The sequence below is a fragment of the Cololabis saira genome, chromosome 3, assembly GCF_033807715.1.
Source record: "Cololabis saira isolate AMF1-May2022 chromosome 3, fColSai1.1, whole genome shotgun sequence".
In the NCBI taxonomy this organism is placed as follows: domain Eukaryota; kingdom Metazoa; phylum Chordata; class Actinopteri; order Beloniformes; family Belonidae; genus Cololabis; species Cololabis saira.
This window is the reverse complement of record NC_084589.1, coordinates 16,467,993-16,612,171: the sequence shown is the minus strand read 5'-3', so window position 1 is coordinate 16,612,171 and position 144,179 is coordinate 16,467,993. Positions and strand designations below refer to the sequence as shown.

Here is a 144,179-nt window from a genome sequence, read left to right as displayed (position 1 = left end):
ATTACAAATAAATTATAATAAAATATTATCGTTGTCGTATTTGTTGTGTGTGTGTACACAATATGCACAAAGCTCATTTTTACTGCTCAACCTCAGTGGAGTAAAATAGCACCAAACTGCTAAACAAATGCACATTAAGAGGAGAGGATGATGTTAAAATTGCAAAGTACAGTGTTCTTGAACTGTCCTCACTTTTTAGTTGCTCTTTTTTAAGAGCTTGATGTGGCTAAAGCTGCTCACTCGGAAGGCTCTAAAAGTGTATAACTCTGAGATGCAGTCACATGAGTCAGGGAGAGCAGAGCATGAGAATGAATGCAGACTAATGGAGGTATGAAAGGAAACCACCTCAGCTGTAACTGCAGCGGTGGGTCACGATGTGCTGTGTGGTCCGGAGGACGACCATCTGCTCTGTCCCTCTGCGCTGAAACTGCATGTCACAGCTTCATTTGTCACAGTCTCCTGCTGTTATTTATTTATTAAATGATCATCCATCTTTATAAAAGCAATTCTTCCAAGCATCCTGAAACTGCAGAGCTAATCCAAATGATTTGAGTGTTTGGCCGGGACGTAGGCTTGGTCACTGTAGTCTCAGCAGTATCGCCCTCTACTGGCAAAGTACAGAGGATTTGAAACGTTTCTTCAACGTGCTGCAGATAGTGGCAGCGATCAGAGGCTGAGCATCGATGAGACTGAGACAAACCTGTTACCTATTATGTGTGAAATCATTTTCAAGGTTTTATGACAACCTTGACAAACAAGGTTCAGATTTCTCTCCACCCCTTAAGGACTGTTGCGTTTCAGTCTTGTCTGACTTGTTTCAGATATGTTGACCAGTTTTAAAGATGTTTATTCCATGATTATTAAGATGATCAATTATGCTTTTCACTGTTTTTCTCCAATCCCAATCAAAATAACAGCAAACTTAGAGTAGCAGTCTGTCTTTATGCTTGAGCTGATGGGTCATTTAGGATATTGTACTAGTCACAGACACACACGCAGAGGCAGAGAGAGAGAGAGAGAGAGAGAGAGCATACTAGATCAATCCCCAACTGCCCAATTAGGGCTGACAGTAGGATTAAGGAAGCAGGACTCCCTGGGTCACATGACCTCTGTTGTCTGATACAGTTTCCTCTGGAGGCACATACAGGAGTGATAACACCCAGAGGGGTGGAAACATGTGTGTGTGTGTGCATCTGTGTATGAAGAGAGGAGAGAGAATCATCTATTCTGGTGGACTTTGTGTCTGTGTGTACTACATATGCACTTGGAACAAAACAGAAACCATGCATGTGTTCCCCCTGTCTGGACCCCTCCAGGTATTTTACATGAACTTAACTTTATATCATTACCTTGTCCAGATGCCCGTTCTCACTTTTAAGTCAAATGCAACATGTCTTTTTCACTAAACATAACCTGTGTATAAATGATCAGGATTTAAATTTAATTGTGAGATATCTGTTACAAATCTACAAAATGTGGAGGTGATTATGGTTGCAACCTCACTGAACCACAACCACATCCAAGTTGCATTAGCAACGCACTCTTCATATTTCAGTACCGGCCTGGTCAGTTATTCAATACCTAATACCTGGTCGGCAAGAGAGGCCTCAGTGAACTTCCTCTGTTTCAAAGCAGCTTTAGCGAGCATGCACAAGATAATGGGCCTCAGTGTTGCATGTGGCTGAAAGCCAAGTATTTTGTTTTCCACAACTGGAAGAGAAGAGGGAGAAAAAGTCAAGGTGGTTACTCAACCATGTTTTGGGATATAATGTATTACCCCGGCTAAGTGGCATAAATTGTTTATTAGCAGCTATTAAGTAATAGTGAAACCGAAAGACATAAGGGCAGAGAAAGTTTGCTAGAGATACATAAATATGATGGTTTATCTTAGGAGGAAAGAGAATATATGCAACCTATAAAATGTTTTAGACATTCTCATACACATGGACAGTCTTGATGCTTTTGTATCTCATGTGTTTCATGTTTCAGGCTTTACGCAGTGGGTGCAATGTATATGAAGCAAACAAGGAAACAAAGTTGTGCAGCAACCATGACGGCAGCCTCACAGCTAAAGGGTCCTAGTCCAAATCCCTTTCTGCGTGGAGCTAGCATGTTCTCCCAATCCTTACGTGGGTTTTCTCTGGGTACTCCCGCAATCAAAAAGCATAAATTATCCTAAGTTTCTTGCAGGATGAGCATGCATGGTTTGTTATCTATGTGGTGGACTGGCAGCTTGCCCTGGGCGTACTCCCCTTCTTGCAGAACTTTATTAAACTGTTATATTGTTTTTATTAAAGGGGACCTATTATGAAAAACATGTTTTCTCTTGCTTTAACATATATAAAGTGGTCTCCCCTCAGCCTGCCAACTCAGAGATGGAGGAAAGCAACCAAATTCTGCAGTGTCTGTACAGCCGCCCGGATGAGCCATCCAGTGTGATGTGGCTTCTACGAGCCGTTCAGATTCTGCGCATTTTCGATACGTAACCGCAATGCAAAACACGCCCACAACTATAAAACCGTGTAACTGCATGTGAGCGTCCGACTATTGCGTTGCACTGCGTGACATCGGACGCTCTCTGTCCATCTCCCTCCAGCCAGCTGCCACTTTATTGAGATTTTTGTAGTGAAATGAAGAGGTATCATAAAGATAACTTCTCATTTCAGCTAACTGGATCAGCCGTTCCTCATCATGACTGTTTCCTACAGCGCTTTCAACCGGCTTTCAACGCGAGCGACAGGAAGAAAATAGAAGCAGGGTGTCCGACAAATGTTCAGCTCAAAACGGTGCGCCACGTCGCTGCGGCCAGTTAGGACAGTCCAATAGAAAATAAAGCAATGGAATTGATTTTGTTGTTGACGCTCGCTCGCATCGCATGCACTTATGACGCGGTGTAACTCTGCCGGCCGGAGCTTCCGCCATTTTTTCATAGCGGTGTATCGCCTCATTCAGGCAGCCAATCAGCACAGTGCCTCATTATCATAGCCCCGTCCACTCAGAATCCTGCATAGATAATGAGTTTAGAGCATGGGATGATAAAGACATGGCTCAGAGGCTGAATTTCTAATTAATTTAGCAAAAACAATCAAAAGCTTGTTTTTAAGACGTTCAAGGCCTTTTTAAAATAGGGATTGGATGCCATAATACGTCCCCTTTAATCCAGTACAGCACTTTCTGTACATGTGTTTTATGAAAAGTACCATACAAAAAAAGTTTGATTGATGGGACTCTGTGGATAAAGGGGTGGAATCACTTATGGCATCATGTCTGTGCCAGAATCACAAGCAAGCCATCTATTTATCCATTTTCTTTTTTCCCTTTTGTGTCATCTGATCATAGTGGGTCTCAGAGTTAATCATATACAACCTCAGATGAGCAGCATGCCATTACTGTCACTGAGCAAATTATACATTTGTTTTTATTCAAAACAGAAATGAGGGAAATATGAAGTACTTCTTGTGTACACCATCGCTTTAGTTCATACAAGTTTAGCAGCACATTCCTCATGCGATGATATCTGGACTTTGAGTTGACTACTCTGAAAAAATGAGTCTTTTGTATTGATGATGGTTTTTTTATATGCTTCAGATGGTTGTCGTCCTGCATGACCCATTTTCAACCAAACTTTGGGCGTCAGACAGACATGCTGGTCAGACAGACCACATTTACCTCTAGAATAGTCTAGTATAGGAGGAGTTCATTGTCCACTTGGTGACCCCTGGTTGCCAGCTACTGAACAAGACCAGATTTGTTGAGAACAAACAACTATTTTTTTTACACATTAGAATAAACTGTTGATTGCCCACAATGAAGTATTCCCTGCTCAAAAAAGAAAATCCGTAAACAATAATATGTAAATGCATGCACGCACATTTTTTCTGAGGACAAAATATTCTGTGGCTTGCTCAGTTTTTAGGCACATGTACATCACAACTGTCTTTGTCCAATGCACGTTTTACCACCCTGCAGAGCTCACCAGATGAGGATGTGTAGAGTTTACAGGCTGAGTTTCAACACTTTCTGTGAGGCCTTTCTGCACTTTAATGAGATGAGTGATTTTACTGTCAGTGTTATGCCTCATGGGGTGCACACATCTATGTAAGACAACCACAAGTACAGAATCACAATGTGACATCTACAGTATCTATGTGAAAAATAAAACAAAAAAAACATCCAAGTACTTTAGTAGAAAGATAAAATCATTTGATGATGGTCAGATGTACAGTTCGTTTGAACTGCATATGTGAGAGTATTTTAAGTGAGCATGTCTTTTAGTGCATTTGTGTGGGACATTGGTTGACCCCAGGAATCATCAGAGGCTCTACTGTAATCACACAATGGCCATGAACGTTGTCCACCTCTCTGACTGTCCAACAATCCCCACATCATGTTTTTCATTTTCAGTATGAAAACCCTCCTGTGATATGAAACATGCACAGAGCTCCTCCAACACCAAAGCTGGACAGCCGCTGAGCGCTAGCAGCGTAATTGAACATGAATAGGCCTCGTCTGTGAACTTTTTCTTGGCCCTGACAGCTTGCTAATGAGAATATTGATTGCAGTAACACATGCTGATGAAGGATCAATTGCCAAGCTATGTGCAGTGACATCTGTTAACAATGCTGCATGATTATGCTAATGTAGGGCTTGGAAACTCATTCTCTTCGCTCATTTACACTGGCACCAGCTCCTGCTGTATACAAAATCACTGCAGCGGTTTCAACATGGATCACTGCAGCAGTAACCTCAGAAAATTAAGAAAAATAAAAGATGAACCATTGAATTGGTTATAGGAATCTTACATTTCATTTAGATATATTTTCTTTTTAAAGAGGACAGTGACTACATTCACATAAATACTGATACACAGTTAGCTCAGAAAAAGTAACAAAAACCAAAAGCCTTTAAGCTTACAAGATGTTGATTTAAACGCACTCATTATTATTTGGAAAAGTCAAATGTTAGTGTTGAGGGAAGCATTTAATTATTGTTATCTTAAGCACGCAGTCACAGGAATAAGAATCGCTCACATATTTCAACAGAGACGAGTTCACATTCACACCCTTGTGTGTGACGAGGTTTTGACAACAAATGCACTCTGGTTAAAAGTTACTTAAGTATGTGAAAAAACGAACACAACAATATTGTTTCAGAGACAGCATTGCTAAAGGCCCTGTCACACCATGACTATTTAACCAGCATACTCTCAACTCAACTCAACTTTATTTATAAAGCACTTTAAAACAACCACAGCTGAAACAAGGTGCTGTACACAAATAAATAAAACAACACAGGAACATAAGACAATTTACAAGAAATAAATACTAAAATAAAAAAAATTGGTGACTTTTGGGGCACTTTTAGACAAAGAGGCCCTCATTTTGTCGGAAAAATAAAAACGAGAAGAAAAAAAAAGAGAAAAAACAAAAAATTCCTACAGATACAATAGGGCCTTCGCACTGTAGGTGCTCGGGCCCTAATAAAATAATCTTAAAATGGACTCTAAAATGAACAGGCAGCCAGTGGAAGGAGGCTAGGATGGGAGTTATGTGCTCCCTCTTACGTACCATTACGCAAACTTATGAAAAATTTGGTCGAATATGCTAGCATAAGTCAAATAAGTTATGGGTAGGTTTTTCACACGTAAGAAGCACTATGAAGCACGCTGGTATAAATATGGCAAGATTGTCTGAAAATGTTGTGCACGCACAACATTTCTTGACTTATGCCAGCTTACCGCTCATGCGTCCCACATATGCACGCCATAAGTTTTGCAACTGTTGACATTCATTCATTCATTCATTCATTCATTCATTCATTCATTCATTCATTCATTCATTCATTCATTCATTCATACATACACGTCACCTCAAGATTCTGTGGCAAGAAGATGTCCATCCGAGAGATGGAGGATCCATCAAGGCTGGGATGAGCAACATCAGCATCAGCTTATCGTAAAAGCGTCTTGGCCCCTTTAGTGGTCATCCGCATGAGAGCATGGAGTAACAGCGTGGTACTGCACCGATGCGTAGAGAAGTTGACAGGGAAGGTTTGAACAGCATTAGTACAGTATTAGTACAGAAAATAAAACTGCTACAGATCTTTAAGCTAGACCATTGTCCGGTACTTCTTTACCAGCTGCAGGTTTCGATTTGTGAGCAGACTTTTAAACACTAGTGCTGTTCATCCCTGGAACAAAGTGCAGCTCCCCTATGCTGCAGCTTTATAGTTTAGCGTGTATGTTATTGGTGGAAGTGTGATGGCTGAGAGGAGGCGGAGGCCACGGATGCAGCCCCCGCTGATGCCAATGACGAGGCCCGAGAGGCGCTGGAACCTGCATCATCCTGATCAGAGGCTGGGTGTGAGGATGGGGGTGTGAATCATGATAGATGCTCTCTGCCAGCAGACATCTTGGCTGTTTCTTCAATGGCATTAGGGCGATGTTGATGTTGATACTGCGACTTCTGCGATGTCTAGCGCGGCCTCGAGCGGCAATGTCAGGAGACACTGCCGTGCGCTATGAATAATTTAGACTATTGTAGTCCATGATTAGTGAACGCTGGCAACGCACAGAGCATCTGTCGGTATAAGTAATATATAAGTTAATATATAAGTTATCAAAACATTTTATAAAAGTTACTAAGACGTTGTGTATGTATTATGTATATGTTTAACTCATTATGATTATGCTATGGATACTCCCAAATTGAAAAAAACCCATCCATAGTTCAGACTATACAAGCGTTTTAGATCAATTTTGATACGTCGCCATATGTTAGCTAAATTGTCAAGGTGTGAAAGTGCCTTAAGCTAAACTAGTTTCAGTTGCTTACGCTTCAGGACTTTTCATCTGGTGTCAGGTGGGAAGCTCATGTGGAAGGGCCATAAAGCTGTAGGCTGTGTGACTTTACGCTTGAAAATAGATAAATCCAAATGATAACAGGAGATACACGCAAATAAAAGAACAACCTTGTTTGAAACCATGTTAAATACATATGGAGCTTTTCCACAAGTACCTACTCGGCTGCGCTCTGCTCCACTCTACTCTGTTTTAAGGGTTTTCTACCAGGTAATAGTACCGGTTAGGACTACTTGGCTACTACTTGGCCGGGGTTCAAACCAAGCTGAGTCAGGCTGAAAATACAACGTCACCAGACTGCAGGTCATTGATTAGCCAGAGCGTAAAGTCTCTGATGGGTCTTGAGAGCAACACCCACCATATTTAAAACCAGGACAGAGCGACCGTAATATTTACTGTACAACTAAAATTTGAGACAGCAAAAAATGGCAACCAAACCTACTCTGGGGTGCAACAAGGAGGTCCACACGTTTATGTGCCTCGTGGCCAACGACCACATCCAGACGGAGCTTGATGGGGCAACACAGAAGGAGAACGAGGCCCCAGCCACATGGAGGGTCTACTGAACTGTAATGGAAAACGACGGACACTGAGGCGAGTAAAGTCGAGGCGAGTCAAGTCAAAAACTGTAATGGAAAAGGGGCATTAGATGTCCTATATTGACAAAGGAGTCTTGGAGTATTGTGTTGTGGAGACAGTCCAGTAATAGCCTTTACCCCACAAGAAATGAATGCATAAATCATTGTAGTGTTTGCTATAGCTTCATACAATGAATTCCATTTGGCCAATAGGCTACATCTGGCTCGCTGCTCCAAAGCTAAACAGGTTGTGCACAAGACTACGGGCTCCTGGACTGGCCCCTAGGAGCTGGCTCCAAAAGCAAGTCAGTCTTCACTGACCTCCGTGTAAGATGACTGAGGTCCTTACACTGGCTACACAGTAGACTACGTCATATCCTGACGTGCACCTCTCTCCAAATGTAACTATGTGTCAAGTTGACGTGGATTGGTTGTTTCATTATTCGTTGTTTTCAAATTTCCTGCAGCTATTTCTTATTTGTCAATTTCAAGTTGGGTAGGAAAATTGGTAATGTACAGTAACTACAGAACAATGCAAACAATAATGCAGAAGTACAATTGCCAGAGACAGCGTACATGCTGGGACTAGACTATATGCATAGCTACGACGCACAAGCATAAACCAGGCTGAAGAGAATGCTGCAACCAATTTTGAAAGAAAGAGAGATAGAGATAACAATCAATAACAATTAAAGATTTTATTGATGAATTTTAAGTCTGTGCTCTAAACAGCTGAATGATTTATTCCTTTATCAGTATTTGTTGACATTTCTTTTTAGTTCATGATCTGAAAAAGTTACACCACAGACAGCTCGCACTGCTATTTCTTCCCTCAACCAAATTTCAAATAAACAACCCCTGTTTTGTGAGTGGTGGCTTAATTTTCCGTGTATGTTTGGTCAGCAGAAGTGGTTCAGAGTGGTTTTCACTAGTGTATGGATCCAGTGTGGTTGCAAGAGCTGAGGGCAAACTGACCCCCAGCAGCCTCTTCTGTGTCCCTTTGTTGTCTCACGCTGGTGGATAACTCATTAACTCTATCATACTATCATGCATCTATTTGACATTGAGTGGGATTGTTACATAGAAAATTGTATTACATTTAAGTACAATTAGCCTAAAGGCCACTAGGCTCCAAAACTGGCTCAAAGCACTTCAACTAAAGATGTTTCAACTTCTCTCATGAAATACAGTGGGTGATATCGCACCCATCTGTTGTTGACAGCGATTAAATGTAGCATCCATTCTGCTCTAGGTCCAGCGTAACCCTGCATTCACACCAAAAGCTTCACGAGCGTCATAAGCAGCCAGCAGCCATTCATTGTGAATGATGATTTGCTACAAAGGGCATTTTGCACGTCGGCAGCAGGAAGCGGCACGATGCCAGCGACCAGAGGGCCAAATTGAAGATGAGAGAATCTCAACTTAATGCAAATGAGCAGCAGCATCCAATTACAGCTTCCCAAGGCGAGAAGCCTTGCCCGAGGCGGGAGAAATAGAATCCAAAGATGGAAGAAAAACTGATAATCACGGCCTCTGGTTTCCCAGAGTTATACAATATCTCCTTATTTATATGTAGAGACATTAAGAAGAAGTTGGATGCATGGAAAAAGGTGTGTGGTAGCAATATGGTTGGAACAATTTTATTTTGCTACATCGATCCAACACAAAATCTTTAAAAACTTGGCTTATTAATCACAAAACACTGTTTAAAATGACGCTGAAACCAAGCACCGTGAAAACAGAGCTCCGGTATGAGGCGATGAAATTCCCTGGAGTTGCCGGGTTCGCAGCACTTTGTGGACCCGACAGAGTACTGGAGGGTTTTTATCTTTACCAGCAGCAAGTCAAGATTGCATCTTTTTATGCATTTATTCAGGTTGACTGATACAGAATTGTTTCAGTAGGATCTGGCAGCGTCATAAACAGCTTTGTCCTATTTTTGTAAGGATTAAAACTCCAGTGTGTGCAAATCAAGATCATAGTGGCTTTAGTACATGTTTGACACAATTCACTTTTTTTTACTTCACCAGTATTAACAAACTGCACTTCTACTGTTCAACTTCAACTGTCTGTTTTTAAAAGACTCTATGTTGCTCTGAATTAACAAACTGAAAAGTAACACACCCACAAACACACACACACACACTGTTGGATTTGCCCACAGTTTGGATCTACCTGAGATTATACCAGGAAATTGTTATTTTCAGGGTATCATAGATCTTACTGCAGTTCATCACGAAAAGGCTGGTGGGGGTCCATGCAGGAGCCACAAAAGGTTCAGACTCAACTACATTTCCACTCATATACATGTTTAAAACAACAGGGATATTTAGTACTATCAAAATATGTGGATTTCTGTTTTCTGTTTTTGTAGTTTTTTTCTGAAAACTTGACGTTGGTCTGTCAATCTGCCAAACTGAATGTATACCCTCAGCCAAGAGAAATTGCATTTTAGGCATAAAATATTTAAAAGCAAATTTACAGCTTTTCTCTGTTGATCTCCTATATATTACACATGGACGTCTGCTTTTGTGCTTATCTGGGAGATTTAATGCTCCACCTCTCTTAAACTTCAAAGTTTTCCTTTTCTAACTGTACTTCAAAATCTTGCATTGCAAGGCTAAATTTAATCATGAGCGTATTTTTCTATCCGTGCGCAGACTTTGTTGTTTTCATAGCCAGATGTTGTACTGCTCTCCTCTTGAGTTTTTGCTCTGCACCCATGGATTTTTGTGAAACAACTCTTGTCAAAACCGCCAGCCAACTGATTAACAGTCAAGTGCATGAATTACTAGTAATTTAAGAACAATGAAGGAATAACTCTACTTCTATGTACTTAAGTACATCCTGTTAATATTTCTTCTCAGGGGTAAATGTGCAGTTTAGGGCCGTGTCAGGTTGGCTGACCACTTGATGGTTACACACAGTCTGGTGATTCTTTCCCAGATGGATCAAGATGGGGTCTAAACAGATTCTGAATTAATTATAGGCATTAGATAGTTAATATTTTCTCATTGTAGATGAGAAGGAAAATTACATACATTTAATTTGAAATTTACAAATGACAATAAAATCAAATCTTGGCCCTGAGTTAAGGGAAGCAGCCAGAGAAGAAGCTGCCGTCTTCAGTTAAGGGCATAGGCGTTGCAACCTTTTATATGTGAGAGCTAAGCCACTTTTTTCAGGTGTTATTGAAGAATGTTAAAGACTTGCGTGAAGGCTCGTATTGTTCTTCCTCATGGTGTTGCCATGGGACCCTCCCCCGTACCAAAACACTCCCAGGCAGCTTCTCTGAGCTGCGGTAACACTGGGAGACGTTCAATCATTCGCATCCAGACAGCAAATGAATCCTGCATCAGCAAATCCACCGCCAGCTGATCCATCACTGGACCAGAGTCACAGCATAACAATAGATGATTATTATTATATAATTATTATTCATTTATTTGTTATAATAATTATTCAGGGGTTCTCTGGCATGCAGTCAGGACAAAGGAGGAAGGTCAGAATTGTAACGGATTAGGAAAAAGTTTCCAAACATTTTTAGGATGTTTTTTGGGGGGTTTATTTTACTGCTTTTTGAGCTCTCCCACGACTTCATGACGACGTGGTTGCAGACTGCTCAAAACGGGGGGAGGTAACGTCAGTTTAATTCCCAATGTCCAGCTAAAACCACATTCCTTTGATACATGTTCTTAAAGTTAGCTCCATGACACCCAAAACTGATGTTACATGAAAGAAAATAATGAAATATTAGTTGGAAGCTTGGCCTTTACGTTTTTTTTTCTTTACGTTGCAATAATAATTGGAAGGTTTTTTGTTTTGTTTTTGATTCGGCTCCTTCATCCAAATTTAACAATGACATAAACCGATCATAGATTTTTTTCGACAGTTAGACCATTTTGTAAGGCCAAGACTGAGGCCAGGTCCGCTCAGTTCAAGTAGGTGTGTAACAACCTGTTAAAACGCACCAGAACGCAGTAAATGCCATGTGCTTGATTGCCCTTGACAACCCTAACTCCCAGAACGCAGTTCATAGGGCACTATGTACTCACAAAAGTGCTCCGTTTGGCACAAAGTATGTGACCCTCTGAATGTGTTCATCTAAAAATACATTTGTTACACTAGGGTTTCCTACACTTCATCCAGTAAGATTTATGTAATTAGTTAAGTTAAATTAACTTTTGCTTTAAGCAACAAAACACAATTATTTGAAACCTGTTGATAAGAAAAAAAGAAATAAATTCAAATTTAAGGTTACATTTTGAGTGACATTTCAAGAGCAATCAAAAGAAACTCGAGTAAAACCGGAGAGGGCGATATTTGTAAAAGCAACATCTGAGTGAGGGACATTCACAGCTTTGAGCTGGAATAGACCATCATTATATCCAAGCAGGGTCTTTTTCTGTGCGAGAGGAGAGTTTTAACCTTATCCAGGTTTAACAAAGCGTTTTACTTTATGTTTTTCATTTCCCCCGTTCACATAAACACACTCGTACTACAGCAATGTAGTTGTGTATTGTGCCACGTTTCCACAATCCACATATCAGGGGCCGAGGTGGGGTTAATGCCCAAGCAGGACATGCAACGGGGTCAAACAGTCAAACTCTCGGCTGAGGACAACCTTTTCCTCCCCAACAACAACAGCTAAATGTGAAAATGGAATCCAAAAACCAATACACACACACTTGTTTAAAGATTGTAATGTAGCTGTCGCTCAACCCAGCCACTGCTAGTTTTGCAAATATTTTTTTAATTTAGAAGATATTGGCAATTCTGCTGAACCTCCTGAAGATTTTCCAGTTTTTCATCACTGTTGACTTGTATTGGATGTAAGGGACTGATATATTTCACAGAAAAAGCAGCAGCATGAGAGTCATCTATACACAGAATACCTTCTTGTCTTGTGTGTGTCCACACACACGGTCGATAATTAAACATCTACTCTATAATACTAATGACATATTAACTCTTAACTTGCCAGCCATTGATTTGCTTTACTGCTTTTGCTGGCCTGAACTGTGAAGTTGAGAGGTTAGACACTGAAGTATGGACAGGTTTATATTCACACGTACATGTGCAAACATTCCCCTTTTAACACACCACAAACGTCCAAAAATACCTCTGAACCTCATCCAAGAAAATTTTCCAAACTCTGCTAATGATTTCAATGGACAAAGAAAATAAACAGATTTTTTTTTTTCTTGTGTGTCTGCATGATAGCCATTTGGATGCAATTTTAAGCTATTAATGCTTAATTTTCATAATTGTAGGAGGGGGTTCATCTCTGGGGTGTCTGAATATTTCCCAAACAGCTGGCCGCAAAACAGTGCTTAGTCTGGTCTAAGAATCAAAGCTGGGAGTCCTGTTACACCATCCGTCAAATCAAAGGTGATTTTTTTTTGGCACTTGCTTTATTATAGTATACAATGAAGGCTGACAGTTCAGAGAGGATCGGCAGGAATAAGCTGTAGTTGAAAAATGATTTTAGTTAATGTGCAAAAACTCTCTCGTGTTCCATCTAGTAAAAGATGTAAAAAATAAATGTTATGAAACCAGACGAATGTAATCACACATTTTCAGTTACCAACAATAACAGCATGTACAGGTATATGCTAGAAGGAAAAACAGAAAATAAGCATCCAATCATCCAGCCATTTCCACTTATCTGTGTTTGGCCCACAGGGGCAGCAGCCCAGAGAAACCAGACCTTTCTCCCCTCAGCAACCTTTTGTAGCTCTCCTGGTCGAAGAAATAGACATTCCCAGGCTAGCCAGGAGATATTATTCTTCTAACGTGTCTCGGCTCTGGCCCGGGGCCTCCGCACGGTTGGACATGCCAGGAACACCTGCTCGACTGGCTCCTCTTGATCTCCATACTTTGTCTGATAACAAATTTCAGCCATCTCCAAGTTGATGTACACTGTTGTTACTAGGTGAGCCAGAGTTTCAAAACATTTTAATGTTTCAGATTTGTGCTTAAAATGCATTTTCTTTGCGTAACTGCTTTCTAACAAATTTGCTTCATAAACAGAAGCAATGTGTTTAAATTCAAAGACACAATTTTGGGTAAACCTGTAACTGTCTTAATAATCTCTGATGATTTTGAATTACCACCAGCTCAGTGCTACGATGAAAAACTCTCCTAAGATGTATAAATCAATTTAAGATCAGTGCTTTCCATTAAGAGCAGTGTTATCGCAGAGCGTATTTGAGTTCTCATTAACCCAGATGTGACCGAGCTGAACTGGAAGAACCCGTTCATTAACTACTCAGCACTTCCCTACTGGTTGTCAACAAGGGATTGTTACGTTTAGAGTGCTGAGGTTTACAAGATCATCTGTCTGTCTGCCTCTTGTCAATCTTGACTCAATCTTGAAAAGTACGCGGGGGAAGGCCAACTGACAGCTTCACAGCTTCCTCACAGAATGCAGCCGAGTGTTTTCATGTTCAATCAACCATCAAACGTGGCTAAGGGCATGCCAGTGCAGAGGGAAAACAACAGAGTGAGCCCAAAGTTGCTGCAAACACCCTGACAACTCGGCACGCATAAACACAGGACAGGCCTCAGCGGCAGGACTCTCATGAAACTTCATCACAGTGTTTGCTTACTTAGAGCCTTTCTATGGCTTACAAAACAATATTCTGTAAATAATGAACATCTACGAGAATTACACAAAAGGGGAAACATATTTTATATTTTTATACACAATAACCTGAGCCAGCATGGTGTTATTATTCCTCAGTCAAGTTTGTGGCCGAGGTATGCTAGAGGAGCCCTGAACCAAGTACAAATACCCAATCCAACCCAGGTCTCCTGTACCTTAGGCCTGATTTATGCTTCCGTGTAACAGCGATGCACACGAGGTACCTACGCCATCTCTGACTGTTATACTTCTGCGTTATTAGCTGTGACACTCTGTAATTACACCACCAACTGCCAGGCTGCAGTGTAGGTTCTTTTGTAGTGTTTTGCAGTGTCCAGTTTCCATTCGTTAACTCTCTGCATGTAGCTCAGACTAGCAACAGCACAAATAAAGTATATTTCATGCAAGTAGTCAAAGTTTTGCAGGCAGACGTTGAGCAACACAACATATCAAATGTTCACAACAGCGATGGATACTTTGGGATCCTGCAAGCAAATGACAGCTAGTCAGAGGCTGCAAAGAAGTCGGCCACAGCCAAGTGCCTGAAGGAAGCAACGCAGATCCTGAAGAGTCAGCTGAGTGGGAAGAACAAACTCCAGGCCATCAACACAAATGTCCTGCCAGTAATCAGGTACTAACGCTGGTATAGTAGCCTGGCCACAGGAAGAGATGGAAGTCGGTGATGTCAAGACAAGGAAATGCCCAAGGATCCATAGAGGATTTCGTCGGAAGTCCTATAGCATGAGACTTTACATGAAGCGGAAGGAGAGAGGCCGGTGATTTGTCAACACAACCAAACATTGTGGTGGCCGACAACCTCCAGAAGAGAGCAGTGGTGATTGACATAGCAACTGCAGCATTGAGAAAAAGGAAATGGGAGTCCAGAACAAACAAGGGTTAGTAAAATAGTGAGCAAAGGTAAAAGTATAATCATTGTTTCCTTTTTTTACCATCTCTTCTTGTTTATGACTAGATTAGAGACCCCATGAAGCTCTGCACCTTTCCCAAAAAGTTTGCATTTACCTGTAACAAGGTCTCCACTTGAAGGCCTGTAAAGTCAAGCCAGCTGGCAGACAAATAAATTGAACTCATTACATTACAGAAAGTACGAGTTCAATACAACGGTAGCTAAGAAAATCTCTTTATGTGGGAAACAAGAAAGATGCAGGTAATCAAACAGCCCTCATATGCCATCAGTTAGTTGAGCTGCCTCGTTTGAGCCGAGCTGGTGGTGTGCACACAGAGAAAGCGGGTGTTGGTCTGTTTTATAAAAAGTCATTTGCATCCCTGCTGGACAGAGACGCTGTCTTTGGTGTCAGTGCTGTGATGCACTAGTCGCTGCAGCGCTAATGCAATGTTCTAATGGCGCCCAGTAGTTTTTGATGGTTGACAGAGGAACATAAAGTAGGAGGTTACAAACCTTTAACCCAAGAGACCAACTGTTATTAAAATGGCTGCTTGGTTTGCCCTTTGAAACTGTGCATCGGAGCTATGGCCAGACACTTTTTTCTGACAACTAAAAACCTATTTCTTTAACATCTTGGGGAGAAAAAAAAAAGAAAGAAAAAAGGTTATCAAAAAGTGTTAGCAGAATATCTTTGTTGTAAAATTATGAACTTTATTAAAAAGACTGCCGATGCTCTCGTTGTGTGTAAATGACCATATAAAGTAATAATCCCTGTTATGATGTAATGAGAGAAAGTTTCCAGATCTCATCTATGTTATGGATTACCCTAAATATTTATACATAAGTCTGTTATCAGTACAACTTTTTATTTCTTATTTGTCCAACATATGTTTAGTATTAATCAGGATATGCAAACATGCTACCACATTTCAAGTGTTATTGTCAAAATGTTTTGTTTTACTTAGCATTATACAATACCTACAGTAAATACAAGCTGGCAAAGCTCTGAGCATATACACGTGTAGTTTTGTGATACTGTACCCACAGTTCAAACAAGTCTGTCAATTTGTAGTTGTTGTGCCTCGACTGAGTGACCGCTAACCACCGGGGCTAAAGACTTCCAGTAAGAGGTGTCTACTGGCAGAGAAATGGGCACGCATCTACATGCACAACAGAGGGAAGGCCACACTGACCACATTAGAAATAAATATGATGTATTTCAGAACTTGAGTCATAGTTACCGCTCTCATCATGCGGACTGTATGTACAAAACACAAAAATATATCCACAAACCTTCACAGACCTCGGTAAAGGCCCCCTGGGGCTCCCGACTCTCAATCACTTTCTTTAGCAACGTGAGAAATAGTTGGACATTCCCAGGGAGACTACATTTCAGATTCTGACGTACAAAGACAAAATATTACACAGGACACCTGTTTATTACTATAATTTGCCAGTTTTATTTAAGAAAAAAAGACAAAACGCATCTGGCATGGGTAAATACAGCCCAGAAACTACTGCAATGGCAAATAACCATAAAACCGCACATGTAGTACTTAAAGTCCACCTCACTCTGTACCATTAAAAACTAATTAAAGACTTCAAACGCTCTCCACTACAGAAACGGGTCTTCTGCTTCAGTGTAGAAAAAAAATTGTAAGATCTCTATAAACAGTGGCGGTTTGGACTGTTGTGGTCTTACTTGTGTTCTGCAGTATTAATGTGGTTAAAGTTAGTCATTATACTTGTATTATACCCTAAGTGTAACTCTATGTTTGTGTCGGCGGGGCTGTATGTGACTTTAATGTGTTATTTGTTGTTGTATATAAGCACAAAGAAGCACCGCTCAATGAATTTTGTCTTAATCCAATCTTGGAGAGGTTTTCTGATCTAAAGGACCTGGAGATGCTAATGTATTATTTTTCCTTCCTTTTCTTTTGTCTTTTCTTATAGCCTACTTGGCAGCCATTTTAAATGTTGCAAGTGTTTAGTTACGCGGGATGAAGACTGAAATATACACTGAATATAGGTTTTACCATATTGCACATCCATACACTTATTTTTCTTCAGCTCCTTTTGCTAAAATTCAAAAGTAGCTGATTTATAAAAAAAAAAAAATTCAATCTCACACGACCTCAGATGTTGCAGGAATTTCAGATAGATGTACACCTGAAGATAAACTAAAACAGGCTACACCACGGCAGCTTTCTTTCCCTGCTTTGGGGTGGGGGTGGGGGTAAAAACGTTAAGCACATGTTAGGTACCCTTGCTATTCCTTCACGTCATCTCTCAAAAGCATGAGGTATGTGAAACATCTGCCGAGTATTTGAAGATTTATAAAAAGAAGTTAATAAATAATAATGGATGTCTGCAGCTCAACCGGGATGTCGAGTCCAATTTGGTGGCACATGGCTACATGGTCTGTAATAATTTACCCCGGGCAATGGCGTTTAGCAGCAGGTTGAAATGAAAGGCTTGCACTGGGCAAAGTACATCATATTTAACCATGAAAAAAAAAAAAAAAAAAACCTATTGGAGCTGGAGGGTGTTTTGAATTACTGAGTTTGAAGTGAAAATGTGTCCGTGCCTGGCAAGAGGTGGATTTAAGTGTGACTATAATGTTCCAGCTACACGTACCGACAGCGGATGATAAGAAGCCCGATAAGGCATTAATGCTCTTATGGAAAAATAACTTAAGCATGAAAACTCAGCCTTGCAACACTGCTGTTAAGATTCACTGATACCACATCTTGATACCTGTTTTAATATGAGTTTAAATGCTTAACATACATGTATGTTTTTAATGAAAGAAAAATATTGATATTGTATTAGAGTTTTTTTAAGTGGTTGAAAATCCCTCGTGCATGAGAACAGGTTGTCTGATCTCACGTTTACTTAGGTTTTTTTTTTTCTAAAGTGCTTTTGATGTGGAAGCAAGGTTCAAGCATGTCAAGTAAAGGAACCTGCTCTTTAAGGGCATTTATACGCCACAGATGGAATCTCATGCTCGATTCATGTTAAAAGGTTACGGAGGGCTCAAACGCACTTTCTCAGTTTGGCCAAGAAAGGAGCAGCTTGGTAACAGCTGCTGTTTGTGTTTTATCAGTAACGTAAATCAAATGGAGACGCAAATCTTTAACAGTAAGTTGTGATGCAACGGAAATAAAAGGAATAAGAACAAAGAATAAGAAAAGAGCACAGCACTCAGACTCGTATGTTCTTAATGGAGTTCATAGTGAATGTACTTGGACAGACCACAGAGGCTATTTTAAACTCATTTTGTAGATAACCACAGTGGGTATTTTTTTGATAATTAGCAACTCATTTGCTGGCCTCAACATATCTTTGTACTTCCTGCTTTACACTGATGGTGACTTGGATCTCTGGAAGCGATCTAAGGCTCTTTATACATCATTAACCAGGAAGTGTTGCCATAACAACAAGCTGTTGCCATTTTTGACACCCTGCCGGAATTCTCCTGGATTAAGTACTCACCCAGAAAAACTTCCTGTGTGTGCACGTGCGGTTTTGTGTGTGTGTTAAAACGTATTCAAATCAATTGATCACATTGGGTTATAGTATTAGGCAAATACTCCCCCAGACAGATAACAACACATCTTGTTTCACTGGGCCATCGTTTATTTAATAAAAATCAAACCAAAAGAAGAAATAGTGCGGACAAAACAAAGTACCCCTTTACTGCTTCCAGTTGATGTAAGAGGGAACTGTGCAGCCAAGTGCTGATAGTCATCAGTTCTTGATGAACTGATTGTCAGGAGGTGTGAACACCTCAGCAATAGCAGACATTTTGAAAGTTTACTGATCCGGAGTATTCAAGTGTATAACACAATGACAGGAGGGAAAGACATAAGCAATGGAATTGCAGACGCAACTGCTGGCTCACACCAATCTGGGAAGGGTTATAAAACCATTTCCGAGCAATTTGGAGCATTCTGCAATGAGAAAGATTAATCACAAATGGAAAGAGTTCAAGGCAGTTGCCACTCTTCTCAGGAGTGGATGCTAGGCCTGGGCAATAAACCCACATTCATTGCGATGACCGACGTCGATTTAACCATGTCGGTAAATTCTGTGTTTTGAAAACAAAAAAGATAAAAATCTTTTTGTCTGTTTTAACTGTGTGTGCTGATAGTTTAGTTTCATTCCCCTTTAAGACAGCGTGTCTGTAATCACATGACTCCACCCATCCAGTCTGAACAAGAAGGGATACCCAAGAAAATGGCTGATGGTTCAAACTAAGAAGCGGCTGACATAACAGGACTGTCTAGTTTGAGACTCGCGCATTTCAACAAGTTCACACACTCTTACGCCACACATGGCATTTCTCATGCTGGGAAATTAACTTCACCGCACAGTAACTCCAACGGCCCATCTTACAAACGAGTCACGGCAGGCTACTGTGCGCTGAGCTCTCAACTCAGAGCAGCTGCATGGAGTTACCGACCACTCAGCCAATCTGAAAATAGACATTTTTGTTGCCAGCTCAGGGTTATCGTACATTCATCGTTATAAAGGTAAAACTGCCTAATTTATCGTGATATTGATTTGAGATTATATTGCCCAGCCCTAGTGGATGACCCAATAAATTTACCCCGAGGTCAGAACAAAGAGAGATCTGCATTTCAGACACCACGGGTCTCCTTTGGGATGTTGAATATTATGTCAATAACAGCACAATTGGAAGAAAAACTAACCTGGTAAATGTTTTTTGGAAGGGTTGCCAGGAGAAAGCCTCATTTGTCTAAAAAGAACATGGAAGCACAACTGAGGTCGACAAAACATAGCATCTCCTACCCACTGTCAAGCATGGCAGTGGAGAGGTGACGGTTATGGGTTGTTTTAAAGCCATCTTTTTCTTCTTTACACTTATTTTGTTAAAGCTATTTCTTCTTATTTTTACCAGCAAATCCAAGGGTTAAATTGTTCTGGGTTTTCTTAGATTATCTTTCAGACATTATCTTAAAAGCTTCCACTTTGCAGATATTCAGCAATATATCATGTAACACTTTTCAGGTTAATGGTATGCAAAGCCAAACATTTCCAAGAGTGCTTGTAAACACAAAACTTTAATCTTCCACCTCCTTTCTGAGTTTAAGGATTGCTGTGTTCAGGGTCTGTGGATCACAGACGAAAGCTGTGAATAATTTGTCCTCATTGAGTCGGAATATTAATGCATGTAAAAACTATAAACCAGACTCTTATGTTATTTACTAAAGATTTCATAAAAATTTGAGATCACGTGGGGTTAGTATTCACACAACTACTACTAACAAATTCTCTACCACTAATTGCAGCCGCACTAATTGCATTTGGGTGACACAAACATCATATTAAACATGTTTATGTTGTCCTATCAATACATGGAAAATGAGCGTCTGTGATACATTACAGGAGATGACTGAGATCCTAGGAGTGCATGCCAACTGATTCTTCAACAATATCACTTTATTTCACTGATTATTGAACTGTTATTAAATTGAACTGAATTAGACGTCAATTGTCAGAGCTACATGTAGAAATGAGTGATAACATATGTTCACGTTTCATAAATGGTTTTTGCAGCAGTGAGGAAATGTTGATGGGATGTTGAACGAAAAGGTACAGGAATTGATAAGATTTGTATCACTTTGATTCTTCTTTGATTCTCTAATTGTCTCCAGACTGATATTCCAAGAGGAAACTGGTGTGCCTGCACAGATGTCTAACCTCAACACAACTGCTTTATCGTTTTAGATCCCAAACAAACACTGTAAACAATTTTAACAAAAACATGTGTAGGTTACAGCAGCATCTCCCCTTTCAGCTACATGTTGACTACAAGGCTGGTATGTCTAAATGTCAAAGTAAAAGTCTTATTTCATGTCTTTTTGTCGTGTTTGTGATTTGCTTTGTTTTATATTTAAAGCAACAGCCAGTAATATTTAAGTTCAGATACAAATGGATTGTTTCATAAAATGTAATAACAGTTTAAGGTGGAAGTGGTTTTTGGATTCTCACCTCTAGTCATGAAGCTGTGAAATAAAAAATAAAAAAAGGTGTCTGTAGCTAGTATATTTTGTAATATGGGGGGATATAAATTAATTCCAGTTTATTTTAATTTTTAAAAATGTTTATCTTAATATGTCTTATCGAATTATTCTCTTCCTTAGTTTAGAAAATATAATTATTACGGCTGAAACAAGTAAATACAAGCGTTAATTTACAGAAAAATATCATATAAGTCTAATTTTGTGGTCTTGTGGTCACATAATAAATCCCAATTGTACTCTTGGGCTGAAGCTGTAACACTGCTGTTACACACTGAAAGGTTCTCAACACAAAACAAGATGTCATAATTTCAAATAATAGTGCTGCTTAAATATTAAAAACTGAAAACATGTTTCTGTGTTTGTTTTTCTTTTAATGCAGTGGGCTGCAGAAGCTTCATATTAACACTCTTCCCTTAGGTTCATCTTTGCTTGAGAAAATGGCTTGATTCACTGAGCTGGCTGAATCTGAGGGAAGTTTTAAAGCTTTAAATAAACATTAGATAAACTGTTTATCATGCAGTGTAATGTAACTAAGCTGATGGTGTATTTCAGCAACTGTAGCTGCTATGGGTAACCATAACTGGTAGCAGCTGTGTCAACAGATGAAAAATAGCTAAATAATAAAATACAGTCTTAATAACAAGAAAAAAGTCACACGAAATTACAAGTTCCTGCAGGAAATCTGTTTCTGATCAGGGAACAGGATTCAGTTTAGATGTCAGCGTGTTATCACACACCACTCCTCTCTGTCGCACTTGCCGTCATATTCTGAGGTGTGAAAAACTAGGCCTCTAACTTTGGTCACTTTTTTGGGACAAAGTCTTCTGTGAGATGCCTGATGGATGATGCTTACACTCCAAGTGAAGGCAACTTTGGAGTGTACACACACACACACACACACACACACACACACACACACACACACACACACACACACACACAGAGTATTGTTTCCAATGATTTTCAATAGCTAAATTGATTAAATGTGTGATAAGAGCTGTGTCTTCTCTGATTACAACCTCACGCAGATGGAGACAGTCACTGACAGCTAACATTCACTCCCAATACTCTCTCAATAAAGGTTTTAAGACCTCAGTTCTGAGAACACTAGCCATGCTATGTAGAATGTAAGTGCAATGACTTCCGGTTTATTGTAATTATGTGTTAAAAAAGACAATTAAGCAGATGTTCTCATCTGAAATATAGATAGCCATTCTTATTTTGTATGTAAGGAATACATTCCTGAAAAACTGGGACAGGGCCAGTAAAAGAAACCTTGGATGATGTTACAAAGGTTGGATACAGATCAAATCAGAAAAAAAGGTTAAGAGAGAGGACAAAATGTCTTTGAAATATTTATAGTATTTAGTATTTATTAGTATTCATAGTATAGTATAGAATGGCCATCATATTCAGACCCTCAGGCAATTGAGCATGAAAATCATGCATGATTCTGCACTGGAAGTCACTGCATGTGATGAATTTTTGAAAACCCCATTCAGAATGCAGGTTGTAGCTGCATCCACAAATACAAAAAAGAAAAACAAAAAAAATTCAGAAACATAGCTGCTTCATCAGGGTGCTTATATAAGATGAACCGAGGTGAGAGCTAAAACCATTCAATGAAATAAAATAAAATATTTTGGAGAATGCTAAATCATATTCTGCACCTTCTACTTCAACATGGTTATGCGGTAAACATGTTTAGGTAACTAAAAACTCAAAAGTCGTCATCTGGTATTTCAAAATCAATATTTAGATGTAGTATGTTTTAATGTCTTTTTCAATGCAAGTCACGATGTTTCTCTTACAGTTACCATACTATCTATATCAAAGTAATCTGTCTTTTGTCAAACAGCAACAAAACAGTGACTTATAATGCTAGTAAAAAAAAAGTGAGTGAAATCTAAAATTAAGGGTGCATTAACCTGTTTGGTCCACATAAACGGACCAGAGTCTGTTTGCCCCCGTGCAACCTGTGATCCGCCTAAAAATGTCGGGCTCAATTCACTTCAAGCGGACCAAAGGCAGGAAGCGGACTACGATTTGAGGCATTGTGGGTAAATACAACCTAAACCAGCCTTTCTCAACCTTTTTTCAGTCATGACACCTTTCAAAAGTGAATAAAATCTCACGACACCCCAGAGTAAAATATAATTAAAAACCGCACTGCATCGCTGTAAATGCATATGACGCGCACGTAAGGTGCGCGTCGCCGCATACCCTACGGCGTACCCTATGCCATAGGCCCTGCGTCGATTTAACGCGGAACCTTAATTCATGCTTCACTTTGAACGGCCGGTTCACACCGACGTCCAGCGGTTGGAATTCCTTCGTCAGACCTCCCGGAATAACAGCAAGCACAGCGTTCATATTTTTCACTTCCTTCTTTACATTGTCTGTGAGACGGGCACGCATAGTCCCAGATCAGCAGCGATGGTGATGTGTGGAAAAAACCACCAGGCACATAGACCTGCCTCAACCACTCTATCATCATCCCTTCATCCATCCAGCCCTTTTCATTTGCCTTTATAACGACTCCGGCTGGAAAAGTCTCTTTAGGCAAAGTCTTTCTTTTAAAAATCACCATAGTTTTTGTCCATCAGCGTGCAGGCAAGCACAACAGTGAAAGATGACTTCTCATACCCCGTTGTGCGTATCGCCACCGTGCTGGTCCTCGTCCTCTCCACTGTGTGATTCACCGGGATGCCGAAAGTCAGCTGGTCTCTAATGATGATGTCTCTAACACGTCCGCAAATCACGGGTGATTCACGTGCCCACTTCCCCCTTTAACTTCTCATGGTAGCCTCAATTACGTCTGCCTTACAATAATACAATGGGCGCATTGTGTCATTGGGTGCGCGGCACATTTAAAAAAAAAAAAAAAAGACGTTTATATGCGCCTAATGGTCGTCAAAATACGGTATCTTATTTATTTATTTATTTATTTATTTATTCATTCATTCATAGGCAAAAAGAATATATTTATGTATGCATTCATATATTTATATATGAAATGTCAGAATAGGTAATTTTTTGATGACACCCCTAAAGCAGTCAGGGGACACCCCAGGGTGCCGCGACACCCCTGTTGAGAAAGGCTGACCTAAACAATTGCACTTGTCGCGTGATTTCTGGGAGAGAAAGGGACCTGGCAGCCTGCTGGTCCGCTAAGCTCCAGCATGGAAATCAATCATGTGTCTTCCAGCCAATGGAGCACCTTTCCCTGATGCATAACCAGGGCTGGAGTGGAGGTCATCGGGGCTCCACTAGCTGCACCGTCTGCAGCTAGGTGCTCTTGGGGGGAAAAGCAAGGTAAGGACGAGGTAGAAGCTCTAATAGAAATATATGGTCAGACAAAAGTATATCACAATTCTTGGTAAACACGAAGTTTTGAAACTAACCAGGGCAGTAGTGTTGTATTAACCAATAGATGAGCGAGTGGTCTTTGTTATCCCTGTCACCTCCTTCAGTAATTCTTAGTGCAATGCCACCACAGGTGAGGAGGGGAATACGTTATTCAAAAGGTTTGGTTCCCCAAGGGCAGTATGAAGGCAAACTCAACCCAGCTGAATGTTGAAACCCCAATCAAAGACTCAAACATACATACATAAACATAGTTAACTGGACTATTAGGTGGGAAAAGATCCTAAATTGAAAATGCAGTTATTGGGAGAGGTTTATTTCAGTTAATTGTCGTGTGTGTGGTTTGAAGTTTCACCACCCACCTGTCCAACCCTCAAATACTGTCGCTTCTTCAACATGATAAAATCGACAAAAAACAGTGATAACACTGTATCATAGCTATTGTCTTGACTGTCCAAAATCATAAAAGCAATAATCAGCAGCTAGAATTAAGTCTCTGGAAATCAATCATTCGATTTTTTGTCTTCACTTTTTCATATGACTAAGTTGTGCACGCACACAGCCAAAGCTGATACCTAAAAAACAAACAAGGTGCATGCAAATACACACATACATGCACATAAACACATACAGAGGCACAATAAAAAAGAAAAAAAAGACAGCAAACTGGACCCACATTTGCCAGAGAGTGTCAAATGGGATTTTCCCCCTGTGCTGCTGAATATCAATATCAACATATCTTATTTACACCAAAGCACGTGTGGTGAGTCAACTGGGCATCACTTCAGCTACCATTTGCATATGGCGGCGTTGGCCAGTGTTGCTGTAAAACTGCACTATGGTCTCAGCTGGTGTTGCTTACAGTCTGAAAGAATTACCTCCTGAAAATGCTATTCATTTTCTCAAATTGCTAGTAAGATTGTATCTGCTTTATTTTTCCAATATTTGCTTCCAAGATACTGGTAAAGCGGTACATAATCTTTTTTTCCACTTCATTATGCCATAAAATATTCTTTGATGCCTCTCGCCGATAATTTAACACGTATTAAAGCGTGACATTCAAGACTGAGCAAATTGCGACGCCGACAAGCAATCGTAAAGAAGACCGTAGAAGAAGCCATGGTCCTGATATTGACGAAGAACAAAGCTACAGAACAAATACAACAACATGAGAGACTTGAGGAAATGATCTACTCTTACGTTTTACTTGAATTGTGTCAGCCACTCATGATTTATATAAATTTGAGAAACATCTTTTGCTACAATTCTTCTATAACTTCTCTTTTCTCCCACATTGCCCACGTGCTCATATGGGTGCTTAATTATTTGTTTAAGTGGGAACTTGGCCACATGAAACACTATTGAAACTGCTATTATCAGAGCAAAGTTACTACATAGGAAGTACAATTTTATTTGATTAATCTCTTTATTTCGAAAAAGACATAAAAATGCTTGGTGAGATAAATGAAAAGCTTAATAAATAAATACATGATTAATATGAACAAATACTATTAAAAATGAAAGAAGATAACGATTAAAGAAGATATTTTAATTAATGTTTAATATGTTTAATAATATTTTAATTAATTGTTGTTGTTCCGGCCAGAGTTAGTTGTGGGCGTGGTTTCACACATCGCTCCTGTCGTTACGTAACGATGGGAGCAGAATCTGAACGGCTCGTAGATCCACATCACACTGGATGGCTAATCCGGGCGGCTGTACAGACACTTCAAAATTTGGTTGCTTTCCTCCTTCTCTGAGTTGGCAGTGTGAGGGGAGACCACTTTATATATGTTAAAGCAAGAAAAAACTTGTTTTTTTTTTCATTTATTGCTATGCAGATGACACTCAACTATATCTATCCATAAAGACAGATGAAACCAGGTCTTTAACAATAATACCTGGATAAGTACTAATTTTATGCATCTACACTGAGATGAAACTGAAATTGTTATCTAGTGAGGCAAACATGCCATAAATATAGTGCCTAGTCATTCAGTAACTGAACTGCATCACTTTTGCATCTAATTCCACAATAGGAGACATCTGAGGTACTTGTGAACAGGATCTGTTATTCAAAACACACAAAAGTAGTTTCTAGTGCTGCGTTCCTGGCTGAGCCACACTTTTGGGTTTGGCAATATTTGAATTTATAATTTTGGACTCTGTAGAAATAAACTGGTTCATACCTGAATCACAATCAATTTGACTGATTCAGGATAAATTAATTTAATTTAACAGTATTTAAAGTGCGTGCTGTGTAAAGTGCCTTGAAATAATTTTTTTTGTGAATTGATCCTATGGAGGAAAAATGAATGATTACATTCTGATTGATCACCAATTACTTCCAAACTAAACTCCCAAAATGTCCAAATCGCAGTTTAAAGAGCGATATGAACCCCAGCACCTTTAAGCCCTTGATGGATGGATGTGTAGGCTACTGCAATGACCGCTCATTCCAGGCAAACATAGTTTTAAGCCGCAGCCTCTCTTGGCATCTATCAGCAGACACCAAAGCTTTTGTGTGTCATCATAAATTAAACTGATCAATTGTTTGCTTATTTGAGAAGAGTGTTGGATTGCTAAGAAGTTTTTGTTAAGTCTGGTAACTTTGAAAATGAGTAACTATCATGGGAGTTTGTTTGCATTCCCACATAGTGTTTATATCAACAGTGTGCAACGCAGTAGAGCCGTGGGCTCTGTGACAATACGTGTTTCTGCAAGAAAGTGTTTGCGTGAATCATGAATCATTTCCTCCAGCATCTCGGATAAGGAGTTGATAGCAAAGTGAAACCATTAGCCCTTACAAGATGTGAACCGCGGCAGTTCATTCACACAATTTAAGCCCTGTTCATTCCAGGAAAATTACGCTAAAACAGCTGTCCATGGTATTCCCCAAAATAAAATGAGAGCTGTTGCGGAAGCATATGGAGCAAATGCTTGAGTTTGCTCTGCTTTGAAGGTTAACACTTTATTTTTCTTATATTCAAACAACCAGAATCCCTCTAAAATGTTACTGGGTTTCAGTCACAGATGTCTGAACGGACTGAAAAAAGTCCTTTCTTATTAATACTGAATACCTTTTATAAACAGGGCCTGTAGCTACAGTTGTGAGCTATTAGCTGGAAAACACAACCAGATCACAGCCTCATACCTTACCAAGCCTGGATCCAAATTTGAAAACAAAAAATACACAGAACAAGACATTTTTGGCAAAGCTTTTTTTTTTAAATAGATTAAAAAAAAAAAAAAAAAAAGGACTCTTGGTTACCATAGCCATTCCCAGAAAAAAGTTTATTTTTGGAACACTTTGGAACAGCCTGAGCATAGATCTAAAACAAAGTCAAAACATATCACAATTTAAAAAAAGATATAAAGAAACTTTTTTCTCAAAATACAGTGGCGAATAAAAATGTAGATATATATAGATTTATTTAATATGTGTAGATATATAGATTAATATTATGGAAATAAACATGTTATATATATGTATGTATATGGATATATAGAGATATATTATACATACAGTATTTATGTATGGTATATCTCTGTTAATATATATGGATATATAGTTATATGTAGATATGTTGATAAATGGATGTATATTCATATTGATATATAGACTTATATTATGCTTTTTGTGTTCTATAAGTAAGCTCATTGATTTTCTTGCTATTTGGGAAAATGTATACCGGTATAAGATTTAGGGGTAGGACCTGATAAGTATATACTTCAATCCTACTCCCTTTCAAATATGTTGGTGGATCTGCGAGGTCTGCCCAAGAGCTGCCTTGTCTTTTGTCTACAAACACACACACACACACACACACACACACACACACACACACACACACACACACACACACACACACACACACACACACACACACATATATATATATATATATATATATATATATATATATATATATATATATATATATATTTGTACTTTATTTTTTTTACTTTTTTGTATTGTTCTTTATTAATATGCATATTCGAAATAAAGCTCAATAATAATAAAATAATTTGAAAAAAACATTAAATATGCGCTATAATTGCAAGAATTTCTCTATCTAGGATAACTGGTATCACTGGTACTTTGTAACTGAAACATAAAAGGGTCAAAGTAATGTTACAATGTAAAATTGGGATATATAAAAACTAAAACGAAGAAAACAATTTGTATTTGTTCTCTAATTACAGACGGCAAAAGCTGCCGATAAATAATTTGCATCACTCCATGCATTATAGCGTTCTGTGATAACAAAAAGTCCAGGGAGAACTTTACTGGTTTTGCTGAGCAGCTCCTGCACTGGCACCATCCACCTGTGTTGCCTCCACATACCTCCACAATGAATCCACTGTCTTTCATGGGTTATTTACCCAATTGAACATACAGACGCCTCCTCCAGCAGACAACACCAGCACTTTATTGTGCACACACTGGACCTCATTCTTGAAATCTTTGTAAATCTGTTAGTTATTTGCGTATAAATAACCTCCTCATGTAAAGCCAATTCAGGAACACCGTGTATAGGTCAGGTCGGATCTGCTCATTAATTTCCCCCACAAAGATACAACCATATATGGAGGTGTATCTTTAATCATCATGTCTATCCGTAGACTTAGTACACTTTTTTTTAAAAAAGCCACCAAAGCATTCAAGAGGTGAAGTGAAAGTGATGATTAATCAAACTTTTTTGGTATAGCACTTTTCATGCAACTTGTGCAATACAAAGGGATTTACATGACTAACAGGAACAAAAAAGAGAAGAAAAGAGAAACCTGCCAGCTATCATGATAGCGCACATAAAAACAACATGCACATAGACACATGCCACTAATATAGAAAAGAGCAATAATGGAGGAAACACCATCATCAGACACCGACACACACACATATATTATACGTAAAAATAAATTAATAAATACATTTAAAATGAGTATAAATATGACCAAATGAATAAAAGTAAAACTCAGGGCAGAGTTTAAACAATATGTATACATTTATACACACACATATACCTATATATATATATATATATATATATATATATATATATATATATATATATATATATATATATATATATATATATATATATATATATATATATATATATATATATATATATATCAAATCAAATAAAACACAATGAGATATTGTTAAATCATAAATAAAGATTCATAAAAGCTAAATTTAAAAGATGAGTCTTGAGTTGAGGTTGAAAATTATCCAGACTCCCATCTGTTCCCAGGTCTTTCCACAATCATGGGCCGTCATACTAAAAGGATGCTTCACCGTATGTTTTTGTTTTTACTCTGCAAATGGTTAAAGCACCAGACGACCTGAGAGTCCGAGGAGGGTCATAAAATGTAAGCAACTCTGACAAAATCTATTCAGAGTTTTATAAACTAGTAAAAGGGTCCTAAAATCAATCCTGAAGGAAACACACAGCCAGTGCAGAGACTTTAAAACGGGTGTAATATGTGCTCTCTTTCTTGTTTTAGACAGCAAACGAGCTGCTTCATTTTGAAGTAACTGTAACTGATAAAAAATGTCTTGGTAAAACCAGAAAGAAGAGCATTACAATAATCAGTCTGCGTGTAATAAAAGCATGACCCAAAGTCTCCCTGGCTAGAGACAGAAACGGTCCGAATCTGGAGATGTTTCTCAGGTGGTAAAAGGCATTCTCTGTGACAGTTTTGATGTGGGCACTCGGGTCTTAGCCCAGGACGACACTATAAGGTTTTGTACTTGATTTCTTGGTATCAGTGCTAAGGCTTGTAGGTTTATCATGAGTTTCTCCCTCTGATCTTCAGGACCAATTAATAAAACCTCAGTTTTGTCCTGATTGAGCTGTTGAAAACTATTTGCCATCCATAGTTTGAGATCTACGATACAGTCAAAGGCTTTCGACTTGACTTGTGTCATCAGGAGACGGAGCAATATAAAGTTGTGTGTCATCAGTGTAACCGTGGAAACTGGTACCATGTCTCCCGATGACATCTCCAAGAGAAACATCAAAAGTTGGATGAAAAAAAAAATTCTCGACATTGATCAAAGTTTTCTGCTGCAGACAACTACATGTCTTATAGTTGGAGATAGTTGTTATTTTATGTGTGATGTTGTGCCCCCTTGGAGATATATTTCCTTTCTACACATATTTTAAGAAACAATGGATAGGAATAACATTTGTAGAATGCTAATTTCCTTAAGTGTAGGTCATTTTAAAGTTTGTTGGCCCACAAATGTTGCACTGTATCTGCCTGTCGATCTCTCACCTCCATTCTATCTTCATTTGTAGCCTACATCAGACCCCGAGATACTTGAACCCTTCCACATGAAGCAGTACCTCACTTTCAACCCAGAGAGAAAGTTCCACCCTTTTCTGATTAAGAGCAATGGTCTCACACTTGGAGGTGCCGATTTACGTTCCCACTGCTTCACACTCAGTTGTGAAACGCTCCAGTAAGAGCTGAAAATCCTGGCTTGATGACACCAGCAAGAAAAGCAAACAGGATTCTGAGGCTGCCCAACTGTACCCCCTCTGCCTCTTGGCTGTACACATCAATTCTGTCCATAAAAGTTATGAACAGAATAACAAGGTGAAGCTCTGCAGTCTCGTTCCTACCAGGTCCCAGGGACGTGCGGTCAGGGGCATCATGACAAGTAAAAAAATAAATAATTATAACATCAAATTTATACTAATATTTGTCCACTGATCTTTATATATGACTAATTTCGAACATTTATTATAGTCAAAATCGCTGAATTTGCCTATTTCCTGTTCAAATACGGGGCTGAAACGTGAGGTGCGGCAACAACGAGCCTCACCTCTGATTGCGCAATCCATCACAAACTGGGCTGATACGTGTGATTGGCGCGTGCTGGTTGTCGTATCTCTGCATGTCGCCAATATAAAGTTTGCAGATACGTTTATTTGACCTGATTTTACACAGTCTAATGGCTAATGTGTTTAACCATTAAAGTTTAATGTTTGTTAGTGACATATTTAGTTTCGCTGATGGGAAATAAAACCGCAGTGAAAAAGGCACAGGGTGAGGCAGACAATACTCTGCATCACCTGAAGGGGGCGTACGTGAGTCAACGCCGTTCGCTCACGTACGAAAATAAGGAGGACTTTTACAACAAGTAACGGAGGTTTTTGTGGCGAAGGACAGGCGCATGGACTTAATTTACAAATAAAAGTAAGACCAAAAACACTTTCAATCTTATAAAAAAAGAGACTAAGAAAAATACAATAGAATATTTAAAAACTAAATTTTGGCCTTAAATAAAATATTCTTTGTTTTTCTTTTCACGCTTTTTGTTGAGCAATCTGTATTAAATTGATTAAAGTATCAGAATTAAACGTTTTAAAAACAACTGAATATTTCACTAAAGGTCAAAATTTAAATCTGTGGTTTTGTACACCAGTCTATACTCTTATTTATGTTGTATGAATTATAGAATTGCGACGTTATTTTTATATATATATATATTTATTTATAGAATTGCGACATGGAGGGTGTAGAGCAAATGCACGTTTTTCTTACCTTTTACGTATCTGTAATATGTACCGTGTGCGTGTGACCGTGTGTTTTTTTGTGAAGAATGCTGATGAGATATGAAATAACCAGTAGCCAATTGAATAAGCTACCCCTTTTGGTTTATATATTTGTAAATCTGACACTAAAGGAGTCATTGCCTCACCAACCATGAACCTCACCGCACGTCACTGCCAGGTCCCATACAACATATTACCATTCATGATTTTTAATTCATAATACTTTATTCATCTTAAAATGGTAATATCTCAGGATTCTCAGGTTGAGCGGGCGTCGCTTACAGAGGCTGACTTGGTTTTACATAGCACCCAGAGTGCTTTACATCATTATTCATTCATACACATCCTCACTGGTGGTGCCCAAGGGCAAGGACACTATGACAGCAACTGTGACGGAGCGGGATTCGAAACCCCAACCTTCCGATCATTGGACGACCCGCTCTACCGTCTGAGCTACTGCCGCCCCTCCTTGCCCTCCCGCAGGCAGCTCAGGTCAGCTCTTTGCTGCATCTCTTCCCCCTCTCTCTGGACCCATTTCCTGTCCACTTGTTTTCCCAATAAAGGCCTGTAGTGCCACGACATCTTAAAAAAAAGAAGGTAATTCTATGTTCAATATATTTGTTGTCGTAATTATTAGAATTTTCTAACCTCACACAGATGGTGACAGTATCTTTGAAAACGCATATTAACAAGGGAGAGTTTGCTTTTTTTCCCTGAGATGTTATAGTTCAACTTAGTGAGTGCATTAACAAGAAAAAAGCTACTTCAACTAAAATAAAAAAATGCCTAACATACACTGATTATACAGCTAAAGTTGAGTAATCGCTAGCTTACAAATGTTCAACAGGACTAGAAGTGGTTCCCATCCTGGACTTAAAGCTGGAAGAAAATTATATACATACATATATATATGAACATGATTGAATATGGTTGTTAGTATAGTTTAATTATAAACTGATAAAAAGTCAAGCAGAAATATTAATTGATTTATTCATTCCATATTGAACGCTATCTTTATATTATTCTTGCGGCATTTATTGTAGTAGTTGTTTATTTAACAAGACATTTATATATCTTTGTATGTATGTTTTTATTGTAGATTTTCAATTTCAGTACTATATCGTATTTGTCCTGAATAATGACTTTAATAGCACATTTTTAGGTTATTATTTGTTTTTTATTGGATTTTATAAGTAAAAGAAATTGTTGCAGACTGCTAATAATCCATGTCTCTAAATCTGTTTGGGATCTTGCTCTGGACTTTATGGTTGTATTACACGGGTGAAAGTCGTAAATTCAAATAACAATATATTTGACCGGATCATTTGTTGGCTTTGTTAGATTTGGAAGAGGCAGCTTTCCTGTTCCCAGTGCCTGTGCTAATGTAATCAAGTCTCTCCTGAATCCAGTTTTATGTTGGAGGGATAGAAATGTGGACCTGATCTCTCGCAAAGGTCAAGCTGTTATTTTTTAAACAATTCCTAAATGCCCTCCAAACTAAACTGAAAATTGTTTAACAAAAAAAGAGGCAATAGCATCTGCTCTTTTTCCTCAGGTGAACTGCGTCCATGCAACAATAAATCCCCCTTAACTACCAGAATACAACAACAACACAGCTGCAACAGCAAAAGCCAGCCAGTCCATTCCTGTGGTGTCAGGGTCCGGGGGTGTCAAGATAGCAGACCCCCACCACACAGCAAATAAAACTGATTTACTGCTGCTTTGCTGGCTGCACCGCACTTTATAAAACTGTCCTAAGCAAAGTTATGACCTCAGGTAACACATGCATGGACACACTCAGAGGCACATGCAGACACTCTGAGGAATACACAAAAGCACGCGAACACACACTCTCTGAGATAGATGGAAATTCCCACACAAGTAGAATCATTGTACATGTATGCAGATACTTTTACTCAGATACACAAATAAACCTTTAAACGGAAAGAATTAGACACTTGTAAAATGATAAGATCATCATGGACATTTTAAAGACCCCCCCCCCCCTCAAAAAAAAAGGACATAAACTTGATGTTCTGTTCTTGCTGTTAACAGATTATGGTTTTGCTCTTTTCTCTTCAGAACACGCTCCCTATTTTGGGAATCTCCTTATTTCAGAGTGATTAAAGATGTGAAACAGGAGTTACTTGATATTGCAAACCCAATGTAGGAAAACACTGAAAAAACACTTAAAATGAGGTAAAGAAATCCGCTGTACACACTTGATTGATTAGATAACTGTGCTCAAGATCAAATTCTGAGGGACAAACTATTACCTATAGTTTTATCATCATTCTTTGTCACCCTGTCCATTGTGACGTCTCAGTATTTTTCTCTGACTCCAACAAAGCCACCTCTGTGTGTTTTTCAGAATAAAGCAAATGCAAGTCCGTCATTGTTCTCGATGCAACAATGATGGAACGGTAAAACATTTAACAAGGCTGCAGCCACTCTTCATGTAATTATGACTACCAGAAGTAATTGTTATGTTAAATTAAAGGCTACTAGTCTCAACAGAGATTCACAGGACCTACCAAAGAATCTGTAGACCACAGACATTAACATCTGGCCAGAATCTAGGTTTCCTGATATTTAGATTGGATTTGCAATGGATTATAACAAACTGGATTTAATTGCAATATAATTTGATTATAATTGGACTGTTTTATTGGACTTGTTGGCTGGTCAAGTATACTTGAGATGGTGTTTTTTTCAAATTTACACAGCTGATGACATAAAAGTGTTTTTAATGTTTTAAAGTTAAACCAGTTTCTGTACTATTACTTTTACTATTATTCTATGATTGTCATGAGTAGCTAATGTGCAATTCCCACCCACCAGCAGACGAAAAGGACCATTGTTACAAGTGTTTGTTTTTTTTTTTTTATCCCAGCACGAGCCTACTGGTATCGATTTCATGACTTTGGTTTGTCAATCTGGCAGCATGGTGGTTTTATGGTTTTACAGTCGTTTTGGTGGTTTAGGAACCTTCTTGCTAAGAAGCGAGAAGGTTCCTGGTTAGAAACCTAATTGGCACTTTTCTGTCGTTATGTTGCATGTTCTCCCCATGCTTGGACTGGTTCTCTGTCGGTATTCTGTGTTCCTCCCACAGTCTGATAACATGCACATTAGGCTATTTGTTGTTTTTGAGTTGACCTTAGGAGTGAGCATGAGCGTGTATGGTTGTTTGTCCATATGTGGGCTTGGGACAGACTGGCAACCTGCTCTGGGTGTACACCACTGTTTGCCCAAAGTCAGTTGGGATAGACTTCAGCATAACCCCATGACCTTGAACAGGAAGAAACAGCTTTATATGTTGAAGGAGATAAAAACAAGTCTATGCACAACTCTCAACATGTTTTATCTATAATTAAAGGTAAACATGGGGAACTGTGAACTGCAAACTCCACGCAACACTCATCTACAACAAAGATTTTTTTTAGGAGATGAAAAGTTAATGTTGATTTATCACCTTTTGCAATCACCAGTGTCGTTGAAAGGTATCATAATTAACTAAATAATGCAGTGACAACAACTCCCTCAGACCAGATATCCGATAGACATTGGATAAGACACACATACAGACGTGTACTCTGCATATGTGAAAATATAGTATGGAGGTATAAATCTTCCATGTTTAGGCCTTCCCCCACTTCCGAAAGAAGAGAAGCAGAGCCATAAACTCGTGTGCTTAAATCACCCACCACTGCCACACACTCCCTTCATGCAGTTTATCCCTCCAAACCACGATGTGTGGACTGCTGACATTAAGCAGATCTGCCATGCTTTATCTTGTCATGACAGAGAGCTACTGAAGGAAACCCAAAGAGCTCAGGGGCTCAGTCTGAATGCAGATTTCAAGATTACTTAATACCTCATTAGCTGCAAGGTTGTCTGTACTGAAGATTTAATTAAGTGATGACAAAATGTCAGAGCTTTGACACTGAACAGATACTTGCTGTAGGTAGTTGTTAAAAAAAGTGACACTTTAAGACTCAGGCCTCCATTTTTGTAAACAAAATCCCACTATCATTCATGCTGTAACATCAAACAAGTTACTTTAGTAACGTAAGTTTCTAACACTAAATGTGAGAAATTATCAATTAATCCATTAGGCCCTGATACTTCAGCAATTTGAAATAATGGTGGATCGTGATAAGAGGACTGAGGCTGAGCAGATGCGCTTTGAGTTATCTTGTTATGTTACACTGGTACCATAGCCAACCCCAACCATTTTTAAGACCCTGTCTGCCTGATGTCCTTCTTTGTGACCAGAAAGGGCACTAACAATTATTTGATTAACGGCAGCTGTCAATACAATACAGGGATGACAGGACCTTTTAAAACGCCTAAAAAGACCCTGAAGACCCACAGGACAGACGGGTGGGTAAGTGATTAACATGTGACCTCACAAGATTAATTGTCCTAACAACCATTTATAAACCCGAAACTTGTCACCAGTGAAGACATTTGGATGAAACATGAAATGCCCCCCCTCCACACCACCAAAGAAAAGTCCAGTAGATTTCTATTTGCATTTTTTAGGATTCCTGGAAGACTGAGCATATTTACCATGTGACTCAGTCATACTTATTCACTCTCTCATACGGCCACTTAGAGAGAACAGGAGTGCTTTATAATGAACATTTGGGCTTTTTTTCTGTGAATGTTTTTTTCTCCTTTTTGATTTTATATTTGCTTGATCTGTAGCTGTAGAAAAAGATACGAGATGTAAGGAAAAGTGAAAGCTTTTGTGCCTACACTGAACAACCAAGGTTAAGAGTCAGCACCCTTTATCCTTATCTAGTTTATCCCCATTCTGTTGTTGAAGGGTATACTCTATTAATGTCCGAGAGCAATGTATAATCAAACATTACAAGCGAGATGATACCGATAGCATGTCAATGATGAGGAACATGTTGACACAAGCCTTGTTCACCTCATGTTCTGATCTTCACTGATGTCTGCAAATGACAGTTGCACTCACAATACACTCAAGATTAGCTGCATCAAAACATAACACCTAAAGCTTTCTTTGTAATTACATCAAGAGTATATGACATGTGTCAGTGGCTATCTCTGTCACTGTCTCTGTCCTCCACACCCTCCCACCTTCATGTGGTGTGGTCCAGCCATGAGATCTCAACTGTAGATTCCCAAAGGTGGGAGGCAGAGGGCTGATCCAGCTCTGTCACCCGGCGATGAGGGATGATCCTGGGATTAAAGCTCTGTTAGTTCAGCCTGGGTCACATGAGACAGGCTGGGGCTGCCAACGAGAGCAGCGAGAGTAAGAGACGACGAGACGAGGGGGGCCGATAGAGTGGGAGCAGGACAAGAGGGAGAAGGGTCAAAATTAGAAGAGTAAGAGTGAAGGAGAGTACATGAAAAGCCTAAATGAAAATGAAAAGTGGCAAGAAAGATAAACGAATATATGATGTGATTTTATCATGGTTAAATTACTTCCTACATTATTACCCACATATCGTATAAAACTTTTTTTATTAATCAATTTCCATTACCAGGTCACAGGGTACGGAACTTGAGCTGAGATCTCCAGACATCCCAGCTTTTCCAAATCTACAAAGAGGACAATAAAGGAACTGAAATATGAAGTTACTCCAGCAAGTTCTTGTTTTGCCCAGGTGCTTCTTTCCAATGGGATATGTCCAAAACCCCTCCTCCTAGTAGATGTGCAGTAGTCCTCCTAACAAGATGCCCAAACTCCCTCAACTGGTTCCTTTCAATGTGGAGAAGAAGTGACTGTGAGCCCTTCCCTGATGCCCAAGCTCTCCATGCTGTACCGGAGGTTACTACTACTACTGTCATTTAGCAGACACTTTTATCCAAAGCGACTTACACCTCAGAGAAAAGCACAAGCAAGAAATCAAATAGGAGGGTCCAGCATGAATAAGAGCTGGTCAGACTGATGTCAGTCCAATTGAACACAGGTGCTACCATGTCAGTGCTAGAATTTTTGGGGATTTATTTTTTTCTGGCCAAACCAACAGTCCCTTTATACAAGAAATCGACGTCTAAAAAAACACCATCATGCGGCTACTGATTTCACACCACGTTGTGGTGGAAGCACCAGGCGTCTTTCACTGGCTGAGCGGAGCTGTTGAGAGGGAGTGTAACTCTGGATGACAGAATGAAGGAAGGCAGGAGCTGTTTGGGTAATTGTTTGGTAAGCTAAAAGCAGGGCTTTGAACTTGATGCGCGCTGCAACTGGAATCAAGTGCAGACAGATTAGCAGCGGAGTGACATGAGCTCTCTTGGGTTGGTTGAAGACCAGATGTGCTGCTGCATTTTGGGTCATCTGCAGAGGTTTGACTGAGCACGCAGGAAGGCTGACCAATAATGAATTACAGTAGTCAATGGGTGACATGACCAGAGCCTGAACCAAGAACTGTGTCATATGTTCTGTCAGGTAGGGTCTGACTTTCCTGATGTTATAAAAAGGGAATCGGGGGGACCGGGAAACTGAGGCAATATGGTCCTTAAAGATCAGCTGGCTATCTAATATGACACAAAGACTCCTAACAGAACACGTGGGCACAAGTGTGGTGGAATCTAGCTGCACGCTTTTCTGAGGAGGTAAGGAAGGTCTGGCTGGACAGACCATAAGCTCAGTCTTGGAGAGATTTAGCTGAAGGTGACGGTCCTTCATCCTAGCAGAGATATCAGAAAGACAGGCAGATATTCGCATTGAGAGGGCAGTGACGCCAGGTGGGAAGGAAAGGAAGTGCTGGGTTTCATCGGCATAACAGTGGTAGGAGAAGCCATGAGAGCTGATGATTTAGCCTAGTAAAATGGTGTATAGTCAAAAGAGAAGAGGGCCAAGCACCAATCCCTGTCGCACCCCTGTTACCAGCTCATGCGATCTGGACACTCATCCTTGCCATGATACTCTGAAGGATTTTCCTGCAAGGTAAGACATGAATCACAAGAAGACAGATCCTGAAATGCCAAGCTTTGAGAGTGTGGAGAGAAGTATGTGGTGGTTGACCGTGTCAAAGGCAGCGGACAGGTCCAACAGTATGAGGACTGAGGATAGACCAGTTGATCTGTCAGCCCCTAGTGACTCAGTAACTGACAGAAGAACAGTTTCAGTTGAGTGGCCCTGCCTAAAGCCAGACTGATGTGGATCATCCAGGCAGTTGTCGTGAAGGAACTGTGAGACCTGATTGGAGACGGCTCGTTCTAGAATTTTAGATATGAACAGGAGCAGTGAGACTGTCCGGTAGTTTTCAACCTGGGCAGGGTTGAGTGTGGGGTTTTTCAGCAGTGGGGTGACCCGAGCTTGTTTGAAGGCAGAGGGAAAGATACCAAAAAATAAAAAAAAACAAGACTTAAGACTTTTGGTAAGTTTAGAGACTTTGTCCTCATTCAGAGACCGGAAGGAGCAGAGAGAGGCACCAGTAGCCAGTTGAAGTGGCTGAGATGGACAGCCTCAGAGAATTGGTTACTGATAGTAGCAACCTTTTCAGTAAAGTGAAAACTTTCTGCAGACAACCCAGTAGATGGTTGAGTCATGAAATCGCTACACTGGCTAGAGGATAGAGTTTAAAATCTTACTGCTGGTCTACAAAGCACTGAATGGTCTTGGATCAAAACACATGGTTGATCTGTTAGTTCCTATGAAGTTCCCAGACCCCTGAGGTTCATCTGGATCTGGTTTGTTGTGTGTCCCAAGAACCAGAACCAAGCAAGGTGAGGCAGCGTTCAGTTATTCTGCTCCTCACCGGTGGAACAAACTTCCTGTAGACCTGAGGTCTGCTCCAACTGTCAGCTCCTTTAAAACAGGCCTAAAAACATTACTGTTTACTGAAGCGTACTCTTAAATGAAATACTTACCTGCGGTACTCTACTGCCATTACTTTTTAACAACTTGTGCTTTTTATTATTTTACCTCTTTTCTTATCATTTTATTTCATTTTATTTGTTATTTACTGTTTAATGGTGTCTTACCGCTTTTAATGTTGATGTAAAGCACTTTGAATTACCTTGTGTTGAATTGTGCTATACAAATAAACTGGCCTTGCCTAAAAAGAACAAAAAATGTACCGTTGGAAAAGATGGAAGAACAGCAAAGCGATGAAGAATCTTTGAACTAAAGTTATCTGTGACTTCCCTCTCTTTAACTGAGAGCTGGTGCTGCATGACATTGACAATGAGGGCAGAAGAGAAGAACCATCAAACAAGCCTACATAAGACCTCCTCTATCCCCAGGTGCGGCACCTATTCTATTTCAGACAGAGGTCATTGTCACCCCCTCTAGAGGGTGGATTGAGGGCTGATGGGAAGGATGAAGCGAGTGGAGGACAGGACCCTTCAGTGCCTGTTTGGTTTGACAATGGGCTGCTTCTGTCTGGCTGAACTGTGGGTTTGTCTATGAAAGAGGGGGGTTAGGCGTGTGTGAGATATGGGGATAGAGGAGAACAGAGAGATGAAGAGTTGTTACCTCATGGAAGTCCTATCTGAGATACACATACATTCTCGCTCTCTCTCTTACACACACACACACACACACACACACACACACACACACACACACACACACACACACACACGCACACAAACTGTCCCTCAACTGCGGTCTGACCTTGTACTGACCCAAGCCAGTATCTGGTTCACCTGTCCGCGTGGGATCTTCTCATCCTGCTGTCTACTCCCCACTCTCTATCCAACTATTATATCACTGCAATAGCTAACTGCTCTTTGAAATATTGTTAATATCTGTTTTACATGTAATGAAAGTGCAACAAAAAAGCTTTTGGTGACTTGCCGTAATGCAAAATATGAAAATCCAGAGTATAAATATTTAATTATTAAAGAAAAGTTCATAGTTTGGAAATCTACTACTCCTACTGATTTCCATTGTGGCGCTTTCTCTCTTCAAAATTCGGACCTGTGTTTTTTTCCATAAAAATGCAGTGAAAGAATCATCCTCATCAGATTAGTATAACCTGTGAAACTAAGGTAATTTAATAGTTATTACCATGACAACAGCTCTTATCAGTTACAGTTATGGTGAGAATCTGCTGGTATACTAGTCCTGAGCAAGTAGGCATTAAATTTGACACCACACAAACCTTTTTTTGGTATCCATGAATCTGTAAACGTTACCAGAAGAATATAAGCATATGGGTGGTGAGGTGAGTTAAAAAGAGAGAAAGTATCTGTAATATTCACAATTTTACTTCCTCATCCACTTCCTCCCTGCAGTGTCTTCATCCTCATGCTCAGAATCAACAAAAACTGACACTGTTCACATTTGACAATTATTTTGACATTATCTTTCTTCCCTACAAAATAATAAAAAAAAAATTGAGTTAATAAATTCATGAGTTCTTAAGTCAATTGTCAATATTTAAACTGACTTTCTTTTTTTTTGTAGATACTGTGCACAGATTATACAATTATGTTTATACAACTTAGTTAAATCGACACACCTTCAGACAGAATTTGTTTGACAGCAGCCAGCAACAATCAAATATCTTGCAAATGGGAGTGGGAAATGAAGCTGCTGAATAAAAGCCCAAATAAATAAATAAACAGGAAGACATGACGAGTCTAGTAATGCAAAGAGCCGCGTAGACAATAAGGAGTCATCTGGAGGCAATGGCGTCAACCAGGGTTGAGTGATGGTGAGATGAGAGCAGAGCCCTTACCCCTGTATGACATCCATCAATCCACCTTCGTAACAAGAGCACATCAGAGCAACGGCCAACAAAGGCAGCTGGACCAATTTGAACTGTGCACTCACCACAATAAAAGGTCGTGGAGAATATCTCCTCTTGTATGGATGATTGTGTGTGTTTCATGACAGAGGCATGGTTTGGTCTACTTAGCTTCTGTCCTATCATCAAAGGACACAGGTGAGAGCAGCATTGTGGCTCCTGAGTTCTCATGTTACCCTTTCAGCTCAGAGAGAAGCACATCAAAGAGGGGTACTTGACGAGTACAAAACACATGCGCTCACATGCATACACACAAAAGCATAAAAAATGCAAGAACATATTGTATGTGCACACATACATTACGTACTGACATCTACTTAAGTGGGTCTCTGTGTGGTATTAGCATAAATTATGTAACTCATCTTCTTTTTCTCCAAGTACCACTTTGAGCATGTTGATCTACTTCATCACTCAAACTCCATCCCATTACAAAGAACCTCCACCTATTACAAAGGTTGAGTTCATTGCAACTCATGTGTATATGCATTACTGGATTTATTAGCTAGTCATTTCTTATAATCTAAAAACTAAAACCCACAGTGAGTTGTCCTTTTCTTACTACAGCTCGTGTCCGTGGAGCAGCATTCCTGAAGACCTCAGGGCAGCAGAGACCCAAAACCTACCTTTTTGATCTGGATTTAATTTATTCTTATAGACCATTTCCACCAAGCAGTATAGCACAGATATGTACGTTAAAAGCAGGGACGTGTATCAAACTAAGCAAACCATATTCTACTGACTTTTGGGACCCTTCTGCTTTGAGTTGGAGCTAGAAACACTGCAGTCAGTTGATTAGTGAGCAAAGGGTCTTTTATTCTGCTTGACTGGAGATATAAATATAAGATGTTCCATTCTGAAGTCTTTTCTCAAGCAAAGCTCAGGTGCTTTTTGCCAAAAAGTTAAAATATAATGTGATGAACCCCCCCTAATAGTTGCCCTCTATCAACAGAGGTGCATTCCTCCTCCTTGTTGTTTGTAGCTACAACCATCCAGTCTGGCAGTAGAAATGCATACTTGATCAGGAATTACTGCTGTGCTGCAAAGTGTAGTGTACCGGCCCAAACGCCGTATTTGTTTTTCCCACTTTTTTCAAGCCTTTATCACATTTTATTGCCTTACTTAACAGTTCTGCAAAATGATAAGCTTCTGGTGTTTCATTAAGGATATTTATTAGATTTATGAGATCCCGAAACTTAATGTGCCTCTTTCAATTAAAGGAGCAATGTGTAAGATTGTAGGTTATAATATCCCCAACCAACCTAGAAACAGCAACATAGTGAGAAGAAATAAAAGCAGTCATGTCACAAAATGATGACTATGTATTTGGCTGCTAAATAGCTTTGGTTTGTCCTGTCTTGTAATACCAGTTTCTGCCATATGTGGCAGTAGTGAGCAACACAGCGGCCTCAGTACAACATGATGACACAAAGAAGTCCTGACATTTGTGGGTGTAGGTACTGCCCCCAAGTTACCATTTTAAGATAGTGACAGAAAAGAAAAGTGTAACTAGGAAAAAATATTGCACTCTCATTTAGAGAGTTTAGCTTCTTGGATACAGATTCTGTTTTTTTTATTTAAAATTTGGGGTTTTAATTCGCAAAACATTTGGCATTGAATTGACGCCACAGAATTGTTGAGGAGGGACTGTGCCCGTTTCTAATGTGAGGGTGGACCAACTCACTTTGCGCAGCTGTACTGCCCCCAATTTGACTGGATTGTGGAGTGTGAATTTAATTTTTGGCTTTACATAACACATGGCTCCTTTTAAGGTATTGTTTTTAACTTTTCTTTTCTACATAAATATTAGTTTATTTTTCATTTATAATAATGATAATAATGACTTGGATTTATATAGCGCCCTTCTAGGCACCCAGAGCGCTTTACAGAAATCATTATTCATTCATACAAATTCTCACCAGTGGTGGTAAGCTACATTTGTAGCCACAGCTGACTGAAGCGTGGCTGCCATATCGCGCCTAACAGCCCCTCCGACTACCACCACCATTCATACACATTCATACACATTCATACGGGGCAAGCTGGTTAAGGTGTCTTGCCCAAGGATACTACGACAGCAAACTGGGACAGAGCGGGATTCGAACCGCCGACCTTCCGATCATTGGACGACCCGCTCTACCGCCTGAGCTACTGCCGCCCCATTTGTAGTCTGTAATCCACTATGAGCTACATTTACATGAATGAAAGGTAATATGCACATACAATGTGATTGACCAACCAATCGATTGCAGGGTCATTTCTTGCAATTTGCAGACTCTGCAGCTATATGGACCCCCGCAACCCCAACTTAAAAGGTAAGCCTATTTGTGAAGAATTAAAATCCCATGTCTTTGTTTGGAGCCAGCTGCGATCTTGTAATTGAAAAGACAAACACTACAGGGTCTGACAGCAACTCAGTCACCTAACCTTCTCTGAAACAGGTTCTGTCAACAAAACACAGGTGTTACAATGCGCAAAACAAAAGTGCGGAATTTGAATGTGGTGCAAAGCAAGAAATAAACTGAATAAAAATAAACTGATGAAGCTCAAAAATAATTAAAGCTGCAAGCAGCGATGAACGGGCCCTCGCACTCACGGCCACCGCCCCCCATAAGCATATCAGAAATGACACCACCCATGACTTCCTATGTCAAACCATTCAAAAGTTATAGCAGAAAAAAGGGACAACCAATCAGAAGAAGGGGCGGGGCTAATTCAGGCCAATGAAGGTCAAGGACTCCATACAGAATCTGATGACACCACCCACGACTCTCTATGTCAAACCATTCCAAAGTTATAGCAGAAAATCGGGACAACCAATCAGAAGAAGGGGCGGGGCTAATTAAGGCCAACGAAGCTTAAGAATTCATTACAGAGTCCCATGACACCATCCACGACTTCTTATGTCAAACCATTAAAAAGTTATAACAGAAAAAAGGGACAACCAATCAGAAGAAGGGGCGGGGCTAATTCAGGCCAATGAAGGTCAAGGACTCCATACAGAATCTGATGACACCACCCACGACTCTCTATGTCAAACCATTCCAAAGTTATAGCAGAAAATCGGGACAACCAATCAGAAGAAGGGGCTAATTAAGGCCAACGAAGCTTAAGAATTCATTACAGAGTCCCATGACACCATCCACGACTTCTTATGTCAAACCATTAAAAAGTTATAACAGAAAAAAGGGACAACCAATCAGAAGAAGGGGCGGGGCTAATTCAGGCCAATGAAGGTCATGGACTCCATAAAGAATCTGATGACACCACCCACGACTCTCTATGTCAAACCATTCAAAAGTTATAGCAGAAAATCGGGACAACCAATCAGAAGAAGGGGCGGGGCTAATTAAGGCCAACGAAGCTCAAAGACTCCATACAGAGTCCCATGACACCACCCACAACTTCCTATGTCAAACCATTCAAAAGTTATGGCAGAGAAAAGTATTCTAGGGGGCGCTGTTGAGCCGTTAGGCCACGCCCATTAATGCAAACCATGAAATATCAAATTTATCGCCAAGTCTGTCTTGCATGCCAAATTTGGTGACTTTTGGAGAACTATCAAATATGGACCAATCAGATTTCAAAATGGCCGACTTCCTGTTCGGTTTCGGCCATGGCTCCAAGAGACTTTTCTTTAAGTTGCGCCATGATACAGGTGTGTAGCGATTTTCGTGCATGTACGTCAAACCGTATTGTAGGGCTAGAGGCACAAAGTTTTCCGGGGGGCGCTGTTGAGCCATTTTGCCACGCCCATTAATGCAAACCATGAAATATCAAATTTATCGCCAGGCCTGGCTTGCGTGCCAATTTTGGTGCCTATTGGGGAACTATCAAATATGGACCAATCAGATGAAGGGGGGGCGTGCTTTTTGGCGTCTAGCGTCGCCACGGTAACACTTTTGAAAGAGAAAAGTAATGCGTGTAGTCGCAGGATGGAGACGCACATTTTGATGTATAACACATCTGGGTTCACGATACGGTTCGGGCCGTATTAATTCTCGAAGGAATTGCATATATTGCTCCAAAATTACGTGATTAATTCAGAATGTTCAAAATGGCCGACTTCCTGTACGGTTTCGGCCATGGCGCCAAGAGACTTTTCTTTAAGTTGCGACATGATACAGGTGTGTACCGATTTTCGTTCATGTACGTCACACCGTATTCTGGGGCTTGAGGCGCAAAGTTTTTTCGGTCTGAACCAACCAGATGAAGGGTGGGCGCGCTTTTTGGCGTCTAGCGTCGCCACGGTAACGCTTTTGAAAGAGAAAAGTAATGCGTGTTGTCGCAGGATGAAGACGCACATTTTGATGTATAACACACTTGGGGGCACGTTATGGTTCGGGCCGTATTAACTGCCGAAGGAATGGCATAAATTGCGCCAAAGTGACACGATTAATTCAAAATGGCCGACTTCCTGTTCGGTTTCTCGACATGACGCCCAGAGACTTTTCTTTAAGTTGTCCCATGATACAGGTGTGTACCGATTTTCGTGCATGTACAACAAACCGCATTGTGGGGCTTGAGGCACAAAGTTTTCAAGGGGGCGCTGTTGAGCCATTTTGCCACGCCCATTAATGCAAACCCTTAAATGTCAAATTTTTCGCCAGGCCTGACTTGCATGCAAAATTTGGTGACTTTTTGGGGACGTTTAGGGGGGCAAAAAGGCCTTCCTTTTGTCAGAACAATAAGAAGAAGAAGAAGAAGAATTCCTGCAATTACAATAGGGCCTTCGCACTGCAAGTGCTCGGGCCCTAATAAGAAAAGCCCCACAAAACATGGCTTCAGTCAGACTGAATGATACAAGTCAGGTGGGTTTGTGAGGTGTCAGCACAGATACCTTGGAGCAGTGGTGTTGGGCTCCGGTCCTCGAGGGCCGTGTCCTGAATGTTTTAGATGTTTCCCTGCTTCAAGACACCCCAATACTTGTGGAAGACCTTGATGACATGTTGGGGATGTCCATTAATTTGAATCAGGTGTGTTGATGCAGGAGACATCTAAAACACGCAAGACGGCGGCCCTCAAGGACTGGAGTCTGACACCTGTGCCTTGGAGTGTGCAAATGATAACAAACCATGCCTCAACCGACTTCCCCAAAGTCAAGGCCAAAGTCAATTAAACTGAATTTGGACACAATTCTTCATGTTTGTTTGTTTTTACATACTTTAGGTTGGGCAGGCCAGTACATTCAGTGCATAAAAACAACTCTGGACATGTCCAGAGTTGAAATCAAACTAGAAGCAACTTGAAACATGAAGTATTTGGAAACTTTATACCTTCCATCCATCCATCCATCCATCCTTCCATCCATCGGTTCAAAATCAAAGAACAAAATCATGTCCACACAGAAAGTGACAAGTAAATTCATTTTAAACAGAAGAAAAGTTAATGTTTTGAAGAACATGAATTCTACTTGTCAAACTTTAGAAATGTTTGAAAATGTCAGCGCTGTCCTCATATAATCTTGTCTGCTGGCAGTTTTATGGAAGCACCACTGAAAACTGTGTTTATGTTCACGAGAAAGATCTTCCAGAGCACCACATGAGGAACATTTTAAAGGTGTATTGTTGTTTTTTGTTTTTTATATAAAAAGAGAAGAGCTACATAAAACACAGAGACACTGATAGACCAAGAATGATTTATTTTTGCCACTGTTGGATCACCTGTGGTGCTGGTTGACAGTTGCGCTCTCTGTGGTTTTTTAATTATTTTTTTATAAGTATCTCCACTTGTCATGTTGTGAAACTCTTTAAGTCAGTGAAGTAATGTTTTCCATTTGGTCTGAGAGCAAAGTTGGTCATGACAGAGTTTGGCACATTAAGTGACTTTTGAAGCCAGATCCTCATCTGATCTAATGTCTGCTTTGGTTTTTGAGACGTTATCTGTGGCATAGTCAGTTCCAAAGTATGCATCTGGAATGACATAAACCGTCCCTCTTGGAGAAAATGTCTATTAAAATACAAAAAGCAGCCTTATACTCTTAAATATAAGCCATCTTGAGAAGAGGGTCGGATTTTTCCTCTGACCAAGTTTATCCATATGTGTCTAATCCATATGTGCCTCGTTGAGTTTTATTTTCACAGCAACAATTCACAGCAGAACTAATCTGAAGGCATTTCATAAAGACAGCAAACAGGTTTGTCTACTGTACACAATGTACATATTTCACTGTGTCGTGCTGATCTTTTTATAAGTTAAGTTTTAGATGTTTTAGAAGTCGAACATCCCTAACCCACAAAACTTATCTCATAAAAACATCATACAGCTCTATTTTTTCATTCTCATTAACAACCCTAGATTTACCATAAAACATGTTTTTTGTCACATTAGATGCAAACTAAATCCATGTCAATGCTGATTATTATCATGTGCAATTACACTTTTTTCCTATTCTGGTTAACATGTGAAGGAGCTGATTATTCATTCATCCTGAAGACACAACCAAAGTTATTTAGATTCCAAACATGAGAACTGACATTCCATCCGATGACTCAGTTTTAAAACATGTAACTGAATCCCTTAATCCATACACATTAAAGTAATGTTGTTGTGTTGAAACAAACAACAAAGAGAGGACAGAAATGCAGGAGAGGCTTAAATACAATTTGGATTTATTTTTATTTTTAAATACACTTCCTTCTTCAAAAGCTATAAAATTATGCTGTTTATGATTTTCTTTTCTCATAATTGGGTTTATTACCAATTTGATATTGTGTGCTTTTGGGACTTCCGGTCTGGCTGGCGGGGTGATGGCAGCATAGACTAACAGGGTCCTGACGATAAAAAAAAAGAAAAAAAAAAGATATTGTGTGCTTTTGTGCTCTATAAAAAGTGTAAAGTAGCTAATGCCAACACTATTATCTGCACTACTGTGTGAAAATGACTCAAACGAAACTGCAGCTACAACAAAAACATTGCTCATTTAGAATACAGATAAAATTGTTTTGAATGACAATGTGTTGCTTGAGAACAACCATAGCTGCATTAAATCAAAGTAGCAACACTTTTACTTTTCCACCTGGTTATTCCATCAAAGATTCACTGAAGTTTGCATAACTGTAAAAATACATATTTTCTTACAGTGCTTTATAAAGCCTCGAATAAGCATCCACGGATTTCAAGAAACCTGGAAAGATTGAAAAGAAACAACTGAACTTCTTTTCTTGGTTTTCTTTTGTTTTGACTTTTTAGGCTTATGATCTGTTGGTGACTTTTCCTCTTATGAGTTATTAAAGTCTGATATAAATTACTTACCACCCTGTCCTCCTGTGGGCTAATGGGGCTTTTGTCCACTGTATGCTGCGTATTTGGTCAGCATTTGAGATCTTTTGGTCCCATAAATTGAGTTGTGAATGGCTGTGAATGTCTCTGAGATGAGAGTCAAGGCTACATTGTAAATGTTGGACAGATGGGGCCACTTCTTCTGTTTGATGTCTTTCCCCAATTAACATAGCAACGTTCACCGGGATCATCCTTCATAGATGCTCTGGTGATCCCCTCTACAATTTGCCTCTACTTTCCATTGTATTCATACTAATAGCACAAAGGTGCAGTAACGCTTCACCAGTGTGTGTGTTTTCACAAAGTGGTATTCAAATTGTGGTCCTTTGCAACGTAAATATGGTGCCCTTAGGTGCGTTTCCATTAGTTCAGGGTAAACCCGCCAGTCAAGAACCTCTGACTTGGGGCAACTGTCTCCATTACACTGTAGCGACAAATAGCACAGCTGACCACGTGATGGTGGTAATATGAATTTTTGCTGTTCGCAAATAGCCAGCAGCATAAAAGGAGACGAAAAAGAAGAATGCAGCAAAAGAAGAAAGAGATGAAGAGACATGTAAAGAGATATGCTATTTGCATTTTCTATGCCTTTTTTTTGACATACATTGCCGTGGTAGCAATTGAGATTAACCTGTTAAGCTCCAGCCTATTGTCAATGCCCATCTGCTTCTCTGCAGTACGGTTGGGACCCCCCACCCCCCCAACAAGGCCTGAACCGACTTGTCGGCCCGTCTATTGTTTTTTCTTGTAATCTCCAACTTCATCAGATGTATTGCAGCGAAATGTTTCACAAATGAGTTGTGTTCACTGCTGACCTGAGTACCTCTCCTACTACAGGGACGTTTTTCGCCCCATAAAGGCTCCTGAAAGCCACTTGTGCAGGGCCGTTCCTGGTAATGGAGACGTACGTCAACGATCCGGCCCATGAAAAATCTACCCTGAACTCCCGCTAGTGGAAACATGCCTTTTTGCCAACTTTGTGGTCCACAGTCAGCAAGTAGTCCCTGAAGTCTCTGGGACAGCAAATGCTTCATTCAGTTAATGCTGAATAAAACATGCATCTAAAAAATCTGCAATAAATAAATGTATTACCTGGTTGTTCCTGTGCCCACAACACAACTGCTGGCTTCTGTCTCCTCAATGCTGCTGGATGGTTGATGTTACTGCCGCTGGAGGAGGGAGCTTTGCCAGGAGAAATGCTGGCCTGGTTTAGCTGCCAGAGGCTCCTCCAGGTTGCCAACCAAGGCAAAAGGGTTTCCGGATCAGTTAGTGCTTCCGGTTGAGTGACAAAGTTTATAGTATACCCGGTCCGGGCTGGTCTCTGCCAGTCCAACCACTGTGTTGCAGCCTCTTTAGTTTGATTATTCCCTCTCTTACCGCCCCCATGATAGGCTGATTTGACCCTCGTACCCTTGGTCCGCCCTTTGACGTTTTCAGTTCATACAGCAGTGATTTAGCCTTTGTTTCGTCTCTGTTGCCACCTCCAAAAGCTGACCAGTCTTTCTCCACATAATTCACGTAGCCAGTTGGGCAGAACAAAGGCACTACACAGGTGGACACAAGAAACTGCCTGGCTGAATCGGGCTACAGAGGACTCCATTCACTTAAACCATCTGTGTTCTCTGTCCACAATGTGTATATCACAGTCCTCAAAAGAGTGTCTTTAATCCTTAAGGTGCAGGTGGAGTGCTGAACCTTGATCTTAGGAAGTGGCACTTCTGCAGCGAGGGTTTGTGGAGTTTAGAGGAGATTGAACCAGTTTTTGTCTGAGCATGTTGTTTGGTTTTAAATCCACCAAGATGATCTGTTTGGACTTGAAGTTTCTTAGACACCCTTGCCATATATGGAATTAAATGTTGTTGCCCTGTTTTTCCTTTTCTTACTTGAGAAATGCCCAAACTGGGATTTTCTGTGGATTTGATGTGTTTTATTAATTGGGTTGTGTTCCTTATTATTTTGTCTTACCCTAAAAATCCAGAGGGATGAGTGGTTCAGCTTTCTGCATGCAAGTTCAACAGTTCACAAGTACTCCAATAAAATGAGACAGACGGGCCTAAACAATTGGGCAAGCTTATGTAACAAAACAACATAACGTGCCTTTTCCCTTTTTACTGCAAATCCCCAAATTCTTTCCATCAAACTTCCCCTTTAAGTTGTTGCATACTGCGCTGCTAGTAGTGTGACTTTCACATCTGCATGTATGTTTGAGTGTAACAGGCGTTACTTCCCTACATGCACATGGGTTAGGCAGGAAAATCTGTTGCCGATGAATTTGGGAACTGTAAATCTGTTATGCTCAATACACAGCGTGAACTTTAAATGGCCAAGCTTTATGTCCATCACAGAGCTTCTATTGTCAGTCAGTATGCAGGATCTTAAGTTTTGTTAAGAAAGTGACAAGAAAGAATGCAGTATTTTACAGTATTGCCGCCTCGGTTTAGTTTCCAAGCGGAACAAAAGTGGACAGGTGAAAAGGAGAAATCACAAGGGTAATTTCATACACATGTTAATTTTTAAATGAACGGATTCATCTTGTTTTGTTTTGATATACTGACGTCTGTAATGAGTATTTCTAAACAGAACTAAGTGGCTGCTGCTTAAACTGTGTAACACTTGAAAAGATCCCAATGCTCACCTGTTAAGAATTATCCAAGCTGACAGAGGCAGAGGTCCGTGTAGGACGAAGACAGTTCCGCACATCTGGTTACACTGACCTAAATATGTGTAAGTCAGTTTTATTAGACTGACCTGTTCTTCCACTCCTCTAACTGCCTCTTCTCCTTCATATTCCCACCCCATTTCCTGCAGTTTGACCAACTCAAATTTTACTTTGCTATACCAAGGAGTATAAAATTAAATCACAAAAAAGGATTCAACTTCATGTATGCTTGCAATGTCTTTAATAAATGCTGTGATGGAGATGTTCAACTGTAGAAGTGCTTGCAGTGTTGTGTAATTATCTTAAATGTAGAAATGAAATTTTACGGTATCCTTTTAAACCAAATTGAAAAACTTAAAGATTTCAACAAATCAGATGCCTTCCATGAAATGTTCTGCAGGTGTCCAGAGGAGAAGGTCTATGGACTTGGATCATCTCATGACTTGAACTCAAATGCAAAAACATAAAATTGTACTGACAGTCATGTCTCTCACTGGATGATTAGCAGAAACTTCTTTCCTCCCAAAGATTTGCTTTAAAATTAAGTCAAAATGTGTCATCACCTTTGCTTTTTTGAATGCTAACTTGCCAAACTAAGAGAAAATGTTGACTACTAAACCTTCTTACGCACCACTGTAAGGTGGCATGTCACATGAAAGTTTACGGTGCCATCATAAAATGTAATTTATGGGTTAATGTACCCCGATGCATAAACATAAAAACAGGAACACATCATTATGGCATTTCAAGAAAATGTCTGGAAAGGAGTGTTTAGGAGTTTCACATGAAGACCACCAATGAATCCTGATTCTGGCCCCCAATAAACTGCACTTATGTTATTTTTCCATGTATTTATATTTATTTATTACTTTGATTTACATTCTGTTTGTTTAGATTAAGCAATATAAATACTTTATGTAAAACATTTAAAAAATCCTTGCAGCATCAAAAGCTATTCACTAAACTTTGAAGAAAATGGACTAAAACATCTTTAGTCTTTGAAAAGTTATTGCGATTGCCGCTACCGCTGTTGAGAAAATAGCCGAATGATGAAGGCAACGGATGATCATTCAAATAATTATTCACAGGCAAATGTATGATGATTAAGTAATGTTTTAGTACAACGTTTTAGTACAATGTTTTAATGATATTAATGAGACCAAAAACAGCTGGAAACTAGATTCTGATCACTTTAGATTGACCGACTACGTCACATCCAGTGCTGCCAGAGATGTGGAAATTTACAAAAAAGCATTTCCATTACCCTTTTGCAAATAAGTGGATTATCAAATCGCCTTCAAAACCACCTTCTGGAAGCGTAAAAAGATTTATTTGATATTCAGGAGTTTCTTCAAATTAGTGCCTTTCCATTACAGGTTCTCTATTTTGATATTTGGTTTTGCGTATGGGGTAATGGAAACGCGCATGCTGAGACTATTCACGTCATATTAAATCATATAAAGTCTGATACAATATACACATGCAGCACCAGACGACTGTGAAAGAGATCAGCTTTCACTGAACAAATTAAAAAAGACAAGAGTACGACATGATGCAGGAAACTGGCACTAGCAACAAGCGTCTAGTCCGCAGGCACAAACGAATGTCTTAGCCAACAGATTGCTAAATAAACAAATTTACTAGCTAGCAACTGAAAAAAAAAAAAAAACTTCACTTTCCACAACCCAACCCTGGATTTGATCTTCACTTTGATGTTTCGCCACCATAGACTCATTTTCAGAAAAAAAAAAACTCTAATCCCAAATCTCTGCACCACTTCAAAATCATATTTTTTGTCTGAGATCCTTTATGTAAGAGATAGAAATTCAATAAAAAAAGCAGGCCAGTCAAAGATTTTCTTTGTGGAAAACTTACCATCTTTTCTTTGCTCTGATTGGCTGCAATTGATTCTATTGGCTGTGAAGGTCCCATAGAAATGGCTTCTAGCTAACACCCAAAGCTAAACTATAATTAACTATAGTTAACTATAATTACAAAAAATTATGTTGGAATTTCCTCTCCCTCGAAGCTTTGTTTCATTGAAAAATGAATGTAAAGCTCATGTTTTGCACTGATTCTTTTTAGTGTGACACAACGTGTTTACGCGTATGCGTCCCATATAAGATGGAAATATGATGGCGAGCTTTTCGTAAAGTGTGTGAACAGTTTTGCTGTTCATACGCCGGCCCGGGACCGAAAACAGTGACAGCCACAATGAGCAAACAAAGCAAAGCAAAAGTAATAAGAGGAAGAGACAGAAGATGTCAAAGGGGTGGGATCATTTTAAATTAAAAATGAAGGTCCCGGTTCACATTGTGTAAGACTCTTGTTCTGAGTCCTGATCCACAGCCAAACATTGCTGTTTTAACGTATTGGTTCTGAATGCAAAGTTGCACAATTTAAAGACAGTGATTACGAATATTTTTTATTTTATTTTTGAAAAATAAGTGGGAAACAATCTTGTTTACTATTTTGCATTATATGTAAAAACTTGTCCGTCTTGTTTTCTATTGTATATTTGTAATCGGGCTTTAATTGAGCAAAAGTAAGTTTTATCCGATTCCTCAATTGATCGATGGAATATTCCATAGAATACTCCAAAATATTCGATATCTGCAGAGATAACAACAAGCATAACTTTGACTCTTCTTGTATCTGTTACACCTTTAGTTCCTAGACCTTTAGTAGTTCATGACTGTGGCCGAACCCACATAAAAAAACATGCCCCTTCATTTGAGTATGAGAAAATTAACTAAAAAGAGCCCTGAAATAAAAGGGGCAATGCTAAATAAAAGTGTCATGAAATACATACATTTGGCATTACAAAACAAGTTTCACCAACTAAAAATATTCCACTATGAAATAATTTGTCATGAAAAAAAATACGTCTTCATATGAAAAAAATAAATAAAATTGTATTCATTTATTTTATTGTCATACTTATTTATTGTATGGAATATTAATTCATTTAACTATATTTATTTATTTAAATTTACAAAACCCTTTTTGATGTTCCAACAGCAGATTTCTGTTCTCTGCTTCTTGACGTTGTTTCTGAACACATCTGTCTGCTGCTGGGCATACCACCTCAACATTTGTTTGGTGACATCTTAACACTGGAAAAATGTGCCTCAGTTCATGGAACATGTCGGTTGGTGGTGATGCCATTTTTGCAGGGGCATTCAGCTTTATCAGAGCCAATCAAACAAAGGTGTGTTTGTTAGTTCCGCTTGCAGACTCATGAAAGCAAAGAGTATCTAAGCACCCTTCTTTGCATCCAAGATTTAATCCATTCCTTATAATGCAACATTTCCCTCCACCTCCAGCACCACCTTAGGGATTTGCTGGCAGCAAATGAGACGTCACCTTCTAGCCTCCTACATGGCATGTCTGTTTTTTATTACTAGTTGAAGTTTTTTTTTTTCTTTTTCCTTCAATGCTTTCATTACACAAATGGTTCTTTTTGGAAATAAGTACCATATGATGATAAATTTCTGTTGGAAGCGCATGCCGTGTTATACACACGTGTACCTTTTGATGATGAATGAAGCGAGAGAGGTCTGAGTCTGGTAAGGTGGAAGAGTGATCAATTCCCCTTTTCTCAGCTAAGAAGAAAAGCTCACTTGAGAGCATTTTAGGCAGACATCTAATGGTCAGCTTGTCAATTTATTTGACTAAATGAGAGCAGTTTTAAAGAAAAATGACTTTAACGCTTATGAAGTGAGAGAGGAATTATTACTCAGCTCCTTTCCTTATATTCAACAGCGCATTTGAAGTGCTGCTGGTCAAAATGTGTGGAGCAGAGGTGCACATTTTAGAGCAGACATGAGCTGGTATTGCTTTGTTTTACAAGCAAATTTAAAATATGTGATAACTTAAGAAAAAAAAAATAGCATGGCAGCCATCATCATTAGAACCCATTAAATCTCTTTAGTATTAACATACCTTTCAGAAAGCTTTTGTGGAGGCCGCTCAGAGATTAGTGGCTGCTTTTCAAACAGATGCTGCCTGTTCACAGTACGGTTTGAACACCGCTGACAAAAGCCACCAGTGGAAACAGCAACACCTGCCTCATGCTCACCATAGCTGAAGGATGGCAAGCGTCCAAAATATCCTAGTTTTTTCCCAAAGTACCCTATCTGGAAATTTCTGATGAGGTGTTAAGCGTCTAATAAAAAGTGAGATAAAGCTCCTTAAGTCAGAACATTACTCCCTTCATCCCTCTGTAGCAATCTTTTTATCATTTGCCAAGAAATTTACCGTATATGTTCAGATACCCCACACTTTGATTTAAATTTATAGGGCAGGAATTTATCGATGAGAAAGGTCTTTTCATGACCATGTACCTAATACGATTCTTTTAAGTGTATTTGTTACTATGTAGACTTTTTATCCGCCAAAATTCCTTTCACAATCCCTAAAATGAGCATGAGTTTATTAAGAGCATTTACCTGTATGTGGAGGAGTTACTTTTTACAGGCATTTTGCATGTAAACAAAACTGTTTATCGCACTGAAGAAAAATGAAAAACCCAAATCCCATACTGTTACATTTTGGTCAAAGTTCACACTGAATGAGCGTCACTTTTCAAAATGTTAGAAATATCGGAGCATCAGACAAAAGGTGCGAAAACTAACAACAGACTTTGTAACATTACTGAAAGCCAGTATAGAAGCAAAAGTACGTGTGGAAATAACGAGGCATGACATCGTCAAAAGAAGAGAGGATGTGATCCCTCAATTTAAATCACATCCAAATAAAACAAATTGACTACTGGTGCTGGTTGCTGTTTTATGGCAGACAGTGAATCATTTCATGGGACCGGCAGGTCTTGTGAATAGTGCACATGTCACATTTCTGCAGTAACCTGGAAGGAAAACGAGCAGGAAAATAGAGAGCTGCTCTGCAAAACCCCCATGATACAAACTGCATGGATAGCCATATCACTCACACACAGATGAAGCATACAAGCACCACCCGGAGAGAGTAGACAGCTACACACACTAACATGCTCCTGCATGCACACACTGGGCTTTACACAAACATGCATTTTATTTATTTGGATTCATAAAACCTCAGAATGTTCAACAAAAGCTATGCAAGAACGAATTAAAAACAAACAAGGATTTTATCCTGCAACGTTATCCTGCAACATTATCCTGCAACACATGGTAAACAAACCAACCCTCACATACAGTGTAGATTGTAACATGCATGTTACATTCACATAAACGCAATAAGTGGTAGCATGGCAACCCTGGCAGAACAAAAATAAGCATGAGCCTGTTGAGCTTTTGTCTCCTCATAACATTTAATGCTTTATCAGTGATTGAATATGCTTCCAGTTGTCTTCCTGTAGCTCAGTACCTGTTTCTACAGAGATTAAACTTAAACACATCTTTGAAAATGACATAAAAAAAACTGCACCAATCTGAACTAAAAAAATTGTAACATTTGAAGCTTGAAAGACTTGCACGAAGAAGAAAGTGATGCGGTCTTTCTTGCCGTATCGCAACATAAAACAGAGTCGTTTCAGTTCTGGGCAGCTCTGAATGCTACGTGGATGAGAGTCAGTGTTGGTCCTGGCCAGCGCCAAGCCAAAAAGCTGTAACAACAAGAACAAGCACTAACTCAAATCTACAAGGTTTATTTGGTTTGGTTCCACAGTGTCAGATGCTGGCAAGGAAGCTCCGGCCACACTGCAGAGAAGAAAGTGTATCACTGGTGCTCTTTTATATCTGAGCCTGCTTATTTGTCAGACAGGGCTAGTTGAGAGAAAAAAAAGATTATTCAAGTTTTTAAGTATTGAAAAGCTTATATATTCGTCATTTTTGAGGAGAGGTAATGAAGGCATGAATATGAAGACAATAAAAACAAAAGTGTTTTTTGTATTTTGAACCCACAACACATGGTTGATTATTTCCTAATTTCTATTTTCACATGTATTCATTTCCTGCTTTAACTACTTTGAGACTTAGTATTGGTCGTTATAATGATGTTGTCAGTGAGAGAGTGTGAAATTCTACTTTCTCAATGACCGCCGCCAGCAGAAGCAAATGTTTAGTTGCCAGGGAACCAGCAGAGATTCCAACCCTTTCTGATCAATACTCTCTGTCCAGCACATGACGGCCTGTTTATTCCAGAACTTGATGAACACAGCAACAGTACAGTGAATAACATGATGCAGGTATCTGCGCTCCTTTCAGATGAAGCTTGTTTTGTTTTTTTTTAAAGAAAAACGTATCCAGATAAACGGGCAAATTATTGGTCAATGACGACTTTCTTTGCTTTATTCTGGAAATCCACATAAACCAGCACCTGTTTAGCAGCGGTTGCCTCGTTTGGGCCTCGTTGTTTCTGCTGCTTTATTTTTTTAACCAACAGCAGAGGTTATATGGTGTTACAGATCTGACTCAGTCCCAGTTGCCTAACTCCCCTAACTTGTCTGTGACTCGACTGCCGAGTTCACACCGTGGTTTGACTATCTCACCATGCCAGCTGGATCTGAGCAAATCATTTGGGCTACCAACAAAAAGAGAATAAATCTGAAAACAGCAATCATGAAACTACGTTACATAACCTGCAATTAGCATGTAAAATATAACAGTGAAGTTCAACGAAGCCATGGTTCAGTAAAGAAAAGGACCCCTCTTGTTCTCCTGACGGTCTAACATTTCATGTCAGGTTGTTAAAATGGTGAAATCTTTGGTCCCTTGTTCCCAGAGTCAGTCAGTACCATTCTGTTGCCCTTTTTAACGTTATTGCAGTTTCTTCTTCCAGACCTGCTATTGCGCAGCCCGCCTCCCCCATCACCCCCTTACTGTACCTCTAGGTTTCGCAACTGAACGTTTCTATCATCCATCTGTTGGCTGTATTCCACCCACACCAGCACCAACACTCCAGGGGATCCTGTCCTATCTCCTATCTCCGTTTGGGTCGGCACTCAGTGAAGATGCTTCATATTATCAGTCTAATTAAAACCAGCTCTGCTTGCAACTCTGTAAATATTGTCATGCTCTTCTAGTTTTGTCTTAGGTTTCGATCGGAACAATGCAAGATGTAAAAGAAAGCTTAGCGAGGCAAAGACCAAGCAAAACAGACATCCAGAGAATCGCTGACTCAAATAAAAACGTCTGGACTTGGCAGGCCTGCGGTTTCATTCAGCCACTCTCGAGTGTGCTCACCTGTGCGTAAAGAACAGGTGTGAGTGTGTTAGCAGCCAGGAGGCACCTCACAAATCCATCCAGCAGTGATAGGGGTGTGATACTCTCCGCAGGTCTCACAGGAGAAAACATTTGACTGCCATGCGTGTATCCTGGCCCTGACTAACGCACACCCCCATTGGCAACACATTCCACTCAGCTAAACGGCCATGAGAGCCGTGGGGGTGATCAGCAGACTATCTGTCTGTGCAGAGATGCTCACAGACACACAACTGCCGTTTCTTTTTTGTTTTATTTTACACACATACGCACACGGGAAGTACCCCTACACCTCAATGGGACCCTCCTAAGAGGCACTGAGGTGCATCGTTGAAACTCAAACCCTGCACTGACAGCACTCTTCATTGCTGAGGGGCAGAGCAGCTCATCCTGAAAGATGTAATTTTTCAGCGAGAGGAGGATGCACACACCATGCAAAGTGGGTTTGAAGTGGAGGAGATAAAGATGAGACTTTAGGAAGAAGACATGGAAGACTGGATACCTGGATCTATTTTTGCAGTGTCAGTAATATTCATAACGTGCTCAACTTTATTCGGTCTATCTCTAAAGCGCCAGATTACAACAAAATTTATCTTGGGGGATAATTAATTCCATCTTCACTGAGATTTGATCCCACATCCCTATCATGCACAAGGCAACAGTGGAGACAAACAACTCCCTTTTGACGGGAGGACCTCCAGCAGGAGCGAGCTCGGAGACGGCCGTGGGTGAGACGACGGGACAAAGAAGCCAACAAACACAAAGCCACTCGGCCAAGGATATCTGCTACAAGAAAAAGAAAGTTCATTTCTAACACTAAATTTAAAACCGCAAACCAAGGATGCTGAAAAAGGTGGGATTCATTAAAAAAGCCCATTTTATGAAGTCTGCATGCATATATCACGTAGAACAGACAATATTAATATTTCCTCCTTGCGGGTTTCTTAGCATATTTACAGATATTTCCGTTGGCAACTTCACTTTCCTCTTACTTTGCTAAGGAGCTCATTAGTGTCAGTGTGAGCGAGTGTGTCTGCATTTGTTCAGTGGCAGGTTCGTTTCCTGTCCAGGTTGTTTCCATGATTTGTGCCCAGTTTATGTTGGGATTGGCTCCTGGTATACTTGGGTATCGATGGAAAATGTATGACTGGATGAGAGTGCTCTCATAATACATCTTCACCGCTGTCTTCCACAGGGGTCACTCAGAGACGTTAGCGCTTTATGGTCCCACAAAGAGCAGGAGAGGAAATGTGTCACATCCACCACATTTGCCATGTTGGCAATGTGTGTGTGTACCCATTTGGCAGTTAAGAGTCATTAAAAAAGGGCGTGAGGAAGCCACTGAGTGGTTTTTTGACATTAATGAAGAACAGCACCAACAACCGCAGGAACCCACTCACACTCACAAACAATATAAACACAAAATGAAGCCCATATGCAGACATCCAAATACTGTTTGTCTTTGGTGTTTTGCTCCCTGCTGTTCTCCCCTAAAAACAACCAAGCTTGCCCATTCACACACAAGCAGGCAACTGCAGAAAAAAGAAAAAAAGCAATGCATGTGTGAAGGTTTAAGGTCAAATACTACAGAAGGCAACAAGCAGTGGAAACCACAAACTGGAATATTTGTTGGTTTACATAAAGTAAAGCCCGAGCTGTATTCTCTGCGGCGTGGCCGTGCGTGATCATGACGAAATAATCAGATGCGGTTGCTCGTAGTGGGATGCGGATAGGTGAAGGAAACATAAGGAAGTTGTGTGACAAGTCGTTCAGTCACCCCCTTTACTTCCTGGGCCAACAACCCTCACCACTTCCAGGCGAGTATCTTGAAGAGGATGTTGTGTTCAGAGCTGCTCTGCACTTTCTCAACCACAGCTATATCACTTCAAAAGCTTAGCCACTGAACTGTTTGTTTACAGGCTGCACAGCACTGATTGTAGGGCAAACAGTTTGTAAGCTGGAGTATAGTACAGCACACACAGGAAGTTTGGGAATCACATTTGGGGAGACTTCAAGCGCTTTCTCTGCTCAAGGCTGTCATCTAGTGGAATTCAATGGGGCTAAAAACAATATATATGAATTTGACTTTATCGCTGATAGAAACAGCTGAAAGATCTTTAAACTGTCCGATCTCGGTTCCTCGGTTTCTTCGTTTTAATCTACTCTGAGTGTGGTTTGAGTTTCACACAGCTGTGTGAGATGGGACTACTGGTGATTTGTGGATCCGTAATGGCTTTCCTCTGCTGTGCTTCTCCTCCCAGACATTGAGATAACAGCTCTCACCTTACCTTGATCATCAGCTACAGAGGCTGAGCAGGGCTCGCCTGGGTGGACGAGGGCAAAGACTTGACCCGAGGGCGCGGGAGGCGAGAAGGAGGTGGGGGGGACCTGCAGGTGTCCAAATCCCCCCGGCTGCAGACAGGTGCACACCACCTGTATCACATATGTTCAGACTTGGACACCTCCTGACTACCAGCTGGGCTCTGTGAAGTCCCCCCCCCCCCAACCTAAACACCCACACACACACTTATCACCCTGCAACTGCAGCACACACACCTACACAGCCTTCGCTTTAAAACCCCACCATCTTCACACATGCACCCCCATCAGGTGCAGCACACACTTCTGTTAGAATACAGGCTACATGCAATGTGTTGGCCAGCGTTACAGATCAGGAGATGACTAATCACTTTCTAGGGAATCCCTGGCAAGCAGATGTACAGAGCATATTCTCATCAGCTCTGACAGCGACAATAGAGACGGATGCAGGCCAACCTCTGATTACAGGGATCATTAAGACGGGGAAAAAAATTGAAAGCAGTTAGTCTGGTTTCTCTACATGTCTTTGATTAGTCTGGCTAAGACAGAACCCAAAAGTTAACGTGTTATGGGCCGATAGGAGTTTTGTGCTCGACTTTTTAGAACAGTGGTTCACAACCTTTTTTCCTTGTTTCCCCCCCTACTTGTGTCTAAGAGCAGCCAGACCCCCCGACCCGTACGTACTAGCACCAAAATAGTCTTTAATTGAAAAAATGAACATTAATAAGGTTTTTTTGATACATTTCTCTTTGGTTTACTCTGTATACATATGACTTTGTTTTTCTCCAATGTCACCAATGTATAAAATACGCACAAAAGGACATAAAAGGACATAAAAATATTTCTGAAAAATGTCTCTTTTAATATGAGACGAACATTTTTTTAAATTTTTCCTTTAACAACCTGTCGGAATAGATTAAATGTTGAGTAATGATATAATAATAAGGAATGAAATCATTTCCTGTGTTTGTCACCAGTGTATAAAAAACAAAAAAAAATATTCAAGACATTCATAAATTATTCCTAACAATGTCTTATGAATGACTCATTCGCAAATATAATTTTTACAACTGCATAATTTCAAACCAGACAAAGTTTCGTGCCCCCCCAGAGCCCCCCAGGTTAGGAGACACTGTTTTAGAGGAGCCAGCAGCGGCCGACGCAATATTGTGACTTTAAGACTAACAACAAGTCACTTTTTGAACTGTTATTGTAGAGTGAAACATACCAAATAAATGTAGTGTTCCCCACACACACTGCTCTTGGGTGGGCTGTCCAGGTATACTGATTGATGCCTCCATTTCCTTGGCAACCATTTCTAATATTTTATCATTTGTTTTTAGTATCCAAAACAGTTAAATGTTATTATACCGTACAGCACACTGACTTTGCTGAAGCAGAGTTTTTGCTGCTAGATGTTAGACGTCCATCTGCAAAAATAAAATGATTTTCCTCTTGTGCCCATTTCACGCTCCATAATGAGCTGGTCAGGAGTTCGGCCAGGATAGCAAGCTGAGCAAAGCAGCAGCCCACGGGTGCTCCGTGGACACATTTTGCACTTTATCTTCAACGTTATCCCTTTAACTTCAGCTCAGCTAGGCTCATAAGTCCAACTCTTAGAGAATGTAAAGGTTATGGGATGCCATCCTAAACTCTTTTCAAATTTCAGGTTATAGTTTGGTTTACACAAGAGGATCAGTCATGCACTCAGGCTGTTGTATGCAGGATCCATGCACAAGGATCTTCTTCATAGTCAGACACTGTGGAACTTGTGTTCAAATCCACGCCTCAACCCAGATTTTACACATTTCCACTTCAACATTTTCAGAGATTTTGGGGACTTTTAACTTTTACACTCAAAGTTCTTCTACTGTCCATAAATTGTAGTTTGTAATATCCAGGAAAATGCCGGAGAGTAGCACATTGTGGTCAGCAGTCCAGTCCCATGATGTTGCTTTGCACTGCAGTTCAGATTATGAAAGGAAACCTTAAGCTTTTTCACCTTTTTCCCATATTCTATCTTTTCTTTAACACATTTGACCAACGTCTTAGCCAAACAAAACAAAGTAAGGGAGGGGCACATTCAGCTGGGAGAGTTCATCTCGGAGCAGAGCCGAAACGACTGTGTTAAAGGCAGAGCTGAAGTCCAGAAACAGTATCCTGACATAAGATCTCGGGGAGTCCAGATGCAGGACGATGAAGTGGAAGGGCCATGGGCCTTGGCTCTGTTGGCAAACTGTAGGGCATCCGGGAGCCGGTCTGTAATGTGATATTTTATTGTGACCGGTGCCAGCTGAGTTATTTTATAGCCCTCTAAGTGCAACAATCATGCATGTGCATGCTGTTGGACTTTCTTGAGTTCTTGAGAGTAAAGGAAATGTTAAAATGCACCCTCCATTATGACTGGTCCTCCTTCCTCCTTAACACTACTTAAAAAAAATGGGAGTTCAATTAATCAAACACGTATAACCAGGTTGAGACTTAAATTTTTGTGTGTGTTTGATATTTTGTGCTAAGACTTCTGTTGTAGCAGCTGATTCAGCGAGTTGAGTCAATTTCAAACTAAAGGGAGTTTAATCAGGAGTCACCGTTCCAAAACAGCAGCCACCTCCTCCTGCAGGGAGTTCCCCTTTGAGGAAAGGAGAGGGGAGGAAAGAGTAGAGGTGAAGGTGAAAAGAAGAACTGATGGAAGCAAAGTGTGGAGGGATACTGGAGCGGAGAGAAAGGGGAAAGTCAGAAGGAATCAAACTGCTGCTATAAATCCCACTAAACAAAGAAATGTTTACACATAAGGAATTAGATCAAGTAAAGAAGGGCCAATCTCTGTAATTATGAAGGAAGCCAATGGTTGGTGTATAACTATTATTTACAAGTAAGGCCTCAAACCGCTTTATTATCACTGAGAGACATCAGGAAACTGCTCTGCTGCTGTTAGCATCTAAAATAAAACAAAACCAGATCTCACAAGTATAAACACATTCACAAACTGAATTTCCTCAACGTCTGGACAGCATTACGTGGTGTAGAGGATCCACGCTCCCACACACACACACACACTCCCTAATTACAGTCTGCATCATTGGAGTCTGAGTGCTCTCGAGAACACGTTTTATCACTGCATGCTGCATGCTGGCGAAAACACACACGGAGCGCTACTCACACTCAATAACAGAAAGCAGCTGCGCTCAAACTACCACCTTCAACACGAAGCACAGGGGTCATCTGTTGTGGCAAACCAGGTCCTCGTTTTCACGAGCAGGAAAATACGAAGCACGAAAAAGGACCCAAGTGATAAGTACGGAGAGGCGAGGACTCCGTCTTGTGGGATCATTTGATTTTACATGATTATGATGGACAACAAAAGGGCACTGTGGGAACTGTAAACAACACGCACCGCAAACGATGGCGAGCCGGGTATCATGTGATGGTGCCTTGAACTCTGCCTGTGAAGCAGGCGGAAGAAGGAAGTGTGGTGGAAAGGCAGAGGCCCAAGTGATAAACAGAGCAGCGGGATAACGTGCTTGAAGCCCCGCTGCGTCGCTCGCTAGAAATGAATAATGAGCCGGGCTGCATGTAAACTGTGGTTGGAAAACAACAAAAGCTGCTGACTAACTGTAGTGGTGTGGAGAGGTGGGGACGCTCTTTAATTTGGTCTCTCGTCTGCATGGGGAGGTCTCGCTCACCTAAACATGCTCCCTTTCTCAGGGGTTCAGCAGTCATGCAGCATGAAACAACAACACTTTTGGTTAAAGGGTATGCCCTTACATAACACGTTTTAACCTCGTCTGTGTTAAGTGTGTGAACCTTCTGGAATTAACTGGTTTTCTGCATTAACTATGCCACAAACTGTCAGCTAACCTCAATCCAAGTCACAATAATATAAAGCATACCCAATGTGGTTAGGATGATAACCCACTAATAATGAGAATAACTTGCGTCTTTAATGTTCTCAGTTCAAGAAGACAAAACAATCCTTGGAGTGATTCAGTTAAGCCTTCTTTGGCGGGACGGTTTAACCGATCCTCTTGACACGTTTGCATGGGTTCACTTATTTCTTTTTTCCTTTAGACGCAGTATGGCTAAACACATTGTGTTTGTCTATTATTGTGAGAAAGATGAAACTCAGATCACATTTTAAGGTACATATTTAGAGAAAACCACTCAATTTCAAGAGATTCACATACTCTTTCCTGCCATTGTAAAAATTGCTGGACTGTATTTCTCATTCACATATGAAGCTCTTCTTATTGATGTGCATTTTAGGATCACATATTGAATCATATGAGAAACAAATTCTTAAAATCGCGTCCTCGTGTCCTGTGTCATATCAGCGCCTATTGGAATGTGTGTATTTTTCCAGCTGAGTTCTTGGTCTGAAGAGTTTTATTCACCTATATTACCTGCAATTTTCTTTACACACAATTGATTAAATGCCAAAGCAAACATATGACTCCCCTGTGGATGTGACAGGTCTCTAAGGCCTGGATCCTACCAGCAGAAGCTGCAACATGAGTTTTGCTCTGTCCTCAGTGGGACCTCAGCTTCCATGGGGAGCATCTCTGAAGGAAAGCCCCGCTGGATTTGTGAGATACTCAAAGGTTTTGAAATGACATGGGAAATTGCGCTAATCACGCAGGTTCTTTAAAAACTATGTCTCACCGTGTCTTGACTGTTTTGAAATTATAAATGTGCTTTTCAACTAGAAACATGTTTCTAATCTCTTCTGAAAGCCTCTGAAGCGCTCGGTCTCCATGTCGAGGGTGCAGTACTCCACAGATGGCGCTGTGCAGCTGTGCAGCTGTGCAGCTGTGCAGCTGTGCAGCTGTGCAGCTGTGGAGCTGTGCAGCTGTTCCACGTTGCATCCCTGCCCGGTGGACCCGAGGGGTTCATTAGACCACTGGTTTGTCTGTATAGCCCTTTTCTTCACTGAGCAGGCCTTGCATCCTTGTGCAATCTGGATGTTTGGCTACTGTGACAGGTCTGAAGGGCAGGGATTGTACTTGTTGAAGATGTTTTTCCTAAGTCTCGTTGGCTTTTACTAGTTTTTCCCATAATTTCATACACAAAGTTTGAGAAGTCAGCAAAAGTCATTTTCAGTTATTTATCTAATTTCCATCAGTAAGTTATTTTGCATCAGAGGTTCTTGGACACCTGGTTTTTATTCATTTATTTGCAGGAAAATACAAACGAAATAGAAATGTTTAAAAAAAATGCTTCCTTTTTTTGAGCACACTAATGATGTAAGATCTTAAATGTGCTGCTGGCGCTCCACTTTGTTCACTTTCCACCGACATCAGATTTTGCATCCTCCTTGCAACTCCTTTTGTTAAGTCCGCTGAAATACTTCTCTCTGAAGGCATTGTGTCCCTGGTAGGGGCTGAAACGGGGGTCCGCAAGGTGAGACAAGCTGTCCAATTCCTGCAGAGAGGAAAAATATGTTAGTTATTGTGCTAAATATGTTGCGTCTGACTACCTGAAAGCATCAGCCTTTTTCCCATGAGAACACTTTTCACAATATTGGGTGAAATTACAGAAAAGGACGTCAGTTTCCTGATGCGGATCACCACTGTTGTAAGAGTTACTGTACAAACAGCTGACACAGAAGGTTATTTGAAAAAAAGATACAGAACTAAACCAGGGTAAGAAACTGCTGACAATTTTGCTGACAACTTTTTTCATGTTTGCATTTTAAGAACTAGTCTGTCCTGTTGTTATTAAAATGTGCATCAACTGTTATGAATTCATTATATTAAACAATTTGTCTTTGCTTTACAGTGATTACTGTTCAATAGAAGTGTGAAGCGAAGAAGATAGATGCTGGGAAGAGGAATAACTGGTCAAGTGATGACTCCAATGTTGAGCAGCCAAAAAAATAGAAAAAATAAAAAAGAAAGTATTATTCATGATCGTTCTGAGGAACCGACCTCACCATGCCCTCGGTTTAAAGGTTCCCTGTGCGATTTCGCCATCTTCTTTGCTTTAAAGCCCACTCTAAAAGTCTGATCTGATTGGACATTGGTTACGTGTGCACACCAATTCCATCAGTCCAAGCCTGCTCCGTTATGGGACTTCTTGAAGGCTTATTTTAAAATAATATCAGTTTTATGTGCGGTATATACTGTATGTTGTATTGAAATAATCACATTTTGTTCACAGTCTCAACAATAAACGTTGCCCTCCGTCTAACAATGTTGCCGTAAAGGAGGCCAATAATAAGGAAAGAAAATCCCTTGTGAGAGTAATTTTCTCACAAGGACCTGAGAACAGTTGTATCTGCTCTTGTTTGGACTTGATTCATGTGGATTACTCAGTCTATCATTTCCAGACAACAATTTGTTCAGATTGCATCTGCCAGACTCGTAGCTGGCACAAAGAAAAGACAACACATCCCTCCAGCTCTGGCTCAGATATACAGCTGAACAGTCAAACACAGCGCTGATTTTCACGTTTGATATCTTGTTTAAAGCCCTTCAGGATTTAGCTCTACAGTACTTCAATGACATGGTAACCCTTCTTTATACTACGAGATATCGTCAGTAATCACTCTCGCTCTGCACCTTGATGCCTTAAATCCGAAGACAATTCAGCCTTTTTTTGAGCCGCTCGCCATCACTGGTAATAAACAGTCAGATTTCTGAATGTGAGAGGGTTGCTTTACACTGATTTGTACCACTAATGTTTGATTGATTGATGTTTTCATTTTTTATGCCCGTTAAGAGTTTTGATATTAGGGATTTTACGTTGTTCATTGCCCCAAATGGAAGGCATTTTGTGCACGCTACTTCTTTTTCATTTACCATATTACACATTGATTTAGAGTTGAACAGATTCAGCATTAAATTAAACAAACAACTTAAGGACACCATTTACATAATATCTCAGGTTGTGAATCCTACAAGGGCATTTGGGGAAGATTTTGTTTACAGCAATGAGACCAGCACACAGGTCACACGTACATGCTGGTTCACAGAAGTGACACAAACCATCCATCCATCCATCCATCCATCCATCCATCCATCCATCCATCCATCCATCCATCCATCCATCCATCCATTTTCCACCGCTTATCCGTTCCCGGGTCGCGGGGGCAGCAGTCTCAGCAGAGATGCCCAGACTTCCTTCACCCCAGACACTTCCTCCAGCTCTTCCTCGGGGAGTCCGAGGCGTTCCCAGGCCAGCCGAGAGACATAGTCTTTCCAGCGTGTCCTGGGTCTGCCCCGGGGTCTCCGTGGGACATGCCTGGAACACCTCCCTAGGGAGGAGGGACATGCCTGGAAGACCTCCCTAGGGAGGAGGGACATGCCTGGAAGACCTCCCTAGGGAGGAGGGACATGCCTGGAAGACCTCCCTAGGGAGGAGGGACATGCCTGGAAAACCTCCCTAGGGAGAAGGGACATGCCTGGAACACCTCCGTAGGGAGGCGTCCAGGAGGATCCGGTACAGATGCCCAAGCCACCTCAGCTGACTCCTCTCAATGTGGAGGAGTAGCGGCTCGACTCCGAGCTCCTCCCGGGTGACCGAACTCCTCACCCTATCTCTAAGGGAGCGTCCAGCCACCCTGCGGAGGAAACTCATCTCGGCCGCTTGTATCCGCGATCTTGTCCTTTCGGTCACTACCCAAAGTTCATGATCATAGGTGAGGGTAGGTGCGTAGATTGACCGGTAAATCGAGAGCTTCGCCTTTCGACTCAGCTCCCTCTTCACCACAAGCTTGTTATGAGGAGGAAACCAACAAGGACCGTTACGTCGCCCGGATCGGCGTCACCGGGGCCCCGCCCTGGAGCCAGGCCTGGGGTCGGGGCTCGTAGGCGAGCGCCTGGTGGCCGGGTCTTTGCCAGTGGGACCCGGCCGGGCTCAGCCCGAAATGGCGACGTGGGCCCGCCTTCCTGTAGGCCCACCACCCGCAGGAAGGTCCATGACAAGCTGGTGCCATGTGATCTGGGTAGCAGTCGTGGCGGGGTGCCTCGACGACCCAATCCCTGGACTAAAACCCTCACAGTGGGGACATGGAATGTGACACAAACTATTTTTTTGAAACATCAAGCTGTTAATTCTGATTGCGGATGGTAGCATACTTCCGCTATGACAGATACCGGTCATATAAGCTCACGCCATCGAGTGTTTCTGGGCGTGTGTCATACGCAGCCCTTTATGGGAGAAATTTGGGTTTTGAAGTGGAAGGGATGTCAGATCCTTCCATAGGCCATTTAGTGTAGAAATTAACCAATCACAGCCAGATGGTGAGGATTTACATCACTTCCACTGGGATAATGTGTAAAAAAAACTATAAATAAACTACATCCATGTTCACAACATAACACGCTTATGGAATGACACATTTCTTTGAAATTCATTTTGAATGCATTAAAGAACAGGTAGGGTGCTAATAATCTTTTTTTTGGTAACAGCTGGCTGGTTTGAAGCATTGAGGCGTATTTTAACACAACTAGCAGCAAAATTACCAGCACCAATCTAGGGGAAGTAAGTATCCGTTCCTGCCAGTCTGGGAAGGGCTGTAAGGTCTTTTACAAAGAATTTGAAATGTTCTAAGATTATTCACAAGTGGAAAACACTCAAGAAGTTCCCAATGTTCTCAAGAGTGGACTCCCCAGCAAGCTTAACTAGGGTTGTCCCGATCAGGATTTTTTAGCTCCCGATCCGATCCCGATCACTTGAGTTTGAGTATCTGCCGATCCCGATTTTTCCCGATCCGATCACTTTTTTTGGCTCCCGATACATTTCCGATACTTTTTCCCAATCAGATACATTTTGGCAAAGAATTAAGTAAAAAAGTAAAGTAAAAAAAAGTAAAGTAAATTAAGTAAAAAACTGTATTGTCCATTCTCTCCAACATGGACATATTTTTGTTTTTTCACTGACTGCATCATTGGATCAAAACAAAGCTTATCAGCTCTGGTGCCACAAAATGTAGAAACATGAAATTGTAAACTAAAACAAAAAGTTCAGAATAGTAAAATAACAAAAATAAATCAATTTCACTTCAAAAGGAGGTAGTTTACTTACGAGGTTTAAAAGTTGAATGACATCCAGTCAAACTCACAATCAATAAGAAAATGAAAATACATTTTGGCTTAACCGTAGTGCAGAATTCTCAACAGCATGAAATGAATAGCAGCAGATATTCATTGTGGCTGTTATAGTTTTCTGTCACTGTGTTGTGCTGATGTCACGCAGAGCGTAGGAACCAATTGTGGTTGTTCAGACACGGACCCTTTAGACCGTAACACCAGCCTGCAAAATAGCAGTCCGTCATCCCTGTGTTGTTACCGAGTCAATAAAGTGGACCAAAAGATGATTTACGAGTGACGGATAATCATTTACATAACACTACAGTCACTTTTCTCCGACAGCTTTTCTTTGTTTTTAAAACTTTCAGACCGTTTATCTGAGCGTAGCCTAGCTGCTGTTAGCTCTCTGTTAGCCACGCTTCCTTCCCCACCAGCACAAACGATTCTTCAGCCGCCGGCGCTGCCCAAAATCTTACAATAAACACACATCAACTGTCTGTATTGTTAAATGCAATTATAAAATGAATGAATGAATGAATGAATGTTAAAACATAGGCACAGAGCAATAAGCAAACAAATAAGACGAACTGGCCTGGAGCTGCTGGAGCCGCTCTGAGCTGCAGCTGGGGCTCAGAGCAGAGCCGCCCGGCTCTTCTGGCCGCTGCGCCGACTCCGCGCTCCCAGCGCTACCGGGTCGCGGAGTCGGAAACCAGCCGGCCGAGCCATAACAGTATGTCCCGATACTTTTTTGGCCGATCCCGATCTTTTGAAAATGACGTGATCGGGCACTAAGCACTAAGCACTAAACACTAAGCTTAACCCATGGTCTTAACCCATGGTCTTACCAGGCAGTGGTCATCCATGTTTAATGTTAAAGCTCAACTGACGGTACGATAAGAGAAAGACACTATTAGGGTTTCTTTAGAGGAGTTTCCAGGAAAAATGCTGCTTCTCTCAAAAAGAAATTGGCTGAAGTTTGCAAAGTTGATTCTGAAGAAACCACAAGATTTCTAGAGCAATGATAGATGAGATCCAAGTGCAGATGTCTGGATATAGCGCACATCGCCACATCTGGATTAAACCAGATATAGCATATCAGCACAAACATACACATGTTTGACATGGTGGTGGGGAGATGATGATCAGGGATAGTTTCACGGTTCATCATTAATTCCTCGGTATTCCAAAATATTGCAGAATCAAATGTTTCTTGGTTTTGTCATTTTTAGTTCCAGTTACTGTATATCACAACTATAATGCAACTTTGACATTTTAAGCATAAAAATGACCAACCTTTAACCGTTTTTTTCTTTTTTTTTTCCTTATTTAAACAGATTTACCTTCAGTTCTTGTACAACCAAATGACATCTGCACACACCTCTGGATCTTTGATCTTCTCCATCGTGATCAGGCGGCGTGCCGTGTGGCTGGAGAGCATCTGTTCACAGTTGCTGAGGAGTCGGAGACACGGATGAGAAGGAACCATCTCCTCACAGTACCTGGAAACACCCCGGACAAAAGCACATGCACCCACACCCGGCTGCTGATTAACCTCCCAAACACACAACATGTTCATCTGAGCTCAAATCATTCTGATTGTATTAAATGAAACTGTTGAGTCCTTTGTGGGAGAATCACATTACATATCAGGATAAATGACCTTATATCAGGACGCCAGTTAAATAATTGGGGACACTGAGTGAGGTGGTAAACTGGTGCTGGACTTGTCTGTACCCAAGTACCGCTAAGCTCTACAACAATCAGTGCTGCTGTATTTATGTTTTAAAAAATAAATGTTTACTTTCTGCTCTGAGTAACAGCCAAACTCTAGATTGTGCAATCCTGTCACATTGTGTATCGTAGTGCATCATCTGAGATTTTCCAGTGAGGTTTTTTCTTTTGTTTTCTACTTGATAACTTTTTTCCCATGCCCCTTTGGATGTTGTGTTGACTATATTACTGACTATAAATTCCCTTTGGGGATTAATAAAGTATTGCTCAACTGAATTTAATATAGAAAAGTGCACAAAAAGCCATTACATGTCTAACCCCGATAAATAAAATATTGGATAACTGGAGATTTTTGTGAACCTGAGCGGCCGCTTGATTCCTGCGTTGTCAAGCTTTGCCAAATGCTCCTGCCTCATCACGCAAAGCTATTACTCAATGTTACAAACGTAAGCCTCCCCTTATCACACTACACAGATATAGGTTGTTCTAAAATCTAATCTAATTTACCTTTTAAAACGACACGGACTGTAGAAGATAACGACCAGTAGAACTGTCACATGACGAGACAAGCTAACAAACAGCAGAACTTGACGGACCACATAAATAAAGATAGATATTGTTGTTTTAGGTTGAGCAAAACAATGTGTTTCTCACTCACCTTTCTATGCACACTTTTTTTTTAAAGATATTTGTGTCAAATTCAAAATTCAGCGCTTTGTTTCTCAAATAACGCGGATAAGTACATTGAGGGGAAAACGGGTTTCAGTGTTTTGCCAGAGGAAATTTCAAGATGTGTCATGGTTTGAGGGCAGCATCAGCGGCCACACAACGAACAAACGTCATGGCAACCGTTTCACCGTATAACCATTTCAAAATTGATGAGCCATCCAATCAAGTAATGGGAAGGAGCTGTGGGAGCTGGACTGAGGGCAGAAGTGAACATTTGTGAACGGCAGTAAGTATGTTTTCCCGCCAAAAGTACTACAGATGTAATATTTGCTTTGAGTTGATGGAGAAGTCCAGAGAAGGTCAGAGGGAGGTGCTTTGTCTTTGTCGACGTTGAGAAAACATATGACCGAGTACCAAAAGAGAAGCCACTCTATTGTATGAGGAAGTCTGGAGTAGTAAAGTATGTTAGATTGGTCCAGGACTTGTATGAGAGCTGTAAGACAGTGGTGAGGTGTGCTTTAGGTGTGACAGGGGAGTTCAAGGTGGAGGTGGGACTGCATCAATGATCAGCTCTGAGCCCCTTCTTGGTGATGGAGTAGGCCTGTTTTGAAAAAAATCGATTTTTCCGATTCTAAATCGATTCTCATATTAATTCCTAAAAATCGATTCTTATGTCTAAAAATCGATTTTTTTTATTTATTTATTTATTTTTCTCCATCATTTTCAACAGGTGAACTTTAATTCTAGTAGTCGGACACACAGTTTGTCATGACACTTCTGAAAAATACCAGGTGTTTCATGGCAATATGTGTGCATCGTGACAGAATAAATTAGATAAGCTAAAATGATTTGTTTACTGCATGAACTGTTGCAATTTCTTTCTTTTTTGCACTTTAAATGGATATTGAAAGGCCTGTTTGAGTTATTTATTTCTTAGTTATTTCACAATAATTATTGTGAAATTATTATTTCACTAGTTATTTTACAGTCATATAATTCAGGCAACAGCTCAAAAAACATTTTAAATAACACTAAGCCAAATCAATATCGAATCGGATCGAATCAAATCATGATAATCAATTCTGAATATTAAGAAATCGGAATCAAATCGATTCTTGACATTTGAATCGATACCCAGCCCTATGATGGAGGCTGACGGATGAAGTTAGAGAGGAATCTTCAGTCCAGATAGTGGTTGGTGGCTATGGTGTTTGCAGATGACACTATGGTCTATAGTGAGAGCAGGGACCAGATGGAGGAAAATCTAAAGAGTTGGAGGTATGCACTAGGAATGAGAGGACACAAGTGGACTACTGAGGTGATTTAAGCACTTATGGTCAACAGTCCAGAGCAACAAAGAGTGTGGATAAGAGATAAAGAAGCATGTGCAAGCAGGTTGGAACGGGTGGAGGAAAGTGCCTGGGGTGATGCATGATGAAAGAGTATCAGCAAGAATGAAGGGAAAGGTGTACAAGACAGTGATGAGACTAGCGATGTATGTTTTGGAGACAGTGGCATGGAGGGAAAGAGAGGAGGCAGAGTTGGAAGTAACAGCAGATTAGATGTTGAGGTTTTCTTTGGGAGTGACATTGACGGGGAGAAATCAGGAATGAGAACATCAGAGAACAGCACATGTTAGATGTTTTGGAGAGAAAGTCAGAGAGGCCAAACTGAGATGATTTGGACATGTACAGAGGAGGGATAGTGAATATATATCCGTAGAAAGATGATGAGGTGAAAGCTGCCAGGAGGGAAGTCTCTGGGAAGATCAAAGAAGAGGTTTATGGATGTAGTGAAAGATGAAATGAAGTTAGTTGGTCTGAGAGAAGAGGATGCAGGATAGGGTTAGATAGAGGCCGATGATTCCCTTGAAGAGAAGAACCAGAAGGAAAATAAGTCTTTAAGTTATTTCAGTGTCTATGAAAGTATAAAGAGCTATTGATATTGATTAGTATTGATAAACTTCTAACCACATTTATCCCTAAGAGGACACTGGCACAGAAAATTACTGTTTCACTCTGCCAGCTCATTTTGAAACCCACTGTCATGTCTTCCTTTTTTTTTGGTTCCTGCCTCTCCCTGTTTGTCTCATGCAGTGACGTCCCAGGTAGTAAAGTTTAGGTAGCACCTTTGTTTCACAAAGATCAGGATGGAAAAAGTGAATGTGGGCTGACGGGTTAACTGCTGGCTCTTTCATCACCATCCAAGCCAGGTTAAGGCCTATTAACAGCAGATGATATACGAGTTTGCACATTTGTGTCAGTACCACTTTCTCCAAACTGACATCAGAGTAGCAACAGTCGTGAATCAGAACCAGGTTTCTGCATCAATGTTTGCCTCGTTGCCTAGGCCACACGTGTGCCTCGTATATGATGGGATATTTGGCTGCCATGGTAACTAGAAGTGATGCAGCCAAGGGATAAATCCCCTGCCTCACATCACTCAGAACCAGTTACTTTTTCCATGAAATCTTTAGCTTCTGTCACCAACAGATTCATAAAAATGTCACCCTTTACAAGTTCTTCTCTTTTCACACCAATTTACTTTTTTTTCTTCACCCATCACGCGGATAAGCGAAAGGACTCTCATTAAACCATGTGAATTTCCTAACACAAACTGCCCAATACTAGTATACACTTACTATTGTATTTGTAGATTTATAAGTATTCAATCTTTAGATTTCATGCAGATCTCTCAAAAAGGGCATTTTAAATCACATTTTGATCATTTCTTTATATTAATGTTTCCTACAGAGAGGACTGCACAACCACATTGCATTAGTTTTGAGTACAGCCAATGTCACAATATTTTCTGCTAAATTTCTTTTTGCAAAGTGATTGTCGACTGCTTATTGACTCTCCACAAGTAATGGCTTATTTCAAATCCTCTCTGCTTGTTTATGTTCTCATTAGGTGACTTTATGGCTTTGATGACAGACGCCGCATCATCTGTCTCGATTCTCTTTTTTTTCCACCTCATTCATTTATTTTGCAAGAGCAAAAAGAGAAGAGAGCTCAAGCGGTGTGACCGGGTCTAGACGCTGTCTGTGGTGACAGGATTTTGTGTCACCTGTCATCACACACACAAACACACACAATAACGTATACATACGGCCGTATTCTCATGAAGCAGACGCACACAGTCCCCACTGTTCTATCACAGCGGCAGATACACACTCACATGTGTGCGGGGGTAACGGAAACCTGATAGCTCCCCTGTAGAGCCCCAGATTAGGCCCAGGAGACAGGCTATGTCTGGGCTTACACACACAACCAAAACTCACACACACACACTCGGGTCAGCTTGCAGACCATAGAGACAGATAATTCATATATCTGCCTTGCCTGGCTGGCCTCCGATGTTTATTTTGGCACAGCTCTCTGACAGGCACGGTGTCGAGCAATGATGAGATGAGTAGCAAAGACAAATGTGTGAACATGATGACACAAATGTATGCTCATACAAAAAGACCACACACATTCTGGCATATGCATTGACAAGTATCAAAACGCAAAGTGACATTATCAATGTTTATATAGGCTACATGTGGTCCTCGTCTTCCACACAAGCACAAACGCGCACCAAAAGCTTAAAGCCGCGCGATTATCTCATCTCCTTCACAGTCTTGTAATCAGTGATCAGAAAGAGTTCCAGCCCGGTGGGGTTTTTCTTTCCTTTCCTTAACAACCAGTGATGATGCAGTCTGTTGCGGTTTCTACCTTTACAGTCGAACACCTGCTCCGTTTCTCTTTCTGCTATTGCATAAAACCTTTAACAATACCAAACGTTGTTTCAGAAGCAGCATGCACAGCAACCCCGTGAAGTGGTTCAGAACAGTTATTTGTGGTTTACTGTGGCCCACCAGCATTACAGGGGGAAACCTAAACACACCTGTATACAATTCTGTACAAACGGCGTCATCCACGCAGGTGGTTGCACATGCTGGAAAGTGCTTACTGGAACGGAAATGAAAGAGTGCTTTGAGGGGAAATGCTGGGGAAATAAAGCATCAAAGAAGAAAATAATGGTTTCAAGTTCTTACAGTGCCTCTTATATTTACATATGTACATATGGCCATTTTTCTGTTGATATTATTTAACTATTTCATGCCTAAAGGTCTGAGCGTGCATTTGAATCCCTCATGCCAGAAGAAAAAGTCGGTGCAGGGTTGACTCCCGCCCCGTGATCAATTGGTGCATTTAGTTCTTGTCCCTCTCTCCCGTGTTTCCTGCCTCCCTGAACTTTCAATAAATGCCAGAATTGCAAAAAAAAGAATTAATAAAATAAAAAGACCTACATTGATGGCTGCTAACAGACCAGAGTTTGTTTAAAAGACGACTTATTGTGCGCTTTTTTTTCTTTTTAAAATGAGGCTGACATAGGGCTGTGCGATTAATCGATTTTAAATCTAAATCGGATTTATTAATCACAATCGATGTTAAAAAAAGGAAAATCGTAAAATCGATTTTCCTTTTTTGCAGCTGGCTGCATTACAGACGGAGCTCGTCTAGTCATCTTTGCTTGGTCAAGAAAATTGTAAATGTTGTCACTTTACTAAACTCAAGGAGGATTTACAGTATCTTTCAATTAAACTTCATTCCCAATAGGGACATTTGTTTGCTATTTGTCTTTAAAAATAAAGATAAAATATTTGAAACAATTTATTCCATTGTCTTTTGTAGTTTTACCAAAAATATCGAAATCGAAAAAATCGGGTTTTCAGAGAAAAAAATTGGGATTTTATTTTTGTCCAAAATCGCCCAGCCCTAGGCTGACACAATTTCTTAAAGTTTAAATGAAACATTTTTGACAATCTCTGGTAAAAACACCATACAAGTACCATAAAACATCTCCTTCTTCAACAACAGCCAATTTTCAGAGGGTGGAGCAGCTGCTTGACTTCAGTACACCTCCCTCCTCCTAGGAGTGTCGGGGCTTTGAGATGTGTCACACGGCTTTGCTCAGCCCTAAAAGCACAGGAAATCCTACATGCGTAGATGTCTGGTTGGATGTAACTCGGGACGGCTGATAACACGTAACATATCCCCTTTAATGAAGTAAAATTGCTGACGTGTGAAATCACAGAAGCACAGTGCAGATATTAAACATTTTGTTGACCCTACAGTGATCAGAAGTCACGCCAGTTTATCCGGAAACCGCAGAGTTTATAAAACCACTGGGTAAAAAATGAGGCTACTGTTGGCAGGGATTTGCAACACTCTACCAGTGAATTTGTGCAGAGTTACAAAGTCCATCCAACAAGCATCTGCCAACCCCTGCTAACTAATGACTCAAACTGCGGGTCTCAAAGCGGGTGCACAAGCCTCTAACCCCTGCTGCCCAGTATTGGCTCCACATCTAGTGCTTATAACGACACATTTCCACAATAACTGTGGTGTGAGATGGTTTACTTTGGGTGCAGATCAAGTCAGCATAAATCTGATTCTCCGAGCTGGTGTAGTGTGTGACATCTACAGAGCAACCGTGCATTTCTCAGCACAACAATGAACCCAAATCATCTTGCTTGCATTATTCCTCACCAATTTAAGAGGGCAGCTTCCGTTCTGCAAATTCCCTTAAAAAGAGAAGAGGCATTTCTGTGATGAAGAGACAAAAATGAGAGCGCGTTGCCTCACACTTGACATGATTGACCGGTCCTCAGATAATACACTGCAGAAGACTGTTTTATAACCTAATAGAATTAGATACAGGGTTGACTTTTACTCATATTAGGTACTTGCTCTGCTACGTGGCAGTCTGAAGATCAGATCCTCTATAAAAATCCTGAACAGACACAATAATTCAACCGGTTAACAGTATTTTAGCATGTTTAAATAGTCATTTTCTGAGATGTTTCCCTGCAGACAAGTGAATGTGTTTTACTCAGAGTATTAAAGCAGTGCTGGGAACAAGCAGGCAGCTCAGATTCATGGTCCCAGGCTGCCCCCTACTGTTGCTAATCATTACCTCAATTTAGGAGAAACGCGATATGACAGCTCTTTATCAAGACTGAAGGAGATGTGGTACTTTTCTAAGTAAATGTGTAAACGTTTGTCTTAAAAAGCAATCTTTAACTATGATTAGCAAAAGATGTGGTGCTTAAAATAGAAACAGATGTATAATCAGCATGCTTTACTGAGGCAGTATACTATTTTAAAAGGCTTATGAAAATGATCAAATTCAGAGCCCATCTCAAGAGCCAGAATGTGAAGAAAGGCAGCAAAGGAAAAATGCATGCACGTTATCTCAATCGCTGAACTATTTACCACATTTGTTGGCTCTCAGTCTGAGTTTGTAAGTTTCACAACTAGGCATAAGATGTTTGAAGACTACGAGGCACATACATCTTGTTTAGGGGTCATAACTTCACCTCATCCACACAGGTGGATGATTTGTGTTTTATCCAGTTTCATTTGTCTGCAGACAAGACGGCATCTGTTTTGGGGGTTTTTAACAGAATTCCAATAAAGTAGGAATTGATCCATTTTTCCTGAATTTTCTCTTTTTTTCTCAATCCTTTTTTTGTGTAGGGTGACTTTTCTCTCTCCTATGAAACTGCAGCATCACCCACTTATATTATGCTTGTTTAAAAGAAGTAACTTCTTGGAACTACTGTTTTCATGATGATTTTAACTTATTGTGATGCCTATTATTTTTATTGAAGTTCCTTGTAAAAAAAAGCTGTATGCAGTTTTCACCTCTATCAAAGATTTACTGCTTTCAGACACAAAACCCATTTATTTCACGGTTTAACAACAGAACCAACACTAGCCAGACCTCTCTGTGATTAATGGGATATTTAAGAACATCTGCTCTCTTCTTCATTCCCTCTGCCTCACATGAAACTCCCTCTCACGGTGGCCCGTGCATAACAAACACCACTTTGTGTGATTTCAATTTCAATTTATCAGTCACTTGTGGTTTGCTTCCGCAGAAGTCTCCATGGAGCGTTTAGACCATTTCAGGGTAGACAATTCCATCAACATCACTTTTCTGCAGAAAAATGTCAGCAGTTCCATGATTTTGTAGTTTTTTGTCATTCCAGTTTCCTCTAATCTTTTTCCTAATCTGTTAAGTTCCTAAAAGAGTGCTTTGATACATCGCACAGCAACATTTAATTAGTCAGGATCAGAGGTGTCAAGTAACAAAGTACAAATACTTCGTTACCTTACTTAAGTAGAAATTTTGGTTATCTATACTTCACTGGAGTAATTATTTTTGAGACGACTTTTTACTTTTACTCCTTACATTTTCACGCAATTATCTGTACTTTTTACTCCTTACATTTAAAAAACAGCCTTGTTACTCTATTTCATTTGGGCCTTTAATAAAAACTATCCAGTTAAATTGCTCCATCCAGATAGAGTGAATTTGGTTGTGGTTGTTTCAGATGTTCTTGTCCAGTTTTGTTCTTACATCCGTTCCCTCAGATTCCTGCAACTAAACTTGGATGTACATTCCAATAAAGGTTAGGATAAATGATAACATGCCTCTGAAGTTTGACTTTTTGCACCATTACAATACTTATAGGCAACTAGTCATCATATCTCCTGCTCTCTGAAACACATGTTAATGCTCAATAGTACACATATATGGTTCTTTAATATATTTGCATTATACTAAGATGCATTCATTTTCAATGGCTTTTGTCCTTAATGACTTTTTTCCCCCTTACATTACTTTTACTTTTATACTTTAAGTAGTTTTGAAACCAGTACTTTTATACTTTTACTTGAGTAAAAAACTTGAGTTGATGCTTCAACTTCTACAGGAGTATTTTTAAACTCTGTATCTATACTTCTACCTGAGTAATGAATGTGAATACTTTTGACACCTCTGGTCAGGATACAACACCCTAAATGTTTTACTTTGATTATTAACTCAACTCATGTTAAGGAATTAATCGTGCATGGGAAGCCCTTAACTTATTCAGATAGACCACATAAACGCGAACGTCAGAAAAGGGTGATATAATCACAAACGGATGCCTAGATACACGTTAAACATGACAGCAGTCTGGCAGCTCAGTCATTAATGATGCAGATAACTGGTGCGTTGACTCACTCAGGCCTGTAGACGGGCAGCCAGTAGACGAGCCTCCCCCCCGTGACCAGGCGGTGGGCAGAGAAGTTTAACAGATCTGTGAAGATGTCACTCAGGTGGTACGCCTGGGAGACGGGGACGTGAGAATCTGTATAGCTGCAAAGACGATTAAAAGACTTGTTTAGAACAGAGCAAAACTTTAAAAGGAAAATGACTTTCAGAAACCTTCATGCATAAATCTTTCTAAAAGAGAGACACAATACAGCATGTGATGGTACTCACACGGCATCAGGAGGTTTCGTGATGTCCTTGTGGGAGCCGGTTCTCCTCGTGGACTCCCGGATACCATAAGGAGCTAACAACAATAAGACAAAGGAGGCGTCAGAAAGCAAGAAAAGCAACTCATCCCAGTATTAATGCACAATACAAACACGTGAGTGTTGTTTGCTGTGCAGACAACTGTTGAACTGAAGAACTTCACACTGGGCAGACGTACAGCTGATGACTCAGCGCTGTGTGGGGATCGTCTTCGCTTTTGTTTTCTGTTACACTTTAACCACTATTGAGCGTCTGCATGTCAGGCGTCATATGCAGCTCTGTCCACCAGCCCCACCATGTTTTTACCTGAAACAATATCGCAGCTGCATGTAGATGGAGTCGATACTTCTCTCATTCAATGAGTATCAACAACCAAAACATTTCCAGTCGTGTTCAAAGCTGAAAGTTTCTATTATAGGAGCCCTATTTGATTTACCCCCCTCACGTAAAACACTGTCTTTTCATTTACGGTAAATTGAAGGGATGGCTAATGTAGATGTTCATTTTTCACTTTCATTGGAAATGTTCAATTTAAAAACAAAAAAGCCCCAACAAAGACGCTTCCTCTCTGATTTTGAAATGAGTTTTCTCTTATCAGAGAGTGTATATTAGAGTTAGATCAGAACAGGACTGATGCATCTCTAGCTGCACATTTAAAAAAATGACAGCTCATTGGAATCTGATTATTTCCATCTTCGCTGTGTAAAGTAACAGCATCGTATGCATCATTGCATGAGTGCATCCACACACGCCGGCAGAGTCAAACAAGCCTAACTGATTGAGGACATTGCATCAACTGTCGTTCAAAACTCTAACCTTAACCATTACCGTTATCAATGCCTTACTCTGGCTTCAATATTCTCAATTGACACTTTCATTTTAACCCCAAAAACTGCCTCGTTAAGACTGGGTTTTGGTTCCCATGAGAACAGCAGGTCCCAGCAAGGTCTGTGATAATACCCAAAACAAAGTCATAATAAGAAACAGAAATGCATACACATGCATCCACCCTTTGTTAATTTCAAAATATTGATGTTCAGCAGGGTAATCCTGCCTTAAATAAAGGATTCAGTCTTTAGGCTCAAACATTTGAGTTATTTTTGCCTTAGAGGCTGGAGGAACCTTAACAATGAACTCCAGTGACTGCAGCATCATAGTCTACTTACTGCGGAGCACTCTAACCATCGATGCTTCGAGGAATTAAATATCTAAAATAAATGAATAAACCAGCGGAAGGAAAAAAATAAATCTTGAGCAAATGATACATGTGCTAAATTTGAAAAATATGGGTTTTGGATTGTGTGTTTCAAACAAATAATAAACAAGAGGTGACAATAGCCACTTGCTTTCCAAGATTCATATGTACAAGTTTCTCGTGGGACAGACTTCATTCAACAGCCCAAAATGATGTGGAAACCGTTCCTCTCACTTGCAGGGGTCTGATATGCACTAATTGCATCATTTTCAAATTCTATGAAGTTCTTCAGATCAGTTTTAAGTGTAAGAAAAGTCAATGTGAATAATTCAAGACCTGCCAAAACAAGTTTTCACATCCGATTTGTGTGGATTAAGAAAAAAGGACCTACGGTCGGTGACGATGGCGTCAAACAGAGCACCGGTCCTCCACACAGGCTTGGATGCGTCAGACACCATCACGTCCACGTACGTCTTCTCTGTTCCATACTGCCGCAGGTTTGCTCTGATGTTCTCATCAGGTCCTCGCCACTTCTGGTTTTTACGGCTGGATCGACCTACGAAAAAGGGATTGTTTGCAAATATTGTAATACATTTTCCTTATTTCTGAACATATAAAATAACCTCAAGCACCACTTGTATGCTTGGATTTAAACAGTAAAAAAAAAAAATAAATACAGTCATAAGCTGTTGGCGGACAAAACGTGCCTTTGCCGTGAATGGTGTTGTACTCGATATCCGTTCCACATACGTACGCTCCAAAGTGAGAACATGCTACCAACAGGCTTCCTGTAAGAGAGAAATATCACAAAGTATTTTCTGATACAGTGATTTACTACCTCTAGCCCCGTATGTCTGAGAGGCCGCGCCAGCGGGAACTTACCGGTGCCGACAAACGGGTCAAAAACCAGGTCGTTCTCTTGGACCTTCGCATGGTTAGCCATGATGAATGACAGCCCAGCATCCATGCTGGTGTTTCCTATGAAGTGTCTGTTCTTCACACTGTGGGAGCGAATCAGTTCCCGCTGGCCATCTGCTATCTGATGTGGATGCACAACAAGCGTTCAGCTGCAGGGTTCAGCTGCAGGGTTCAGCTGCAGGGTTCAGCTGCAGATCTATGCTCCTTAGCAAACAAATGCATCTTACCCATCTGCCAAAGTAGATGTAGTTGGGATCCTCTGGAATGTTGTTGGGGTCGGTGCCGTAGTCCTCAATCAGAGTGAAAATGTGTTGAGGATTCTTCAAGCTCACTGCTCCCTCAAAAGGAAGATAATCCATAGCCTGGGATCAGGGCACAAAGCACGGCGTTAAAACTCCTCCACGAGACACAAGGCCTTCACTTCCACTCGTATGTGCACGTAAATACTCACATCAATCCTTTTGATTCTGTCAGAAAAAAGCAAAGTCTTGTTGAAAGTGTAGACATCGATTTTGTAAGTAGAGTCTCTGCTCATGAACAGACTCTGCAGGGGGGGAATAATGTTAACAGAAATTACACATTGAAACCTACAATGTGCTCTATTTTTCACTTGAATAATTTTGCTAAATATACAAATATTGATCAAATCAAGACGGCAGCATGGAAAGTGACAGCGTCACAAACCATTTCCTCTCGTGGGTAGTTCATGAGGGAGGATCGGAGGTCACTGTGTGTCCGTCCATGACCCCACAGTTCAAAAACGGACCTGAAAGGACAATGTCACAGAAATTAACTACACCATATAATCACCATGGTGACAGACCCAACTGATATGCCTAACAAGAATGTTTTGTTTATAAAACTAGATTTATTTAAAAAGCAATGCTTGTGAGTTACCAGTTTTTTTTCTGCAAAGCCAAAAAAGAACAACTTACTTTGCACAAACAGATCTGGCCATAACACCACGGACATCTTCCTCAGATAAACCGTTCAGACACCAGAAAGGAGACTAGGGAAAAAAACACATTCAACTTTGTTTCTTTGCAAAAAACTATGTATTAGAAAAAGAGACAAAAATTGATGTGCAATATGGTTTTAACCTGCTCTTTGAAGTTTTCACAGGGAAGGAATGGTTTCCGTCTGAGAGCCAGCAGAGCTTTGATTTCCTGCAAGGATCAGCACAAACACTGATGATGCTCTGGTGGAAAACGCCACATAAAGGCTGGCAACAGGGCAGAAACAGCTCAACACCGATAAGGAAGAACAAGACGCAGAAAAAAGTACACATGTGACGCTTTGAAACGTGTGCGGGACGGGCGGAACGAAAACTACAGCCCCAAACCTAAACATGAACGCACTTTGCTCCTAATAACTCAGTAGTAGACGCTTTATGACGAGATAGAGACCATGCACTTCATAACTCCCACCCCACAAGCAGATCAGGTACATAACTATGACAAACACTGTTTTTTTTTCACAGGATAAAACGTGGAGGTTTTCCACGTGATACTAAAAGCTACATTTAATCACTAAACCAAATAAACAAAGTAAGACTTTGACTTGAATTACCGCGACGCTCGACTCGAAAAGATAAGCCTTTGCACTACGAGTTAATCATGCATGGATGTAGATCTGTTGACGTTACCGGTAACCTGAAATCCAGATTATCTTGAGCAAGATGCAGTAAAAACTGGAGGCATGATCGGCTGCTGGGAGCGGCCATGTCTCCTGTGATGCATAATAACATGTCCGGGTAGAAACAACAGCCCTGACGTTGGTTCCGGGTCGCTGCTGATAGCGAGGAAAGGATGGATGTATGGATGTATGGATGTATGGATGTATGGATGTATGGATGTATGGATGGATGGATGGATGGATGGATGGATGGATGGATGGATGGATGGATGGATGGATGGATGGATGGATGGATATAGATAGATAGATATTTACTGTACTCGAGTTGTAAAAAAAACATCAGGGGGGGATGGTGGATTTTATCATATGGGGACAGATAATTTGTGCTGATTACAAATAATATAATATATTACAAATAATAGCACTGACCAAAACATCTGCAGAAATACTGCAGGAATGACATAGCAGCAGTTAAATGCAGCCTTCTGTAAGCTTTAAATATCCACTGGGCTTACATCAAATACATCAAAACACAACAATTAAAAAACTGTTTTCTGACTTATCAATATGACTCTGTCCTTCACAGGATACTGTAAGTAAAATGGATCACTGCAAAAACTCAAAATCTTAACAAGAATATTTGTCTTATTTCTAGTTAAAATGTTTCATTTTAGTAAAAAAAATCTCATTACACTTAAAACAAGACTCATCACTGGAAAAAACAAACATTTTCACCTGTTTCAAGTAGATTTTCACTTAAAATAACTAGAAAAATCTGCCAGTGGAACAAGATTTTTTGAGAAGATAAATCGTGTCCCACTGGCAGATTTTTCTACTTATTTCAAGTGAAAATGTACTTGAAGTAGGTGAAATTGTCAAATAAGTTATTTTTCTGGTGTTATTTTTCTGGTGATGACTCTAAATGTTGAAATAACAGTAAAACCACATGCATTGATGAAATGACATAAGGGATGGAAAGGGGGGATGGCAGTTTTACAGGGGGGATGATTTTGACCGTTTTTATTTCAGGAGGGATGCCATCCCCCCTCATCCCCCCTCAATTCGAGTACTGAATATTCGTGTGTAAGAAAGTTCTTATTGAAGTGATATGAAGGTCATGATGGTGCTTGTGGACAGAAATGTTTAAGAGATTATTTAAGGACTTCTACCCGCACTATTGTTTGTTGCCCCAAATAATCTTTATTTAGCCTAAAAATATATTTAGCCTGAATATTAATTTTCCTGTGTAAATTTCTAATTGTTAGGTCAGATTTGATAAAAGAAATCTACTTCAAAACCCAATGGACCACTAACTGACCAAATATAATCGCGAGTTTGTTTGTGTTCATTTGTTTTTTAGAGCAAACCTATTAGATGACTTTTATTGTGTAATACAAAGAAGGAACCCTTTATTAAAGTGACTTACAGTCTTTTAATTTCACTTTCTGCAGGTCTCTGTCCCCCATCTACTCTTCAGTATTATCCTGAAGGATAAAGTCCTAGTTGTTGTTAATGGAGGGAGACTGAGTAGTTGAAACTAAGAGGGGATGATGGTCAGGAGGAGTACAGTATGTCTGGGCCCAGAGGTTCATACAAAATAAAAACTGATGCTTTGTAATTTACTTCTTCACGTTAAGTGGTATCCAAAACAAACCCAAGATATGCCCTGTGGGTTTTTTTTCTTGTCAGCCTCACTTATTTTAATAATATACAACTATGTTTAATTTATTCAATCTTAGAATACCCATCCCTGTTAAAATGATGGACAACTAACATGTTCATGCCAGCAATCTCTTTTTCTTTCTTCCTTTTTTGAGCAGTTTGTTTGCTTTTGTTATCTAGATGGTGCTGTTGATAACACTATACCAACATGCATCTTTTTCAACCCCTACTCCTCCACGAGGAGTAGGAGTGGGACCCGCCAGACACACACAAACACACGCGCACGCACGCACAAACACATGCACACACACACGTATTAAGATCTTTCATCTTAGTGTCTCTGTTATATGTGTGGGTGTATATATTAGTAATGGATATGATAACATGAGGATTGTTCAATGGTTTGTTGGAGGTTATTTAAAGGTTAAGGGAACGTTATTACAACCAAACAAACATTCTCCAAAAGTTCCCTAAAGGTTGTCACATAGTAATGTTGGGAGAACGGTCAGGAAACCCAAAACAAAACAAAAACTGACGTTCCAGGAACATCAGGAAAACCTTTCATGATGACTTTACAGTGACCTAAACTAACTGAGTACTGTAGGTCTGTAGGATAGTAAAGCATGTATTAATTTGTAATGTTGCAATTCCTTCTCAAGACAGGTAAAAGGCCTTCTGGCATTGAAGAAGAGACCCAAGAGCGATGTCTCCCAACAATCCTGTAAACTGGTGATGATCCGTGGATCTTCCGGCCTGATGGAGCACCAGGTCACCTGGCAGGAGACGCTCACACATCACGGCACTGGATGTTGGATCGACGGCCAGGAAACTACCCAGAACTCCTGGAAGGATGGATCCTCGTCGGCCAGGATTTGACCCAGAACATAATAGCAATCAGTAATGCAGAAGTTTTTAAGAAGCATTGACAGTTTGGATAAATTCTTGAGAAAAAAGAATCAAATGTATTTGCCTAAATAAGCATTAACCAACTTTACTTACTTACTTCTGACTTTTTTTCTCAGATGATAAAATTCTTCTGAATTCTGACTTTAATCTCAGGTTTGTTGTTTTGCTTTTCTTCGGTGGACCTTACTCTTCTGCATCACTTGTATTTTTTCAACCTCTTGTTTTTAATTAACTAGACTAAACTCTCATACTGGACTTCAGGTAACAAGTTCACTCTTTCTGTGTATTTCTGCTTCATTGTAGATTCTTGCAGCTTTTTTTCAGCAGCATCACCACTATTCGCCTTAAGTGAGAGGTATATCAGACTTTCTCCAGCTCCTCCATCTTCAACTTTTACTTTTCTCTCAGGCAAAACCTGAAAAACCAGTTATCAATATGTGTATCGATCATCAGTCCCGACACTATCGCCCTGAGCCGCCATCTTTATCCAGTAACGAGTTTATTATGTCACCGTCATGTCCAACAATAACAATAGACTACTGTACTGTCGTCAACAGCTGAAAAAACTCAATGCTGTCCTCTGTCTATTTTAATAAGTCCCCAACCAACCTAAATATCTGCTTAGTGAAGACTTTGTCCTGCCCATGAATGGCAGAACTATGAGGTATTTCATGATCACACCGCCTGCTGTGTCATCGCTACTAAAGTCTTATAAATCACTGAGCAACTCTCTCCACTGTAATCTGCTTAACTTCACTGACACCTCGGAGGCCCCGCCCCCTCTCGTCTCTGATTGGCTGTCCAGCTCGGCTCCTCAACGCTATTGGTCAGATAACATGTCCATCTGTGTGGTTTTGCCTGCTGGTCGAAGCCATCCAGCAGCCTCTTCTGCTTCTGTCAGCAAAACGGGGCGCAAGTATCTCGTCGTTACTGTGTAACCTGGAATTACTGGATTTACTAACCATCGATCAATCACTTGTAAGTTGGACAGTTTTCTCTTACAATCCGTGAAATGTGTATAAAGTTGGAGCTTCTGTGATTTTCAAAACAGATTTAGATGTGTTATTTAAAGTGTTATTTATTTTGTTTTAATCAAACGTCAGTGGAATTTTTGTAGGTCAGGTAATTTCTGCAGCCAATCATCATTAAATCTCAGTCACCAGTGACCAGACACACTTGAGCAAAAGAGTATATAGAATATAGATGATTATAAATTACTGTAACGGGTCAATGATTAGAAGAAGTTGTAAATGTTATATATTTTTGTATACAGAAATGACTGGATTCAGTGAGGAGGGCCAACGACTGGAGTACCACCGCCATGGAAACAGAGGATACTGCCCACACATCTTCTCAGAATGATGATGCCACGACAGCATGCATCGTTTCTGTGAAAGGCATGAAAGACAACTGGCAGAAGTGGTGCAGCGAGCACGAGCAGTACCAGAAGCACAACCCCTTCAGTCATGACAGCAGGTCGAGCGTGGCTGTGAAGGAGAGAGGACAGGAGGATTATGGGAGACCCGTGGAGGGGTCCCTGACAGAGCAGCGGGGGAAGGATGCTCGCACACACATCAGCAGAGAGGTGCAGGAGCTGTGCCAGGCCATAAGGAACATCGGCCAGCTCAAGGAGAAAGGCGGGGATGTGAAAGTGATCACAGTAGAATTTGGGAAGCTGTTTGAGCATTATGTGAATATCTCCAATAAACTGGTGGGGATTCTTTTACGGGCCAGGAAACAGAGACTCGTCGACTTTGAAGGGGAGATGCTGTGGCAGGGGAAGGACGATCATGCTATTATCACTCTCGTGCCATGAACAGAAGCTTAGATAAGTGTTGATGCCCTGCATATTGCATGCAGGTGTAGTTAACTCACAGCAGCGTTCTCTTTTATAAGATAAAAATCAGATTAAATTTGCTTCATAAAATAATTAAAAAACAAAAAAAAACTTGTTTCCAAGAGAAACTTGCCATCAGTCTTGAACAGGCGGTAGAAATGATGATTGATGCTCAGCATACTAGTGAGGAGCAGGTGTGTCATGACTCCTTTACGTTAAATACCTCTGCTTGCTAAGCTTTTACATTTGTGGGAAAACAAGCATATATTGTCTTTATGCTATAAACTTGACTACTGAAACTATAAAGGATGGAAATATGAAGTGGTCCAAAGTTAGTCAAAACTATAAATTCCTAATATTCGATGAGGGGAAAAAAAATCTGGACAATTACTGTATGTCATCAGAGTTTTTAAAGTTCATGAGCTCATGTGTGACCAAATCATTTGTACCTACACTGGAGTATTATTAATCAAAAGTACAATAAATGTACTGTGCACTTGTCTAGGGGGTTCTCACTGACATCTGTGCACCTTTGTTTAAGAGCAATAGTCATGAATTAATGATTCAAATGACCAGATGTCAGTGGCAGCTGCTCTGCTACACCAAGTCTAAGTAACAATAAGAACACCTTCCCTAGTAAAATAAAAAAGACCAAATGCACCGAAGAATGCATTTGGTGCAGAAGATTATATATATATATATATATATATATATATATATATATATATATATATATATATATATATATATATATATATACATACACACACATACATACATACATATATACATACATACATACATATATACATACATACATACATATATACATACATACATATAAATCTTCTTGTGCATTTACTCTAAAACATCTAAACAAAATAAAGAAATGTCTATTTTCTTAACCAGCTTTTGTTTAAGTTGAAGGAGTGAGCAGTTGAAGTCAAGAGTGAAGATGTGTGAAGATGTGTGAAGATGTGTGAAGAGTGAACGTGAAGCTTTCTGTGACAGACAGCGTGGTTCTGCAGGATGAACTTGATCCGACTTGACTGGGTGCTTCACAGCACGTATTTATTACAAGCATGCTTTGTAATTTGGCAATTGAGACAGCATTAATTAATGTATACCGGAACCACACTGAGATGGAAACCCAATAATACTTTAATTAACAGCAGCAATTTACAAATGTATGAACATTCATGAACAAATACATGCTATTATATATTACGCTAGCTATATATAAGTTAATATCAATTTAATTTGTGAAAGATAAGCAAAAGTAAAAGCTAGCATTTACACATCACCATATTTAAATAAAGAATACATTAATATAATGGTTCTAATGTCTCAACTCAAGTGTTGTAAGCATCAACTCATGTAATTACATTGACAGATTAAATGTGTTTACACCATCAATGGCATTTAATACAAAGGCACCAAGAAGCAAGAATAAATTATGAATTAAAGTGCATACCTTGTATAAAGTACTGAATTGTCTTGTTTTTCACAGAGTTCACATACGGTAGTCAAGTATGGCAATATCATAAATCCTAAAGGTGAAGCCTTCGGACCTGCAGTCTACATCTTCGCCAGCAGGGGGCGACTGCTGTGGTTGCAAAATAAAGTTCTATTGTACAGAATCCAATCAGTACGGAAGAGTATTACTGAAGAAAAAAAATACAATTCTGAGAAAAAACTTTCTTCAGTGGCCCCGATACTCTTCTGTAAATGAGAAACCACCTCACCTCTCACCTGATTTATTACTTCGGTTAAAACTTACAGTATCTGATGGCAAACAGTTACTTTAAACAGCTACTTCTTTTGATTCATCATGCTGTTGATTTTTTTCTTTTGTTTTAAAACATGGCCTCATTTAGAGTAAAATAGATGAAGCATGGTAAGGGGGCATTGCTTCTTCATGGTAAATGGTCTCTATTTTCCAGATTTGCAGATTGTGCCCAGATGATCTAATCTGATCTACATACCTTGGAATCTATCATGCTGGACAAAATACTTATATCAATAAAACAGCTGTTTTAATCAATCTACAATGCAGTTTAATAGAAATCAGGCACAGGAATTATCTAGACTCCTTTGGTCCACAAATACATTTCCAATATTGTTGAGTAAAGGACATTTAATTAATTTTTTTCTGTCAAAATATTCAAGCAAATTCGTGTAACATCATTAAGATTTTGGTTTAATTCAAGGTTTCACACAGCTTTTCACTCCTCACGTTTTTTTTTTTTTTACTGTAGCAAAACAAAACAAAAAAAACAACCCATCTGTTCTCAGATGGAAGTGATTGATTCAAGCAACTGTAGCTGTGGCCAATCAGCTACACAATATCCCCAACATCCTACATCTGCGAGATGGTCAGTTGTAAATCCTCTCATTACAGTCGACTGGTGTGAAAACTGGTCCAAGTCATCACTTTGTGCCTTCTTTAGAGTTGAGATGCTCAATCAGTTGATCTGCCTGCAAAATGAGTACATTCAGACAGAACTGACATTAGGTCTGTAGCGCCATTCCTTCACCCTGGAAGCTGTTCAGGAAGAAGTGACATTTAGCAGCACGTCCCATGATTCCAGTCATGTGGACAACTTCTCCCTCGTCCTCACTTTATCTACTTTATATGATTGACTCTAATGTAAGGAGATCACAACACTTTCATGTGATTATAACGAATGAAAACATCATTTCAACATCATCAACAGATACGCTGAATATTGGATTAATAATAAATACACTGCTCTCTACTCATTACCTTTAGAATATTACACTGAACAATCCTGTGGAGCACACAACTCTGAACACACTCTTACAGTGTGCTTCTGAAAGATTCACGACCTCTAATTTCTGAATGAAAAAGGGATTAATTAGCCATCTATGGCATCTACTTCATAAACCAAACCTTCTGCGCAAACATTGTCCAAGACCCTTTTATAAAAACACTTAACATGCCAAGTTTACTGTGAACTTATGTAAGCTTCTGCTTACGTGTTTGGTCAGTGGTGTACATACTAGAAGGAAGAAGCAAAACTAAGTAATATACAGGAGCGCTTTTAATGGAGATACTTACTGTTATAAACCAGTAGGAGTTTAGTCTGTAGAAGATGCGAGACATGAAGCCCATTTGACTGACAGGAGCGAGGACATGAAGGTGCAGATGTGCCACAGAACAGAATGGGGGCCAGTGGAAACCAAACCTGCAGACAGAAGAGCTAATTACTGCCTGGAAAAAGATGTGTTTAGAAGGGGAAGCTGCAGGGGTTGATACGGACATGGGGAGTGTGATATCTGTTTGTACTGCCAATAAGGACACAGCAGGAATATAAGAATCACAGTGTTGTGTTTCACCCGAGACACGGCTTTTTACCATGACTTCAGCATAATCCTGGACGTGTTACTGTGAAGAAGTGTTTATGAACACTTGATATTTAACTGTTGCCTTGAGTTTCCATCCAAATTAGTTACTAAGAGTGTTAACCTGTATTTTGTGGCTGCACGGAAATAAGTGTATATTTACGTTTGGATCAGGTCAGTTGCTTCCAGTGTCCAAACCACATTCCTTGTGCATTTATGCTTTTCAACCATGTCTCTCTGGCATGTGGGCACGCCTGTCTGCTGAGATGCCTATCTGATCTAACTTACTTTTCTTTAATGTTTTCATGAGTATATTTTTTTCATACATACTGATACAATTTCCTTCTCTGGGATTAAAAACAGCAAAGTACTACTGAGTTCGGTTGAAAACGAAAAAACAAAGCCCACCTGACATCAGTGAGATCTGCTACGTTGTGTTTCTGCAGGACCTCCTTCCCCACGTCCACCATCCGCTTCACTAGACGTGCAAACAAAGAGGATCATCATTTTAAGACATCTGCAATAAGAGCATAACTTCCTCTGTCTTTATTTGCCCCTTTTTTTGTGAGTGAAACAATTTTTTAACTATTTGACTCGAACCTGAATTGAATTAGATGAATATTTTTTAATGCCACGAACATATGGAAAACAAATTATTATCCAGCAATTCACTTTAATACAAAATAACAAAATGACCTGAATAAAATAAGTATATTTCTTGAACAGAAACCTGTCCTACTTAACTTAAAATTGTATACATTTATATAAAACTATAGAAAAAAAGCAGAACACCGATCTTGTAATAGTGCACATTTTTAGTGCAATAACAAAAGTGCAAACAGAAAGTCTGTAGAAAAACTTGTAAACATATTTGTGCCAAGGCCATGACTGTAGGCTACAGTTTAGTAAAACAGAAAAAAATAACTTATGAACTCAACCGCTCAATGCCATTTTCCATTGAGACTTTATGACTATTTTCTGACTCTCACAGTAATACGGGACAAAGTGCGTCCCTTTTCAGCTCAATACGGGACGTAGGCTACTTTAGTTTAAAAATAAGGGACGATTCAGTTTTTCAAGGGAACTGTTGGCAACCCTAGTAGTGACTCAAGACGAGTTATTAAAGGAAAAACAGCAACCAGACTACATGACAGACAGACTTTACCTAGAGGCACGTGTTCTCTGCTGAGGGACTTGCAATTCCCAACATGTGAACTTGGGATCACCAGATAATGATGTGGAGCTCCAGGATGAATATCTCTGAAACACGACAGCTCTTCATCCTGCAAGAGCAACACACACACACGGAGATAACTTTAGCTTGAGTTCGTCAGGAGGACGATAACATCTTAAAATGCAGCTGTGAAACTACAATAGTGAAGCCAGATGTGGTGGATCGACTGATCCAGACTAACTACAGGTCAGTCTCTGCTGAAGGCTGATTTATGGTTCCGCGTTACACCAACGCAGAGCCTACGGCGTAGGGTACGCGGCGACGCACACCGTACGGTGCGTGTCGCCGCGTACCCTACGCCGTAGGCTCTGCGTCGATTTAACGCAGAGCCATAATTCAGGCTTGAGACTCAACACATGCAACATCCTCACGTTGTGCAGGAGCTCTGTGCCCATTTCTTTGTTCACAATCTTGCAGAAAATACACTTCTTGTCATATCCCGCCGCTGGCTGGCCGCTGGTTTGGCTGGTGTCACCCTGGGCGGGTTGTTGATCAGCTCGTTGATCAGGATGAGCATCGGCCATTGCGAACCTGTCAAAATACAGACCTGCTACGTCGATCCCAGATGTAATCGAGCCCACCAGGGGAAACACGAAACCGTCGATATCATCGATCTGCATCTCATCTGCCACTAGAGAGCGACGTGGTACTTTTTCAATTTATCCCATAAAACCAATTTAAATGATGAAAGAAAGAAATAATCTTCTTACCCGCCTGCCAATTAACAGTGGTTATTAATAATCACTTTACCCTGTGACTCCAACCCTATGGTCCCTCTTCACATCATCATGACAGTTGACAGAGCAATGAATTTATGTTCAGGGAAACCCAATATTTGGACTCAAGGAAAAGGGAAAGTCCTGTGCTTGTGTGGGAAAAAAGGGAAAAGGATTAAGGATAACTTTTCAGAGATTGAACAATTTTTAACATTTGCTCGGGGGTCATGCTGTAGGTCTCTGACAAGCACCTGCAACAATTTGTGTTGTAATAGACGCTATGTAAATATAACTTAATTGAACTGAATCAAATGAAAATGGATGAACATGTCAACAAGTGACCAAGGCCCAATCTCAATACTCCCCCTACTTTTCTTCACTCGCCCTTCTTTTCTTCCCTAACCCCTAAAAAAGAAAGGGGAGATTTTAGGGCACTTGAGATCTAGGGCACTTGGCCCAGGTGCCTGTCCCATTTCTCCTACTCCCCCTCGTTTTCATCCCTAACCTGATCAGGAAGCAGAGAGCCAAAAGCTGTTTTAATTTCAGCTGTAGCGCTGTTAATATGGCACTTTATTAAGTTTTAATATTTTTTCAGGCATAAAGGTAACCTTAAGATCCGCAACCGGGGCTCAGTTTATCCAAATAACGCCTGTTAAGAAATTTGACCCGATGTTTTCGGAGATGAGAAGAGCCACCGCCCCCGGGGAGCAGCCTCAGCTCACAGCCCGAGAAGAGACGTGTCCGCCGGGTCAAGCTGCTCCGTCGTCCCGGGAGAGAAACTCTCTCCTGGGATGCAGCTCTGTTGAGAATTACGCCGGCTGAAATAAATCATTTAGGAAGATGTTGGTTTAATAGATGAAATCTAACAGTTGTAGCTACGCCTGTTAAGAAATTTGCTCCGAAATTTAGAGATTTCTGTCTGCCGGCTCCGGAGTTTATTACGCCTATGGCGTAGCTTACGTAACCTACGGCGTCGCTTACGTAGGTTACGTAACCATATTCCGGCGCGATCTTAGCGAACAACGGACAAAAAAGGGATTATGTACATTCACTGAGTGAATATTATGAAAGTAAAATATTGGTTTGCGCCGAGAAATGTAATCAAAATGGATTTTTATGCAGGAACTAACTCAAAATATTGATTTTATTCCCCAAAAAATAAGAAATGTCCGCCATGTTTTTTTTTTTTATTCAGTCCGCAAATGACGACGAAAAGCATTCTGGGAAATTTTCATACCCCCTCGCTCGCCAAGTGAGCATCTGCAAACCCTCGATTTGAAGGGGCTATTCTCAGCCCCTAGCCCTCGTTATGCCCCCTCACCCTAGGTGAAAAGAGGAATTGGGACACCACTACCTTCACGGGAACGCGCAAAATTTAGGGTTAGTGAAGAAAACGAGGGCGAGGGGGAGTATTGGGACGCAGCACAAGTCTCCAAAATCTAAAATGCAACTAGGGAAGAAAATAACAAGAAAAAGAAAAAGAAAAAGAAAAGTTTTTGAAACTGCAGACTATGGACTGCACTTTAGTTACTAAGCAGTAAGAGCATTGCATGCTATTACAGTGTAGTATACTGCTTCAGCAGCTGCTGTTAATACATGAGCTATGATGACACAAATACCTAAGTGCAGTTTTACTCTGAATAAGATTATCTCTGAGGATGCAAATACTCGTTGGTGAGTACATCTAGTGGGGTCATTTCCTATTGTTTTCTAACATATCGTTGCTGTTGTAGGCTATTTATAAGAAAGGCTTAAAATCAAACTGAATATTTAATGGTAAAGTATTTAGAGAGCACGGTCTTCTACCAAAAGCAGTTAAAAATCATGAAGTTTTGGACTTGCCCAGTATAACACGCCCTGTTCTACAAAACATGTAATGGTTTACGACAAGATATGTGCACATATCTTACTAAATACAGGGAAACACATGAGAGAGGCGACGGGGAAATGTATTCAGTACAAGATGATTCATAGATTTTATTTCAACACTTTATGTTGGATGTGTCAGAGTGAAATAAGGACATTCTTCCATGTAATTTGGGGATGTAAACTAGTGTACCCGTTTACTGGAACAGGGAGTAAATGGCTCGGGGATACCTGTATCACCAAGACTGTGTTTGTTAGTGGACCAAAAAGAAATGCCAAATATATCTAAATATGAATAGAGGATTTTAGGTAGGACATACGGAGAAGTTTCTAGACATGCTGAATATTTATTTTGGTTGTTTTTTTTTTAAATAAATAAATCTGCAGGAGGCCTTTGTATATAGGATTGTATGCTGGATATACTGTCTGTCGATGATGGCGTTAATGTTTGTTTTCGAGTTTGACTGTATGTTTATGAGTGTATAAATAAATAAAAAAACTTTAATGACAAAAAAAATCACAATTTTAAAGAAAGAGAGCCAGACTTATAACAAAATTCACTGAGTTCTTTCTTTGCTTCTCCACCAAATGCCAGAGGTTTTACTCCACACACTTGTTTTTTAACTCCTAAAAACAAATACTGTCTAACACAACAGGGAATAAGTAATTGTTGGGCTGTGCAAATATTCAGGACTTTACCCGACCCTGAAAATTTGGAACATTTAAAAAATAAATAAATAAATAAACAAGTGCATTATTTAAAGGGGACCTATTATGGCATCTAATACCTATTTTAAACAGGCCTTGAATGTCTTAAAAACAAGCTTTTGATTGTTTTTGCTAAATAAATTAGAAATTCAGCCTCTGAGCCATGTCTTTATCTTCCCATTCTCCAACCTCATTATCAATGAGGGATTCTGAGTGGGCGGGGCTATGATAATGAGCACTGTGCTGATTGGCTGCCTGAATGACGTGATACACCGCTATGAAAAAATGGCGGAAGCTCCGGCCGGCGGAGTTAGTTGTGGGCGTGGTTTCACGCATCGGAGCCCAACTTATGTAAATCGCATTTTGGTTACGTAACGAAAGGGAGCAGAATCTGAATGGCTCGTAGAAGCCACATCACACTGGATGGATCATCCAGGCGGCTGTACTGACACTGCAGAATTTGGTTGCTTTCCTCCTTCTCTGAGTTGGCAGGCTGAGGGGAGACCACTTTATATATGTTAAAGCAAGAAAAAACGTGTTTTTCATAATAGGTCCCCTTTAAGAATAAATCTTTTTAACTGCATTAGTCACACCCACACACACTCATCACCAGGGGGCAGGAGGGAGGTTTTCCTACACCCATGTTTCCCTTGTCCGACCTTGGGCGGGGGCAGTAGTCGAGTTGAGGGGGGATGAGGGGGGATGGCATCCCCCCCTGAAATAAAAACGGTCCAAATCATCCCCCCTGTAAAACTGCCATCCCCCCTTTCCATCCCTTACGTCATTTCATCAATGAATGTGGTTTTACTGCTATTTCAACATTTAGAGTCATCACCAGAAAAATAACTTATTTGACAATTTACACCTGTTTCAAGTAAATTTTCACTTGAAATAAGTAGAAAAATCTGCCAGTGGGACAAGATTTATCTTCTTATTACAAGCAAAAAAATCTTGTTCCACTGGCAGATTCTTCTACTTATTTAAATGAAAATCTACTTGAAACAGGTGAAAATTGTTGTTTTTTCCAAAATGAGACATTTTACCTAGAAATAAGACAAATATTCTTGTTAAGATTGTGAGTTTTTGCAGTGATCCATTTTACTTATCCTGTGAAGGACAGAATCATATTGATAAGTTCAGAAAAGTGTTTTTTATTGTTGTGTTTTGATGTATTTGATGTAAGCCCAGTGGATATTTAACGCTTACAGAAGGCTGCATTTAACTGCTGCTATGTCATTCCTGCAGTATTTCTGCAGGTGTTTTGGTCACTGCTATTATTTGTAATATATTACATTATTTGTAATCAGCACAAATTATCTGTCCCCATATGATAAAATCCACCATCCCCCCTGATTTTCTTTTACAACTCGAGTACTGGGCGGGGGTGTCAGGTGAAGTACTGATAGCAGGGCTCGGTTGTGGCGTTGATGTGCTGCCTGGTGGGGGCTGCCAGGCTGGGAGATGGGACTGGTGACAGAATGATTGTCCATGTCTTTGTCAGTGAGTGTATGTTGGTGTATCTGTGTGAATGGCTGTCCGTTGGTTTGGGGCTCTTTGCTGTTGGGTTTATCTGGGTGGCTCCTTGTTGGGGGATTCTCACGGTCCGTGCCCGTCTCCACTTCCCCCCGCTGCCCTTGCAGCCTGTGGCTCTGAGGTTTCCACCTGGGGCATCAGGGCGGTGGCGGCCCGGCGCCGTCGGCCATCGGTGGTGACCCCGTCTCTCGGGGTGGGCTGGCCTGCTGGGCAGGGGTGGGGATTGCTGGTGAGGGACTTCCTTCTTTCCTTCTTCTGGTCGCCCGTGGGGGCTGCTGGTGGCCTAGGCCCGGGTTTCTTCCTTGTCTGCTTCTGCCCCCCCCCTCCACTCTTGGTGCAGTTCAGGTAAAGCCTTTTTTTCTTCTTGCACACACATTTACACAAACATACACATTTGGCCACTCACTCACTTACATGCTCACAAATAATTGCAGTGGTCTTGAATCAGTTTTGGAGACCTGATGGTTGCTGTTTCTGTCTCTGCCTGTTTCTGTTATTTTACGTGTTTTCTCTCTCTTTCAGATTCCAAATGTCTGTGTGCCCGCTGTGTTTTCTTGTCTTTCAGAGTTGCAGCAGATGTTTTTCAACCCCTGCCCCTTTCACATACCCCGCACTTTCCTTATTCACCAAAAAAATAGATAAATAAATAAATAAAAATAACTATACAATGATGAGAAAACCAGCTCTATAGACTTATTGCTTGTTGTTGCTGATACCTCTGAGTTGGTGAATTAAAAAATAAAATAAAAAATACAAGGAATATTGTTGTATCAGACAACTGCAAAGGCTCTTAGCTTGTCAAAAGGCTCTTTGCTCTTCAAAAAAAAAAACACTTTCATGTGCTCACATGCAACACGTTTGAAAACAAAAGTGTGAAACTGAAATATTGGCTAAAATATTGAGTATATATATTTTTTTACTTCTATAAATGCAGAATTAATAGATGATTGCTGTTTTTGTAGACCTTCTTCTGTTGTTTATGTCAAATGATATACAGTATTTAACTTGATATTACAAACACCATGAAAGAGATTTTATCTTAATGACCTGTTATTTGGCTTTTCTGAAATGTGCAATAAGGACAAAGTGAAAGTGCAATAGAACCAGAATGTGATGCATGTGTGCGCTTTAGGACCCAGGGGTTTTTGTCCTCGGTCCTCTCTTCTTCTCTTCTTACAACAAAACGCAAGTTGTGTATTAAAAGATTCAATTACATTTTATTTATATAGCATCTATTACAGCACAAGTTGTCTCTAGGCACTTTCCAGAGACCCATATCTCTTTCTGGGTCTCTTTAGATCTCTTTATGTATCCCTTCATGAGCATCGGCTTTTAGAATGTGATTTCGCCCTCTTACATTTCCTGTGTAAATGAATATGCTCCTGCCATATATCACAGATGTTTAAGACAGTTTTTCCACAGAATCATTGAATGTGAGTCAGCTCAGAAGCTGCTCGGAAGGACTGTCCTCTGGGGGGATACCGTCCCAGACGTGTCCTACCAGGAGACAGATTGTTTTTATCACCTTTAAACATATTGCGTCAAGATTTGTTAGCTTCCACAAGAAATGATAAAAATATATCCATAATAACCTGAAGCCTTTATACTTGTTAAGTTTGTTAACTGATACATGCCTATCTATAATCTGTCACTTTGTGATTTTCTTTCCTCTTTCAGTCTTCCCCATGTGGCTGATGTTGCTGATTAGACGGCAGCAGCCACCCTGAGATACATCAGCTTTTGACTGTAAGTTTTTCCAATGCACTCGTGCACAAGTTTTGCTTTCCGGCTTTACCAACTTGGACAACACCATGAGGTCCCTCTGCAGAAAAACAGGTTAATCTACCTTTCCCTGTGGTTAAAATATGGAGACAGGCAAAAAGGCTTCAGATGTAAGATGAGGACTCTGTTGGAAAATATATGAATTAGTGAATAATGGAGACTGTTAATAGTTTTCTTGATTCTTATGAGTATGAAGACTGACAGAGTGTCAACTACATTTATAGGAATGTGTCTCTCTTTTACAAGAGGATTGTTTACATTATCTACATACAGCATGTGAGATATATATTTGATAAACATATTTTGCCATTTTAAATACAGGAAAATTATTACTTTTATTTTCAAATAATTCCATCCATCAATTTCTATACCCGCTTTATCCTTTGCAGGGTCACGGGGCTCTGTTGGAGCCTATCCCAGCTATTTTCAGGCGAGAGGCAGGGGTTACACCCTGGACAGGTCGCCAGTCCATCGCAGGGCCACTTTAAATTTTTGAATAAAATAATTATAATGTAAAATGTATTACTTATATTTTTTGGTAGACTTAAAAATTTAGTTCAGCACACACTTAAAATATGATCACCCTGTGACCAAAATACAATCAACTCTGTCTTCTATTCATTAAAAATCTTAGGAAGTTAAGCGCCATCCATTTTTTAGTTCCTCGACAAACTCAGTTAAAGCTTGCAATTGAGGAGCCAATAAACTCTAGTATCATCTGTATAACTATGGAAAGCGATTTTTGCTTTTTAAGAATGAAATCGAAGGGCAGCTGATACAGAGGAAACAGCAGAGGCCCAAGTATTACGCCATGCGGGACCGCACATGACGGATCAGCAGAAGAGGATGTGGAATCATTTGGACTAACACAAAAAGTTATCTGGCCCAGGTACTCAATCAATCAATCAGTCAATCATTTACTGTATGATTGAACTACTCCAGTGATGTCCCATGAATGCTTACATATTGCTCTCTAAATGAGAAATACATTTTTTTATGATCCATCGTGGGAGTATGTGACTATAGGTGCATTTGCACAGGAGTTGAGGTTAAACCCACCAGACAGAAACACCTGACAGGGCCGACTGTCTCCTTAGCCCCTTCAGCTTGGACATCTCCATTATACATTACATACATATATATACATTATAGCGCCACACAAGAACTGTTGACTCAACACATAACACTGCTAACTACCAGGTGGCGGTAATGCACATTTATTGCAGTTCGCATATGTCCAGCAGCATAAAAGGAGATGAATATGAAGAACACACCAAAAGCTATGTGCGTTTTTGTGGGCTCTTTTAACATACATTGCAGTGGTAGCAATTGAGGAAAAAAAAAAGCCCTGCAGGACCTTTACATTGGTGTAATATGCCAACAAGGCCTGAACCGACTTCCTGGTCCATCTAACATTTTTTCCTGTAATCTCTATCTTTATCAAATGTACTTGCGCTAATAGAAACTCCCACTAGTAGAAACACACCTCATGTAGTCCAGAACGTTGTTAGCATATGACTGCATACAGTTACTTACAAAATATTTCTGCTCGTCTACTTCAGAGTCCACAGAGCTACACAGACTTAAACATCACATGGAGTTACTGTGATAATCTGCAATAAGGAAAACATCAAACAAGTAGGTAGGTAAAGAAAATTCATACAGATACAGTACAGTATCTCTTACTTTCTAAATGGAAATCTTCTAACATGCATATAGCATTAATATTAGTTGAACCTCAATGTATGGCTCCAGAATAAAAAAAATGAAAATATGTCTATAATAAAAAAATAAGGGCAGCACGGTGGCTTAGTGGTTAGCACTGTTGCTCACAGCAAGAAGGTTCCCGGTTCGACTCCCTGGCTCAGTGGGGGTTCTCCCTGTGCTTGCATGGGTTTACTCCGGGTACTCTGGCTTCCTCCCATAGTCCAAAAACATGCATGTTGTGTTAACTGATGATTATAAATGGCCCGTAGGTGTGAGTGTGTCTGGTTGTCTGTCTGTATATGTGACCCTGTGATGGACTGGTGACCTGTCCAGGTTAACCCCTGCCTCTCTCCTATAATGAGCTGGGATAGACTCCAGCAGACCCCCGTGACCCTGCAAAGGATGAACAGGTAAAGAAAATGGATAAATAAAAAAATAAACCACCATAATATTATCCAAAATTGGCTTCATAGTTCTTGATTTCTGTGTCAGTTTCTGCCGTCCTCTGTGACCCATATCAGCTCCTATGCAGCATACTTCACTAATATATCGTCTGGCTTGATTTTTTTTATTGGTCAAAAAACTGAGAATTTCCATATTAATTCATGAGCTCTGTTTAAAAGTATTTTTCTCTATCTTTCCATAGAAAGTGCAGTCCGGTTGTGGAATGCAGACAAGGGAGGAGAGAGGATGTCTATTTATAGACTGTGGGATTTCCTACCATCCCCAGGATAACAGCAAGGTACTCTAGTTACTGTAAGCAGTCATTTTCGTTTTCCCATGAAATACGGATAAATACACTCACCCCCTTTTTTTATTAGGTACACCTTGATTGTACTGGGTTGCACTCCCTTTTGCCTTCAGAACTGCCCTAATCCTTCGTGGCATAGATTCAACAAGGTTCTGGAAACATTCCTCCGAGAGTTTGGTCCATATTGACATGATAGCATCACGCAGTTACTGCAGATTTGTCGGGTGCACATCCATGATGTGAATTTCCCGTTCCGCCACATCCCAAAGGTGCTCTATTCTATTCTATCAGCTAGAACCAGTCTGGCAATTCTCCTCTGACACCAACAAGGCTTTTGCGCCCACAGAACTGCTGCTCACTGGATATTATCTCTGTAAACCCTAGAGATAGTTATGGGTGAAAAATTTCAGCAGTTTATGGACTAATCAGATTATAAATTCAAAGTATCTGATTATAATCTGGGTAGAAAGAGAGAATGGGGATGACATGCAGCAAAGGTGTGCAGGCTGGGATTCGAACCTGCGACCGCTGCAGGAGGACTGTAGCCTCAGTATATGAGCTGCTGCTGCTTAACCCACTGCGCCACCGAGCGGCTCAAATCAACTTTCTTCCCCGTTCTGATGCTCGGTTTGAACTGCAGCAGATCATCTTGACCACGTCTACATGCTTAAATGCATTGAGTTGCTGCCATGTGATTGGCTGATTAGAAATTAATATACAATTGCCAATGAAGCAGTTACACCCATGCACTGACTCCTACACTGGTGCTGCAAAGTAAGCAGAGACCCCCAAAACAGGATTTTGTCATCTTAACATGTACTTGGACAGAATGAACCTCATATAGTAACATACATTCGCTGCATTTTAGTCCTACAAGACAATCAAAAAAAATGATGGCTGGTCCTGTCAACTGATAATTGGAATGAAGATTTAATACAAAAACAACATCAGAGAAAGGCTGAGTCTCTGAAGACCTCCACTTTATCAGCAAATAAATGAGAAACTCATTAAAATCATTTTTCAACAAGTTTAAAATATCATCAAACCATTTCAGGAATCTGGAGGAATTTCAGAGCATGAAGGTCAATGGCCCAAGCGTGAGGTGGACACTGGTTATCTCTGAGCCCTCAGATGGTACTGCATCAAGCACTGTTATTAATCAATTAATCAACAACTTATAAAAGCACATTGGAAAGGGAAACCTTTGTTAAACTTTACAATATGGGTACACAAAATGTCACTAAAAGGTTTTTTTTTAGAAAAAAGACAAGAAACTCATGTTAATCTTCTGCATAATGGTGTTGATGTCCATAAAGCAGTATTTCACCTCAAGAAGAAATTAACATTCGGTAATCTGGAGCCAAGAGGAAAAAAAAAAAAAATCCAGATTGTTGCCAGCAAAAAGTAAAAAAAAAAAAAACAGGCTCTGTGATGGTATGGTGTCATATTGATGCCCTTAACAAAGGTCATTTACATGTCTGTGATGGCAGCATCAATGCAGACAAGTACAGTAAGATTGTAGAGCGTCCTCCACCTTCATATTCCTCAAAAATGTCCATATATTTTTCAACAAAACTATGCAAAACCACATCTAGATAACAGTGATCTTGTACTCTTCATTGCTATGGACTGGTAGTATGTATGTAGTACTGACACTTTTATATTTCCCCATCAGTGTACTGGCACTTTTTTCCAGTGTAGGGTTCGTAGTCAGAACCCTCCTCCGACCTCTTCACAGGTTACAGCTAGTTTTTTTGTTGATTGTCACGGCTGTGATGCTGAACGTGGACAAGTTGATATTCAACATGTTCATGCAGAGACTATGTGTATGGATCGTCAATATATCGACTTTCTGAAGACATATTTTTAGGTAAAAGGTAATATATTAAAGTTTGCATAGGCCAGGTCCCAATACTGAAAATAAATCTGTTTTACAGAAGGAAACAGTAATATTTTTTCGCTTCTTCTGTTTTTGAGGTGCATTTATTCATTGATTTTTATTTTTTCAATGATAGTTTCCATGCCATGTTAACACCGTGGAGGTTAAAGTTAATAAATGTGGCTCCATGAAACTGAATTGCCTGAATTTGGCTCATGTGGATTTGATTTGTTTCTTCTAATTCCTGTACAATAAAATGATAGACAGACAGACAGACATACTGTATACATAATCACTTGTGTTTTTGTCCCATATTTGTATGATAGACAGCAGGTCAATAGAGGGAGTACCGGCACTTATTCTTTTCCACTGAAAGCTCTGTCGGTATCATCAATGTTTTTAGGCGTTGACAGAAGAAATGGCAACATGGGTACAATAAACTTAGAGGGGTGGACTCAGTTTGATCAGGAAAAACAAAGATTTTTAATGTGGTTCCACAAAAATAAGAGTGGCAGCGCCAGCACTGCCCAGCAGGCTCACATTTACATGCACGTACACAAGCAAGCACACCATCACACATGCAAAAAAGCTTTCCTTTCTAGGTTCACCTGTAATAAAAAATATATATATATAAATATTCAGAGCTTAAAAAAAATGTAAGTAAAGGATTTACAGTTTCTAAATGCTTTTTTCTGAGTGCAGTCCAAAACTGGCACGTTGGTGTCTTATTCTCAAAAACAGAGGTGACAGTAAACGGCAGAGGTCTTGGTTTCCATGGAGACCACATATCAAAGATAAGACAGTATGGTGCATGTCAGCTCTTCTTCTGCCTGACATGTATGGTCATCTTTTCCTGTTTTCAAGAGGCATTATCAACAAAATCAAACCTCCTGCAGAAGCTCATGCAGGTTGATTTAGATCCCGTCATTTTACAGTGTAATAAACATAAATTTATGAATTTAACTTAAAGTATATAGGCACACTCAAACCCAGATAATGACAAATGCCTTAAACTCTCAAAAACTCTAAGACACATCATTTCTGCTGAATTAAATGTTATTTACAATAAAGATAAAGACATAAAATAAAAAAATGTTTACATCTACATTGTGTTTCCAGTGGTTGTAGACTTTTCATCCAACTTAGTTTTGGAGAACTTCTTGTCAAAATACTCTCCCTAATTAAAGGAGGGAATGACATTCTGGTCTTAACGGAGAACAACTGATGAACCGCTTCAGAGCAGCAGGAACCGGGCGCCCTGGATTTCAAGCAGCAACTTGACTTTAACGGACCCAGTCCAGTTGGAAGTGCTGACCCAGGTGATGGTAAAGGCTCCACCAGAACAGAGTAGTGGCATCTCCGCATCAACATTTGGAGTTTTCTTTTTGTCTATTTCTTTTATGCTTGCAGTCAGCTCTGCACAGTCCAGACCTCAACATCTTGTATAATAAAGTCTTCATGTGTAGATAAAGGTGCATTTTTAAAGGTAGGACATGAAAAGCTTGCGCCATGGTACAGATCAGCATCCAGCCAGAGGGCAAAGCCGTCCCTTAAGGAAACAAAAAAAAACTCATTTATTATCAAACCTGTGCAAAGTTGTAAATGTTTTATTCTAGCGGATAACTAGATCGGCAAACTCAGATTCGTTCCAAGTGCTGATTACAGCGGTTATATTATGATATTTATGATTACTTTTATGACAGACGGCTTCTTTTCTTATGGTGACTACGTCTGTGGTTTATAGGAGAAATCACAAATGCCACAACTTACCCTCCTCCACCAATCTGCAGAGATTCCAAGTTGCCGCTCACGAAGTAGGAGTTCTCCCCGCTCCACCGGTATTGCTACAGAAAATTGTAATGACACATTTTACCATGATTGTTCTCAGGTTTAGTTCATTTTTCATTATTTGTGAATTATGCTGTCATGGTAACATTAGACATTTTTTTGCAATAATTTCTCACCTGGAAGTCAGGGTTGAAGCTGAACAGGAAGGTTTCTCCGGTGCCGTAGCAGTATTTACTGACTTTAAATGGATCAGAAGAAAAAGCTCCAAACACCTGAAAATACCAAGACAGTATTTTGTCAATCAGGACATCACTTTGAATCCAGTTTCTGCTGAAAGTCTTGGAGAGTTCAGCCAAAGATGCAAACCTTTTTCTGCACATCTTTGATGACCAGCAGCACAGGGCTGTCCAGACCAGCCATGTTTCTGTACAGCGTCTTCAGGCTGCTGCCATGGATGGCTGTGCTGTACACCAGATGCCACCTATAGCCCCTGGTCCTTGGTGGCATGTGAGCAGCAAGCTGTTGAAAAAAGAGTTTGGGATTAAATAATGCTGTGCAAGAACCAGCAATGACTCTTCAACCTAACCGAAACAGATTCATGTTTAGATAACATATCTAAACATGAATGTGAGATGTTTGTGAGTATAATTTACCTTGAGCAGGTGGTGGTCATCTAGCAGCTGGCTGTGGTCACTCAGGACAGGTAGAGCATCATCCTCCTCCTGATACTCCTCTGCCTCAGAATCCACTGAGCTGCACAGACTTAGACGGCGCTTGGAGTCTTTTACTGTGATGATCTGCAATAACAAGAAAGAAAAAAAAGTCAAATATTTTCATTTTCTTTCTTTCTCATGTGTGTCATGTTTGCTTTTTTAAGACATTTTGTCTGCACACGGTGCAAAGACTTCAAGATTTCCCCTTTACAATTTAGTAAATCACAAGCTTCCCATTACACATTAAGGAACCTTTTCCTTATAAATGGGAACAAACATTTATAATAATAACAACGTCTCTAATAATAATCTCACCTGAACATACGGCTCCAAACAGTCACTGGCAAAATAAAGCACCTTAAAATTATCCAGCATGATCTTCATTGCGACTGATTTCTCTGTCAGACCCAGCACACCGCAGTACTTCATATCTGATCTCTAAAGCCGCGTTCATCACATTTATACTCTCTGGGTTACTTTCACTTTCATTGGTGGGGAAACTCGAGCACATGGTTGCCTATTGGTGAGCTCCGTTAACGGCAGTTTCTTTTGAGGGAAAGTGAAGCTGCGTTACAGGCCACAGAGAGGAAGCCGAAAGGATGCCCATATATAGATGGTGGGATTTCCTACAATGTGTTGGATGAATGCCACACGTGCTGCTTACTGTAAGGCGACTGCCATTAGTTTGATCTTTAATAGTTTAAAAAGCAAGAAGCAAGTCGACAGTAAGTTGACTTACTGAACCCTCCAGCAGTTTTGTTCAAGCTTTAGTCATGTGCTTGTGCTCGTGCAGAACCTACCTCCCACTTTTTTGATGCTTTTGAGTTGCTGACAGTTTTTTTTGTAGCCATGTCTTTTTCAGATGAGCTCTTGTTGTTTCTCTTCCTGTAGATATTTGGGGACCATTGCACAAAAAAGGTGTAGAGGTGGTCCACCCTGTGTTGGCAATGGGAAAAATAAGATTTTATTAGCACTGAATAAAAGCTACATATTTATTTAACTGCAATTAATAAGTTTACTCATACCTGCTGATGATTCAAATAATAGATTATAACATGAAACCACATCACAATGAAGGAGCAACAATATAATTGCACTTAAGATAAATAAGATCTTTTGTTTTCTTGAAACTTTGAATTTCACACTATTTCCATTTATGTTAAAACTGAAAAACAAACAAAACTGAACAGGATTTTCTCTGCAATATAGTGACACCTGCCTGAGCATGAATAACTAAATTGTTAAAAGATGTTTGAAGCATTAGTTACGAAGGACACAAGTTAATAACATGTGAACTCCTGCTTGAAGTATTTTGTTATTTTAGTGAACTACTTTAAAGAGTTCCAATTGGGCTTCTCTTTTATTTCCACTTTCTCTCATTTATTTATCTTTTACACCCACTGAAGCCCACAATCTAAGGCCTCCAGAGCAGCACTGCAACAAAACATTTATCAAGATGAAGATATAATCTACTGTATATGTGCTTTGCAGATATGACATCATTGTTGCAACACTAAACTTCTACATGCAGCTGTGCAATTACTTAATTTTGCAAGCATCCATGATTGGATCTGAATGAAACTGGATTTAAAATTGTATTACTGTTAACTACATGGTCTTGTATGGTATTTTCTCCCTTGAATAAGGTGAAACATGCAAATGAAAATGCTGTCATGCTGATTCAACTCCAGAGAACAAGACCATGATCAGAACCACTCATTACATCATTCACAACTGCCCTGAGGATTCATTTTACTTACTCTCCAACGCTGTAGGCAACTCCCATGACTGAAGATGAAGGCTCTGATGGTGAGAGGTAAGGAGAAGGAGAGCGTTGACTGTTCGAACCTCAGTGTTGAACAAAGACAGTCTGACATCCCTGCAGTTTTATAAGAGCAGCTCAATCGCTGAGATAAGCCTCTTTGACCATTAACCTTTTCCAGTTGACAACTGCACACGACCTGCAAGTAAGCGAAAACTGATTTCACAAGAGCTTGAAAGCCAAAGCTGGTGACATATTAACCTGACCTGCTCCAGGTCCCCGTCCTAAAGTTTGGCTGGAGTTCAGGGAGTCGTGAGGTCAGTGAAAGTCTCAGTGATAGAAAAAGGTAACTTGACATAAAGACTTAATGGCTGGATGTATGCCAGTGTTAGATTATCTTTTTATTTCACCCTTCTGTCCTGTTGGATGTCTGCTCTACTGTATCTTATCATGTCATCAGTAGCAAAGATTACGTAGAAGACCATTAAATTGAATGAACTGCCACTGGAATACTGTAGTTTTACAATTGAATAGTAAATACTTCACCACTTACTGACCGGTCGTAGATATATAGGTGGATATTTATAGCCAGTTGAATGGGAAGAACAAATTCCAGGCCATCAACACATATGTCCTGCCAGTAATCAGGTACTCCGCTGGTATAGGAAGCCTGGCCATAGGAAGAAACACTAGCCACAAATGTCAAGGCAAGACAATTCCTCATGATGCACAGAGGATTTAATCAAAAATCCATCAACGTGATACTCTACACAAAGCCAAAGAAGGCAGGTTGGGGGTTAGTCAGCATAAAACCATAAATAAAACAGCAAAGGTACAGAAGTTCATCCAGAAGATAGCCCCTGATGATGAACTCCTAAGTGAATGCCTCAGGTAGCAGAAATCCAGCAAGAATGAAGAAAGGATGGCAAAAGAACCACCACGGAAAGAGAAACCACTGCCCGGCACGTGTAACTGACAGACTGAAGAAGTGGCTGATATTGAGCTGATATTGATATTGAAGTCCTACCAGTGGAGGGAAAAGGCTGGTCTGCAGGACTGACATATTCATCACAGCATCACAGGAACAGGCCTGGAGCACGAGGTCGACAGAGGACGAGGTTTTCCACACCAGACTAGAGCCCAGCCGCAGACTGTGCAAAGATACTCCAGAGACATCCCAGCACATACTAGTGGCATGCACAATGCTGGCAGGTAGAGCACACATGGAACAACAAAACCAAGGGAGCAACGTGCAGTGACCTCTGTACTAGGTATGGGTCAGAAGTCCAAAGGTCAAGATGAGCAGTGCCTCCAAGAGCAGTGGAAAATGGAGGAGCAAGGATTGATTGATATCTTTTATTTCGAACATAAGCACAAAAAATAAATAAATAAATAAAACAGCAGAACAATAAATCAATAAAATAAAAAGGAACAATTATAATCACTAAATAATAAATGTACCATCGTAAACAAAGTAGACCAGAATTAATAAATATAATAGCAAATGTGTTACGTTCAAAAGGGGAGTAGAAAGAAGTAAAAAAACTTGAACTCCTATCCCTTGAACTCAATAATATTTTTTTCAGTTGGACACTCGACACAAGAAAAGAAAAAACTTGACATAGTTAAAATTTGCACAAATTGATAATAAGAATTTTATAAATATACATTTTGGTATACCTGAGTATTAATCCCTTGAGTTATTTATCCTGAGTCCCTGTATTCATCTACTGTATAAGTAAAAGCATACACTACTTACAATGTGAATTTATATACACCTGTGTACAATCTTATTCATTACAAACATTCTTAGTCAAAGATATTTCTACACGCAAGACAGTAAGAAAATAAAACCTTAGGGCAGTTGTGAATAATGTAATGAGTGGTTCTGAACATGGTGTGTTCTCTGGAGATGAATCAGCAAGACAACATCAATTTGCATGTTTCACCTAATTCAAGGAAGGATTTTATTCACCAGATCCTGTGGGACTTTTATATCCAGACTGATGAACTGGTGATGGAGAACCAACTAGACATTGTGGGGGTCAAACAACATCAGAAAAGGCCGGTGATGCCACTGTTTCTACAAAGTAGCCTTAAATAAACAAGCATGCTTTAAGGCAAAGAGTCACCTTTTCAGCCCACTTGTGCATGTTAAAACGTTTATTTAATATTTTGCACACTGTGTGTATTTCTGCACACTTCTTCACAGCGAACTGTTGCATTATTTTCTTTGTTTGCAGCCTGCCTTTTTCACTCATCCCTTTAACCACGTTCATTTGAATCTTGCTTTGCCAGTTGAAAAAAGGGGAAGTCCTTCACCGTCAGATGATGTTTGCACAAGGGTGTGATTGATTATCTTAACAGTCTCCATCCTATCAGTACTTCTGACGTCTCAGCCTCAATGTCTTGTATAAAGATTTAATCAGAACACCAAAAACATGATTGCAGTGTGGACCTGTTGTAAAAAAATCAATGTTCAATACCAGTCATTCAGATCTGATCAATTTCCAGTGTTTTCAACCCCCATCCATACTAATACTCAAACTGGATAACAATGTTATCCGTTTCATTTTATCTGTGTTCTTTAGGATTTCAGAGTGTAGACAAACAAACAGACTTCTCAACAGGTACAAATAACCTGAACACAGTGATCTGTTTGTGAGAGCTGCTGGGAAGAGGCTACTTTTTACAAAATCTTAACAGAGTCTTCTTTCCTTCCACAGATAACAACTCTCAGTTGAATGAATCAATAAAAACCTGTAATTTGAAGATGAGGTGACAGCATTCAGACTGACGACAGTTGTACCAGTGCTCATGCACACATTTATTTATCCTCTTATATCCGTCCAGGAGACTAAAATTAAGAGGTTCTGGGGTCAACAACCAGCCTTGGTGTGCTTACACAAGATTACATATATAATCAATTTGAGACAGTGTCTATTCCATCAGAAATATGAAATCAATAGTTACTGTAAACAAACAGATATTAACATGTGCACATTTAAATCAAACATGCAAATGTCTCATGTATGCATGCGTGGTGCAGGCACACATGTGAGTGCTGCACATGTGCGCTTGAATATGTGATAGAAAGTAATTGTCTTGTCTTTATCAAAACAGCAGGACTTTTTTTTAAATGTACCTTATCATCAGAGATAGGAGTCTGTCTGAAATTAGGTGTTAATTTCAAATGATGCCACAATTGAAGGTTAGTGGGCCGCTCAACCGCCATGCAGTCTCTTTCATGTTTTCAGTATCCATGTGATGTGAAACAAGACTTCAGGTGAGTATTTTGCTTCTCAAGACCGTGAAACAAATGTTGCACTCGTAATAAAATCATGAACAATACAGATACAACTATATTTTTTCTGTTTTTTTAAATTGTAATATAAGTGAATTCATTGCTATGTTTCTCATGTGTCATTTTTTATATCAAGAAAAAAAACGTTCATATTATTGGTTCACAATCTGCGCTGCAAATCAATTGAAACTAACGTTCACTCTTCTGCGGTAATGTCTTCCTGGGTAAATAACAGCCGGGGATTTAGTTACAACCACAGCGCTGCAGTGATGTGCAAGCCTCACATCTGCGTCACTTCCTTGGCAGCAGGATGCAGAGCTGCCCGTGTTTAACCTTTGTTCAACTTCCAGTAAAGCCCTTCAGCTCCATAATTAAAGTAATACATGGGAAAGGCCTCTGTGGCCTCACACACACATAAGCATTATGATGCAACGACTCATGCTAGAGTCACTCCACAGACTGATACATGAGGAGGAGGTTTTCACATCACATTGCAATATTTTTTTAACTTGGAATGACGACTATGAATGTATTACGTACATTTGGGGAAATGTTGTGGATTTGTGCTTTGGAAAACCACAATAAGTTAAGCAGTGGCTGCTCTTTGTTTATTCACAGCACGCCACGTTGATAAGGTCATTACAAATCGGGCCGCTTCTTTCATAATAAAATCATCCCGATGGTTAATCAGCGTAAAGCTTTAAACGTGGAACAGCAAAGGAAGAAAAGGATTCAGTGTTTCCATTAAACAGTGTTTTTCCTTGTATGAGCGTCACTGTCATACTCTCTCTGTATATTCTCTTCAAAACAAAAAAAAGGAGAAGATGGACAAAAACATCTTTGGTCTTTGACAAATTATTCCGGGTTGCCACTACCGCTATTGCAAAAGTAGTCAGAGAATAAAAGGCAGCGGATGATCATTCAAACGATTATTCAGACCCAAAGCCATTATCTAATACAGTAATGCATAATGATGAAGCAGCGTTATAGCACAACTATGAGGCCAAAACCAGCTAGAAACTACATTGGGATGACCTTAGATTGACCTGCAGACAAATGGCCAGAGTGAATCATGTAGCCTACTCTGGTTAAATTAGTTAGACAATGTTTTATGAGGCTAAATAAATACATCCCATGAGAAGATTGTATACAAACTGCGAATTGCGGTGCAAATGATGTCATCACAATGTGATGATGTGAGTTTGCTTCCACTTTTATGATTAATTGAACTTAAAAGAAGTCCTTAAACAGAATCTGAGGGAACTTGGTTAGGACGTCTATATGTTCTACTACTTCTACCAAGGTATTGTGGTGGAGCGGTAGGAAAAACATCCAAACATGAATCAAAAATACATCAAGCAAGACAGGGCTTAAATGCAAAACAAACATCCAGTCAAAAGTATGCAAAACGGGTTACAAACGTCAAACTCAAGGCAATAATCCATGGCCTGCGAACTCATAACAGGTACAGTATGTTTCAAAAAAAAGAAAAAGAGGTCAGCGAATGACCTTGTCCATGTCCTTGCCCCCGCGCCTCTCTGGAGAACTAATACTGTAGTGTTGTGGATCCTTTGCAAACTTTTCCTCCCCTTATTTATTTATTTATTTATTTATTTTGCATATGCACTGAGACTCAAATATGATTTACATTCTTGTAGCTCTGCAAAAAGAGGTACAAAGTGAAAAAGCAAGCAAAGAAAAGTGTGCGATAGCACACATGAATCTGATTGAAAGATTTAAATCTTTTTAGAATCCTGTTGAAAAGTAAATACATCCCAACTGGTGGCTGTTAACAGTACTGTTTTATCCTATAATCTCAACCAGACATCAAATCTTATTAGTCGGCTGCATTTATGACTTGAAAAAAAACATAAAAATACAAAAAAAAAAGAAAGAAAAAACAACTATAGGGATTAGCGGTACTGAGCCTTCACGTGGCGGCCCTGTTTTGACTAATTTCACAGTACCACACTGTAGTAGTCAATGGATTTTTTAGACTACAGGTATAAAGAAGAAGCAAGTCTGTATCCTCTCCTATTAAGGTTGTGGTCTGATGTTCTGATGCTTTGACTGCAGTTTTGACTATGTCAACACAGGTTTGCATCACCTGATGCATTGATAACACTGCAACACAGCGACGATCAGTATTGCTGTAACAGTGAGGAGGTGAGAAAATACAGTACAGTGGATTCTTTTAATTTAATAATTTTGTTTAAAGAATCATGAAAAATCGTAATCGTGGGCTAAAAATCGTGAATCGAATCGAATCATGACCCGAGTGAATCGTTACATATATACTTGCGTCTGTATATTTTTGTATATTACTAATATAAGAATTCACAATCGTTATCTTTATTGGCCATTTTCTCAAAATGAGTTTTTACCTCTAACAGCGTAAACCCACCGGACGCCGAAGCAGAGGGGAAGCACCGCGCGCGGAGGCGTCTCCTTGGTTAAACAGGGCGTGAGCCTGCGCAGGCACTCTGCTCCGCTCCGCCTGCAGAATGATAAGAGTTTTCCAAAATCTCCTGTGTAAATTTGTATCTGATAGGTGAATAAGGTCAAACAATAATTTTTAACCTAACTTTATCCAATGTTAAGATATATGTTCCTTTATGCGAATTGGCGCATATTCAATGAGATACGCCTAATTTGCATAGTTACACATACAATTTCAAAAAACTTCCAATGCAATTTTTTTTTGTCTTCATGTTAGTAATTAAGTGGGGAAGTTTCATGATGATATCTGTTTGTTAAAAATTTTACCCTATTCACCTGGGATTTCTTGGCCACCTTGGTCGCCATCTTGAAAAATACACCTTTCTGGTGGTCAGATTTTGGTAGACTTTTAGGATGTCATTAAGTACACCTAGTACTACAATAATCCACTGAAAAACCTTTTGTTAGAATTTTTTTGGGGTATGATGGTTTTCTTTCATATATGCAGCCGACTATATAGGGACATTGATTTTCTGCTCTTTAAACGTGCACTAAAACATGGTGCAAAAACTCACAGAGCGTGTAGGTGTGTGATATAGGTATGGGATGCTTTCTTTCCACTCTTATTGTTATGCGTCATCACGTATGAGTTAAGGTAAATTATCGTTTCTAAATGTGAATGCATTAAATGCAGCAGTTGCTTCTGCAAGAATACACGCAAACAAGTCAACAGCATACATATCTAAATGATAATAGAATTGAACATTCGTCGGTCCACAGTTCAGGCAGAGTTTACAGGTGAAAGTGTATCAGTGTGGGTCTCCTGCTGCTCCACTTTAGTAAGGTTCCAATCTGTAAACACAATTTATTAAATGGATTTGCTTTAAATTCATTCTTTCAATCAATTCAAGTCTCATCCTGTGAGTTACTATTTGCTTTTTGTGTGATTATACGTAATGGTAAAATTCACGATTAGTCCAAGTTGTTGTATGTCAAGTAAAAGCTCAGCCGTGGTATTTTCCAGTCTTCTGCTTCAACTTGGAGTAAAGGAGTTTGCAGAATAGCATTTCATTTTGTTTTTCCATGTTGTTTGGTCCAAACCCTCCCCCCCTTTTTTTTGTTTGTTTGTGCACAGCCAGCAACCTGCTGAGTGCAACATCAGGTTAATACAACTGCTGCAGCAAATCTCAGAGTTCAAAAACTGCTTTGTACTGGATTAGGGACCGTTGGTGTGGAGGTTTCTCACACAAGCTTCAGCTTAGGACCAGAAACTATTCTGGTAATAAAATGATAGCATCCAGTACATTTTTGACCTACAACTGTAAACCTACATGATCATTTCAGGTATCATTATATATTATGGGTCTGTCTGTCTTCTTCTCATCTCTTGTCCATCTCATCCCTTCACCCTCCCTCTCTGGGAGTAGACTGCCTTCCTGCCACTATTAACTTGGTAGATCATTTTTATGGAAATGCCATTTAGTTGCGCTCTAATGTAATGAGTGTAATAGGTGGTAAAATACACATGTAGGCGGGATGACAATTGGCCCTTATATATATAGAGTAATTTTCCAGAGAGGCGTAAAATCTGATCACTTCTTTTTTCCACCTCCTGGGATAGACAAAAAGGCGTAAAAAAGGAAAGACTGGCTGTGTATGAGTTCCATTCTGCAACTGAGTGAGAAGTGCAAGATTTCTACCAACTTTCAGATCATGTTGTACATGTGCAGCACCTTCACAGAGACTTGGGGAAGGGAAACTATTGTCTGCACCACCTAGCATTATGTGTATTGCTAAATAATTGAATAAAGCTGTATTAGAGAGATACATGAAACTTTGTAGTTCGTGAGAAGATGAACTCAGGCACTACATTATAGTTCTATAGAATTATAACCAAACACAGTCAGGCAACGTTCCACTTTTATGCTCCTCACCTGTAGAATAAACTCCCAGAATGCAGCAGGGCTGCTGAAACTCTCAGTTGCTTTAAGTCAAGGCTGAAAACCTGTTAATTTACTGCTGCATTTCAGTAATCCACCATAATGCACTGCAACCTTTTGCATCTCAATTGTTTTATTCTTTTTACCTTATGACTGTCTGTTTTTTATTTCTGCTATTGAACTATTTTACTTTTTAATGCATTTAAAAAAAATCTGTTCATGTACAGCACTTTGAATTGTCTTGTACATGAAACGTGCTATACACATGAACTAACCTTGCCTATATGTCAGAGAACGCCAGGATGTAGAGCCTAATGTAACAGCTTGAATTCAAAGTTGTTTGTTGCCCCACATGTTGAACAGCTCACACAGCTGGGCGTAGCTACGTGTTAAAACAGTGTTTACGAGTGAACTCCTGAGCAGATTTGAAAAAGAAACATTTGTGGCTTCCTCTGCTGCTGCGGTCCTGATACTAAGGAAGTTCTAGATAAAAGCCTCTTTAAGGAAATGTGCGTCACTTCTTTCTCCTTCAGCTCTTAAATAAAGTAAACTAAAATTGTCAAATGGATGGCCTCCCTTGTCAAATTGTCTGTAATCAACTTATTTGCCTCTATCGGCTGCAGTGTGTCAGCAGACTTCCATGTTCATTCACATAAACACTGCAGTGATGATTTTCATCAAGTTATGGCTATGATTGTTGGAACACAGGACTTTTCATTTAGAGTTTTAGCATCTCTTTCTTTTTCTCAAAATCCAGCTGATGGTCTGCTTCTCAGCACTCCAGTTCTTCACTTTAGACCAGCCTAGCATCCGAGGCTAACAGCGTGCTCCCTGTCTATTTGCTGTCCCCATGTAGTTTTTGTTTATTTTTTATTTATCAATGGACCACCTTTTACCATCCAGTGTAACAATATTGCCTCAATTACAGATAGAAAGCTTTTCTCCTGAAGCAGTAGCCCAGAAATATAGATTTTTTAATAAAGTATCACAAAGACAGATCAGATTTCTTTTTTAAGTTATTGTTCTTTTTACCGGAGTGTAATGAATGTATTTCTAGCATTCTGTTGGAAAGAGTTGTAGGAAGCAAACAAATATAAAGCTTAACCATCACACCCACCCAAGTATGTGTAGACGCTTCTGTGGTTTGTGATGTGGGATTCCACTTGTCCTAGTTTAGTGAAACAAGAGGTGAAACGTGTCAGAAATCAATAGTGGTCACAACTGTAGGTCACATTGTACGGGACACCTTGCCTACACAGGAAAATATGTAAAGATTCCTAATAAAATGTTCTTATTACAAATACCAAATTATTTTCTTCTGTTGATTTTAAAGCCAGTGCTGTTTAAGTGCTGTCAGGTTTGATCCTCTGATGCCATTTCCCGTGCTTCATGTACCACTGGCGGGGTTTCAGTTCAAATCAGAGGTCCCTGCAGCCAGCTGCTTCTGTTTTACCCTGCACAGTTCAGAGCCTACCACAGGTTGTATGACTGATGTTACAGTGAGCATTCTCACTTTCACCTCACACATTCTCATCACAGTTCTTCATCAGGGTGGGTGCTCTCTAGACCGTTTTAGGGACAAAGTTACTGTATAATAGATACAGTATAAAATACATCTATCCTCACATTTGACAATTTGCTGTCATTAAATTCAGGTGTGAATTGACATGAAGTTTTTGGCAGATGGAAAGAATTGAATAAGATCCTGTTTGAGAGGCTTTGTTAATTTGGTAAAACTCTGGTCAAGGTGTGGATGAGTTATACAGAGGGCTTGACGAGACACAGGTGCAAATAATCAGGGCAGATGGGCAGAAGGGGAGTCAAAATAAAACTAAAACACAAGGACATCAGATTTCAAAATAAAACAGGAAGTAAATACAATATCCGTGACATAAACCCAAAACTTTGACCACTGATAATGTGGCTGAGAAATAATGAGGAGACCAGGAACAGTGTTGTTTTTAACCCTGTACGGCCAAATGTAATTGCACGTAATTAAGTTTCATGTGCTTCAAGTACGATCAATTAAGTGCTAACACATTTATATAAAAATTAATATATATAGGTATATATAATGATACAAATATAGTATATAGAAAAACTTTACAAACTAGTCCTCTCAGTAACTAATTAATTAATTAACTTAATTTTTTGACAAAAACAGTTAGATACACAAATGACGGTTGATTTCCATACAGATGATGAGTAACTGAGTAAATGCAAGTTCAATATGGAGAAAAAAATGCAACTTTGAAGCAAAACAACAGAGCCTCAGTAGTATGAGGATGTCTCATAAATGTTTATGTCAGGCGTCAAAAATGCCTTGTTTTTAAAAGATAATCTATCAAGTTCTTTTTTTAACTCAAATATATTTACTCCTCTTTGCAATTTTAAAAATAACATTTCATGAATCTCGTCTATTTTCTATTGTTGGGTTTTTGTTTTTAAAGAAAAGAGGGCAGACATTGAGTAAATGATCCCCATGGAGACATGCCTAGGCCTCTTCTTTCAAATTCAGTTCAAAAATATTGTATTAATCCCGGAAGGGTAATTAATTGTTGCATTAGTCATGATTTCAGTGTCTTTAAAAACAGGTGTGCTACCAAGGCTTTTCAAATGCTTTATCTCCATGATTAGCAGCATATAATTATTTAAATGCACAAAAGAAGGTTAGTTATTTGACTCCTCAAGTCCTATAAAGACCACCTTAGGAATTCTTTTAAAAATGATTTATTTATTTGCATGCTTAAATGAAAGCATTCCTGGTAACCGCATTCATCCTGATGCCTGTTTTTTGCAGAAGATGAGTCCTGTTTTTTGTCTGGTTTTTTTTGGTAGGCAGGCCCTAAGGCAGTGATTCTTAACCATAGGGCCGCGGCCCACACTTGGGCCGCGAGCGCCATCTAGTGGGCCGCAAAAAAAAAAATCTGTTTCGTACGTGTGGGCCGCGGGGGCCGCGGGACTGCATAGCAACTCCTGACCAAATGAGGAGAAGAAGACACTCAGCTAGCTGTACGTGTAATAGTAAGAGAAATGGTGTGTATTTACAGAGTAAATCCTTAATTTTGCACAGAGTAGGTTTAGATCCGCCAGTATCAGGGATCGATTATTTGGGTCTGCGCCCAGAGCGAGCGAGCGCGGTCTGATCATTTATCCCGACGCGTCCCCGCGGCCGGGGAGGTCGGTGCCGCTCGGGCTTGCGGGCTCCGTCGTTACTGCTGAAGGATTGTACATGTAGATGCGTGCGCTGACGTGTCTGCTGGACTGGGCTGTTCGGGCTTTCTCATCGGAAGCATCGGAAAGACTCAGGTGCTCCGCATCCCGAGAGCTGCGGGCTCCTGCCCGTCTCATTGATCAGGCTCGGATGAAACCTGACGCGCTGAGTCCTCTGACTACTGATTAATGTAATATTAATGTAATATCTTAAATGAAGTACAATCAAACTAAGTTTTGCTTTGTAAAACTAAATATCGTTCCAGGCTCACCAATGTTTATATTAATTTATTATAAAAATGTGTTGAGACAATTAACAAAGAAAAGGGGAAATTCAAACTGCTGGTAGAGAAATAAAATAAGATAGCATTTGAAAAATAAAATAAAATGTATTTTATTTTTAAGAGAAAAAAATGTGTGTAATTCAAGTTACACATGTTAAGTGGCAAATATGTATTTTTTTTAATATACCAGTCAGATGCAGATGTATATACAACTATGAGGCTACTTGAATATATACATACATATATATATATATATATATATATATATATATATATATATATATATATATATATATATATATATATATATATATATATATATATATATATATATATATATATTATGATGTTCTGGACCTTCGCTTGAGTAAATTTTCTCTAAATGGACCTCTTAAAGTTTTAGTTGAATACCCCTGCTATAAAGTGTTAATATTTAATGGGCCCCGGGCCACTCTGTACTGAAAAAATTGGGCCCCAAGGTCAGAAAGGTTAAGAACCCCTGCCCTAAGGTTAATAACCAGGAACGTCTTGCTCACAAGCAGCAGCAGAAACCTCTGAACCAAATATATGGAACCTATGAGGGTTGCAAGTGGAGTAAATGGGCATCAGGCAAGAAAGGGGCAATTGTGTAGGTCCCCTATAATCCTAGTAACATGTGCCCAATGTTTGAATATGGGTATTTCTAATTTTAAATATACTAAATGCTTTAAAAGAAAAGGACTTTCTGTGTATTCATTCATACACGAAGGATTATGGGAAAGGTGGCGTGGTTAAGGTGTGGAGAGGGGTTGTCATTGATAAGACTGAACTCAGAACAGAAAAGGCAACATTTTTAATGTGGTTCAAGAATAAGAATGGCAGCGCCAGCACTGCCTGGCAGGCTCACATTTACATGCTAACATACACAAGCACACCAAACAGACACAAATTACCTCTGCCTTCTTGATTCAGTTCCAGTATAAAAAAATAGGTAAATATTTAGACACTAAAATATGAAAATATTCAAAATAATGTATCTGCTTAAAATAACCTAAGTAGACACATTGGTGTCTCTTTCCAAAAACAGAGGTGACAATAAACAACAGGTTTCTTCGTCCATAAACAGCACACGTCATAGATAATACAGTAAAGTGTGTAGTGCAAGTCTGAGCTGTTTTTCTAGCCATACTGATTCGGTCTTCAGTTGCAGCTGTAGTTTTTAAATGGAGTTAGCTCAGGTAGGCTGTTTTGGGTCATATCATCTTACAGTGTCATTACCGTGAAAGTCTTGAGAGCATATGCACACATTTTAAGCACAAATGCCTTAAACACACAAACAAATCTTATTTTTTTAACAAATATCCCTGACTGTTGAGCATTATGCACAACAGATTTTTTTTAAATGTAAAATCATATTTTTACATTTTGAAATCCCCAATGTGCTTTCAGTGGGTGTGGCTTTTTCTTGCAGCACATTGTGCAGGAGCGATGAAAATGCCAGTGGGATTGGTAGATACAGTAGCTAACTGAACAGTTAGGAGTTCAGAGCAAGAAAAACCTGTAATAGGACTTCGTGTAGCAACGTGTCTTTAACGCAGTTCAACCACGTAGAAAATCCACCAGTCCATAGCCTTCGTACGGTGACAGGAGCAGTTGGATCCAGGTGCAGATATGACAATAAATGCTCCATCAGGACAAAGTATTGCCAAAAGTACACATTTCCTTTCAAGTCCTAAAGGATTGTGTCGTTTTCATCTTGTGTTTTTTGATGTCTGCAGTCAACTCTGCACAGTCCAGACCTCAACATCTTCTATAATAAAGTCTTCATGTGTAGATAGAGGTGCGTTGTGAAAGGTAGGACAGGAAAAGCTTGCACCGTGATACAGATCAGCATCCAGCCACAGGGCAAAGCCGTCTCTAAAGAAAACAACAACAAAAAAGATTTAGTATCAAACCTGTGCAAAGTTGTAAATGTTTCATTAATTTTTTTTTTTTTATTTTCATTTTAGCGGATAACTAGATCGGCAAACTCAGATTTGTTCCAAGTGCTGATTACAGCGGTTATATTATGATATTTATGATGACTTTTATGACAGACGGCTTCTTTTCTTATGGTGACTACGTCTGTGGTTTATAGGAGAAATCACAAATCCCACAACTTACCCTCCTCCACCAATCTGCAGAGATTCCAAGTTGCCGCTCACGAAGTAGGAGTTCTCCCCGCTCCACCGGTATTGCTACAGAACAATTGGAATGACACATTTTACCATGATTGTTCTCAGGTTTAGTTTATTTTTCATTATTTGTGAATTATGCTGTCAGGGTAACATTAGACATTTTTTGCAATAATTTCTCACCTGGAAGTCAGGGTTGAAGCTGAACAGGAAGGTTTCTCCGGTGCCGTAGCAGTATTTACTGACTTTAAATGGATCAGAAGAAAAAGCTCCAAACACCTGAAAATACCAAGACAGCAGTTTGTCAATCAGGACATCACTTTGAATCCAGTTTCTGCTGAAAGTCTTGGAGAGTTCAGACTAAAGATGCAAACCTTTTTCTGCACATCTTTGATGACCAGCAGCACAGGGCTGTCCAGACCAGCCATGTTTCTGTAGAGCGTCTTCAGGCTGCTGCCATGGATGGCTGTGCTGTACACCAGATGCCACCTATAGCCCCTGGTCCTTGGTGGCATGTGAGCAGCAAGCTGTTGAAAAAAGAGTTTGGGATTAAATAATGCTGTGCAAGAACCAGCAATGACTCTTCAACCTAACCGAAACAGATTTGTGTTTAGATAACATATCTAAACGTGAATCTGGGATGTTTGTGAGTATAATTTACCTTGAGCAGGTGGTGGTCATCTAGCAGCTGGCTGTGGTCATTCAGGACAGGTAGAGCATCATCCTCCTCTTGATACTCTTGCTCCTCAGAATCTGGCTCAGAATCCACTGAGCTGCACAGACTTAGACGGCGTTTGGAGTCTTTTACGGTGATGATCTGCAATCAGCCACAAGATCATACATGTTAGCAAGAAAACCAACACATTGAATTGCTCTTATATCCTGCCCTTTGTCCCCTTCACATACTCTCCTGGATTCAAATATGTAGTTCAACAGTAACTTTTCAGATTAAATAAGCTACACGTTGCTGTTTGAAGAAGTTGGATCACATTTTGATGGATTACAACCGTCAGTGTATTAACTTAAAACAATAAGGCATTAGTTGCTTGATTAGTGGGATCCTTTTAATATTGTCACCTCAATATACAGTTTCAGTCAGTTACTGACAAAATAAAGCACCTTAAAACTGTCCAGCCTACTGTTGGACCCTCTATGTTAATGTGACTTTCATTGGTTTGAATATTGAGCAGATGGCTGAAAATGGAGAGAGCAATTTATGTAACTTTCTTTTGAGGGAAATTGAAACTTTGGCTGTGACACACAGAAAGGATTTGCACATGCAGGCAGTGGATTTTGCAATGCCCTCAGGGATTAATGCCAGATACGCCTTAGTAACACACTTGTAACACAGACAGACATTTTAAAGAGCCTACAGGCCGGACCTGAGGAACCAAGGAGGATTTTAATGTTGTGCAGAACTCACCTCCCAGTTTTTCCCTATTTTGTGGTTATTGACAGGCTTCCTGTGGAGGTTGCTGATCGCAGGCATGTCTTTGTCCACAGCATAACCATTCTGGTGCTTCTCTCTGATGTAGCGAGGCTGGCAGCTCTTCTTGTTCCTCTTTCTGTAGATATCTGGTGACCATTGCACAAAGAATGTGTAGAGGTGGTCCACCCTGCGTGGGCAAAGGAAACAAATCATTGTATTGGTTATTGGCTGTCAACTCACACCTTCAAAAGCCTCAAGAAATAACATTATGATATAAAGCTTCATCACTTAATAAGTGCAATAACATAATTAAAACTAAGATAAAATGAAAGTTGGAAACTAGAAACAACTCAAGCAGGAAGAATTTTGACGTAATACATTGCGACATGCCTGATCATGAATAACTAGACAGTGAAAAGCTTTAAATGTTCATGCAGGACTGAGTTTAATGTTAGCTAAACTTTTCATTGATCCAGGGTCCGGGTTAGGTTAGAGCTTCATTCCAGAATTTTCAACGCCTGTTTTTGGGACGACCTGTGCTGAAATCAAACTTCTCTTCTTTCATTCCCTTCCTGCGTCTATTTTGTCATATTCATTGCAAACATAGCTTTACAATGATATGAAAAATATTACTTTGTGCATTATTCTTTGCAGATATGGTTTAATTATTGTAACACTCAACTTCTCCATGCAGCTGTGCAATAAGTTAATTTTGCAAGCATCCATGATTGATTCTGAATGAAACTGGATTTAAAATCGTATTACTGTTAACTACATGGTCTTGTATGGTATTTTCTTCCTTGAATAAGGTGAAACATGCAAATTGAAATGCTGTCATGCTGATTCAACTCCAGAGAACAAGACCATGTTCAGAATCACACATTACATTATTCACAAATGCCCTAAGGATTTATTTTACTTACTCTCCGACGCTGTAGGCAACTCCCATGACTGAAGATGAAGGCTCTGATGGTGAGAGGTAAAAAGAAGTGTTGACTGTACGAACCTCAGGGTTGAACATTTCCACTGCCATCCCTGCATTTTTATAAGAGCGGCTCGATCGCTGAGATAAGCCTCTTTGACCATTAACCCTTCCTTTCTCAGTCTACAACGTCATACAACCTGCACGTATTCTCACAAAGATTTCACAACTTGAAAGCCAAAGCTGGTAACATATTAACCTGACCTGCTCCAGGTCCCTGTCCTAAAGTTTGGCTGGAGTTCAGGCTGCTGCTGAGTCTGAAGAAAATCTCAGTGTCAGAAAAAGTTGACTTGGCAGAAAGATGAATGTCTAGAAGTATGTCATTCTCCTTAATTATCTCTCTATTGTACCCTCCTGTCTTATTGGATGTCTGCTCAGTCGTATCTTATCATCCCATCAGTAGTAAAGAGTGTGGAAGTTTCCACGGTTGAATTACCTGCTACTCTGCAGGAATATGCACTTTCAGCTCCCTTACGATACAACACTTTTCATCTCACAGTTCAACTCGCTGGCTCTCCAACAAAGTCCTTAAAACAGGAACATTGATATTCGGCACTGAAACAGTGTTTTTAGGTTTGATACTGAAAGAAAACTACATATTGTGTTTAGTATTGTGTGTGTACATTTCATTTGGTGAACTCATTCTCCTTTTTTATTGCTGCAGATTAAGCATTTATTTGGAGAGATTCTGAGTGTTTCTGCTATTTATACATGTTAAACTTAAATAAATGAGTATGACTTGAGGGGGAACGGGTCCTGTTTTAGGTAGATGTATGGAAATAAAATATTTGTATGATGCCTTTCTGCACATTTCTTTACTTCGTACCACCACATTGCTTTGTCTTTGTTTGCAGCCTGTAAGGATATTGAGGTTTTCTTTCAGCCATGTAAAATAGAAACTAAATCCTGGTCTGTCAGTTAAAAAAAGTTTAAGAAAAAGGAGGAAGAAGTCCATCAGAGTAAGATGTTTGCACAAGAGGCTCATTGTTGTATGGAGTAAAGACAATTGTGGGAATTTTAAAATGTCCCAAAAGTATTTTAATAATTATAAACTACCACAGCAGATTGAAAGTAATGTTTGCAGGTTTGAGATGGATACATAGACACAAAAACAAGCTCTGTAATCTTTCTCCGTGCAACCTCTTCACAGTCTACAGTTTATCAGGACGTCTGTGGTTTCAGCCTCAATCTCTGGTAGATTTAAATTAGATTTAATCACAACACCAAAACCTGATTGCAGTGTGGACCTGTTGTAATTAATCAATGTCCAATATTCAGTCGTTCATTTCCAGTGTTTACTACCTCACTACCGCTAATACTCCTGCAGTATCACAGTGGTCTCTGTTTTTTTTGTCTGCGTATTAGGATAACCCCCCCCCCCCAACCTCCACTGGCCTTGACAGAGGACTTAAACCTACTGATGATCAGTCCATCAAGAGCTGATGCTCATCATCGTCAGAGGTGTCAAGCAACGAAGTACAAATACTTCGTTACCTTACTTAAGTAGAAATTTTGGTTATCTATACTTCACTGGAGTAATTATTTTTCAGACGAGTTTTTACTTTTACTTCTTACATTTTCACGCAATTATCTGTACTTTTTACTCCTTACATTTTAAAAACAGCCTTGTTACTCTAATTCATTCCGGCCTTTAATCTTCTGCTCTCTCTGCATTATACTAAGATGCATTCATTTTCAATGGCTTTTGTCCTTAATGGCTTTTTCCCCCCTTACATTACTTTTACTTTTATACTTTAAGTAGTTTTGAAACCAGTACTTTTATACTTTTACTTGAGCAAAAACTTGAGTTGATACTTCAACTTCTACAGGAGTATTTTTAAACTCTAGTATCTATACTTCTACCTGAGTAATGAATGTGAATACTTTTGACACCTCTGATCATCGTTGGTTGCAACTTGAATCATATAGAAGCTACTTACTATTACATACCCCCCCCACCCCCCTTTGTTTCCACTGTTACATAATAACAGTGGGAACAAAGATATACTGTATAGCTACTGTTATTTGTCAAAAAGTTCTATGACTTGACACTGAAAATTAGACACAAAAAAATAATAACGATTAAAGAAGCTGTTACTCTCTTTTGTACAAGACTGCATTTAAGAAAACAGCACGTCCAAGCTTGCATCCTTTTTTTCTGTTACTAAACCTCTCTAACTTTCAGCAACTTTCAATGAATCAATGGATAGTGTACTGTGCTAATGAGGTGTTAGAGCAGCTGTGCCCGGGCTGAATTTACACTTGCGATAGCGGTACCAGGGCTCATGTTTATTTATTCTTCTATACCCCACCTGGAGACTACACTAAAGAGATTCTGGGGTCAACAATCGGCTTTGGTGTTACACAAGATGTAAGAACGCGATATATAAACATAAATGCATGTGAATGCTCGCAGACATGCATGATTTCATATGTGCATGCGTGGCACATGCATACGTGTGAGTCCTACACATTTGTGCAAGAGCATGTGATACACATCGCCTTTCTAGTAACTTCCCTCAGACAAGCTGACGTGTTCATGATGGCTCAGAAAAAGTAAGGATTTGAATTAATTTTTCATCTCCCTATTTAAAACTTGTAGTATCTTCTTTTGATGGTTTGAGCTCTGCCATGCTGCTCTGAGAGCTTTCAGGGAGGATTCACTTATTTACAGGTAGATTTCTGACACTATATGCCCCCTCTCTTGGGATTTCAGTTATCATGACGTTTGAAAAGCAAGAATATGCATCAAAACTTTGGTTCTTACAGAATTCAAACAAATATTGCAAATCTAGGATCCCAATAAATCTTGGGATTTAAAACAAAAAGAAGAAAAAATTAGTGCTATACAATTATGTGCAGCGTTTGTAACCCCATTTAAAGGGGACCTACTATGAAAAACAGGTTTTTTCTTGTTTTAACATATATAAAGTGGTCTCCCCTCACCCTGCCAACACAGGAAAGATGAAATCCCATGAAATTCTACAAGGTCTGTACACCCCGCCCGGCTGAATCTTTCAGCGTCATGTGACTTTTACGAGCCGTTCAGAATCAGCGCCTATCGTTACGTAACGATAGGCGCTGATTTCCATAGGTCGGCCTCCGCTGCTGAAACCACGCCCACAACCAGCTCCGCCGGCTGGAGCTTCAGCCAGTGTTTGGAAGCGGTTGCTGTTTCCACCGGTTTCCACAGCGAGGTGACAGTAAAAATGAGGTTTTGCATCGACATTTACCCTCATAAAAGGATCAGTACCAACAGTACGGACCCGGCAGCGGTAAGTGACGTTAATTTTTTTATGTTATTTATATTTGTCTACAAGTATGATCTTTGCATGGGCTAAGTATTTAGCTTAGCTCCGGTGCACCGGGGCTGCTCATGGAGCTGCCCGGTGAGGAGCCCCGGGCCCCGGCGGCTCCAGTGTTCCCCTAACGAAGCCACTCACTGGTTAGGTAAATTAGTAATATATTTTTCTTCTGTTCATGGTTTCAGATTTCCAAGCACCTGAAGCTGTTCAGACACCTCCAGAAGACGCACGGTCCTTCCTTGAGCCAGCAATAGTGCATACATGTTATTTATATACAACTTATTTTGTTTTATTTTTTTAACAATAAAGTTACCATTTGTGAAAATTCAGTGTTTACAGTTAACATGATTAATTTGTCTTGTAACATAAGAAATGAAATGATGAGGAATCTGAGTAAATAACTGTGGTGTAACTGTTTAGAATTAAATTAAATCTTCCTGTGTGAATTAGTGTGAAGACGAGGTGACCCGGTCCCTCTTCAGGGAACTAAAGGCTGATTTATGGTTCTGCGTTACACCAACGCAGAGCCTACGGCGTAGGGTACGTGTCGATTTAACGCAGAACCGTAATTCAGGTTTAAGATCCGTTTACAGCGTGTAACTGCATGCGAGCGTCCGACTATCACGTCGAGCTGCGTGACATCGGACGCTCTCTGTCCACACTGAAACCTTTAAACTCGCGGCCAGTTAGGACAGTCCAATACAAAAAAATAAAGCAATGGAATTTATTTTGTCGCAGAAGCTTCTCGCATGGGACACGGTTTGTGTACGACGCAGGCGGCTGCTCTGGCCGGAGCAAGGGTTTGTTCCCTTCCCTGCTACACGTCATTCAGGCAGCCAATCAGCACAGAGCCTCATTATCATAACCTCCCCTCCCCTCAGAATGAAGCACAGAAAATGGGGTTAGAAGCGGTAAAACTAGAGACATGGCCCACAGGCTGAATTTCTGATTTATGTAGAAAAAACAAGCTTTAGATTGTTTTTAAGACATTCAAGGCCTGTTTAAAATATACATTAAATGCAATAATAGGTCCCCTTTAAAAAACCTTTGATTTGAAACCCTTAGTAATAGCCAAATAGATTCACACTTCATACAATAGATTCACAGTTAACGTTGTTATACAATGGTTTTGACATGTATGGAATGAATCAATAAATTAAAAATAAATTAAATTTGAATGAAATTAAACATGTCCAGTTGGAGTAATAGGAGTAAAAGAGGCAACAAAGGCTTACCCCTACATCTTGCACCTTTTTGGAGCATGACGAGGTTCATGGATGTAAATGGTAAGTTAACAAACATTTATCTAAAGAATAAATGATAAAAAGTTTTGCAGCCTAACAATACCTTTTAGAGAGAAATACTATATTGCATAATTCTTTTGTTGGTTTTTTTCTTTGCTATTCTACATGCATGGCTTTATAATACTTCGTATTAGTTTAAACTAAAGATGCAAATAGGTTATTGCTTGAAATATGCCATGTTAGGGTTTTCCACCAGATGCCCTTCCTGACACAACCCTGCAAACATAGTCAGTCAAGTTTATTTCCATAACACATTTAAAACAATCTTGTTTGACTAAAGTGCTGAACAGGCCAAAGCAAATTAAAATCACCAATAATGATAATACCCCTGATAGAAAAATATGAGTGAATCAATGTTGAAATATAGTTAAGCAGAAACATTGAATCTATGTTGAAGCCTGGTCTGCGACAAACAGAATACATTGATTTGACATTGATTACACGTTGGCATTACAATTGGATGGATCTATGGTTGATCCACCATCAATCGTTGACCTTAACAAAAAATCTACCTTTTTGACCATAATTCAACATTTATTTAACATATTTTGCTATCTGGAAGCACCCACACACCCAACCAATTAAACCTACAAACAAACATGTTTTTGGACCCACAGAAAACTCACTCAAGCACAAAGAAAAAACATGAAAAGTCAACACAGGAGCACTCGTGCCTGGAGTCAAACCAAGAACCTTTTTGTTAGGGGGCAAAAGTGCTAACCACTAAACCACACGCTGTGTTAACACTAATAAATACCAAAATCTTTTACAGGAGCCAAAAACATGTTCTCAACTTGTCATTATGTTGGAAGCTAATTCCTAAAACATGTATCCCTCTCTCCAGAGACACATGGAATTGTTCATATTTAGAAGTCAGCTCAGATTTCACTGTCACGTGTTCTTATTACAGCCACATACACGGGTTAACGCTTGCAGAGATATTGATTTTCAATGATTCAAAAGTCCGTCTGGAGCTGGTCCAAAAGCTCACGGACTATGTGCATGATATAGTTGCAGGATGTGGTTTTTTTCCACAAACGCAGTGGTAAATAATTCTGTGTGGATGGCGGGGATTAACTGGTTTGATTTTTTTTCCCCACTTTTGAATGTGAATGCATTAATTACAGATACTTATTGTGCTAGCAAACACACTTGCAAGTCAACAATACATGTATCTGAATGATAATAGAATTGAACATTTGTCAGTCAATTGAAGGAGCCTGTCCACAGTTCACACAGACTTTACAAGTGAAAGTGTGTCAGTGTGGGTGAATCCCAAGTTATTAGTACCACTCTGTAAACACAATTAATCATATGTGTCCATATCACCTTGTTAGACTCTCTTCCAGTTAGAAATACATCATTTTTGGGTGATGACAGTCACTACTAAACTTCACAGTTAGTCAAAACTTTTTAGTGTCAAGTCTGTTTTCACCAGAGAAGTTTTCCAGTTTTTCTTGATTATGTGCAGATTTGTTATTCCATTGTTTTCTTCACTTGGTTTGGTGCAAAGCCCTCCTCCAACTTTGTAGCTTGCCCAGTGCAAAATCAGGTTAATACATCTGCTCCGGCAAATCCCAGAGTTCAAAAACTGGTTTGTACTGGATTAGGGACCGTTGGCCTGGATGTCTCTCACATAAGCTTCAGTTAAGGACCAGAAAATAATATGGCAGTACAGTTAAAGTTATAGCCTCAGTACATTTTATTCCTTGGATTGTAAACCCACATGACCATTTAAGTCATCTTTACATATTATGGCATACCATCATCTCTTGCTCTTTATCCCTTCACCCTCCTAGTCTAGAAACAGACTGTTCAGCACTTTTAACTGACTGCATCATTCTTCTTAAAAGCCATTAAGTGACACTTTGAAGTAATGAATGCTGCAACAGGTGATAAAGTACGCGTTTAGACATGATGACAGTGTAACAAATTGAACTTTACTGTGACAGTCAGAGTTAATCAGTGATGTCGCTGAGAGAGTAAGTTTTTTTTTTGACCCACATAAAGAAGAGCACACAATGAAGCCACACAGGCTATAAAGGTTTACAAATGACCAGTTTCTCAGAATTGAACAAGAAACCATATGTGGCTTCCTCTTTCACCGAAACCCTGAAGCAGGGGGAATTCTTATGTGCCCAAGATAAAAGAAGACGTTAAAGAAATGCATGCTATTTCCTTCATATATAGCTTTTACACACTTTCAGTAAAACATAGTACAAATACAGCAAACAGTATTTTCCTGCTAAAATATCAGCATCAAATTAATCTGAAGGAATATCTGATTATTTTGAAGACGTGTCATCTAGCTCTCACCATCTAGTATCCCTACTATGAATAAAAAAACAGCTAAAATAACTTTGGACTCAGGTCCTGGCTGCCTCTTAGATGATAACCAGAGAGAGACAGTGGACATCATGACAGGTGAACTGCAGTCCAGTTGCAGAAAGACTGAACTATGAACCATCCTGTTCTCCAAAGTATGAGTTGTATTTGCCAAGAATTAACTATCAAGACACAAGTCCAAATTTGGCATACTTGGAATTGATTGGTTATAACGTCTTCAAGAAGGCAGCTCACTGATAGCCCAGTCAGATAAAATAAGTAAGACAAAAATATTAGTGTGGTTCCTCCAGATTCAACCTTGATTTTCAGGGTCGTACCAATGGATTTAGAAGAAACTGCCACCAGACACCATCATGGGCATACAACCAATCAGAGAAACAAAGTGTGTCATGTAGGCAGAGCAGCAATTAAACTAGCCTCAACAAAAAAAAAAAGATGTACAGTGGAATCAGAAAGCTGAGAGACTATTGTGGGTTTTGTTGCACTGGTGGAAACAGCTGTGAATGGAAAGGCTACCAGACCCGTTATACAAGATCAATTTTAACAAAGTAAAAGGTTCTGGCTGGTCGGGCTAGCAGGGCAAACCTGGACTTTCGCCCCTGACCTCAATTTTAAGAGCCATCACGTTTAGCATTAAATTCTATTGGCTGCGCTTTTCCTTTACTTTGGTTTTTATATATTTAACCTTCGTTAAATGGGAGATTAACAGAGTTTGGTAGCCTGCCAAAATCAACCTGACCCTGAGCAGTTTGATAAACCACTGCACTTTAGACTAGTCTGGAAAAAAAGAAATCCAACACCAGCATTGTTCTCCCTTTTTGCTGTCTCAGTGCGTTATTCTTCTTTTTTTAAATGGACTGTAAAGTCACAGGTAAAATATTACTCAGTTCAGCAGAAACCGAAGTACAGGTCTACAGAGACAGAGCTTTCTTTTTTGTTATTTTTTCTTGGAGCGTGTTGGACATACACATTTTTTTGGTTGTAGGAATTGAACAATTTTCAGTTATCCTTCTAAATATAAAGTAAGACCAATATGTTGTGAAATATATGATCAGTGCACAGATGTGCAGTGCTGAACACCTTAACACAAGCATCTATAGCAGAAATATGTAGGTTATACACTTCTGTGGTCAGTGATGTAGACACAAATGTGGCCCAGTTTAGTGACTCATCGCTAAAGAATCGTTGGGAAACTAATCCGGCACGGAAAGTCACATTGTGTGGGAGACGCATCCTGTGTATACAGGAAATAAAGAGTTAATATACAGTTGCATCATTGCATTTCTCATTTTAGTAGTAAGTGTGCGTTAAAGTCAGTGTTTTCTAAGCACTACCAAGTCTGTGTACATACTCTGACAAGGTTTCTGTCCAAATCAGAGCTGGCGGGCAGTCAGCTGTTTCTACAGTATATGTGACAATAACAAGTACCTTATTGTTATTTTGTTATGAATCTTTATTTTGGCTTGTACACACTTTTTTGCAGAACAAGATGAAAAGGTAAAAAAAAAAAAAAAAAATTATTTTGCCGGAAAGGTGTAGGCTGAAGCCGTAGCTTATAGTGCCTACCCCTTTTTCTTATGATCTGCATAAATATGAGACATTAACTTTACTCCGTGGAAACAAACAATACATAAAGAAGACAAAAATAAGTAAGACAAAATATAAAATTGATGTTTCACATTGTAGAATGTTTTAGATAGTATACTTTATAATTATAGTCTTTTATATTTATTTACAGTATTTTCTTTAAACATTTCCTTAAACTTGAAGATAGAACTACACATTTTTAGGTTGTTATTACAATTATTCCAAATTTCTCTAGCCTAATTGATGTACATTTCTTTTTAATATTATTTCTTGCTGTCGTCATCTCAAACATGAGTTTCCCCCTCAGGTCATAGCGGGTTTATTCGAGGTGGCTTACTGTAGCTTGTACCATTCTCAGATTCAGCATAAATACTCATTAAAGCTGCAATATTATACTGGCAACATTACTTATACTGTATATCCTGCAAAGTTATATCAGAATTGAACAAGAAACCATATGTGGCTTCCTCTTTCACCGAAACCCTGAAGCAGGGGGAATTCTTATGTGCCCAAGATAAAAGAAGACGTTAAAGAAATGCATGCTATTTCCTTCATGTACAGCTTTTAAATTAATCTGAAGGAATATCTGATTATTTTGAAGACGTTTCATCTAGCTCTCACCATCTATTATCCCTACTATGAATAAAAAAACAGCTAAAATAACTTTGGACTCAGGTCCTGCCTGCCTAAATGATAACCAGAGAGAGACAGTGGACATCATGACAGGTGAACTGCAGTCCAGTTGCAGAAAGACTGAAGTATGAACCATCCTGTTCTCCAAAGTATGAGTTGTATTTGCCAAGAATTAACTATCAAGACTAAACTTGAAGATAGAACTACACATTTTTAGGTTGTTATTACAATTATTCCAAATTTCTCTAGCCTTAATTGATGTACATCTCTTTTTAAAATTAGTGAGTTTCCCCCTCAGGTCATAGCGGGTTTATTCGAGGTGGCTTACTGTAGCTTGTACCATTCTCAGATTCAGCATAAATACTCATTAAAGCTGCAATATTATACTGGCAACATTACTTATACTGTATATCCTGCAAAGTTAAGTTTGTGTCGACCTTGTCCAAGTTTCAGTTGGACAGTTATTCCCCATAACCTCATTCTATATACTGAATGTTTTACTCCACTGCTTATCACTGAAACATCTCAGACAAAAGCTTAAGAAAAATCCACTTATAGTGACGGATAATGTTCTATCAAACACAAGTGCATTTGAAACAACCGGTGGATTTGGTACTCTGGATGAGGTAATTGGACAGCAGTGTTGTAGAAAGTACGCTTTTCTATTCATGCATTTGATAGTTTCCTGTCATCAAAGAAAAAAAAAAGTAATTTCATGAGAAAGTGATAAGAAGATCTGTGTAACATCCTGTCTTATAGGCTTTGCCAATTCTGAATAGGTGTGTGTGAGACTAATTATCGTCAACAATACATACGAACATCCTGTGACATCAACACATGAGCATAGGCATATATCATTATTTAGGTACAAAACATTGCTTCTTCTCGCATTTTTCTTTGTTCAGCTTGTTGTATTGCTTTAAAGCCCATTGAAACTGTTTCGTATGAAAGATTAAGTCATTTTTTATTGTCTTCACAGGTAAACAGGGACTGGTATATTAATAGCAACAGTCAAGCAAACCTTTTTGAAAAGCTGAAATACCTCCTTTTCATGTTATGAAACCCACTGCTCACTGCAGGACATAATTAGACGGAGATTGCAGCAACTTTGCAAGGAGGTGAGGGGCTCTTTCATAACCGAGCTACACATTTGGAGGGTTGTTTGGTAATGAGATTACATGAACAATCCTGAGGAGCAGTGAAGCCATCAGTAATGACTTTACTAAAGGCAAAAAGGTTTTAATATATGCTGACAGTGAGCGGCTAATAGAGATTAAATATATATTATGATCTCCTTCGCGGTATGTCACTTCTTCCCACAGCAAACATCATTTAATGACATAAGGGTTTCAGTTGTGGTTGATATCTTGGATTCCTAAGAGTAACATCACAGAGACAAACTGAACAAATATCGATGGCTGAAATGCAAAACCTCCTTTCTGAAAAATGCACTCTCCTGAGAGAGCAAAACAAATGTATTTTATGGATAACCAAGACTTCGACAACATTACTATACTATGTGTTTACTAGACCGAATATGTAGTAATGAGTAGCAAAGAGGAGATTAGAAGACTATCCTTCCATTTTATTTTTTTTTAAACATTTTGCATATCGGATATATAGATTTTGTATTTCGGCCTTCAAAAGGTGTAACATGCAGAGACTGAGTCTAATCATTTTGTCATTATTCATCCATTTTAATCCTGTACAGGGTCACGAGGGTCTGCTGGAGCATATATATCTCATTCTAGATGAGGCAGAGGTTCACCGTAGGCAGGTTGCCAATCTATCACAGGGCCACATATATAGGCAAACAACCATACATGCTTGTACTCACACCTACAGCAATTTATAATCATCAATCAACCTAACATTCGTGTTTTTGGACTGTGGGAGGAAGCCGGTGTACCTGGAGGGAACCCACGCAAGCACGGGGAGAACATGCAAACTCCTGCCAGGCCCGGGAGACGAACCAGGGACCTTCTTTCTGGAACGGCCACAGTGCTAACCACTAAGCCACCGTGCTGCCTTTGTCAGCCACCATAATGCTCTCCCCTTCACTCTCCCCTTCAGCAACAGGAGAAGCCTGTAATTTAGCAGTGCTCATATTAGCATTATTAGTGGCCGACCGTTACTTGCTTTCTTGTGCGTACTTGTGTTCTTGCGTCCTTGTGAAACGTCATCTGCAGACAAAGTACTGCAGATGAGATACAATCTCAAGAATGTATCTGAGCAAGAATTGAAGAAATACCTGGATGTGTTTTCAATCTCATTCTCATGAGTCCTACCTGCCAAGTACGGACTTCTCAAAAAAAGCCAGTCCGTACTTGCGTTCCTGAGAATTGAGAAACGGCCTGTGTCTTCTGCATGCGCGTGTGTGTGTGTGTGTGTGTGTGTGTGTGTGTGTGTGTGTGTGTGTGTGTGTGTGTGTGTGTGTGTGTGTGTGTATTCTAATGTTATGTATTTGTACATATGACTAAAGAAGACAGTTTGGTAGATTACTGAATACAATGGGAAAAGAGAACAAGGAAAATAAGTTTACATGTCAAAGAGAAAATGCCAACTGTTGGATTTGATATCAGCATTGTCCTTAATCTCTGTGCCAAGGATCTTGTAATTTGGGTTCTTGGCATCGTAAACACAGACAGACGCGGGGATTACAGGTTTTTGATTTTTGTTCTCTCTCAGCTGAATAAAAGCATTCTGCATGCAGGCGCGTGGGCTGCAGGTCCTCCTTCCTCAGGTCACGGCAGGCTGCTGCATACAGTAATTAGAAGAAACTAAAGATATGCTGCACTGCAGCCCTCTTAATTTGATTTTTCTTGGCACTGTTCCCTGAACAACTACTACATACCGGCACCTTTACAGATTAACAGAACCCACTGTACAATTTTGTTTTCCAATTGTTTTTATTTTGGGGATTTTGCCTGAAACAGTGCATAGTATTGATATACCTGAGTCTTTTTATTCTGGTGCACACATGTTAAGGGATAGGGCACCAAAGCGTTTCTTGAACATACTGTATGAATTCCTGTAAAGGTTTTATCGCCATTATTATGCTTTAGTGCAGCAGCTCAGATGTAGGTTTGTTAGCAAAGTTTATAAGTGCTATCGAGGCCACTGTTGCAACAATACTGCTCCAATTCAAAGTCCCCATCTAGCCCAGAATAGCCAAAATCCCATAATGTGTTCTTGCTCAACTCATTTATCGAAGATGCACTCAATCAAAAATTTAAACCATTACATACCATTGCTGATGTTTAAAGACATTTTGTTTTTGGATGCTTTCATGAAAGCATGTACCTCTCACATCAAGTTCCCAGCTGATTTATCAAGATAAATCAGTCAAACTGAAACCTTGTGAGCTATCAACTCATCACGAAACCATCCTTCCAGAAAGACCAGACTGGGTCCTCCTTTTCCCGAAATATGTTCTTAACATCCTAACACACTTGCCAAGTGTAAACTGCCAAATGCACACGTCCAAACTTGTGCTCTGCATCGAGAAATAACCAGTGTTATAGGAAGCCAAGGTAGTGAGAAACTGTACCACCCCCAACAAAAAAAGGTGCAGAACTGTTACCTGATGTTGAAACTATTTATCACGTCTCCTCCACCTTCCCAGAAACACTCTTACCAGCAAAAAGTAAATTAAGGGGAAAATAAATAAAAAAAATAAGAAAAGAAAAGTAAGCTTGCAAGTAAACCTTCACAACACATTGGATACAGCCCTCAATAATGAATATAAGTGTCTGAAAAAGACACTATGTCACAAAGCCTTGGTTTGGTGTCTGAAGGCTCAGCCTATGTACAATCTAACAAATGTATCACCTCTATGGTCTGCTTCGTTTTGAGAACAGCATGTTTATTAAGTCTAAAGAACATCGAGCTCTGTTCTGTAAAACTCCTGTACCAGCGGCTCTCACTGCATTAGGACTTGAGATGCATGTTTATTAAAATAATTAAATAGTTCAGTAAGTCTAGCCATGTTGCCAATTCTATTTTAGGATGCTATTATATTATCTCAGTCTTACTCAGATATTAAAGCCAGCTAGTGGTTAAAATGTGTTTATATAGAGGTATAAGACACTTTTTTTCCACAACACAGAAATGCCCCAGCTGGGATTTGAAACAAGGACCTTCGTGCTGTGAGGCAACAGTCGTCTCCATCAACTTTGTAAAAAGACAGAAGAAAAATGCCTCAAACTTGTCATCATCCACATACAAATGAAAAAGTGCATCTAAGGGAACTGGTGAAGGGGAATTAAGGAATTAATTTATTCAAAAACATCCTTACAAACAGGAGTCCACTCACACTTAAATTTGGGACTGACTTCTGTCCAGCCATTCTATGTTTCTTTTTTTCAGACAAAGTTCCGACTTCTTACCTTCTGCCTGCCGAAACTGTCAGACAGAAAGTAAGAAATCGGAACTTTGTCTGGAAAAAAAGAAACATAGAATATCAATCTGAAGACAATGAACACAATACAACTTTTATGTCCAGCTAGTTTCACATGTCTATGAAAGATTGTAGATTCATTTAGCATAAAAGTGCATGAGCCAGCACATGAAGAGGCTAAGTGTTGCAGCACATTTGGATAATACTACAAACTCCCTGACAAATATTGCTGTCATTCCTAAGTCATCCACATGTGGCAAAGGTAGAGACTCATATTTTGTAATATTGTTAACTCTGGGAAAGTCAGAGCATGTTGAAGGGGTTGGGTCTTAGCTCTCTCTCTCTCTCCCTTTCTCTCTGTCTCTCTTTTATTTTTTTCTTCCACTTCTTGCATGGGAAAGTCCAGTTTGAGCAAACATAGGGGGAAAAAAATCTGTTTTAGCTTTAAGAAATTGCTACATTTAGCTCCAACGTGTATTTCTATACGAGTTATTCAAAATTCCTCATTGAAAAATAAAAGAAATACAATTCTGAAAATCTTGCATAATAAGGGACAATGGTTGATACAATGGTTGTATTTGCCAGGTAAACTGACGGTAACTTGTACGAACAGCGACATCTAGTGGCCAAAAGTAAAATAACGTTCAAAGGCAGCTCATTTATCTCAGTCGAAGTTATCTGTTTGGTAATTGATCTCAGATTTTGCAGCTCTGTTTCTTCATCAAGAAGCATATTCCCCATATTGTCATCACGTTGCTCCTGTGTTTTCTTCTCTTTCACAGTCATGTTAGTTTGCATTCAAACAACTTCAAACAAGAGAAATTTCAAAACTGAATGACAGGTTTCTGTGATTTCCTCCCTCTCAGAAAATATGTAGGCTATATGAATAAAACACAACGTCCCTCTACGTATAGCTCATATATTACCATCTAATTCTAAAAAAGTATCAGGTAACCAAAGAGAAAGATAATTAATGTCAGCACAAGAGCCCAGTACTACACTCTGTAATAAATAGGATTGTTAAACATAATTTTGTATGTACTACTGCACCTAATTCTCTGTTCTACTACTGCAATATTTAGTTTCATTCATTTGTTCCATAAATGTCTATGTAGAGGTTTATTTTGAAAGGTCTTATTCTGGGCAACACCACCTCCAAAACAACTAGTTTATTCTGGTTAATAATTAATTGTTTCATGCTCAGTGGTAATAAGTCATGTTTAGATATAAGGCTCAAATAAACCACCCAATAAAAAAAGATCAATACATTCTGACATAGTTGAAGTACATTTCCTGGCTTGACTTCTTTGTAGGCTTCTGAGTAAACATTGACCGTCTGGACAAAAATGACAGGGAGGAGCAACACACTTCAATGGACTTCATTTTGCTAATCTACCCTTTGCCTTACCTGGCTGTGTTAAAGCCAGCAAACAGTTTTCTCCCACGCAGAAAAAAGTACTGAAATACATTTAATTCAATTTCACTTCCAAGTGCTCTCTTTTTGGATACTAATTTTTTAATGAATATATTTAACATCTAGTGCTCCTTAGGATAAATTTAAGAAATTTTAAAAGCCCTCAAGATGCCATCATTATGACCTTAAATATTCTTTTAACTATCGCTGAACATGTAAAAATTCATACAGTTCCAACTTGTGATACACTTGAAGCCACCTTTCAGAATGTTTTTAGTATTTTTGTGATAATTTATGTTAATAATATATATTTAAAAAAGTGGTTTAATCCCGAAGCTATTTAAAGAATGGGAGTAATACACAACTCATACATAAACAGGGGTAAAAGTAATCCAGAAATTGCCCAAAACTGCAAGATTCTCCCCTAAATGATTTCTAGAAACTCCATGAAACCCACACTCAAAACGTATCCCCCTCATGCCTCGCTTCCCAATTGCGTCTATGCACTCATGCGGTATGTCCATGAGAAACTTCCAGTGATGTAGTTGTGAAACCGGTCCTTCTGGTGTTTTCTCGTGTGAGACTTTATATGTTGTAATTCTGAAAAAACAAATAAACAAAACAAAACAAAAAAGACATGGACAAACTGCTCCATTATTGTGGGTCCTGTGGTGTTTGAAAATTGGTTTAATTATTTTAAGGTTCACTGTTATTCATACAGGTAAGCTTACGTGAAATGATCTACAACCAGGTTATTAAATATCAAATGCATCAAAAGTCTTTTAGTGATCCAGTGATTTGAAATCCTTTCAGTGGGTCGTGATGCCTCTTCTGGCTGCATCTCAGGTACAGTAGCTCTGGCGCTACTTGTCATTGTACTTTGCTGCACTAGACCGTAAGGAACAGGTAACCTCCCTGTGATGTCATCTATGGTATTTCCAAGGAGAACTTTTGAAGTAGTCATACTATGTGGCGGCAGGTTGCAAATAGGTTGAACTAACAAAGACATCCACCTTGTGTCAGCCGGTTGGCTGTTTTAGCCTGGCTGGCTCACCTTATACTCAACTAAAATGTGGATTAATATTGCTTTACATTTAAATCTGTCCAAACATCCCCATTTCAAATGCCACTACTGAAATTACATCTAATATTAGTGCCCCCACAGTTGAAAGGTCACAAAAAACCATTTTCTTTTTAAGATATGAATAACTATACTCTGTTTGTTTAAACACAATTCAGAAACTATGCTCATGACAGTGCTAAGCTCTAAGTAGCTTAAGCAATGAAAGCCATTGGCTTTGCCCATCATCAATCAAAAGCTCAAGCTTCTGTTTATACATACATTTGCTGCTTGATTAAAATTTTACATAAGTCACAAAAAAGAAATTCAGCCATGGATGCTAAGTCTAAAACTGGAGACCAGAACCAGGTTTATTTCTACTGCAAAGTTGTGCATTTTAGCATTAGGATCAGTGGAGACTGACTCGCTTTTGGAGCCATCCCCTGGTGGGTCTGTCCAGAAACTGCAGCTTCTCTTAGTTTTCTTAGTTCCGCTTCAACCTGGAATTTGAAACGTCCACTTTGTTGTGTCCTGATGTGCTGCTTCCATGTGGCCAGAAGTGGCAGTGCTACTATAGAAGACCCACGTCATCGTCAAGAAGCATAAAAGTGAAGTCTGCCCTGTTATCATTATAAAAAACACTGTTAAATGACCTTCGCAAATGGATTTCTGGTTGCATGACAAAAGACCATTAAAGTTTGACTCATATTATAAATGTGGCTCAAGGCTACATGACTCCAAGTAAGAAAGTTGGGCAAAACTGGAAATGATAGTTTATGCGTTGGCCCGGTTACGATAAATATAGATGAGGAGTTATGGGAAGGAATGTTGTTAAGAGTTCTCAGAAATTGATACGTCAAAAAGAAAGGATGGGATTACAATCCAATACAGAACACGGGAAAAGAAAACTGGGACTGAGACTGGTGCAGTTTCATATTTTGGGTATCTTGAATTGCCGTCTTAAGTGTCCTTTCCTTATTTACTTCATAAAGTGTCCCCCCAAGTTGAATAACTCCATCCTTCTTTGTTTCTTCTTTACAACTTTTTTCACAACGCTACATTGAGTGGCTGTAATAAATCTCTAAATCTCTGATGGACTGGCAACTTGTCCAGAGTGTACTCCTGCTTTTCAACCAAAAACAGCTGGGAAATCCCCAGCAGACCCCTGTGACCCTGAAAAGGAAGAAACTTGTGTTAGTAATGGAAAAATAAAGGATGGATAATAACGATTAATGACCTAGATGTCTCAGGCATAAATCCTGCTTCGAAGTGCACGTCCCATTCAGTCCAAAACTGGCACACAAGACCTTTGATAAATGGATAAATACCTTGTCATATAATATTTGTTGTTGTTCTGCACAAATTCACCTCTAGAAATTATATCAGTGAAGGGGGAAGTGTGTGGTTTACTTGCAACAGAAGAAAATACGTTAAGATCAAAATGTATTTCCGGATTTTCAAGTTTGACAGTATTGTTATCATTTTAATTATCATACTGTAATCTGTAAAATTACACTGTTAGGGACTGTCCCATCTCAAGGATTTCACAGTAACTTTAGTCATACATGAGAAGCATTCTGATCACATAATTATGTCTGTATTTTGAAAACTTTAATTGATTTCTTTACCACGGTGTGTTTCCTCATTTCACACTTTCAGCGTTTGAACAATAACCTCCCAGCAGTGGGTGACGGTTTGGACATCACCTTTCTCAGAAAGCCATCGTGGTCAGAGAATAGTTATTCTGTTTGTTTCAGATCAAGATGTCCTGCAGTCACACTTCATTGGGTGACTTGATTAAAAGCCACACTGATGAATGTGGTTTTCACTCAGTGCAAGATTGTGCAAACGTAACAAGCCTCCTTTCCTTGAATCGTGTTTGTGAAAACATTGGTCCTTACTGCTTGATGAAGCAACAACTTTGCAACTTTATTTGAACATTTGTCCCTTTTTCTCACAGATAACCCCCACTTCTGGAATCGTTCTTTCTCTAAAATGCCTAAATTAGAGGCCGTCATTAAGTTCAGCAGCACAGAAGTGACTGTCAAGTCTATGTGTGTCACAATATGGCATACATTTATCTGATGAATTCATCTACTGTAATCTCTCTTTTGCTTTGTCTTTAGTTAGGGTATGTGAACTTTTTGACCACCAGCTGTAGGAGGAATTCACCTTGTTGGAAACACACTCACTCACATACTGTATGTATGAATACAGTGTTTGTATTGTATTTTTGCAGGGTGTACTTTCATAGTCAAGTCCAGAAGCGGGAAGTTTTGTTGCTTAAATATTTTCTGACATTATTACAATGGAGCATGAGTCATGCTAGTGAATGCTTTGTTTTATTTTCTTCTTCCTGTAAAACCAGTTGTTTCAACAATGTAACCTTTCTTCCTTGATGTTTCCTGGTTCTATAAAAGAGTCTGTGTACGCATTTATTGTAAGTCTTATGTCGTTTGATCAGCTGAAGAATAATTTCCTGTTGGGACACTATATTCAAACATCCATCATTAATTCTTGCTTATTCTTATTCAGAAACGTGTGAATCTGCTCTCTACAGGATAAAGACAGGAATACACTCTGGCCAGGTCCACATATACACATAAATCCACAAACTCACATTCCTGCCTCTGGGCATTTAAGAATGATCAGGTTTCCTAACATACGGGTTGTCGGACCTTTGAAGAAAGCTGGAGTTCTCGGATAAACATTAAAAAAGTCCCTACATGGTTTTGAACCAAGAAACTTTTTGCATTAGTACAAATGACCAAGTTACCATTCTGCACAAAAAAGTAAAAATAATATAAACCATTCAAACCTGTGTATTAAGATGAAAATTGTACATGCACAATGTACTGTACTACACAGATTAAGAGTTCAACAAGGTAAAAGTAGCTTTTCTCAACATAGAATTGCAGAGACGTAGCTGATTTCATCATCTGTGAAACTCACTGCCTCATTCAGGAATCCTTTGTGTGCAGATGTGCTATGTTTATGTAATAATTGCTCGGGGGTTCATGTTCTGGGTCTCTGGAAAGTTCCTACAGACAACTTATGTTGTAATAGACACTATATAAATACAATTGAATTGAATTGAATGAATCAGTTCCTCGCTAAAAACCTACTCCATATTCACAAATGCTACATACAATTCAGATTTGATTGAAGCAATGTGTATATTCATGAATGCTGATTGATCGCATTAGTTTGTATAAATCCCCACCCAGGTTCCCCCCCCATAAGGAAGTGTAAAGGTGCATCTTTAACCTGAATGTCTACTGGTGGACCTAGCACGCGTTAAAAGAAAAGCGATAAAAGGTAAAAATATCAGATATGGTCATTAAGGTCATTTAAACTGACATGGAGCAAAGAACAATCTTTTTATTTCTCTTTGTTAAAATAGATGTGACAGGAGCCAATAATGCACAAGCCTGAAAAACACATCTAATGAAATTATGGAA

The 144,179-nt window shown here is 39.7% G+C and overlaps 5 protein-coding genes across 7 annotated transcripts; 1 reads left to right on the top strand and 4 right to left on the bottom strand.

Annotated features, from left to right (window-relative positions):
* Nucleotides 1-66,318: 66,318 nt before the first annotated feature.
* trmt11 (tRNA methyltransferase 11 homolog) lies at nt 66,319-84,821 on the bottom strand. 2 transcript variants are annotated; one of them, XM_061718258.1, is made up of 13 exons: nt 84,727-84,821; nt 84,182-84,247; nt 84,017-84,090; nt 83,766-83,847; nt 83,533-83,625; nt 83,309-83,443; nt 83,046-83,202; nt 82,871-82,951; nt 82,555-82,719; nt 80,933-81,005; nt 80,672-80,806; nt 71,586-71,706; nt 66,319-66,596 (listed from the first exon to the last, which is right to left on the bottom strand). In XM_061718258.1, exons 1-13 carry the CDS (start codon nt 84,802-84,804, stop codon nt 66,456-66,458), a joined length of 1,401 nt encoding a protein of 466 aa, XP_061574242.1. In that variant the 5' UTR covers nt 84,805-84,821; the 3' UTR covers nt 66,319-66,455. The 2 variants fall into 2 exon arrangements, with proteins under 2 accessions (XP_061574242.1, XP_061574243.1); XM_061718259.1 differs by having other exon boundaries at nt 84,734-84,792.
* Nucleotides 84,822-88,154: 3,333 nt separating this feature from the next.
* On the top strand, nt 88,155-89,803 carry si:dkey-29b11.3 (actin-binding Rho-activating protein-like). The gene is made up of 2 exons (XM_061718257.1): nt 88,155-88,262; nt 88,558-89,803. Exon 2 carries the CDS (start codon nt 88,606-88,608, stop codon nt 89,098-89,100), a length of 495 nt encoding a protein of 164 aa, XP_061574241.1. The 5' UTR covers nt 88,155-88,262; nt 88,558-88,605; the 3' UTR covers nt 89,101-89,803.
* A 1,540-nt stretch (nt 89,804-91,343) lies between these two features.
* hint3 (histidine triad nucleotide binding protein 3) lies at nt 91,344-94,268 on the bottom strand. The gene is made up of 5 exons (XM_061718255.1): nt 94,093-94,268; nt 93,653-93,770; nt 92,896-92,965; nt 92,204-92,330; nt 91,344-91,599 (listed from the first exon to the last, which is right to left on the bottom strand). The coding sequence occupies exons 1-5, from the start codon at nt 94,243-94,245 to the stop codon at nt 91,552-91,554; spliced, it is 516 nt and encodes a 171-aa protein (XP_061574239.1). The 5' UTR covers nt 94,246-94,268; the 3' UTR covers nt 91,344-91,551.
* A 10,846-nt stretch (nt 94,269-105,114) lies between these two features.
* LOC133440914 (nuclear receptor coactivator 7-like) lies at nt 105,115-109,056 on the bottom strand. 2 transcript variants are annotated; one of them, XM_061718253.1, is made up of 7 exons: nt 108,925-109,056; nt 107,965-108,100; nt 107,105-107,248; nt 106,818-106,970; nt 106,628-106,723; nt 106,434-106,507; nt 105,115-106,212 (listed from the first exon to the last, which is right to left on the bottom strand). In XM_061718253.1, the coding sequence occupies exons 1-7, from the start codon at nt 108,948-108,950 to the stop codon at nt 106,074-106,076; spliced, it is 768 nt and encodes a 255-aa protein (XP_061574237.1). In that variant the 5' UTR covers nt 108,951-109,056; the 3' UTR covers nt 105,115-106,073. The 2 variants fall into 2 exon arrangements, with proteins under 2 accessions (XP_061574237.1, XP_061574238.1); XM_061718254.1 differs by lacking the exons at nt 107,965-108,100; nt 108,925-109,056 and adding an exon at nt 107,480-107,901.
* An 11,867-nt stretch (nt 109,057-120,923) lies between these two features.
* Nucleotides 120,924-124,758, bottom strand: LOC133426266 (nuclear receptor coactivator 7-like). Its single transcript, XM_061716367.1, has 7 exons — nt 124,612-124,758; nt 123,683-123,875; nt 122,921-123,076; nt 122,634-122,786; nt 122,443-122,538; nt 122,249-122,322; nt 120,924-122,002 (listed from the first exon to the last, which is right to left on the bottom strand). The coding sequence occupies exons 1-7, from the start codon at nt 124,719-124,721 to the stop codon at nt 121,864-121,866; spliced, it is 921 nt and encodes a 306-aa protein (XP_061572351.1). The 5' UTR covers nt 124,722-124,758; the 3' UTR covers nt 120,924-121,863.
* Between the last annotated feature and the right edge of the window lie 19,421 nt (nt 124,759-144,179).

Bases quoted from the DNA above. Each gene is read 5' to 3' on its own strand.
- LOC133426266 (XM_061716367.1), bottom strand. From the start codon at position 124,721: ATGGCAGTGGAAATGTTCAACCCTGAGGTTCGTACAGTCAACACTTCT. The intron at 123,876-124,611 runs GTAAGTAAAATA...TTGCCCACGCAG, and splicing joins GTTGCCTACAGCGTCGGAGA to GGTGGACCACCTCTACACAT. The intron at 122,003-122,248 runs GTAAGTTGTGGG...TGTTTTCTTTAG, and splicing joins CTGCAGATTGGTGGAGGAGG to AGACGGCTTTGCCCTGTGGC.
- trmt11 (XM_061718258.1), bottom strand. From the start codon at position 84,804: ATGGCCGCTCCCAGCAGCCGATCATGCCTCCAGTTTTTACTGCATCTT. The intron at 81,006-82,554 runs GTAGGTCCTTTT...TATTGTTGTTAG, and splicing joins TGACGCCATCGTCACCGACC to CTCCTTATGGTATCCGGGAG. The intron at 71,707-80,671 runs GTGAGTCAACGC...GGGTGTTTCCAG, and splicing joins CTGCCCGTCTACAGGCCTGA to GTACTGTGAGGAGATGGTTC.
- si:dkey-29b11.3 (XM_061718257.1), top strand. From the start codon at position 88,606: ATGGAAACAGAGGATACTGCCCACACATCTTCTCAGAATGATGATGCC.
- hint3 (XM_061718255.1), bottom strand. From the start codon at position 94,245: ATGGCCGATGCTCATCCTGATCAACGAGCTGATCAACAACCCGCCCAG. The intron at 93,771-94,092 runs GTGAGGATGTTG...TTGCTCTTGCAG, and splicing joins GCACAGAGCTCCTGCACAAC to GATGAAGAGCTGTCGTGTTT. The intron at 92,966-93,652 runs GTAAAGTCTGTC...TTGCACGTCTAG, and splicing joins CAGAGAACACGTGCCTCTAG to TGAAGCGGATGGTGGACGTG.
- LOC133440914 (XM_061718253.1), bottom strand. From the start codon at position 108,950: ATGGGAGTTGCCTACAGCGTTGGAGA. The intron at 107,249-107,964 runs GTAGGTTCTGCA...TTGTTATTGCAG, and splicing joins AAGCATCAAAAAAGTGGGAG to ATCATCACAGTAAAAGACTC. The intron at 106,508-106,627 runs GTGAGAAATTAT...AATTTTCTGTAG, and splicing joins GCTTCAACCCTGACTTCCAG to CAATACCGGTGGAGCGGGGA.